At 38.5% G+C, this 144,179-nt stretch overlaps 1 non-coding gene across 1 annotated transcript; it reads left to right on the forward strand.

Moving 5' to 3' along the window:
- Positions 1-44,926: 44,926 nt before the first annotated feature.
- Positions 44,927-45,033, forward strand: LOC137771112 (U6 spliceosomal RNA). The gene has a single exon (XR_011075324.1). It is a non-coding gene; the product is annotated as a U6 spliceosomal RNA (small nuclear RNA).
- Positions 45,034-144,179: the final 99,146 nt, after the last annotated feature.

Raw genomic sequence — 144,179 nt, forward strand, 5'->3', positions numbered from 1 at the left:
TCTTTCATTGAACTCCTTATGAAAATAATGACCTCTATATTTATAGAATTTTTCAGTTAGGAAATTCCAACTATTTAACTACTATTATATCATGATTATGGCAGAGCAATAAAAATTTGATTATTTAACTTGTAGACTCACAGAATCACAAGATAATCTTGTCAATCACTCAGTTTAGGATTTAAAACCTTCCATAGAATCCTTTTCAAGTGCTGAAATGGTTTTGATAAAAGAACCCTAAATAGTGGAATTGGCACTAGAAAGGTAGTACATCATAATATACTAATAATGCATTTTCCTATTATAATCTTTTTTATGGTTTTCACACATATGCCTTTCTCATTGGCTACCCTTGATACAAAATGAATCTATTCCATCTTTCTCATTATAGCCCTTAAAATATTTAAGCATCGTTATCATTGTCCCCTGGTTGTCTCCTCATTATCAGGTTTTCCCCATAATTACTCATCTGACATAGCTTGAGTTTTCTCTCCGTTCTGCTCAACCATCTCCATTGGTCTCCATCTTTCATAAACTGCATTTTCCACTATATGACCCAATACTCCCAGCCGTATTAACAAGTTCTAAGTAGAGCAGGACTCATGGCCCTTCCTCTGGGTTCCAGGGCAGCAGGAGAATGTTCATGTTCCTGGAGTTGTAATCACATCCTTGACTGACATTGAATTGAGTTTGGGGAAATCCCCTAACATTTTAAATTTATTGCCGTGAAGTCCATCTCCTCTCTGTAATTACATCACTATGTTTTTAAATATAAGTACAGGATTCTAGATTTACCCCAGTTATTTATTTAATACAGATATACTTATTACTCAAGAACACCCAACTCATGAGAGGAAAAATTTGAAAACTGCCACATTCGTTCTCCATTACATATGATGATCACACCATCCTCTTTTTCATAGACAAAATAAAGTGGAAAAAGAGTAGAAAACATCTAACAATTGAATATAGATCTTCCACTACAGGAGAAAATGGAGGGAGGGAATGTGTTATTCATATTCTTTCTCTTCTTCCTTAATTTGCCGAACAAATAACAATTCTCTGCTTCATTTTACCTGTATAGACACAGCTTGAACAAGAATTCTCATTTAAGGGAATGAAACTGTCAATAGAATTGTTTCTTGATCAACCGCCATTCATTCGGTCGTTGTAGAGCAATGGACCAGGCACTGTATTACATCTTGCTTTGCTTTAGCTGAGAGCACACAACCCAAGTTTTCCATCATTTATATTGAGTGCAGTAATTGCTTTTGCTTTTTATTCTTTTTTGTCACATCTCATTTTTCAACTTTACTAATAAAATATGAAGAAAGCCATAGAATGCTACAAATGTGATCTTTTAGTTATACCATTTTATTAATAGCACTTAAGTTTGGCTGTTAAACTATTAACATATAATTAAAAAGCTGCAATATTGCATTAGCAGAGTAAATGCATTCCAGTGAATAATAATAAACCATTCACAATTTACTAAGAGCTCAATTTAGCCCAAATTATATTGTTAACAATATGCCTGGTTTACTCACATGAAATTTAAAAAACCGTTCTCCAGAATTAACATAAAACACCTTATGCTGTTTATGTACACTATAATTCATAGATGGAATAGGCAATAGAAATTGCCAAAATTAACATTTAAGCCAGTCTCTTCAGAACAGCTATCAGCGTATCAGCCTTATAAAATGTATGCTCATCTCTCTTCTTTTACCTGTATGTCTCCATTTGTACTTGGGTTGTATTTACAGTGATGAAGTAAAATCTGTCATGTTGACCCTAAGTATATATGGTGTTTCACAGGCTCAATGGTGCATCCATAAAATTAACAGAGTTTTATTGTATTATTATCAATAATTGTCTTCAAGAGGGAAAGACCTCTAACAAACCTTCTGTTCTTTACAGAAATCTCTCTACAGCATTCCCAGATAATAATCATAAGAAATAACTAACATTATTTGTGTTGTTACTATATATCACTTTACATCTATGAACATCCATAAGGATTTATGAGGTAGGTACTGAGAGTCAGAGAGTAACTTCCCCACAATCTCCCAGCTAGTGTCAGACAGAGCCAGGAAGAGCATCCAGACTCTCTAGTGTCAGATTTCCTGTGCTTATCCTTTACACTTGACAGCCTTTCAGTCTCTGAGGTTAGGCACAGCCTTTCAGTAACTGCTTAAGCAATTCTGAAGAAGGGACCCTCATTTTCCCTCTAGGCCACCCACAGTATTTTGGACATCTCCAGTTTAAGAAGTCCTTCCTTATATTGAATCTGTATAACTGATACTTATACCTCTTTGTCCTGGCTCAATTCCTTGGAGGAGCACAGAATACATAAGCCAAATGCCTCTTTCCATGACAGACATGGAAGTATATGAAAAAGGCAATCATATTTCTTTTAAACCTCCCTTTTATCTAAATGAAATACTTCCTTGTTCCTTCAACTATTTTTCATATGACATAATCTGTAGAAAATATTCCGATTGCTCTCCCCTCACTACAATTGTTTGTCAACAACCATTTAAGTGGGGGCATCAGTTATGAGCTGACCTTGAGAGATTTTCCTGTGACTCTACTCTTCCTTGTCCTGAATGGTAGACCAGAGGACTTAGCACTTCTGATTGAATGTTGATTCTTCTGACTTTTCGAAAGCAAACCAGCAGGTCCATGACATGCATACTATAATGAGGATATGATACGTATTTTATAGGCTGCTTCAATTAAATGAGATCATGAAGATACAATGTGTGGCTCAAATTACAGCACATGCACTTTAGTAGTAAGCTACTTCCCTAATGAGTCAGCCTAGCTAGCTGCTTGGTCTTCCTACATCAGTGATTCTCATTTTAGATCTGGGAACCCAGGAAGTTCAGGCCAACTCCTTCATGGATGGCAATAGTCAACTGTAGTATGGAACATACCAGGCCCCAAGGCATTTTACTGTCTCATCTTGACCTTGAAATCAAGAAAGTTCTCTAGATTATGGAATCACTGTTCTCTAGCTCATGCTTGAATAATTTATTGTTTTATCTTTATATAAATGAGAGACTATGTATTTAGCTTTAGCAAATTGTATCTTTCAGTATAGTTTAGCTGTAACCTCTGAATCCTTGCTTGGTTATCCAGGAATTAGCTCTCCCTCTCAGAGCAGTGTTATCCTCAGATTTCATAAGCATGCAACCTTTATCATTTTCAGGGCTTGATAGAAAGGGAAGAAGCGGGACCAATCTCACGGTACTGGCTATGCCCCTAAAGCAGCAGCTGGGCCCAGGAAAGTCACTCCAGCGAGGAACAGCTTCGTAAGGGAAATGAGAAAGAGCAACAGTGCCAGTACAGGATTTCGAGATCTATAGGAGATCCAACACCCTATTAGGCCACTATAGAGTCTATCACCCTAGCCTATTTTCTGTCTTTGGCATCTGTAAAGAGATCAGATTTCAAAAATCAGTAACCCCAGAAGAATATACAAGTCTCATCAAGATGACCTTACTGGGGCTTCCCTGGTGGTGCAGTGGTTGAGAATCTGCCTGCCAATGCAGGGGACACGGGTTCGAGCCTTGATCTGGGAGGATCCCACATGCCGCAGAGCGACTAGGCCCGTGAGCCACAACTACTGAGCCTGCGCGTCTGGAGCCTGTGCTCCACAACAAGAGAGGCCGCGATAATGAGAGGCCCACGCCCCGCGATGAAGAGCGGCCCCCACTTGCCACAACTAGAGAAAGCCCTCACACAGAAACGAAGACCCAACACAGCCATAAATAAATAAATAAATAAACCCAAAGTTTAAAAAAAAAAAAAAAAGATGACCTTACTGAAAGGTTAATTATGCTCCCAAATAATGGATCTAATAATGGCCCCAGTTATTAAATGTTTATTATGGTCCAGTCCCTTTTATGTGAGTGACTTCTTTTAATCCTCCCAAAAATCCTCTAAGGCAGATATTATTACTACGGCTATTTTACAGAAGAGGAAACTAAGCTACTTGCCCAGGACCCCATAGATGCAAAGAGCATTCTCAGGACCCATAACCAACAATCTGTCTCCAGAGTCTATACTCTAGGACATCCACCAGACTGTTGGTCCATCTTTTAATACAGGAGGCAATTTCTAGCCTCCATATTTTTCTAACAACAATTACAACCACAGTTTTATTCTGATTTATTTTTGCCACCTAACATTTCTAGAGCATTTTCTTCAACTCTGTGACCTGGGAAGCCCATTACCATCTTGAGTCTCTGAATATTTCTTCTTTCTCAAGTTTAATACCTTACATTTTTCTTTATTGAAACCAACCTTGTTCATTCATCAGTGGGCTAAGTATGTATCATGTTCTCAGCATTGTGCTAAAAGGTTGGGTAGAATTTCTAAATAGGAAAGCTGTTTTGATTTGTTAACAAAGATCCTAATTATACATTCAATGGGGAGGATAACATATCTAAACAAAGTTGTCTTCAACGAATTGTGAAATTATACATCTGGTCTCTACGTAAAAGAGAAGAGCCTAACTCAAAAATATATACACATATTCGTATGTTTAAAGTCACTCTTTCTGCATATAGAAATAAAATGGATCAAGAAAACCTCAGGTTTCCTGCAAGGAAACTCTCCTGTAATTGTCTTTGAAACACTCTCTTATAATTTAAAGAGCATTGCAAAGTTTCACAAAGGGAAAGAGCAAATCTAAATAAGTGAATTCTGCAATACTTTTGTAGATTTGGTGGCACAGCTCCATCCCAATCCCCTCAACCATCAAACAAATAAATAAAAACAAGATTATATAGGAAACTTTGCCTAGCAAACACTTTCAGAAAGAATTGTCTCACCCAGACCACCCACCCTTGTCACTAGTCATGGCTGTTTCCACTATACTTCAGGGACTTTACTGTTGAATCAAATATTCCCTAATCACCCAAACTTCTATCGTTCAGCCTCAAATGCATGAGGTTATTGGCAGCCAGAGAATCATCCAGAGCCTCACATTGCTGCCTAATGCTCCCCAGGCTCTTGTGATGCAGCTGCAAGAGAGAGAGCCGAACGCCAAACCCAGAGCCCAGATTGCCTTGCCTGCACTCTGCCAGCATCAGAGCAGCCCTGGCTCCCCATGGGTGCTCCTGGAGAAATTCCCCAGAAATGGAAAAATAAAACACACAACAACTGCTATCCCTGCCCATTTTTCATAGGGATGCATTAATTTCAAGGTTTACAGAGATGTATGCATAGAGAGAAGGGGAGGTCAAAAGGGAAGAAAGGGAGTTGGCATCAGCCAACTTTTAGCTTCTTCCCCTAAAGTTTGTAGCAGAGCAATGAACCGTACCTCTCCATGACCAACTGTGTAAAGCACAGTTTGAACTTACCCTCTTTCTAGGCTGAAGGGGTGGTGTCCCTGCTCAGTGTTGAGATGGTTCCATCAGAGTTTGGGTTTGTTTGGGGTCCTCTGTTCCGTCCTCTACCCCTGAGTTAGCTGGAGGTCCAGCTCAGATTCTGAAGACATTGAAGTGTCCTTCTTGAAGTGTAAACATAATTTCTAGTCAACCCACCACCGGTTTTCCAGTGCATAGGACTGAGTTGTGGCTGGTTTCTACATCTGCTCAGAAAAAAAGAAAGAAAAGAGGTGAGCAACTACTGCCCCACTTCATCAGTGAAATTTTTGTTCATCATATTTTAGCCAAGATGACTTTCTACATGGAAGAGCAATCAAATAATCACAAATGTTTATATGAGTATCTACTAAGTGCCAGACATATAACTAAATACTTTCCATTCATTGCTTGGTCAATCCTACAACCACCCAGTGAGGTAAGTGCTACCATGAGTCTCACATTTCCGATAAAGAAACAGACTCAGAGATGGTAAGGATTTCTTTAAGGTCACACAGTAATTAAGTGAACAGACCAGAATTTGAGCTAGACCTCAGTAATGGCAGAGCGATATAACTTGAAATAAAAACGCCCTCAGTTTCCTACTTAATGGGGTAAATGCTTAGGTAATTTAAATACAAATTGAATAGGCTTTCAAATGAAAACTTTTAACATATTTTTGACTTATACATAGCATAGAAAGAAACTACATAGGGTACAAAAAGGATTTGTAGGACTACATTTTAGGAAGTATTTTTCCTTTGGCAATTTCTCAAACCTAACTTGCTCTAATGATATATTACACCCTGTTTATTATCTACAAAGAGCATAAATAGTTAGAGAAATGTTTTTGACCCCTACCAAAAGCTAATATGACCTTGTTTCCAAACCAGAAACCTTCGTCTGGACTTTGAATACTGATTTGGAAACAAGTTTTTAAAAGAATTAGCTCAAAGCAGCAGGTTTGTAGCTCATATGACATGAGATGATCAATGACCACATTAGCTGCTAATCTAAGGCATAAAACATGCATGAGTATTAGCATGGAAATCTAACACGTTCCCACGTTCCCACCCCAGGTGGCACTGGATTTCTAATCTGTTGTTCCATCTAATAGGAATAAACTTAAATGGTTTATTTAGAGCTTCATTTACAAAGTTAATAATTAGGGTGATTTACTCAAAAGGCAGGGGAGGGGGAGGAGGAAGGAAGACAGCTGAGTGGGGGGTGAAATGGGAAAAAGGAAAAAAAAGTAATCTTGAAAAAGCGAAACAACATCTTAGGATAATTTCGCCTCAAAAGACACCTCCCACTCTGATGGTAGGGAATCAGGGTTAAAAAAAAGCATGACCTCAAGGAGCTGAGTCTTGGTTGGGGACCAACAAATAAATCCTGTTATTTGTTATAGGATATTAGGCAAGTTGTTTAATCTCTCAGACAAACGTTTCTACATCTCTAAAATGGGAATGATAATACCTGCTTGGCATGGAATAAAAAAGATAACAAAAGCAAAGCGGTGAATACAATACCTGACACGGGGGAAGTACTCAATTTCTATTGATTCCACCCGTGAATGGATTCACTAGAAAGTGCTAAGATACAAACGTGGTCCCCTCCTCCTGCTTCTGCAATGCCAGGGTCCGACCTAGTCACAGATTTTGACATGGCACTTTTACCTTCACCCGGTGCTGGTATAATAATTGGATGAGTTTAATTTGATACCATGCAGAATATTGGGCAAATGAGCTTCAGCTAATTAAAACAAACAGCTATCCTGTCTGTCACCCACCTCTCAGGTGACCCATGTTTCTCTATGTATCATTTACGTGATCCAGCTCCAAGCTTACCCTTAACTTTTTAAGGGCCCAGGGCAAGAGTCCAAATGGAAACCCATATACCTAAATATTTAATACTTATAAAACAGTTAACAAAATTTAAATAAAATAGTTCCTATCCTCTTACCTAAACAAAAGTACCTTAATAATGACCTAGAAGGCTAGATTCAAATTCATAACTCTTGGACCCCGTGGGGTTCGGTGCCAGGACACGGAGCTTGGGAAGAGCCAGCTCTTCCTCCTTTACTCCCCACCCTGGCTCTGTCCTCCACTGGGTGGCAACTTGCATGCATGTGGGCACTCCAATTCTCACATCCAAACTCCGTCTCTGTCCCCACCCTCACAAACAGCTACCCCAAGACCACATTTCAAGCCCACTCGTGAGCCCACCAACAGCTTGGTTGTGCCTCCCCCAAGAGAAAACTCCTCAGAAAGAGACCCATGTGGGCCTTGGAAGCAGGCTCAGGACTACTTAGGCTGGAAATTCCAGTGTCCTGAATATCCAAAGATTTGTCCAGAAGTGGGGGAGGCAGGCTCCAGGTGGGCGTGAAGACATCAGGTGGTTCTGAGGACACACGGCACTGTAGAGAAAGAGAGGCGGGGCCAGAGGAGAGCTGAAGAAGAGGCAGCTGAGGCACAGAGCCCTGGGCAAGGGTCCCTTTCCCGTAGCTCAGTAAAACCTGCTTGTTCGGTAGAGTGACTTTATCTCCTCCTCATCCCAGTTGCCATCCTGAAGGGCAGGTGTTAATATCTTCCCTGCGGGGGAGCTGGATACTCCCCTTAAAGTAGCTCCAGAGCAGACGGTCCTTCTGCAAAGGACAGTGTGGCCATTACTATTAACCCTTGTAATTTGACTTTCTACCTTAAATCAGTCTTGCTAATTAGCAGGTTCCACCTTCTTGGCAATCAGCTAGACTGGTAAATAATCAAGAGACAGGACAAGCTAATTAACCTTCAATTTCCTTCACAGGAATCTATGGAGAACATTTTTCATACATAATGTACTTCAGGGCTTGTGTTTTCACAGAAAGAATTGTTCGAAGGTGTTTTCATGCCCATCCTTGTGATATAGAAACGCGGTCTGCCTCACCTGTCTAATCATCCTTGGTACCCTTAGTATCACTGAAAGGGTTTCTGGGCCGTGGAGAGAATTTCTGCAAGCTGTATGAAGGCCATAACGCTCACTTTTAGAGGGTTGTAAATAGAGCGTACAAGCTACTAACTGCAGCCTGTTATAGACTCATGTTGCTGCCCTAACAGAAAAGAAAGGGAGCTCACCACACCTGCCCCAACCAGACTAAGGCTCTGCAGAAAGACTGGACATTCAGGGATATGTAGCAACACCTTTGGTTATGACCACATTACTCCATGAATTGGTCCTTGCCTGGTTTCCCCATTCCCACTCACCCATCACTTCTTACCTGCCTCTCAAGGGCTTTCCACCACCAAGGTTCTCAAAGCACATTGTAATCACCTGGAGAGCTTTAAAAATCAGCTCCAGAGATTCTATTTAATTGGTGCAGCCTGGGCAAGGGGAGTTTCAAGAGCTCTCCAGGCGACTCTAATGTGTTTGAGTGTCAGCACTCCACCACGGCAGCCCCAATCTGCTGGCCCTTTCCCGAACATATCCAGGACTCTCACCCTCCTGTGCCCTTTCCTTTTGCTTCAGTGTCCCTCTCCTACCTGGAAAACTTCTCATCCTATGAGACTCAGTCAGAGGAAGCTCTGTCCCGAACACTCAGGTCTCCCCATTTGGAGATCCCAGATCACCTCCCATATCCCTTCAATAGAGCTAACAGGGGCCATGTAATTTATGATCCCAAACAACACACTGTTGAATGTAAAAGAAAACACTACTAATAATTATGCTGGGTAACAGGTGTCAACTGGGACTATCCCAGGCCAACTGGAACATCAGATCCCCCTACTTACAGCCCCTATGATATCAATCAGTAATTGCATATCTGCCTGCCTGTCTCCTACTCTTGCTGTGAAAGCCATTAAAGCAGGGATAGTACTTCCTCATCTCTCTAACCTCAGTACCCAGCACAGATTAGACGTTGAACTGATGCTTCCTTAAGAAGCCCTCTATTTTATAACGATTAAATGCATGGGCTCTGTTACCAAAGAATATGCGTTCAAATTCCAGCTCTGCCACTTATTAGCTGTGTGACTGGACTATTGTGCTTTAATGACTCTGAAATGGAGTTAATAATGGAATGAATGTACTTAACAGGATTGTTTAAAGGTTTAAATGAGTTGATATACGTAAAGCACCCAGAGAATAGTATTTAAACATAGGAAGCACTGTATAAGTGTTTTTTATTATTTGTAAAAAGAACGGATAAACCAACTGAATAAGCTCCAAGTGCCTCTTTTCTATGGAACTCCTCCAAATGATCACGCCCATAGTGAACGTTCATGATAACAGCTATCCTTCACTGATGAATCACCACGTTCCAGGTGCCATTACGTGCTTTGCATACATTATCCCATTTACCCTTCATCACAACCCCTATCAGGAAACTATATTATTACACCAAGTTTACAGATAAGGAAAGTGAGGCCCCAAAATGAAGAGGATATCCACAGTCACTGGATTTTATCTTTCTATAAGAAAAAAGCAACTAAAATCCATTCGCACTGTGAGTTTCCTGTGATTCCTTTGAGAAATAAAAGGGCTTTTCTGAAGTCCCTGTAATCACACAACGTACCCAGTTTTTGAAGAAATGGAGAGTGCAAAGGCAATTGCCCTGTAATATGTACTTTGGAAGGAGCTCTTGTTTGCTGCTTTTTGAAGTGTTTTAACAATTCACGAACTAACATTATCACGAAGATAATATGTACAAAGCAGTATTGGGGGTACTCTGAGGACACCCAAAATTAAAAATCTTCCTCTAACCTCCAAGGAGTTCAAAATCTAGTTGAGAACATAGAGAAAACATTCAATAACACTACAGGATTTAAATAGCAGTAATACAAGGGAGATTCCCAGAGCAACGTGATGAATTTCCCAGGAAGTGGTAGTTTGCACCTGCCATAGGAGGTCAGGAAAGTAAGGACTTCTGAAGAAAAGAGACTGAGAGTTGTATCTTTAAACATCGCTTCAACAAACTTTCACCGACACCCATCACCTGTCACTCTGCAGCACACTGGAACTGTGGAGATTAGAAAAACAAGAGTGGTGTGCTCAAGGAGCTAAAAGCCCAGAAAGGGAATCAGACATGTGGACAGATAGCTCAAGTGGCATGAGAATAGTTATGGCAGAGAAGCTATTCTCTGTCTGATTTACTGTGGAGCCCAGAGAAGGGCATTCACCCAACCTAGTCTGGGCCAAGTTGTCAGGAGCAAGATGGTGGAAGGCGTTCCAGAAAAGAGATTGCCCAAACTGGTTCTTAAAGAATAAATAAGAGTTACCAAGGGGAAAAAAAAAAAAAGGAAGGAAAGGCTCCAAGAGCAGGGCAAATGCATGGGAAAGGGGTGGGGGAGTACGTGTTAAATAAAAAGATATAAAGACTGAGAAACTGAAACAAAAAACAATCAAAATTTTAGGAGATGAGAGTTGGGAAAGCTGGGATCATAATAGGGAGACAAAAGGACATATTTAGATAGAAGGCTGGAAAGGGAAATGATCATTTTTTGGCGTTTATATTGTTCAACAGAATTCCAGATAATAAAGGTATTGTATATTTATCAATGAGCTTCTTGAAGAAAGGCACACAGCATGTTGTACACTACTTGAATGTGCCTGGAAACGAAAAAAATACTCAGAATGTTTGCGCTGTGAAAAATATATGTGCCCTGGCACACACGGGCGTGCACACACGAACCGAAAAACATTTGCCAAAGCACAACCTAATCCTAGTTCATATTCATAAGCAGTCTCAAAATGAACAGTTGTTTTTGTTTGTTAATTTGTTAAAAAGTTGTTAATGCAGTCTTCCTCCTAGTCTCTGCCTGTGATAGGAGCAAGTTGACGCAGCCCCTGGGGAAATACGAAGGGCCTAAAGGGAAAATAAAACAATACCACTTTTTGACCCGGAACTGAACTTATAAAGCACACTTGCCAGAAGGGAGATTTGGACAACATTTATTTGTCTAGTTTCATTAAAAAGTACACATAGCCTATTACTAGAGAGGAAAATATACCCCTAAAGAAGTCATAAACTTTGACAGGAAATATCATGAAAATACTGATTATATTGCATATGCATGTATATATACTGTATACATATGTAAAGATATATAATATATACTTTAACCTTCCCATTATCTATGAACGGGTCAATGAAATAATTGATTATGAGGCAGTGAAGCAGAGTGATTAGTCAGACTGCCTGGCCTTCAGTCTTTGCTCCTCAGCGTACAAGCTGTATGAGCATTTTTCCTATGATCGTAAGCAACTTAACCTCTCCAAGCCTCAGTGACTTCTTCATCTATAAAAGCAAAATAATAATAGAACCCAACACGTGTGATTAAATGATGACCCTCTTATGAGGATTAAATGATGTAATTCATACAAAAGTGCTTAGCACAGTGGCTGGCATATCATAAGTACTCAAGAGTGGTCTCAGAACTGTTAAACTTATACCAGAAATTATTCCAAAACATAGAAAGTAGGAGACATTTTGAAAGCATTAAAGTGATTAGATGAGGCTGACTAGTCTTTTTGAGGCCAGCTATAAATTCACTCACATAAGAAACTTCTTTTGTAAAGGATCATCCAGTGCTTAAAACGGAGGATCATTTTTCATATTGCCCTCCATATATTCCTGTCACTTTGACTTGCCTCATTTATATAAATGAGCCTTAAAAAAAATACCCTGAATCTAATCACTCCTGGAGTCTGAAAAACCATCACAATGGAAATGGTTTCCTCTATAAATTGTTTATAAAATGTAGGATCCCAGCTGACAGACTTGCTGAGAAGTAAGACAATGATACAGTCACAGGTTTGAGTAAAATGCCTATGGTCAAGAATAAGTTGAACAATACGGGATTAATCTGAAAAACGCAACTAAGTTGCAATTTATTTTTTAATACTTCAAGCTTTTCCCTTGGACTTATCCATCACCCTGCTCACCTTCTCTCCCATCCTCCTCTCTCCCCTCATTTATACCTTACTCCCGGGGAATCCTTTTAAGAGGGAAACTTCACCAAGATTCTGTATTGCTTGTAATGCCTAATGCATACACAAGTAGAAAAGGACATATCTAAAACCTGAGTATAAAAGCAGTCATTCCAGAGCTTGTAATATTTGGAGCGAGACTGTAAATGGTGGAAATTTCAAAGAGGAAAAAACCCCCTCGTGGTCAGACTCAAGAAATAATTTAAACCACCAAAAACTTTGATGTGAAACCTTTGTGTTTTGCACATTACAAATGTAAAATATGGATCTTTCAAGCAGGAGAAGCACAGGAATTGGGTAATATAGTCAAAGGAACTCACATTTCCATATCTAACTTTTTTCGTGTCCTGGAAAGAGAGAATTAACTCTTCTGTTGTGCAAATCCACCTACTCAGAGGCCTATGATTAAGATGGTAAGGAGCTCAGGTCATCAAGCACAGAGAAGTGCCCAAAAAAAAAAAAAAAAAAAAAAATCTAAAACCTAAGGTGAATTATCACTCTTTTAAGCTGTGATTAAGTTTAAAAATAAAACCATCAATGGCTTTTGTTCTACAGTTGAAACCAGAAGTTTACTTTCCCCCCCACTGTCTTCACTTTTGCCTTCAAATAAGATCTTGCAGATCTAAAAGTCTCTTTTGTGGCTTAGGTTTATTAAACCTTGATATGATTCCTCCAGGGTTGAAGATCCTCCTACTAAACTGCTTACCAAGGGTTTACAGATTGAAATGGTTCTCAGAGGAATTTTTTTCTGCCCAGTTAGTTCTGTTACTGCTGTTTCTGAAGTCAGAGATTATTGAGATAAAACCGATTAGAAAAACCAAGCCTCTCTAACTTCCAATACCAAATAGGTCAGAAAAGCAGGAATCAGAGAGCCTGGAGTGCTCCCACTTTTATATGATTAAAAGACTTCCTCTGGTAAGTGAAAGCTGTGTTTACTCAATACCAGTTTTCAGAAAGCAATGTCTCAAGCATATTTTCTTTCCTTCCACACGCAACACTCAGAGCACAAATTCTTGATCAAATTCTGGGTTAAACTGGTCTGTGCCACATCATTTATGGACTCAACTGCAAAACGACTTCTTATGGACTTCACATGGCATATCATGGCAACTATACAATTTAGCAAGAGAGTTAACAAAAAATAAAGACACCGTCTAACACGATTAAGGAAATAAAGAAATAAAATCCCCACGCTCTTTTCTGAGCCTCAAGTTTTATAATGCCTGAAAACTTTGAATACCAATTCAGCCTTAGATTCCTTTCCTAGGTCAGTGATGTTGTCCAAATATTTCTTCCCATTTTTTCCTAGTCATAGAAAACATAAAATTTTATGTATGAAACTCCCAATTTCAAGTGGGCCATTGTCTTAAAGTTCTACATTAACTGATTAAAGCTCAGAAGATATTTCCCGTGGAAACTGTAGCTGTGGAATTCTGAGACAAGTCCACATATGATTATACCCATATTGTAAGAACCCTGTATCTAACCTCTGTAACAGATGGCTGAATCCCTAGCGTTTAAACACCTTTACTGACAGCACTCACGGCTCCTAAGGCAGTCCATTTCTTTTGCGGGACATCTCCCTTGGTACATTAGCTAAAATCTACTCACATTCAGCTACGATCTTCCTCTACCTACCACCTGGCAGATCCTCCCATCGTGACTCAGGGAGCCATCCTGCTACTTTTGTCTCCACTTCTCCCCTGTAAACATGCCCAATTCCTTGAATTATTTCTCCTAATGTGGATTCCAGCCCCCATGCCCCCAGATATGCTCCATTTCATTTTTAACGTCATTAAATGAATGAATTTAATGTGATGTGCACAGCTGGAGAGAATGACTGTGTGTGGCCAGCACAGTAGGACACTGATTACCATGGCCTGCACGGTGCAGTTTTATTTTGTTTTACTGAATACTAAGTCATTGAAGGACACAAACAGCTGTTGATGGAACTTTTGGGGGTTAAAGCAGAGCCTCACTGTTTACGATATGTGGCAGAATGCCTAGTGAGGCAAACTGTTTTTTTAAAACCAGAGAGGTGAGAACTGAAAATGCCAGCCACTTCTATATCTAGAAATAGAGCCAGCAAATGACCTCCAAATAAATCCTTATTTTCTGGAAGAATCATTTGGATGGCATTCGTTGCAAAATTGTAAGGCAAATTGTGCCCATCACTATGGAGAAAAGTATAAAAGAATCTTTGTCTCCATAGCTTGGCCAAGTCTGTTTCTCCCAACATCCCCTGGAGTTCCAAGCTCTGGTGCAGAGCAGGGAAAGAGCAAGTTGCATAAAGAACTGGGGGAAGAGCACTTGCCCCCCACCCCAGGACACACATGGGCTCTAAAGAGGAGACGGTGGATAAACCCAACTGTCAGTTTAGAAGCCCCAGTCAAGTTACCATGGAAATCCCTTGGCTAAGAGCCAAGAGACCCAATACCAGCAGAATAGGTTCATCACCTCTTTAAGAACGACTAACATCATTAGCTGGATCAGAATATTTAGCCATTGCAACGTCACTGACATAACCATCAGAAACAATTCTTCCTCAAAGGGACTTAAGCCTTTACTAGCATAGAGTTAAGAGCTCAGGGTGAAGGCAGGCAAATCTAGCTTTGTAACCTGGCTCTGCCATTTCCCAGCTCTGTGACCATAAACTTTTTTTAGCTGTCTTGTTCTTCCATCTGTATGGTGAAAAAGTAACATCATCTATCTCCTAAGGTTGCTATGAAAGTTTGGAGAAAATAATAGGTTCATAGATTTAACATATTCTACAGGATCTGATAAAAATATATGTTTTAGCTCTTGTATATCTTTTATACACTTTTATTGTACAATATAGTACATATAGAGAAAGTACACATAAATGCACAGCTAAATAAATTATTTTAAGCTCTTCTAGGACAGAATCATGTCTGATTCATCTATGGATTATCCCCAATCCCTGCATCTTATTCATAGGATCTAAGTGAATGAATAAACCTAAATATATCTTGCTTGCACAAACTGGATACTTCTGAAATAGAACCTCTCAATTATCCTAAACTATGTAATGGTCATCTTGGCAGAAATAAGAAGTAGGCTATAATCCCAAATACCAATTGTGATTTGCATTAACAAGTTCCTCTAGAACTTGTATGATAAGCAATTGCATACCTACAGAAATAACCATGAGTATTAGGATATAACAAATGAAAGCTTGGATACCCCAGGTTGCAGTTTCAATATTGATCTGCATATTTCATTCAGTATTAGCACATGTGACTCAAATTGTGTAGCCATCTCTCTCATTAAAATTCATACACTCCCTCTGGAATTCATGGCAGCCATCTGGCCAAATATTTGCTTCTTACATTTGAAACTCAATTGCACTGAAGTCATTGAATCTCTCAATCAATTACAAAGGATCTGAGCTCTTAGGGTTTACATTGATTGGCCACCATTTTCCTAATGGAGTCATAACCTCTGTAATTACCTATTTGACAGGAGAGGTGCCTGCTTTCTGAAGGCTATATATCCTAGCTCTTCATTTACCTAAAATGTTAGTTGGCAGCCCTCATAAGAGCCTCAGCTACAAAATGTGATTACAGCTAATGCAAGTGTAACAGAATGATGTTCTCATCTCATCTCCACTTATTGCCTATGGTGGTCACATATTATCCTTTCGCATGGATTGCACTTTTGAAGTAACTTCAATGTACATTTTTATGTTATAATTCATTAACAGCCAAAATGTACGCATTTGCAAACACCTTCCTATGTATAGTCATACTAAAAAAATGCTGTTTAGTTCAAAAAGCTAACATCTCTTTTTCCAAATACAGAAAAACTTCTGACTCTCAGAACATGAAGCATATTTGACCACGGCTCTTTAATGGGCACAAGGAAAACAATTAAGAACCCCTTCCTAAATATATTGCAAGAAGTAGAAAGAAAACAGCTGTTAGATTCAGACACAATTCAGATTCCAATGTCAATTAAACCACAGATTACCTGCATGGCATAAGTTAAATTTTTTCATCCCTCTGAGCCTGTCTTTTCATTTCTAACATTGAGATATTAGTATCACTTTATTTTAATAATGATAATATTGTTATAATAGTTTATTATAATCGTTTTGAAGGGTTAAAATAAGAAAAATAGAGCTCCTAGTACCTAGGAAATTAGACATTTGTATTAGTCAGGTTTTGCTTAAAAAAGGAAGCTATAACTATCTTGAAATCTCAGTGGTTTGCGAGAGCAAACATTTGCTTCTTGTTCAGGAATCTTCATGTTGTCTGTGGCTCTGTTGAATGGGTTTGAGCTTAGCTGTCCAGTTCAAGTGCACTTGGCTCCCATGTGTAGTTTGGATTCAGATTTGCTCCATAAATCTCTCTATCTGAGATTCAGGATGAAAGAACAATGCACGTCTCGGGCATGCTCTTCTCACTGTGGATAGCAGAAGTATGAGAAAGCTGGAGGAAATTTGCTCATACCTCACACACTATCACTCCTGCACACTTTTAATTGGCCACAGTGAGTCACATGGGCAACCCCCAAAGTCAGTGTGGCAGGCAAGTGTGTTCCGTCCACAGGGAATCCATCCCCAGGACAGGAAGAAAGGAACAACTCTGAATGAACGCTCACTACCACACAATTCATTCATAGTAGTCATTGTAATTAGCTATTGTATTGATAGGACATTGTGATGCTTCTATCTCTGAAAACATCCTGAGGTCTGATGGAGGAAGTAATTGAGAGGATGTGACTGCTGGATGACCAATGAACTGGACACAGGCAATCTGAGCCTCCTCTCCTTCTCCCCTGTCCTTGGAATATACATTCTGCCCATCATTCTATAGCCAGAGCCATTACGCTGATGCAGCTTCCAGGGACTGAACCCTGTTAAGGCCTCTATATAAAATTTTAAGATTCTGGTGGGCAGGTGCAGAGATCTACCTGTCTTGCGGCCACCCAAGACAAGCCTCATATGTAAGTTTCTTTGCTTATTAAGACCATTACCTACCAATCTGAAGTGGTCCACCTCTTTCTTCCATCTCTCCTTGCCCTCTGGGTACCAGGGCCAGTTTCAGATTTTACCCAAGGAATGCCCAAGAGTGTGAACCAACAAGATCTCATAGCAAATTATAGAAATATTTTCCCAATTACCTCCAAGAGATCAAGACTTCTTCTGAGAAAGCTTTTACTAGATGATGTGAGTGCCTTATCTTAAGCTACTATGGTTTTTCATTCAACAGGCAGTAAATGAAGGAAGCAGCGTTATACTACTTAATACTTTCCCAAGTACTCTTTAAAAAATAAAGTGGACACATGTTTTATTTTGACATTGCACCTATAATAAACTGTACATGAATAAATATTAACGAAAACAGTACATACAGTATTTGGCCCTACTTGCTATTTATAAACCACAACAACCCTGTTAAAGCAGGCAAAGTAATACTTCCTAAAATACATTAAGGTCTTCTTCATGAATTTAGGAGTTAGAAGTCTTTGACCATTGGCCATCCTCTCCTCCCTGCTCAGGGGCTGCCCTCCACTATTATATAGTCTCTGGTCACGTATTCTAAATAGAACTTAACTTTTATTCCGCCTTCTTCTATTCAGACTTTTACTTCTGGTTAAAATATGGTTATCATTAGTTTTAATACCCTTCTGAAAATTACCTTTCTGCCAACTCTTGTAGTCTCTTTAAGACTACTTTAGTGCCTTCTTTTTTCCAGTTTAAATTATTTGCTCTGTCCAGATATCTAAGTTCCTGAGGCTTTTCTTTCCCTCTGATCTTTTGAGGCACTCTGTACTGCCTTACTAGTGAGATGTCTATGACAGCTTGGTTTTCTACCCTCCTATCTAACTACACCAAGAGCAAAGAATTGGGGAGCCATATTAGAATTCTGCCTACCACAACAGTTTAAAAAATCATTTATAGAGATAATGTAGCATAATGTGTTTTTTAACCACTATAGATTTATAGTTTTGCAATTGGAAAGGACCTTAATGTTCATCCAGACCAACCTTCAAACCAATGCAGAAGCTTTTCTATAGATCAGAGGTCATCCAGTTTCTGCTTCAACATTTATACTGATGAGAAGGCTCACTTGTTTATGAACCAGGACATTTAAAATTTAAAGCTCTGTACTTAATATAAAAAATGCTACTAAATCTATATTTCTGTAACTTTTCATTTAGTTCTTCTCTCTAGAAAAATTTTGAACAAAAGATAATCTTTTAACATAAAAGTTTTTTAAACTTAAATATCAGCCACTGTTCTTCCTCAGAAGAGGGATAATTTAAGTGAGCTCTTCTCCAGACTAAATATTCTACTTTTCATATGATGTCATTTCCATATCTTTCACCATCTTGGTCACCCACCTGTGAATTTACTCCCAGTTATTAAAAAAAACTCTTAAAAACATGGTTCTTACACCTTGACCAAGTATATTATATCAGGAATATTAATTCAGAGTATAAATCAGAGTAGCTCAACATTAGGAAATGTGTAAATGCAATGCACAATGCAAAAAAGCTAAATAAAAGAAATCACATGATTATTTCAATAGATTCAAAAAATATATTTGATAACTTTTACCCTTTTAATAAATACATGAGAAATAGAATAATTTATCTTTAATTGTTAGAGAGGCTCTTTTCCTAAAACAAAACCAACTCTGTGATAAAATATCTACATTAATTAAAAAATTATTTTTTATCAAAGAATATACATCCCACCATTCACTTTTAAAATGAATAATTTTAAATTAAGTATAAAATAAGTATGTTACTATTCTGCAGTGTTACTTGAAGAGTTCTGGGAAATTAAGTAAGGATGAAAACTAGTATTATCAAGTTAAGTATTAGAAATTTAAAAAATAATTATTTTTGAAATTATTGTAACATACCTAAAATTATTATAAAACTGCTAAGATTTTTGAGATAGTAAGAAATATATAAATGTATGAATGTAAAATAATTACACCAAAAAATTATACTTGGTGTGCTGGTACAGCCAGAAATTAAACAAAAATTTTTTAGAAGGTGTTTCATTCAGAATAGCAAAAGTTAAAAAAAAAAAAAAAGAAAGAAAGAAAAGAAAAGAAATAATTAAAGAGGTATGAATAACCCAGTTTAAGAAAAAGACAGAATAAAGGAAGTTTAAGACAAAGACAGAGAGAGAAGTAGAGAGAAACATGTAGATAAGTGTGCTTATTACAAAAAAGGAGAACTAAATGTTGCAATCATGTCTAATCTAGTTAATTTGTAGGGTTAATGGAACTCAGTTAAAATCTGATAAAGACTTTTGTCTGTGTGTGTGTGTGAAACTTAGCCAAATGATTCTGAAATTTACTTTGAAAAATAAACAAGGAAAATAGCATGTAATATACTAAAATAACATCACCAGTGTGTAGGGGGAAAGGAAGGACTACCATAGCAGGTAATAGAATGTGTTATACAGAAACAATAAATAAAACTCCATGTCACTACTATTGAAATGGATATATTCTACAGTGGATTAGAGGAGAGAAAGATTAGAATTAGCCCAAAAATATATAAGAACATTCTATATTACAATTACACTTTTGAAAATAAGTAGAAAATGATTATTTTAAATATGAACTGAACTTTTGGGTTAGCAATATGAAAAAGAACAAAGTCATCCGTATTTTTCTCTGAAAAGTAAAGTATCTCATACAGAGTAAAAATTTAAATATAAAAAAGTCAAATCATGGTAAAATTAGCACAATACAATGTGCTTTATCAGATCTCAGAAGAGATGATCATTTTCTCTGCATTACAACAGAAGAAATTGCAAAAGGAATAACTAGAAAGCAACCCACCCCCCACTCAAAAAAAGAAATTATATGCAAGAAGATGTCCTGGAAACATTAACTATGGAATTAAAACACTGGAAATAAAATATATGTGTGAGAACAGGGTATTGTTAAGTAAATTATTTTATTTTAATATTTTAGAAGAGTATGCAAGTACTTATAAATGATGATCATTAAAGCTAGGTAAATTTATTGGGAATGTTTATGATATAATGTTAAATGAAAATATGATAAAATTGTACAACTTTTGATAATCAGGTACACTTAATTTAGTACAAGAAGCAATACCTTAAATCATCTGATTAATAACATGTATGGGTTTGTCTATAGGAAACAGACAAATGGTTAAATCTTACTGAGTCCTAATGTCACATTAATAAAATGGGGTTACTTCCTATCATTGTGAAGATTCCATGAGATAGCATAATTAAAGAGATTTGGCTCATAGTCATTGTTCTAATTAAGGAAACTATAGTATTTACCTTTCAAAAAGTTCCTGAAAATTGTGAAACTACTATTTTATACTACCTCAAAAAGTTGGAAGTGATACAACATTCAACTATCATCTAAGGAAATGAATGCTAGGTGATCATAAATCCTTCACTCTGTACCTTGCCTTCTAGTCAGAGTGCTTCAAATTTCCTAGCAATCAACCCAAAAAAATTAAAGCAGTTATAAAAATTCAGAAATTTAGCAGTTATAAAAGTCCCTAAGTTTGGGCAAAGGGTCAAAAACTTACCCCTTCTATGTGAGGGTCTGATTTTTGGTTCACTTCCTTGTTGTTTCCTTGGAAATGAACAAAGATCATACGTGTTAACTATGTTATTGGGCAACATTGATTATGACCAAAAAAAATGCGAGATAAATTGAATCTAACCTGAGAGAACAGTAAATCCCTGATATGATGCCAAACTTTGGGCTTCTCTGAATGTGGTGACCCTGGTCTGTCCTCTGTGGGGAATCTAGAAGCCATGCCTATGGAGATGTCACAAGAGATCCTGGCTCCTCTCAGGCATAAGGATTTTAAGCCAAGGCAGCAGTTCAATGTGGATTTCACTTCCTTGTAAGGGAGTTGACCATGGGTAGCTGTGTAGACTGCTGTATAGACTGCTGCAAGGACTCCAGCTGTGGTTTTATCCTACATCCTCTGATTAGACTAATGTCAAGGGTAGCTTATGAAAGTCTGGTGAGTCTGAATGTCTAGTTAAGAGCCTTGATCATGATGGCAGAGTAGGAAGATCCTGAGCTCTCCTCCCACAGACACACCAAAACTACAACTACATATAAAACAACTATCTCTATAAAACCCTGAAGATTAGCAGAAAATATTTTCTAGAACCAAGGATATAAAGAAAAGGCCACACTGAGATGGGTAAGAGGGGCAGAGTCACAGTCTAATCAGAACAGCACCCCCCAACTTGCAGTGACCCACAAGCAGGAGCGATATCACAACCACCGAGGTCCCTCCTGAGGAGCAAGAGGTCCAAGGCCCACATGTGGCTCCCCAGCCCAGGGGACCTGTACTGAGAACATGAGCCCCCATAATGTCTGTCTCTGAAAAACAGAGGGACTTATGTTCAAGAGGGCCAGAGGGCTATGGGAAACCAGATTCCACTCTTGAAAGTCTCATGTGTAAACTCACTCACTCCAAGTCCCAGTACAAGGCAGCAGTTTGACACCTAGGCCTTACATGAAGGAGATTCACTGACTAATTTCCCCTAGAGGGGAAGGGATCTGGCGGAACTTTCTACAGGGACAGTAGCACTGGTGGGTACCATTTTTTAAAACTTTCCTTCCACCTAGCTGGCCCAATGCTGGCAGGTACCATTTCTGTCACTCTCCATCACCCTAGCTAACACTGTGCACCCCACCCAAGCATTTCCCTGTGGACCAGCCTCCAGCCAAGCTGCCTGCCCCAGGCGACACCTCCAAAGTGGCTCTCACTCTGGGGGACCAGACTGGCACACCAGCATGCCCAGAGCAGTCTTGGCCAAGTCTCACAGCCAGTCATGCTGGGAATCACCCCTGTACATCAGCACACCTGCAGTAGTCATGGCCAGGCCTTGTAGATATCTGGGCCAGAAGCCAGGCCAACCAGCATGCACATAGCAATCACAGCCAAACCACAACAGGAGGACACATGCAGCCCACACAAGGTATATCCCTGGAGATCCTGGCTCTGGAGACCAAGGAGGAGTGTATCACTGGGCCCAGAGGACAACTTCTACACAAACTCATTCTTTCAAAACTGGGAGATGTGGCTGATAAACCTAATACATAGAGTTAGGTAAAATGAAGAGACAAATACCTTCCAAATGAAAGAACAAGACAAAACCTAAGAAAAAGAACTAAACAAAATGGAGATCAGCAATTTACCAGATAAAGAGTTCAAAGTTATAGTTATAAAGATACTAACCAAACTTGGAGGAAGAATGGATGAACTCAGTGAGAACTCCAACAAAGAGATAGAAAATATAAAAAGAACCAAGCAGAACTGGAAAATACAATAACTGAAATAATAAAATACACTAGAGGTAATCAACAGCAAAGTAGAGGATGCAGAAAAATGGATCAGCAATCTTGAAGGCAGGGTAGTGGAAATCACAGAATTGGAATAGTAAAAAAAGAAAAATAATTTTTAGAAATGAGGATAGTTTAAGGGACCTCTGGAACAACACTGTTTCCTAACATTCACATTATAGGGATCCTAGAAGGAGAAGAGAGAAAGAAAGGGACAGAAAAGGTATTTGAAGAAATAATGACTGAAAACTTTCATAACTTGGTGAAGGAAACAGATATACAAGTCCAGGAATCACAGAGAGTCCCCAAAAGATGAAGATACTAAGACACATGATAATAAAAAGGTCAAAAGTTAAAGAGAGAATCTTAAAAATAATAAGAGAAAAACACCTAATTATATACAAGAAAATATCCATAAGACTTCCAGCCAATTTTTAGCAGAAACTTTATAGGCCAGAAGGAACTGACAAAATATATTCAAAGTACTGAAAGGAAAAAACGTACAACCAAGAATACTCTACCCATCAAGGTTATCATTCAGAATTGAAAGAGAGATAAAGAGTTTTCCCAGACAGGCAAAAGCTAAAGGAGTTCATTACCACTAAACCATCCTTAAAAGAAATGTTAAAGGGATTTCTTTAAATGGAAAGGAAAGGCAATAACTAGAAACAAAAAAATGATAAAGAAAGAATCTCACTGGTAAAGGCAAACAAATAGTAAAGGTAGTGGATCAACCACGTATAAAGCTAGTATGAAGTTTAAAAGACAAAAGTAGTAATGTTATCTATGCCAAAAATAACTAGTTAAGCAATACACAAAATATGTAAAATATGGCATTAGAAACATAAACATGGTAGCCCAGAGGAGTAAAATATAGTGCTTTTAGAATGCACCCAAACTTGAGCAACCACCAACTTAAAATAGACTGCTATATATATGTGTCATAATATATGAACCACATGTCAACCACAAACCAAAAACCTATAACAGATACACAAAAATAAGTAAATAAATAAAGAGAAAGGAACACAAATACAACACTAAAGAAAGTCATCAAATCATGAGAGAAGAGAACGAAAGGAAAAAAGAACAGAGAACTGTAAAAATAAACAGAAAACAATTAACAAAATGGCAATAAGTACATACCTATCAATAATAACTTTAAATGTAAATGGAGTAAATGCTCCAATCAAAAGACATAGAGTGGCTGAATGGATACAAAAACAAGACGAATATATATGCTGCCTACAAGAGGTTCACTTCAGATCTAAAGACACACACGGACTGAAAAGGAAGGGATGGGAAAATATATTCCATGCAAATGAAAAGGAAAAGAAATTGGGGATAGCAATACTTATATCAGACAAAATAGACCTTAAAGGCTGTTACAAGAGACAAAGAAAAGCATTACTTAACAATAAAGGAATAAATCTATCAAGAGCATATAACACTTGTAATTATCTATGCACCCAACATAGGAGCATATAAATACATAAAGAAAATATTAACAAACATAAAGGGAGATATCGACAGAAATACAATAACAGTAGGGGACTTTAATACCCCACTTACATCAATGGATAGATCATCTAGAAAGAAAATCAGTAAGGAACTATTGACCTTAAACAACATATTAGATAAGATAAACAAATATACATAAAACATTCTACCCCTAAACAGCAGAATACACATTCCTTTCAAGTACACATGGAACATTCTCCAGTAGAGATCACATACTAGGCCACAAAATAAGTCTCAATAAGTTTAAGAGGATTGAAATCATACCAAGCATCATTTCTGACCAGAGTGGCATAAAACTAGAAATCAATTACATGAAGAAAAAAAACACAAACAAGTGGAGGTTAACAACAGGTGACTGAACAACCAATGGGTCAACAAAGAAATCAAAGAGGAAATAAAAAAAATACCTTGAGACAAATGAAAATGGAAACACAATGCTCCAACATCTATGGGATGCAGCAAAAGCAGTTTTAAGAAAGAAGTTTGTAACAATACAGTCCTACCTTAGTAAACAACAAAAATCTTAAAAAATGTAACCTTACATCTGAAGGAACCAGAGAAAGAATAAACAAAGCCCAAAGTTAACAGAATGAAAGAATTAATAAAGATCAGAGTATAAATAAATAAAATAGAAACTAAAAGAACAATAGAAAAGGTAAATGAAACTAAGAGCTGGTTCTTTGAAACAATAAACAAAATTGATATCCAGACTCACTGAGAAAAAAAGAGACAGCTTAAATAAATAAAATCAGAAATGAAAGATAAGTTACAACCAATACCACAGAATACAAAGGATCATAAGAAATTACTATGAACAGTTAGATGCCAACATATTTGAGAAACTAGAAGAAATGAATAAATATCTAGAAACATACAATATTCCAAGACAGAATCAGGAAGAAATAGAAAATCTGAACATACTGATGCTTAGCAATAAAATTGAATTAATAATCAAAAAACTCCAAACAAACAAAAGTACAGGATCAGATGGCTTCACAGGTGAATTCTACCAAACACTTAAAGAAGAGTTAATACCTATCCTTCTCAAACTATTCCAAAAATTGAAGAGGAAGAAATGCTTCCAAACTCAATCTATAAGGTCAGCATCACCAGATAAAGACTACAAAAAAAAAAAAGAAAAGAAAATTACAAGCCAATATCCCTGATAAACACTGACACAAAAATCCTCAACAAAATATTTGTAAACTGAATTCAACAATACATTAAAAGGATATTACACAATGATCAAGTTGGATTTATTCCAGGGATGCAAGGATGGTTCAATATCCACAATTCAATCAACATGATACATGACATTAACAAAACAGAGGACAAAAATTATATGATTATCTCGAGATGCAGAAAAAGCATACAACCAATTCAATATCCATTTATGATAAAAAAAACTTTCTACAAAATGGGTATAGAGGGAACATACCTCAACATAATAAAGGGCATATATGAAAAATCTACAGGTAACACCATACTCAATGGTGAAAAGCTGAAAGTTTTTCATCTAAGATGAGGAACAAGACAAGGATGCCCAGTATTGTCACTTTTATTCAACTTAGTGTTGGAAGTCCTAGTCACAACAATCAGACAAGAAAAAGAGATAAAAGGCATCTAGATTGGAAAAAGAGAAGTAAAACTGTCACTATTTGCAGATGACATGATACTATATGTAGAACACCCTGAAGATTCCACCAAAAACCAAAAGCTTAAACAATAACTAATAAATGTGTTCAGTAAAGTTGTAGGATATAAAATCAATATACAGAAATCTACTGCATTTCTATACACTAATCACAAACTATCAGAAAAAAGAAGTTGAGAAAACAGTCCCATTTGAAATTTCATCAAAAAGAATAAAATACCTAGGAATAAATTTAACCAAAGAGGTGAAAGATCTGTACTCAGAAAAATATAAGATAATGCTGAAAGAAATCAAAGAGAGCATGAATAAATGGAAAAATATACCTTGCTCATGAATTAGAAGATTTAATATTGTTAAAATGTCCATACTACCGAAAGCAAAAGCATACAGATTCAATGCAATTCCTATCAAAATACCAATGGCATTTTTTATAGAACTGGAACAAATGATCTTAAAATTTGTATAGAACCACAAAAGACCCCAAAAGGCCAAAGCAATCTTTAAACAGATGAACAAAGCTAGAGGTATCTTGCTCCTTGATTTCAGACTACATGACAAATTTATAGTGATCAAAACAGTATGATTTTGGCACAAAACAGACACACAGATTAACTGAACAGAATAGAAAGTCCAGAAATAAACCCATGCTTATATGGTCAATTAATTTACAGTGAAGGAGCCAAGAACATACAGTGGGGAAATGACAGTCTCTTCAACAAATGGTATTGGGAAAACTGAACAGGTACATGCCAAAGAATGAAACAGAACTTCTTTCTTACATCATATACAAAAATAAACTCAAAATGGATTAAAGAACTAAATGTAAGACCTGAAACCGTAGAACTCCTGGAAGAAAATTTAGGCACTACACTCTTTGACATCAGTCTTAGCAACACTTTTTGGTTCTGTCTCCTCAGGCAAAGGCAACAAAAGCAAAAATAAGCAAATGAGACGACATCAATTTTGCACAGTGAAGGAAACAAGCAACAAAACAAAAAGGCAACCTACTGAATGGGAGAAGATATTTGCAAATCATATACCAATTAAGGTGTTACTATTGAAAACATACGAAGAATTCACACAACTCAACATCAAAAAATAAACAACCCAATTAAAAAATGGGCAAAGGACTCAAATGGACATTTTTCCAAGGGAGACATACGTATGGCAAACAGACACATGAAAAGGTGCTCAACATCACTAATAACCAGGGAAATGCAAATTAAAACCACCATATTACCTCACACTGTCAGAATGGCTGTTATCAAAAAGACAGGAAATAGCAAGTATTGGTGAGGATGTGGAAACAAGGGAGCGCTTGTGAACTGTTGGTGTGGCCACCATGAAAACAAGTATGAAGACTCCTCAAAAAAATAAAATTGAACTACCATACAACCCAGCAACGTCACTGCTGGGTATTTATCCAAAGAAAACAAAAACACTAATTTGAAAAGATATCTGCAACCCTATGCTCATCACAGCATTATTTATAATAGTCAAGATATGGATGCAATCTAAGTGTCCATCGATAAATGAATGAATAAAGAAGATGTGGTATATATATGCAATGGAATATTACTCAGCCATAAAAAAGAATGAAATCTTGCCATTTACGACAACATGGATGGACCTGGAGGTATTATGCTAAGTGAAATAAATCAGACAAAGACAAACACCATTTGATTTCACGTATATGTGGGATCTAAAAATTAAAACAAACAAATGAATATAACAAAACAGAAACTGACTCACAGATATAGAGAACAAACCGGTGGTCGCCAGAGGAGTAGAAGGTGGGGAGTTGGGCAGAGGGAATTAAGAGGTACAAACTCTAATTATAAAATAAATAAGTCACAGGTATATAATATACAGCATAGGAAGTACAGTCAACAATACTGCAATAACTTTGTATGATGACAGATGATTTCTAAGCTTATCATGTTGATTACAATATTCATAATGTATGTGAATGTTGAAGGACTATGTTGTACACCTGAAACTAATACAATATTGTATGTCAACTATACTTCAATTAAAAAAATAAAATAAAAATGAATGTCTAGTTAAATCTAAGACAATTCCTGGCGGGTGTTGCAGTAAAAAAAAGAAGAATCACATCTATCCTTGGAATTGAGATAGAATGTTTTCTACAAGTTTTTTTTTAAGTGTCAGGTGTTATTTTATAGATAACTTGTGTTTTGAATCATATAAGAAACAGATGGCAAAAATAATTCATAGAGCTGGGGCATTAGGGGCAAGATTAAGAAACTTCTTGGGGGAAATTTCATGTGGAAAATTTCCAGGTACAGGTTATTGACAACTCTGATAGGCTTCTGAGACACTCAGTATATGCCACATCTAAAACCCTGAGGACATCACGTAAGACTGCATAGCTGGGGCCCATTACATGGCTATAGTACTCTGGGAAAGCACTGTGACAGCACAAATAGCTGTTCATGGTGGCTTTTTTGCGACAGCCTTAGATAGACTGTTTGGGCTTTATCCATTTTTGTATAAAAGGCCAGCATATGTGAGTCAAGTTTCTCTCAAGAGTAAGCAGGACTAAGACTCAGCGGGCGGTTGAACTAAAAAACCCACTAGCTACTATTTATCAAATCCTTCCTAGTGTGGTATCCTTTGGCACATAAATAATTAATACATCATTATCATGACAATAATTTCTACTCTTGTATAGTTCTGTCAGCATCTCAGCTACCCCTGGAGGAGAGAGAATTTGACCTGGGACTTTAAAGAAGGATAAGGTTTCAATAGTTTAATTTGCAAAGGAACAGGAATATCCAGGACAACTTTGAGCAAACAGAAATAACCTAAAGCAGCAGTCCCCAGCCTTTTAGGCATCAGGGACTGGTTTCTTGGAAGACAATTTTTCCACCGACGGGGAGGGGGAAGGGGGTGATTCGGGCGGTAATGAGAACAATGGGGAGTGATGCGGAGCAGCTCACCTCCTGCTGTGTGGCCCGGTTCCTAACAGGCCACAGATTGGTACCGGTCCAGGGCCAGGGGTTGGGGACCCCTGGCCCAAAGGGACTACTGTGTAGTGTGGGGAGGAAAATGGGAGATGAGGCTAAAATGAAAGTTGCAAAAAAGGATTTCAAAAGTTTTTCAGCAAAGTGAAAACAAAAAAACAGAATTTATTACTTACTCTTAAAGCAATGGGAATGAATGGGGGAAAAGAGGGAGGAAAATTAATGCAGCCTGTTTTTCAGTAGCTGTAGAGGATATTTCACTGGGTTTATATTAAGCATGTTGTATACTTCAAATATTTTGTTAAGATTATCAATCAGGTTTTCCTAATCCTTTTCTTGATTCCAACTGAGACCTATGAGATTTAGAATCAAATTGCCTGAGTTTGAAACCTGTCTTCACCACTTACAGGCTGTATAACCTCAAGCAAGTTATTTAAGCTCCCTGGGCCTTGGTGAGCACATCTAGATGCCAGAGGCAGTAAGAATACCTACCTTATCAGGTTATAAATACACAGTGAGTTAACGATTATAAAGGCCAGCAGAGTGTCTGGCATCTAGGAGTATTTGATAAATAGTAGCTAGTGTTAAATGACAGATAGATGCCAATTAAATGCAGTTTTAATCATTTTGGCCCAGCTTTACAGCTTATTACCATCTCTGCATCTTTGGAGCATATTAACTATCTCTTCCATATTTGTGTCTCATTGGGTCTTATGTGACATGCTTCTTAAAGATCTCCTCCCATGTTAGTACCAATTCACTAACAAAAACAAATTGGGCACAGTTTTTCCACCAGACATAAGTTCCATTTGTCTATACCATATTATTCCACATTATCCACAAAAATATCACAACATTCTTTGTCAAATGCTTTGCAAATTAAAATGATTATGAATATTCAGCAGACTGTTGTATTATTTATACATCAGAAAATAAATTTCTGTGGTGTGACTTGTTCTAATAAACCCTCAGTGATGTCTGGAGATCAGTGTTTTCTCTTTTTAAGTCTTCCCAAATCTCTTAATACTCTGAGAATTTTAATAGAAAACAGTTAAAATCCATCACTCTGTATTTCTACTATCCATATTCCTCAGAGCAGAGCTACATTTATATTCTATACAATACTCTTACTCAGAAATCTGTGGTGATTTTTTCTATACTAAATATAGAGGCAACTGTAGAAACCTTGAAGGGATTAGATTTAACTCATCATTAAAATAGGTGTGCTAAGAGGGTTAATTCCAGTAGGCCTGGAACTGGTCTGATCTGTTTTTCTGAAACACATGCATGGCACTGACATCTGGTCAAGGCATGAAGTGCAGTTTTTAATAGTGTGGTTTTGGAACAAGTTTTGGGGGCCATCTGTACCAGCCCATCAGCACTGTTTATTAATTAGAGCAAGACTGATGGTTTGCATGCAGTTTCGGTGAGACCCAGAGGACTCTGCCATTGGGTCTGGTCATATAGCAATAATGTACCTATGTACCCAACAGGAGTATAAGCCACACTTGAGACGCCATCTTGGGCTTTCTGGTTCTGAGGCTTTCCACGCACACATAATTTGTTCCTGATCTGAGAAGGAAGGCACATCTGATATGGCCCTGCAGAGGAAGGAGAATAGGGGCCAACTTCCGGCTTCATCAAACCATTTGCTATGAAGCAGTCCCTGGCTCCAATGAATATCCTTACTGCTATTCTAACACAATATGCTGTTGCTATTGTGTGTCCTTTTCTGAAAATAAACTGTAGGTTCAGAAGTATTACCATTTGGGGTCTTATGAGTCCACCATCTGAACAATAGGCAAAATAAAGTACACCATCATTTTTTAGTTACACAATTTTATATGCTTCTATTTATATTCCTGAAGTAATCTCATTTCTATTACTTTTATACATGAGCTCATCAGTTATGAAATATACCTATTGGAATCAAGCATAATACAAGAAAAAAATATAAGATAAAATAATATTGATGCAGCCCCGATCTGGACTGCAGCCCACTGCAATGGTGAATTTGGAAGCAAGTGATCTCACTTATATGAAAATTGTTAAGTTGAGAATAATCAGGATCAGTGGTCTAAGGGGAAATCCTTACAGGGAGAATGGTCCATGGTAATAGAAGAGGGTGACAAAAGATAAACACACAATTCTCCAACATAAGAGGGCGGTATACACAGAATTAGGCTCAAGTTCTGGAGCTACCATCCATACTTTTTATATGGCCTCAGGCCAAGTAGTTCTGAGAATTTGATATAATCTGAGGAGAAGTGTTTATATTTTGCTCAACTTCAGTTAGCAATTTCAATTCCAGCATTAGGAATTATGAATCTTATTTTCTTTTCTTCCATGGCACATATTACTAGTTGTAATTATCTTGATTACTTGTTTCACTTATACTCACTTATATTGGTTTTTTCCACTAAAATGGAAGCTCTTTGACGGCAGAGAACTTCTGTATCATGCTTCCTAATGTATCCCTAGTGCCTAAAGCTTAACACACCATAGATGATAAAAAAAAGTTTAAAATTTTTCATTTACTAGGTGTTAACTATATTCTAGGCTTTGTTATAAGTCTTTTGCATATATTAATTCATTAAATACATGCCACATCATATAATGTAGCTACAATCTCAAATATTACACATGAGGAAAGCAAGGCACAGAGGGGTTAAGTAAATTGCTCAAGGCCACACAGCTAATAAATGGCAGAGCCACTTGAGCTCAGATAGCCTGACTCCAGTAGCCAGGCTCTTGGAAACTCCTCAAAAGTGAACAGCTAAATATTCAGATCATCTTAGAAAATCACTTATTAATCATTGCTAAATAGTTCAGTGTTTAAATGAAGATTTTATTTTTTACCTTTCATCTAAGCTTTTTTCTTAAAGTGTTAGGAATACAAATATAAAGGCCTAAATTGTATCAAGGCAAGCAACTCCTTTCTAAAGGAAATCAGATCAAGAATCCCTTGTATCTTCAGAAGCATCGTAGTAGTTCCAATGTCATCTCTGAGAAGAATTTATTTGTGTCACACAAACAGAAGCAGGTGCCCCGATGCAGGTGTTGTCATGTTTGTGGAGCTTTAATGAGGATGCGAGAGTTTGTTGGGAATGAGAATAGCAAAAATGAGGTGTTTCTTTCCCTCCATCTCCAGCTTATCTGAGGGAAAAAAGGGACACATCACAGCACTACGTAGGATGGAAGCAAACAACAAACTGTTTCTTCTAAGTTAAAAATTTCCATAATTGCGAGAGCCCCTACTAGTAGAGGCAAGCAGAGAATGGCAATGGGAAATATAAGAGGTAAAGTACTAATTCTAGAGAGAGGCCCAGAATGCCCCAGGAAGACTTGGATTTGTCTCTACTGTATTGGAAAGGCTTATTTTGCTCAGAGAGAATGGCATGTCTCTGTAATTTATTTTTCCAGTTCAATTTAATTTTAAATTTGAAATATAACTATTAAAAAAACCATTACCAATCATCCCTAACTACCCTACAGTATAGGTCATACCAGACCTATAATTGATTTTCTGCTTCTCAAATTCTTACACCAAAAGGCAAATTTATATGGAGTTGAGGAAAGGACTAGGCATATTCATATCACAAATAAGATTCTCTAGGAACAAAGTAAAGTGGGTTCCACTCACTTTTTGGTGACTTTATAGTTTTTTTTTATTTTTGTAATAAGAATGAAACTATTTATCATCAATGTCTTGGGAAAGAAAAGGAGAGGAAACTCTAAATAACTATGACTCTGTGAGTTTCTCCTTGTACTGCTCCAAAATAAAAATGAATAATAAAATATTTAACATGAAAATTAAAGACATATTTAGGGCCCCAAATTAGATATATAGTACAGTGAACAAGAAATGGAATAGAAACTCATAATGATGAGCAGGGATGGAGCCAAGAGCCTGCTGAGCTCCAGGTCTGCAAGCAGACAAAAGTAACTATACATTTAATTCCTACACTGCTGCACAGCAACAGGGAAAAACAGAACACTTTTCTTTATATGAAATAGAGATAGAATCACTAACTGAACTGAGGGCTAGAGCAAGCTTCCCTCCTGAAGAAGAAGGCTGACTAAAAGTTCCAAGTGCTTTTAGAACTAAATGTGGTTGAAAACCACTGTGTTAAAACACACACACACACATACATGAACAGATACAAAGAATAACAGAGCCAAGTTGCTTTCTGGTCCAGGGGCTGCATCTTCCTTAAGATTAAAATTGAAACACAATAGGCGCCTGAGCCATTAATATGAGACTGAGGGATTGGAAAACTAGGTGGATGCAAGTATCTGCCTGCTAGATAAGGGAAGAAAAAAGTTTAAAAAATACTCAGAACATGTAGAAAGATAACCACAAACTTAACAATAAATGAGATAAATTTAGCCCCAATAAAATGGAAATAATGGAAAACTCTCAGAAAAACCTTGACATAAAATAGGCTTAATGTCTTCAAATAAAGAATATGATCTATAAAAATTACAAAAATTGTAAGCTAAAAACAGGCAGATGTTAATGAAGAATAGAGAGAGATGAAAATGAGACCATTAGAAGTCCTACTATAAATACGGATATTTTTAAAACTTAATAAGGAAAATAAAATCTAGATACTATACATGAAGCAGTATAATATCACTTCAAGGTAGACTGAAAAGTTTAGTATGTATATTTTGAACCCAAAAGCAAATACTTAAATTAAGAATTATAACAAATGAGCCAAAAAGATAGGTAAAATGAAACTATAAATAATATTCAATTAATCCAAAGAAGGCAGTGAAAGAGAAAAAGGGAACTAAAAAATAGGTGAGACAAAGAGAAAACAAATAGCCAGTTGGTAGACCTACAAATTGACATTAAATGTAAATGGTCTATTGATGGACATTTAGGTTGCCTAAATGTCCAATGACAGAGGAATGGATAAAGATGATGTGGTACATACATACAATGGAATATTACTCTGCCATAAAAAAAGAACAAAATAATGCCATTTGCAGCAACATGGATGGACCTAGAGATTGTCATAACAATTGAAGTAAGACAGAGAAAAACAAATATCATATGATATCGCTTATATGTGAAATCTAAAAAAAATGGTACAAATGAACTTACATACAAAACAGAAATACAGTCATGGATGCAGAGAACAAACTTATGGTTACCAGGGGGGAAAAGAGGGGATGGATAAACTGGGAGATTGGGATTGACATATACACACTGCTATATATTAATATAAAATACATAACAAATAAGGACCTACTGTATAGCACAGGGAACTCTGCTCAGTACTCTGTAATGACCTATATGGGAAAAGAATCTAAAAGAGTGTATATATGTATATTTATAACTGATTCATTTTGCTGTACACCTGAAACTAAACAACATTGTAAATCAACTATACTCCAATAACATTTTTTTTTAAATGTAAATGGTCTAAACACCTCAAGTAAGACAGAGACTGTCAGATTGAATAGAAAAACAAGACCAATATTGGTGCCAACAGTAACAATGCAAACAAGAAGAATCTCTGAATAATTATACTCTGTGAAAGAAGCCATTCAAACTAGACTATATAATGTATAATAACATTTATATAAAATTCTGAAAAATACAAGCTAACCTATAGTGACAGTAGATCAGTAGTTGTCAGGGTACAAGGCAGGGAAATCCAGGAGGGGATGATTCCAGAGGGGCACAAGGAAATTCTGGGTCACTTTCTTGACTGAGGTAAGGATTTCAGAGATCTTTGCAAATGGTATATTTTAAATATATGCAGTTTACTTTTTATGCATTTTGCCTCATTAAAACTGCTAATAAATGAATGAACAAATGAATGAATGAACTGGCAGAGCAATATTTCTGTTAGGTGAAACAAAATTGAAAGCAAAATGCACTAGTAGCAATCTAGAGGAATATGACATAAAAATGAAGACAGAAATTCACAAAATAAATAAAACAACTATAGACTGGTAAGCATCTAACAACATTTTCTAAAATATATAAAGAATAAGCTGAATGAATTACTAGAAAAAATTGTTACCTCCACAAGTATAGTGGGATATTTAAAAATACACGCCAGAAACAAATAGATCAATTATTAAGCTTAATCTAACAAATATATTTAGAGCCTATTTCTGAAAATAGATTATATAATAAATCACACAAAAAAATTTCAACTAAAATAAATATATTAATAGTTTTTAACTATAAATGCTAGTTAATAAGAAAACAACAAAAGATACTTTCAGAAAAGATAAAATAAACTTTTAGATCATTAAAATGTACTCTACTTCATGAGTTAAATATGAAAGTACAAGAAAATTTTTCAAATATTTTGAAATTAATTTTAAAAAGAAAGTCCACATTTCAAAATTCTACAATGCAGCCAAATAAATTCTTGAAGAAAATATATAGCTCTAAATTTCTTGTTTTTTAATATTGACAATAAATCCATTTAGCATTCAAATCAACTACCAGGAAAAACAAAGTAAAATGTACAATTTAGTAAATTTAGAAGAAAAGAAATAATAAAGATGAAAGCAAAAATTCAAGAAAATAAAAGCAAAGTTTTTAAATTTTTTTTTTTTTTTTTCCTGCCAAGACCTATAAAATGTGCAAACCTCTGGGAAGGTTTATCAAAGATAAAAGAAAAATGTAAAAATATATATTAGGAGTTAAAAAGTTAGAAGCATAGTTATAGTTAAAAGATATTAATAATACTGCTACAAAAAATTAGATAAAAAAATAAATTTAAAATTTGATAATTTATAATTAAAATATAGATTATATAAATTTAAATATCTTAAAATCTGATTTTTAAAAAACACAAAGAAAGAATGAAGTGAAAGTCTGTAATATCTCTTAACACAGTAGACCCAAAATAGTTTTTTAGAAATAGGTCATCTTTATTCAAAAATAGAAAAATAAGAAATACATCATGAATTATAGCACAAAGAAGAAAAACTAAATAGTCATTTCAGTAGGTGCAGAAAAAAAACTGCTGACATAAAATTCTTGTATTATTTAAAAATACATAACTAAATTTCTTAGTAAATTAGTCTTGGAATGAACTGTTCTTAAATTTACAAAGGGTCACAGTCAAAGAGAGCAAAAAGTAACCACATGTTACACGATAAAATGTACAACTTCTCCCATGAACAGTAAGTTAAGGCAAGGATACCTGTTTTCCCCAGCAGTATCAACATTGTATTAGAGTTCCTAGACAATAAAAAAGACCCCCCCCCAAAACAACGACATAAAGATTGAGAGGGAAAAAAGAAAAGCACTGTCATTATTTATAGATGGAAAAATACATATCCATTAAAAATTCCAAGAAAATTCATAGGAAAAAAATAGAAAATAGTTCTATAAAACTGCTAAATTTAACATCAATACAGAAATACCAGTAGTGTTGAATATCCCCAATTACCAAATTTTAAAAATCAGTATAAACATTTTAAAATAAAATCAAAAATAACTCTCCAAAATTAAAACAAAAAGAGATTCTTTTTTAAAAATAGGAGAAAAATAAATAAATATAAGAACAGAGCCAGGATCATAAACCTATGACTAATAGAGGTGACAGAAAGAGAAAGCAAAGAAAAGGGAAGGAAGGAAGTTACCAAAAATGAAAATGGAAAGTTTCCCAGAACTAAAGAGAAAGAGTTTCCAAATAGAATAGGACCATTGATTGTCCAGGATAATGACCATATGAAAACACACAATCTTCATATTATTGAAACTGGACATTATGAGAAATTTTATAAGCTTCTGGGGCAGAGGAGTGAGGGATAGCAGGCAGAGGCTAGATTTCACATGTAAAGAACGAAGAATCATAAAAAGAAAAAAAGAATCAAGAATCAGAATATCAGACTTAGACTTTTTAACAACAAACAACCAATAATAAACAAAATGAAAGCTTAAAGACAGTGTATAGATACCTTACACATTCCAAGGTAAAAATATTTCTGATCTTGACTTTTGTACCCGGCAAGCTATCAATCAAGTGTAAGGTTAGCTACTGGAAACACATTACAATAGTCAATCAAAAATCAGTGTAGATATTCCAAGTAGAAAGGGCTTTCATAAAGGGAATTCGAAGATTACACAGCCAATGGTGATGTTAGTGAAGTGGGTTTCAGAGAAAGAGCTGAATTCCTTCCCAGTTGCCTGCAGCCCCCTTCCCCCCGCCAGGGCTATTCTCAAGAGCTTGCAGTTCATCTAGGTCTGCATGTAACTGCCACTAGAGAATAACATCTTCTCCTCTGCCTTCCAAAAATCTCATGCAAGTACCTGTCTTTGGGAGGCTCTAACTCAAAATTCTATGAGAAAAAGAATTATGGAAAAAGGAGTTTCAAACTCCTTCCATTCAATGCAGAGAATATTAAAAAAAAAAAAAAAAAGGATGACGGTGATGCTACGTTTACAATAGACAATCTTTCACAGGACCAGCAAGATGTGGGACCCAGAAACAGGCCAACCAGAGAGAAAGGAAGGAGATTCCCAGGATGATAGTGAAGCGAAATCTGGGAGGACGGCAAAATACCAGGTCCTGTACAGGTCAAAGCAAGAGGGCCAAAGAATCCAGGAATGATATTACCAAGAGAAAAAGAAATGGGAACCTAATGATGAAGCTGTGAGCCATATTGACACAATCCTAATCATGAAAACTAAAAATCAGTATTCAATTATGTATGACCAAAACTGTTAATAATTCAACTGTCCAAAAAAAGGGATATTGATAAATTTCGCCATATTCAGAGAATGAAATGTTATCCAGAAATCAGCGGATTAACTAGAGATATGTGTATTGACATCTGCTGTTGGTGGTTGCATACATATTAGTTAAAAAGTAAATAATACACTAATCCCAAACTCCCAATCCTTCTCTCCCCACCCTACCCCCCTTGGCAACCGCAAGTCCGTTCTCTATGTTTGTGAGTCTGTTTCTGTTTCATGGATGAATCGCTTTTCTGTACAGCAGAAATTAATACAACATTGTAAATCGAATATACTTCAATAAATTTTTTTAAAAAGTAAATGATATGGATTGTATATTCACAAAATTTATGATGGTGGTTGGATAGAAGGAAACAAGGAAGGAAAGAGGAAAGGTAATATGATTTATAATGGGAATATAGGGGAATTTAATCTATCTGCATTTACATATGATTTTTTAATGATCTGAAACCAGTATTACTAAAAATGTGCTCATCTTGGGTAGTGAGTACGTGGCGTTTGATGCAGTGTCCTTGTATGTTCTGTGTTATTTTCTCAAACCAAAAAAGATTTCAAAAAGCAATTTGCCTATCCATCTCCTGGATAGCCACAGAAGCCATGTCTTTAGGAGAGAATTCAAGAGGAATGTGGTCTATAATTTTTTGATTAAGCAATCTGGATCAGTTTTTCCATTTCAGAACCTTCTGAACTAAAGTTTCATAGTGATAAGTGCAGTAAGCATCACTACTGGCTATTAATAGATCAGCCTCCTATAGGGCACATCCTCCCATTAAGAATGCTTTGTTCTGCGACCATCAGACCAAGATACTGACAATAATAACAAACCTTTCTATACATTTGCCAAGAACTTGCAAGGTCAACTTTTATTGGGTGTTTAATGTGCCAGTAAGTGTTAGTTGCGTCCACCTATATTGTCTCGCATGACCCCTCAGAGCCCTAATTGCACAATATGAGAGAAGAAATGCAAAGTTTAAAATAGGCAAACCTGAGCCTGAAACTTTGCTCCATCCTTTACACTCTATGTGACCTTGAAGCTACAAAATATCTCTGAGCCAGTTTTCTCACATGTAAAATGTAAGGGTTAAAGGTCAAATAAGATGACATCTATAAAGAGCCGAACATGGACCTGAGGAAGCCCTCAGTGAATGTTACCTCCCTCATTTCACAGAAGAAAGGACCAAAGTTCTGAGGGGTTCAGGGATGTAACTCTGATCACACAAAAATGATAGAATCAAGGAGGCATGGCAGTAAAGAGCATGGACTCTGGAGCCAGGCTGGCAGGGTTCAAATCCCAGCTCGGCCACTTACCAGGCTAAGTAACCTCAGGCAAGTTGTTTAATCTCTCTGTGCCTTAGTTTCCACATATGTAAAATAAGAACGGTAAGGGCAACTATTTCATAGGGTTGTTATGAAGATTAAGTAAACAAGCACTTCAAACAGAACCTGGCATATAATAAATGTTATGTAATTTAATTAATAATAAGTAACAAATAAGTCAATAACCCAATATATGGAAATTCATACTCCATGGAAGGAAGTGTAGAGCTTCTTCTTACACTGAACTATAGCTGCCTCCACCAGCAGGGGTGGTAATATGTGGATACTATGTTTTGAAGGGTGGTTTGCATCTGTTTTTGTCAAGTTTTAGGGGGAAGAGTGGTGTCTGAAAGAAAGAGAAGTAAAGATAAAGGTGAAGTTTGTCATTAACGTCATTAATTCTTACCCATGGGTTATGCACTTTTCGTCTCTTTTGTATTTTTTTCCAAGTTGCAACTAAGGCAATCAGCAAGTTTATGAGAGCTAAATCTTGAGATTCAGCTACAATAATAGGCTCACATGCTTGCACTGAAATATGGACAAGTCTCTGTTCCTCTGTGACATGTCCATTTCTTCCTTTTAGCAGCAGCCATGAAGACTAGCTGGCACCACTTCCCCATTATCCTCTTCCTGAAGGGCATGCATAACTCACTTAATTGCTTCACACCACAGTACACTGCTATTTAGAACCAGTCTGTTTCTTTCCATTGTAACAGCATGGAAATAAATAAGCAATTTTCATACATTAGGAAACATAAGCATACCAGAGTCTAATTTATACTTATGTGATTAATAAACCAGAGCACTTAGATGAAATACACTGTACCATACGAACACTATTGCATTAGAGCAGTCGTTTGGGTATGAGATATCACCCACAGTTGTCTCACTGCTGGGCCCAGTAAACAGCCCCAATGTGGAAACGCATGGAACTTCCTCAGGGCAAAAACTCTCCTTCGGGATGAAAAATGAAGGCTAAGAAATGGAGAGCCAAATTTCTTGCTTTTGTAAGTGGTGTTGGCTTTGTGTGAGCTATGAGCAGGCTGCAGGACTCTGAGCAAATATATTTTCTGTGCCTTGTTTATTAATGGACAGAAAAGCTAGCCTGAAAATGAAATTGATTTTATTCACTTAGGATTTTATACTTCATTGCACAACCACAACCCAGCAAATTCTTCATTAAGAGAGATAATTACTTTAATGAAGATTAAATATAATTTAAAATTCACATTTATCTTTATCTACCTAACGCAGGTCAGAATTAGCCTAAAATGCTTAGAGAAGTGGGAAGGAATGGATTTCTCCAAAAAGTCTCCATCTGTTTATGCGGAGATGGGTCTGATATGACCGTCATCCTGCCTTTCTTTCTCTTTCTCCTCTTCCTCTCCTTTTGTCCATTAGTGTCTCCCACATCAAGCCCAAATGAAACCTTCTGCTTTTGAATAATCCTCATTTGGGGATGTTTGGCAGAGACAGCAGGATAGCAGCAATTTATACCCAGGATGCTCAATGATCTTTGAAAAGCTGTATCTATGTTGGGCATATGGGGGGAAATCATTAAGATCAAAGAAATTATGACAGGTTGGTTTTAGAAATATCCTCCTTCCTTGAGACAGGGAGTGTCTACTCCACCTGTCAAAGATAGGAAGCCAAGGATAATATTAAACTGATTGGTATTACTCATCGTTTCATGTGGTGTTAGAATTATTCCTCATGAATGACATTTGAGCACTGTTGCGGAAAGAGCTCAGGAGACAGAAAAACAAGAGCTTAACTTCTAGCTTCTCCTCTTAGCAAAGGTATGACCTTAAAAACATTTCTTAACATCTCAGAGTCTGGGATCCTCATTTGTAAAACAGAACTAATAATGCCCATCTTAAGTTCAGAGATTTAGAGTACCTGACATTGAGTAGGTACTCATAAATGCAATATACTTCCATGCTGAATCATGAGCTGTCATCTGAAAGCTCCAGAACACTACAGCAATGGCCCCATTATCCATAGGCGACAGCAACACTTGATTCTGCAGAAGTGACCATTGAGTTTTGCCCCAGGCTCTTGCTGAAGGAGGGGGAAAGGGAAGCACGGCCTCTTCAGACCCTCTAGCACAGATAGGCACAGACCTGAGTGTTCCAACATTCAATTTCCAGGGAGGAAAACTAAGTCTGGCTTAGTAGGAAGGTGCAACGGACTCCCAGAGGCAATATTTCAAATAATAGCTCTCATTTACTGAATAGCAATGGGATGTGACACATTATATACAGTATCTTATTTAATTAGCATGACTGTATAATTTATCATCCAAATCAGGACACTTTCAGAGTGAAAGGGAATGCTATGCATAATTACATCAAGACAACAGGTATAATCCTGGATGGTCTTGGGCAAACTGAATCTATGGTTTCCCCATGTTTAATCAGGGCAATCACTCTATGAGATATAAAATACTCCCTATCCTACAGGAAGAGATGATGATTCCGAGGGATTAAACGTGACAAGTCCAAGGACATACAAACTAGCAAGTGGCAGACTCAGGGTTGAACCTCAGTCTATAAGATGCAAGAGGTTCTTCCCTCCTTGAAACCCGTTTAGTCATGATACCAGCTGTCAAACAACAGCATTAATTTTGTTTTGAAAGCCTGCCTTTATTGAGTGAATAACATATTTCAAGCTCTGGGTCATGACTTCCAAATGCTATCAAGAAAGAGGGCAAAAAAATGGGTGAAGTGAAAGCAAAATTAGGCCAGTAAAGGCAGTCACATCCAAATGAGAATCTGGCTCTTTCTGAAGGCTCAGTGCAGCCTGAATACCAAAGGCCTGAGTTAATGCTTATTCAAGCATGGAGAATGACAGTCAATAGGGCCAGACATCAATAAGCCTCCTTCTCATGTGCTGGTCTATATTCTCATGCACCCAATGAACTCCTAGATCTAGGTCAATTCACTGCTGATTTTTAATGATCTGCAATCTCAAATAAATTTGCTTCACTTCTATAACATGCCAGGATCTATTCTTTCCCCCAGAGCTTAATAGGTATAAAAATGTTGAGAGATGATCAACATTCAGTCCTCTCCATGATGTTTCAATAGGTGAAATAGATGGGGGTCATATAATCTCATCCTTTACCCCTTAACCAAACAGCCAATCACTATTTGAGTTTTACTGGTCTCTTTACACAACAGGAGCAGGGCCAATCTGGCCTCTATAAAAAGTGAGGCACACTGGCAGAGACAAGAGAATTTATATTCTGGCAGAGAAAAAACAGCTCAAATCAGTCATAGATTCCAAGCGTTCTCAGTCACCACTCCCTAATGAAAAACCACCTTCAGAGACCAAGTGTGACCCTGACCAGATAGTTCAGTGACCCTGTAAAAGATCCCACGTGGGACATAAGCCAAAATTCAACCCTGTTTTTCTGACAGTGTGTGGTCTTACTATTTAAATCACCCAAACACTCTGAGCTTCAGATTCCTCAACTATAAAATGTTGCTTCTCAAACTTTATCTGTAGAGCCTGTTAAAACACATTCCTGGGGCCCGAGCTTGGAGATTCTGTTTTATTAGGTCTGGTGTGGAGCCAGAGGATTTGCATTGCTAGTTTCCGAGTCGTGATAATGATGGTGCTGTCCATGGACCACACTTTGAATAGTTCTAAATTGTCTCAATAATGCCAACTTCACAATTTGTGTAAAGATCTGAAGAGATATAAGGATCCTTAGCAGAGCTGCTGACTCATAATGCCTCTCAATCAACGTGTATTCTTTGAAGAGAGGCAGAACAAAAGTCCAAGAGTATTAGTAGGAAGAAAACATGGGGACATTTAACCATTTCTAATATACCAGGTATAAGATTTAATTACATTCCAATCCCCCTTGTTATAATACATTCTCTGTGGCAATTAAAATGGGGTCCCAGTCTCAAATTGTGAATGTACCCAAAGGCCTCCCAGTTTTCCGGGTTTTGTGTCTTTAATCACAAAACACAACTTTTTGCCCACAAGTTCCTTGCAGTCTCTTTAGGCTCAGCTGCATCACCATAGCATCCAAACTCCATTTAAAATCATCTTGACTACTACTTAAAAAATAAAACATAAATCTTCCCCTTAGAATAGTTTTCAGGAAATAGATGAACTGATATTTACTTGGCTGAAACCAGGACTCCCCTCTTAAACTAATTGTCAATCCTCTGATCAGCTGGAGTCCTTCAGTTTGTCCTTGTCTAATGTACCTCAGTGATCGGGGAACTCACTCCACCCACCCACCCCCCCCCTTTCATTCCAGTTTTCTCTCTTCACAACGTTATTTAATCTCTCGGTTGCAGCTTCTTAGGATTAGCTACAGCATCTATTAATAGTTTTACTTCTGTTTACAGTTCCAAGGGGAGAAAAATGGCTCATTCCTTTTCTCCAATCTAGAAGATACGTCTTATGGCAGCAGCAGGAAGATGCACGGGCCCCATGAACAACCTATTTCCACAATCATTCCACTGTAAAGATGTTAATGTGTTTCTATGCCGAATGGATCTATTTAATAGGCAGAACAAGTTGGATATAAATTCTTTCATTGCTTTCAGCACACTGATTATCTTCCTGTGTCACCTACTGTATAATGCAAAAATGTTAACAAAAGCACTAACTGAAGACATTATTGGGAATTAAAAAACAAAGAACCATCAGTTGTCACTAAATATGCCTTTCATGTTTCTAAATGAAATGCATTTGCGCACTCAAGACATAGGATAGAAACGTGCAGGCCTGCCATTGTCAGATGCAAACATCTTCATTAGATTTTGATCCAGCTGCTGCAAGATATGTAAAAAGAGCTATCAGATCTGGCAACTCAGTATTGGTTATTTTAGGAAAATTCCAAAAAACCATCCCTAAGCTGCACTGATTTTTTCAGACAACTTCCCTGGCCAGACAGTTGGTTTGGAAAGAGTAGCATTAAAAACCTCTGTCAAGCCTGCCCCTCGAAATGGTACAGCAAAGGACGCATTGCCTGTGGCTGTTAAAGAGAGGTCGCAATTGGAGAGTCGACCTGTGTTCCTGGACACTTGAGCTGCAAATCTCTGCCTCTCACCCCCCAAATCTCCTATTCTGACCTAACAGCATCTCCTTAAAAGCATATGAGTGAAAGTGGCCGAACTCGGGTCTTTATAGACCAAAATGAAAAGATTAGTATGTGCGATGTCTCATAACATCCTTTCTCTGTTGTAAGAAATCTTCCTATGCATATTGGCAGTCAGCTCATTTCTAGCATGTTATTTGCCACAGACAATGGCTGTTTTAAAGGGAGAAAAAGTGTAGTCAAAGGAGCAAGCAGGGAAGGGAAGAAGAAAGAAAAAAGAGGAGGGAGAAAAGGAAAAGAGAAGGGGAAAGAGAAAGAGTCAGGGTTCCAGGGATGGTGTATAGAGGTGGTTATAGAAAGCAAACCAGAAACGTCAAAATTACCTACAATTCTTCCTTTGAATTCTGTTGAAACAGAAGAGATCCTACAAAATCCTGAAGAGCATACATATTAATCACAGCTCCTAGCATCTTGACTTGGGGACCTCTTCAGTCAGGCTCAAGTCTCTGGAGGCTTCTGATGGATACCAAACAACTCACAGAAAACAGTCAGAGATGTCACTGTCATCCACAAACGGCTCTCTCCCTGTGAGGTCTATACATCTCTCTACTTATGACAAAGACAAACGCAAATTATGACCACTATTATTCAACCTCAGTCAACAAGGAGGGCAGAACACGTGAACCACTAACTAAATCTGCTTTAAAGATTTTTGGCTCTGCCTTTAACTTGTGCACTATATTATCTATTTTACAATCAAAAGTAAATTGAAATGCTCAAAATATTGATGTAACATCACATCCATTATTTGAACTAGGTACAAGGGCTCATTGGGAGGATCAATTCATTATATTTATATTGTTATTAAAACTATTACCCAAATATAAATGCTCTTGAGACCCACAATATATTTCTCCTTGCATAGAACACCCCACTCCTTCAAAACACCACCTTTTCTGTGCTTACTTCCGCAGCACATATACTAAAATCAGAACGATACAGAAAAGATTAACATGGCCCCCACACAAGGATGACATGAAAATTCGTGAAGCACTCCCTATCATTTAAATTTTAAAAAATAATAAACTTTATTAGTTTTTTAAAAAGCATTTTTGAAGAGTGACCTCCTTTTCTGCAGTGCTCCAGCTGGCTATCAGCTTCCATCTTGCCAACTGTTTTAGTCAATGGAGTCAGATTGATAAGAGAAGCACAAGTTGAGGCCCATGCTGCCGCCACCCAGAGTGGGACTTGGAGTTGGGAACCTACTGCAGCCGGATGATCTTTCGAAAATGTGAATCTGTTCACGAGGCGCCTCTGTGTAACACCATTCAGCGATTTCCTATTGCCCTTCAGATAAAATCACATTCCTGCTGTGTGACTACAGGCTAGTTATTAAACCTCTCTCTGGCTCAATTTCCTCTTCTATAAAAATGGTGATAATAATCGTGAAGAAAATGTATGTGAAGCCCCTAGAACAAAGTTAATCAATGCTCAATATTATTATTATTGATGGTATCTAACCAGCCCTGTTTCTTCTCTGTTCCCCTGGACTCTCTTGAAGCCACACACAGCAATGAGTTCCGGAACTCACCCATGATCTTTCTAGCCCTTATGCCTTGGCCTGTGTGGTTTTTTTGTTTTTTTTTTTTTTCCTGTTGCTAACACTCTCTTCCTCTTCTTGGCCCTTAGCCAGTTTCACTCCTATTAATTTATAAACTGTCAGCTTAAATGCATATTATCAAGGTTTGCTTCCCCCAATATATGCATGAATTGCATACTTCCTCTACTATAATATGCATGATACATTACTATAACATCTTGCTTGACTGAAATGTTCATAAAGGACCCAAGATTAGATTTGCCTTGCTCACCACTGTATTTCTCAGTAGCAAGCACAAGTACTCAGGGAGGACCGGATTATAACGCAACAGAAAAAGAAATCCTAGCAAATTACAAAGACAAAAGACTAGTCCTTTTTTGTGTGTGTGGTGAAGGAAAGTGCAGTGTTTATTGTAAGGTACCATACAAGGAGTCTGGGACAGCTAGAGCTCAAAAAGCCCAAACTCCCAGATGGATTTGGGCAAAGCCTTTTTTTTTTTAAGATTAATCCTTGATCACACTACAGTAATCACAGGACAGCTCCACAGTGTTTTCATGCCAAGTCCCATGTCACCCCAGTCCCTATGACATTGCTTATCTCAGGGTAGAGAGAAAGGGAACCCAGTAATTGTTCACTGCCTCTCTTAAAACTTCCATTCAGAAGTGGCACATCTAACTCTTCCTCACATTTATTGTCCAAGGCAAGTCACATGGAAAAGCCTGATGTCGATCAGGTGGGAAATCCTTATGCAGAAAGGATGCTACAGAGAGGGAAACTACAATATTTAGTGATCTGTAATAGATACAACGGATCTCAATAAGTGTTAATTTAATAAAATATTTCTTTGCTGCAAGTTGACAAACATAAACCCCACACCAATTAAAATCTGGCCAGAACCTTCTCTGCTATTCAAAGAGATATCCATCTTGGAAATTTTTGACTTTTTTCACAAAGTCATGATTTCTGCCACAGGCACCAGTTGCATGTCTGTGTGGTCACAGTTTACAAACCATACCAGTATGGATACCACTGTGAGTAAAGAATAACAATTAGGTTCAACAACAACAACAACAACAAAAATCTTCATGGTTTGATTACTTACTCCATGCAATATGAATATGGACATGTGAGGTTATAGCCAGTCTAATAGAAATATATGGCAAAAAGGGAACCTTCAAAATCATTTTCTCTGATCTCTCAGAGGAGACCCAAAAAAGCCAAGTGACTTGCCAAGTGCAAACAGCTAAATAGTAACAGAGTTGGGACTAAAATGTAATCACCAATTTTAAAGCAAGTGCTCTTTCAATTATAGGGTAACCTTCCCATAAGGAATGTCACCTAATCTGAATGACTGGAAGAGATCACCCTTTAACAGATGAGGAAACTGAAACCCAGGGAGGTAAAGGGACTTTCTCAAAGCTATCCACAGTGTGGTTCCATTTTGCTTGGCCACACAAGACCTTAAGGAAACATAAGTTGTTTCAGCATCTAGGATAGTACCTGCTCTTCACTGAGGGCTCAAAGAAATATATGTTGAAGTGAATTGATCTGAACTGAATTGAATGAATTGAATTGAGCTGAAATGACACAAAATATAGAGATGCATTTTTTTTCCATTACATAGCTTTTGTTTCCATTTCCTCTGGAGTTTTAGACTTGTCAGTCCATCAAGTTACACACCAACAACTATGACTTTGTTAGTTTCTCCTCTATAATATCCTTGTTCACTGCTCCTTCTACATTTATAACTGCCATCCTCTTTTGAGCAGAAACAAATAAATATCTAGAAATCTTGTCATCTCATGACATTTACAGAACAACATAGGATCTGGAAAGCAAAAACACCAATGACAAGGCCCTTGAAAGATCATTAGACAAAGAACTTTATTCCCTCTGAGCTAAGAGATCAGCTAAATAAGTGACATAACCCAGATGATCCTAAGCCACAGGAACAAATGCCATTAAGTTGCTGTCTCCTGACAACCGAGTGATATGTACGAAGAATAAGAATTAAATTTAGAGAGAGAATACAGATTCTGGCTGGGCTCCAGGGATGAGGGATATTAAATAAGAAAGAAACAATAGTGCTGTCAAGTCTAATTGTTTAAAACATAAAACTCTTTCCATATGGCTTGAGATGAATAGAGTTGCACAGTATTGGGATGCTCTGTAGAGTCACACAAAGAAAGAACAGTATATACCATTTGGGTTGAAAATCTTGACTCTGCTTTCTTTTTCTTCTTCTTATGACCCACCCAGGCACATCGATATTTGAAAATAACAATAGGAAAAGCATATTATGAAGCCTCTTTATCACAGATTTGATTATAGTATAAAAAATGGATGGGCTTTGTGGTGAGAGAGAATTTGGTTCCAACCCTGAAAATACTCCTTCTTACTGGTTGACATAAGCCTCAACTTCCTCACCTGTACGTAGAGGCTATATTTTTATGGCATAAGGATGTGCTAAGGATTAAGTGGGATAATAGATATAAAGTGACTGTCATTTAGTAGGCATTTATTACAATGTACTTTCTTTAGTTTTTCCTTTAAACACATGAAGATGCAATCATCCACATAGCAGCTCCATATAAATCTGTGATGAGATGAGACAAATTTTTTCTCACAGACAACAAATTGAGAGGTGCCTGCATTTTATCCCTTCAATTAACTAACATAGATTTACTGAGAACTACTAATAGGCAAAACTCTGTGGTAGTACTATAAAGGTTACTAAGTCTTACTGCACAGGATCTATAAAATTAAAGCATTTGTTGAAGCCCTTTTCCATCAATTATGATAATATGTAACCAAGATTATCTGGCCTTTTAAGTATTTGTTTTTCTTTACGGGATGTATGTGTTCAGTATAAAAAAATAATAAAAAACAAACCACTCAGACTCAAGCTAGAATCAATGGGGTTTATTTCCTACCCCATTGAAACATACCAGATTGTTTAGAAATTATTTGTTTCCAACCAATTTTGTGTTACAGGTATATATCTATATCTTTGTCTGTATCCATATATCTTCTTGTAATTATGGCAGAAAGAGCACTATCCTATGGGTTTAAGCCCTGCCTACCCGTATTCTAGTGGGAATAAGAATTGCCATTGTGTTTCTTTCTGGAATATCAATTTCCTCACTGTAAAATCAGATTTCCTAAATAGATTTCTGAAGTCACTCCCATATACAAGTTAAAATATAGTATAAAATATTGATACTTATGACTCTTTACTAATATGTGTGTGTGCATTTATGAAGAATATGTTTGTTTCCCAAAACACAACTCTATAGAAATTTCATGGAGATAGATACCATCATATGAATGCAGTTTCACACTATACCAAGTTTCACATAATATATCAATGAATATAGTGAAGGTTCTCAGAAGACTTTCAAAGTGCTGTTTACTTCAGGACCTCCTGAAACAGTCCAGAGATGGAGTTAAGGGTAATACCAGAGCTCTTCTCCTTTGCCCTCTTGGGGCTACTACACAACACAGGAATGAGCATAGGCCAGATGGACACACAGTTTGGGGAGGTTTAATTGATCTCATGATGCCTTACCTATGGCTCCAATTAAAACCCTTGAGCCCCATCTCATGAGTAACAGGGACAGGAAAAATAAAAAACACTTTGGTAGGATCAGGGGAGGTACACTGTGCGTTCCCCCAAACACTCGGCCCTGGGAAGGCTGCTGGGCTCCCAGACCAGGTCCCCCACCCTCTGAGGCCCCCTCCAGCTGTGGCGGTCCTAGGGGCATAGGAGGGAGGCAGGGGGAGAAGAGGAGAGGCAGACAGGGATGGGCTCTCTGGAATCAGAGGATCGGGGGGAGCACATCTAGTGTTTCCCCTGCCCACTTGGGCCCAGTGAGCCTGCTGGGGTCCTGGACCTGGTCCTCCGCTCCCCAAGGCCAGAGGCACACATGGGCCCCTTCTGCTGCCTTGAGTCTAAGCCCCACCCCCACACCCCCCAGGGCTTTTTCCAGCCCTGTGGGTCCTAAGCATAGGCCCCGCCCACCACCCAAACCCTGTCCCTGCCTAAGCCCCACTCCCCACAGCCAAGGCCTTTTCCGGCTTCTTTTTTCCTCCTCTTTTTTACTATTGTGGTTCTGTTTTATCTCCGATTGTTGTTTCATCAATATTTTTACTTTTTTATTCTTTCTAACACATCTGTTAGTTTTCTTATCTAATTTTATTTTTTACTCTTAGTTATTGTTCTGCTCCTTTATTTCTTTTTTCTTTCTTTTTTTTTTTTTTTTGCCACCCCACATGGCTTGCATGATCTTGGTTCTCCAGAGCTCCTGCAGTGGGAGCTCTGAATCTGAACCACTCGACTAACAGAGAACCTCAGACCTCAGGGAATACTCATCAGAGTGAGGTCTCACAGAAGTCCTCATCTTGGCACCAAGATCCAACTCTACCCAACAGTCTACAAACTCCAGTGCTGGAAGTCTCAGGCCAAACAACAAGTAAGACAGGAACACAATCCCACCCATCAAAAAAAAAAAAAAAATGAGACGACAAAAAATTATATCACAGATGAAGGAGCAAGGTAAAAACCTACAAGACCAAATAAATGAAGAGGAAATAGGCAACTAACTTGAAAACAAATTCAGAGTAATGATAGTAAAGATGATCCAGAATCTTGGAAATAGAATGGAGGCATGGATTGAGAAAATAAAAGAAACATTTAGCAAAGATCTAGAAGAACTAAAGAACAAACAAACAGAGATGAACAACACAATAACTGGAATGAAAAATACACTAGAAGGAATCAATAACAGAATGACTGAGGAGAAAATAAATAAGTGAGCTGGAAGACAGAATGGTGGAAATAATTGCCAAGGAGCAGAATAAAGATAAAAGAATGAAAAGAATTGAAGACAATCTCAGAGACCTCTGGGACAATACTAAATGCACCAACATCGAATTACAGGAGTCCCAGAAAAAGAAGAGAAAAAGAAAGGGTCTGAGAAAATATTTGAAGAGATTATAGTGGAAAATTCCCTAACAAGGGAAAGGAAATAATCACCTGAGTCCAGGAAGTGCAGAGAGTCCCATACAAGATAAACCCTAGTAGAAAAACATCAAGACACATATTAATCAAACAAACAAAAATTGAATTCAAAGAAAAAATATTAAAAGCACCAAGGGAAAAGCAAAAAATAACATACAAAGGAATCCCCATAAGGTTATCAGCTGATTTTTCAGCAGAAACTCTGCAGGCCAGAAGGGAGTGGCAGGATATACTTAAAGTGAAGAAAGAGAAACACCTACAACCAGGATTACCCTACCAATCAAGGATCTCATTCAGATTTGACGGAGAAATCAAAATCTTTTCAGACAAACAAAAACTAAGAGAATTCAGCACCACCAAACCAGCCTTACAACAAATGCTAAAGGAAATTCTCTAAGAAGAAAACACAAGAGAAGAAAAAGACCCACAAAAGCAAACTCAAAACAATAAAGAAAATGGTAATAGGAATATACATATCGATAATAACCTTGAATGTAAACGGATTAAATTTACAGCCAAAAGACACAGGCTCACTGAATGGACACAAAAACAAGACCCATGCTGCCTGCAAGAGACCCACTTCAGACCTAGGGACACATACAGACTGAAAGTGAAGGGATGGAAAAAGATATTCCATGCAAATGGAAATCAAAAGAAAGCTGGAGTAGCAATACTCATATCCAATAAAATAGACTTTAAAATAAAGACTGTTACAAGAGATAAAGAAGGACACTACATAATGATGAAGGGATCAATCCAAGAAGAAGATATAACAATTATAAATATGTATGCACCCAACATAGGAGCACCTCAATACATAAGGCAAATGCTAATAGTCATGAAAGGGGAAATCAACAGTAACACAATAATAGTAGGGGACTTTAAAGCCCCATGTACACCAATGGACAGATCATCCAAACAGAAAATAAATAAGGAAACACAAGCTTTAAATGACACAACAGACCAGATAGTTTTAATTGACGTTTATAGAACATTCCACCCGAAAGTGGCAGAATACACTTTCTTCTCAAGTGCACGTGGAACATTCTCCAGGATAGATCACATCTTGGGTCCCAAATCAAGCCTCAGAAAATTTAAGAAAATTGAAATCGTATCAAGCATCTTTTCTGACCACAGTGCTATGAGATTGGATATCAATTATAGGAAAAAAAATGTAAAAAAACACAAATACATGGAGGCCAAAAAGTGTGCTGCTAAATAGCAAAGATATCACTGAAGAAATCAAAGAAGAAACAAAAAAATACATAGAAACAAATGACAAACGAAAACACAATGACCCAAAACCTATCAGACACAGCAAAAGCAGTTCTAAGAGGGAAGTTTATAGCAATTCAATCCCATTTCAAGAAACAAGAAAAATCTCAAATAAACAATCTAACCTTACATCTAAAGCAACTAGAGAAAGAAGAACAAACAAAACCCAAAGTCAGTAGATGGAAAGAAATCATAAAGATCAGAGCAGAAATAAATGAAATAGAAACGAAGAAAACAAGAGAAAAGATCAATAAAATTAAAAGTTGGTTCTTTGAGAAGATAAACAAAATTGATTAACCTTTAGCCTCATCAAGAGAAAAAGGGAGAGGATGCAAATCAATAAAATTAGAAATGAAAAAGGAGAAATCACAACTGACACTGCAGAAATACAAAAGATTATAAGAGACTACTACAAACAACTATATGCCAATAAAATGGACAACCACAAAGAAATGGACAAATTCCTGGAAAGGTACAATTTTCCAAGACTGAACCAGGAAGAATTAAAAAATATAAACATACCTATCACAAGTATTGACATTGAAACCCTGATTAAGAATCTTCCAACAAACAAAAGCCCAGGACCAGATGGCTTCACAGGTGAATTCTATCAAACATTTAGAGAAGAGCTAACACCCTTCCTTCTCAAACTCTTCCAAAAAATTGCAGAGGAAGGAACATTCCCATATTCGTCCTATGAAGCCACCGTTACCCTGATACCAAAACCAGAAAAAGATTTCACAAGAAAATTACAGACTAGTATCACTGATGAACATAGATGCAAAAATCCTCAACAAAATACTAGCAAACAGAATTGCTAGCAAAATACTAGCAAACATTAAAAGGATCATACACCATGATCAAGTGGGATTTACCCCAGGAATGCAAGGATTCTTCAATATATGCAAATCAAGGAATAAAAACAATATGATCATCCCAATAGATGCAGAAAAAGCTTTTGACAAAATTCAACACCCATTTATGATAAGAACTCTGCAGAAAATGGGCATAGAGTGAAACTACCTCAACATAATAAAGACCATATATGACAAACCCACAACAAACATCATACTTAATGGTGAAAAACTGAAAGCATTTCCACTAAGATCAGGAAGAAGACAAGGATGTCCACTCTCACCACTCTTATTCAACATAGTTTTGGAAGTCCTAGCCACAGCAATCAGAGAAGAACAAGAAATACAAGGAATACGAATTGGAAAAGAAGAAGTAAAGCTGTTACTGTTTGCAGATGACATGATACTATACATAGAGAATCCTAAAGATGCCACCAGAAAACTACTAGAACTAATCAATGAATTTGGTAAGGTTGCAGGATACAAAATTAATGAACAGAAATCTCTGGCATTCCTATACACTAACAATGAAAAATCAGAAAGAGAAATTAGGAAACAATCCCATTTATCACTGCAACAAAAAGAATAAAATACCTAGGAGTAAACCTACCTAAGGAGGCAAAAGACTTAAACTCAGAAAACTATATAACACTGATGAAAGAAATCAAAGGTGACATAAACAGATGGAGAAATATACCACGTTCTTGGATTGGAAGAATCAATATTGTGAAAATGACTACTACCGAAAGCAATCTACAGGTTCAGTGCAATCCCTATCAAACTACCAATGGCATTCTTCACAGAATTAGAACAAACAATTTTACAATTTGTATTAAAACGGAAAAGACCCCGAAAAGCCAAAGCAATCTTGAGAAAGAAAAACGGAGCTGGAGGAATCAGGCTCCCCAACTTCAAACTATACCACACAGCTACAGTAATCAAGACAGTATGGTACTGGCACAAAAACATTAATACAGATCAATGGAACAGGATAGAAAGCCTGGAGATCAACCCATGCACCTATTGTCAACTATTCTATGACAAAGGAGACAAGAATATACAATGGAGAAAAGACAGCCTCTTCAATAAGTGGTGCTGGGAAAACTGTACAGCTCCATGTAAAAAAATGAAATTAGAACACTACCTAACACTATACACAAAAATAAACTCCAAATGGATTAAACACCTAAATGTAAGACCAGACATTATAAAACTCTTAGAGTAAAATGTAGGAAAAACACTCTTTGACATAAACCACAGCAAGACCTTTTCCTAGAGTAATGAAAATAAAAATAAAAATAAACAAATGCGACCTAATGAAACTTAAAAGCTTTTGCACAGCAAAGGAAACCATAAACAAGGTGAAAAGACACCCTCAGAATGAGAGAAAATATTTGCAAATGAAGCAATGGACAAAGGATTAATCTCCAAAATATACAAACAGCTCATGGAGCTCAATATCAAAAAAACAAACAACCCAGTTAAAAAATGGGTGGAAGACCTAAATAGACAGTTCACCAAAGAAGACATACAGATGGCCAAGTGGCACATGAAAAGATGGTCAACATCACTAATCATTAGAGAAATGCAAATCAAAACTACAATGCATTATAGCCTCACACCAGTCAGAATGGCCATCATCAGAAAATCTACAAACAATAAATGCTGGAGAGGGTGTGGAGAAAAGGGAACACTCTTGCACTGTTGGTGGGAATGTAAATTGATACAGCCACTATGGAGAACAGTATGGTGATTCCTTAAAAAACTAAAAACAGAACTACCTTATGACCCAGCAGTCCCACTACTGGGCATATACCTTGAGAAAACCATAATTCAAAAAGAGTCATGTACCACAATGTTCACTGCAGCACTGTTTACAATAGCCAGGACATGGAAGCAACCTAACTGCCCATCGACAGACAAATGGATAAAGAACATGCAGTATATATATATACAATGGAATATTACTCAGCCATAAAAAGGAACGAAATTGGGTCATTTGTAGAGATGTGGATGGACCTAGAGTCTGTCATACAGACCTAGAGTCTGTGATACAGAGTGAAGTAAGCCAGAAAGAGAAAAACAAATACTGTATATTATAACGCATATATGTGGAATCTAGAAAAATCATACAGATGAACCTATTTGTAGGGCAGGAATAGAGATGTAGACGTAGAGAACGGATATGTGGACATGGGGTGGGAAGGGGAGGGTGGGATGAACTGAGAGAGTAGCATTGACATATATACACTACCATGTGTAAAAAAGATAGCTAGTGGGAACCTGCTGTATAGCACAGGGAGCACAGCTCAGTGCTCTGTGATGACCTAGATGGGTGGGAGGGAGGTCCAAGAGGGAGGGGATATAGGTATACATATAGCTGATTCACTTCATTGTACAGCATAAACTAACACAACACTGTAAAGCAATTTTACTCCAATTAAAAGAAAATTTAAAAAATAAAATTATCCAATGAGGAAACTATAAAAACAAAAAAAGATTTTATGAAGAGGCACTGCCCAATGTTACAATATTTTTGACTGTCATCTCCCAATTCCTCCCTGAACTCATCACTAAAGTAACCTAAATTCCATTGAAAACAACTAGAGTCAGTAACACCAGAACCAAGAGATGGAGGTTTGTGAAATTTGCATTGTCAGGGATCTGATCTTCTTTATGACTTTCTACTGCTGCAAAATCATTCAGAAGCCCTACATATTTCACATTTCTAACTATTCCAAATTCCTGGTGTGTGTATTCTAATTTCTTATGTATTATTTTTAAGAACCAATATCCATATATCAAAAATCTTTTTTCACATAGATTTTATAATAAAAATTTTTAAAAAATACTTTATTTTCCTGTCCCATAACCTTTGCAGTCTAATGCAGAACTTTGCCTTGATAGAAGGAAAAATACAGAATAAAAAGAAAGGTATTTTCCATCATAAAAATTTTAAGTTGGAGAAGAAAACGGGCAATTACATAAACAAGTCAATTCAGCCTCAGGGAATGTGTAACTCACATAGATTTCTGGTTGAAACCCAGCTGAAAAGGGAGAAGAAACAGATATTAAATCTTTCTGCATAATTCATCCCAATTCTGTATGAATATTAAGCCTCTATGTGATTAATATTAGGTTCTTGTTTTATTAACATTCATTGACCTCTTTAATGAATGATCCACCCAACACCTACTGACTCAGAATATCTAAAAATGCGGATAGCTTCATGTTTATTTAAAAACAGAATTTAAAAGTTACAGAGGTGATTCTGATGCAGGCCGCACTCAAAAAAAAAAGCCCTGTGTATATCACTGGTGCACTAGTCCTCTCTTAGGTGGAACACTTTTCTTGGGTATTTTCAGACCGTTTTTCTCTAGCTCGTTTAGTGATATTGTTTCATACATTTGTAATGCAGTTAGATTCTTTTGTCATAGACTGCAATCCACCCTATGATCCTCTGACCTCCTAAATGATTTTCTCGAATTTAAGAAATATATACATTAAGGCTCATTCTCTGTGCTGTAAATTTCTACGGGCTTTTGACAAATGTACAGTCCATCATTACAGGGTCATACAGAATGGTTCTGGCTGGACTTAGACTATTGTGCTCTTGCGTCATGCAATTGCTTTAGTGGATGCAACGTCCTCCCCAGGCCTGCTTTGCTCAATCTAATTGTCATTAGACCTAGAGCAAATACCAAGTATTAACTTTGAAGTTGATTGTAACTGAATACTTGTACGGTCCTTCCTCTGGGTATATAACACTCCAACTTGTCCTTTAGCATGTGGTGTAATGGGATGCTGCCCTCCAGGAAAAACATCAAATGAAGCACCTGAGCTTGAGACTTGAGGAAGAATTAAAACCATGTTCACATTTATGGTACCTGATAAATAGCAAACAGAATAAAAATGTTAAAAAGATAGCAACAAGGGCTTCATTTGAAAGATATTTTTTCCTTTAGCTTAATATATATTTCTATGCTATTGCTGCTTATTCTTGGGAAAATTTACAGATAAAAGATTTAAAAATATGTTCAAGAGAAATTTAGGTTCATATACTTGTAACCAATACACTTGCTTTGATGACAAAAATTATCATCATCCCTCTGTTGCTGTGTTTCCCTCAATACAGGTCACTAACAATAAATTAGTTGACCTTAAGGTTAGGGTTCCCAGATTTATCATATCAGCAGAATTAGACAGAAGATTACAAAAGTCCCTGGAAAGGAGACCTCACAATACCTCGCAAGTACAGATACCTTACCAATTAGTCGAAGAGCTCATAACCTTGAACTTGGGAAAGAGAATAGGCAGAAATCAATACTGAATATTTAAAGGTAACAATGTTTGGGAGAAAAACTTAGTCTCACAGCAAATTCCTGAATCCGAACAGAGAAGAATATATATCTCTGAGGAAAATACTTTATCCATCACTCAGGAATCACCAGTATATGAGGTTTTAAAAATGCCAAGTTTCTTTTCTTTGAATTAGGAAGACGTCTATTTTACTAAACCGTGCTCACCCAGAAGTAAATTTTTCTAAATCTACATTTTCCTATGAAGGCTAATCTCTGCCACTCAACCATGCACCTTGCAAAGTTAAGCCCAAGACAGAGCATTCTTTGAAGAGAAGATAAAGGCTTGGAAACATCAAGAGAGATTATTCAACTGAGAGGAGAAAATCAGTAAATCTTTTATAATGTGAATTTTGCTCTGACGAATTCTTAAAAGAGCCATTTGTACCTCTTCATTTAGACTCTCCATTGATTAATGGAAACGAAAAACTAATTCTCTCCCTTCCCGCCTGAGCTGCTTTAGAGGCTCCGAAGAGAGTCAACAAAGGACAGTGGGGCCCTCTAGTTCTTTGTCCACAATAACTGAGCATCTTGGGTTGGAAGAAAAGGGAATGTTGATCTCCTGGGCTTGTTTAGCTTTGCTTTTTTAATTGCTAAATGCCAGCCTGGGAATTCTGCCTAAAATGGTAATAAGTTGCATTTATACTACACCTTTCATCCAGAAGGCACATGCTTCCCTCAGTTCTGAAACACAGCCATCCTGGAGCTGAAAAGCAGTAACTGTTTTAATGTTGAACGTTTATTCAGTGCCATGATTACACAAGGTGGAAGAAATTGTTTGAAACAGAACCAAAATATTGCGGTAACAAAGACTGTGGGCTGCGGGTTTTGAAAATATACTAGATGCAGTCTGTCTTGTGCTTCCCTTTGCAAACTAAGTATAGACCCCTTTTGAATCCTGGGATTCTGAAGATGCCCACTTTTGCGTTCCTTAGTTTGGGTTCAACAGATTTTGCAAAAAAAAATCAGGAGGAATGAATTGATATTACGTCATTTCTTTCAGGAAAATCTGATATTTGGAATGCACACCAAGAAAAATGATGGTGAAAAAGAATTCTCTCATTTTACCCCTCCTGAAGGCATTTCTATCTCTGAAAAGAGCAGGTGAAGAAAAACAGGATGGCAAAGACTCACTCAGGAACTCCTGAACATGTATCTCATAGCTGATTCCTCTTCTGCTAGCCCAAGAGACAGGCATGACATCTGTCAATGGGACTAAAAAATTATTAGGTCAGAAACTTAGTCTCGCTCATTGCTATTATCCCCAGGAACCAGACAGTACCTGGAGATAATAGATCCTCAATAAATGCTTGTTCAATAAATGAAAGATTGGTCTTGCTCTGAAAACATGCGGGCCAAGGCCTGTGAAGTTTTCAGCTACTGCTTGAGCAGAGATCTGTTTTAACCTGAACAGCAAGGGAAGGAAAGAAAATCATGACAAGGGTAGTAAGAAAGTATGAAGGGCTGATTTGTGAGATGTTGAAAAAAAGTGTTCACGTGCCCTCCAAATACCAGATCGCTCCCAGTTTACTGCTGTCAGTAATCAAATTTAATTACAGTGCTCCACAGAAAAATAATTGAAGACTTATGAGTCATTTACATCTGTGCCTAAAATGAGGTTATGCTGTCCTTTCCTGCGAGCAGGTTTTGAAAAGGGAACAGACGAGGGAAAACAGGTTGTCAAATAATATCCAGTCCAGGGGCTTAGGAGTCTGGATTCCAGGCCTTGCCGACATTGGCTGGGTGTGTGAGATTTCCAAGCCCCTCATTCTTTCTCGGACTCAGCTTCCTCATCTGTAAAGTGAGAAGCATGGATCCAATTGACCTCGGTGATCTCAGTGAGAGGCCATAGATCAGCCATTTTGCCTTTTACGGCCCTAGAATCTAAATCTGGAATCTAGATTAACATTATCTACTTTTTCCCTTAAGTAGCTTTGGCATCGCACAGGTACACACATCTCAGTAAATGACCATCTACTCACTCTCTTGTTGCTTGAGCACCTTGGGAAACCCTACCTGGTCTAGAGAGATGACTAGCCCAGACAAAATGTCCTAAAATAAAGACCAGCATTTTCAGCTTGCCTATTTTATACTCGAGGCAACTGTGTCTCAGAGAGGTTAAGTGACTAGCATAAGTTGTCCAGCCAGCAAGAGAAAAAAAAATGTTACTTAAACTCAGGCCTCTGGGATCCCAGTTGAGGTTTCCCACACCACTTCTCCCTATATCTTTACAACTGAGTAAGTTTTAAAACCATTTCTGGAGTTGATTAAAGTCTTCTTTTTTCTTTAAGTAAAATTTCCCAGTTTTACTGGGGACACTGAAAGTACTATAGGGAAGATATTTTCTGACTTTAATGAGCAAAGAAATCCCTCCTGAAGCTCGTTAAAACCTGTCTACACTACCTGCACCAGAATCATTACTGATGTAAGACATTCAAAGTCTGGAATTATGCTGTTATCTCATAAAATACATAATTTGAGCCAATCCTGACAAATATTGGTATCACTTTATTCAAGCATAGCTTTCAACTTCCAGAGAGTTAATAAATTGGATTCTAACATTCTTCAGAGAATATGCAATAAGATAAAAACATCTTCCAAAAATTTACAGTATATCTTAGGATGAGTTGAAACATCAGCCAACATTGCAGATGCATTTACGGGGTTTTTAGAGTAGCACACTTCATCATAAACAGCTCTGTGATTCAGTATGGCATTAATAATGGAAAGAACAACCTTTAAAATAAAGTAAATGCATTTGGAACAGTTACTGAGGTGATATCTGTCTCCAAAAACTCAGTTAATAACTTGCGAGTTGATATGATATATTCCTTAGCCTATCCTGTCAGGAAAGATTTATCTTTTGTGTTAAACTTCAAGCTGAAAAATTAAAATAAAACTTGATATCTCTGCGGTAAACTGCCTTCCTCCATTTCCTTCCCCCTTTTAATTTCTATTATTACCAACTTTAGAATTGTTTCTTTGACCCTATGCAATATTTCAATAGGTGGTTTAGATGCCAGATGACTGCCAAAACAAAGTTGTAAATAAACTATGCCTATGCACGTACACATATACATCTCAAGGTGTTAATCAAAAAGGACATAAATCATGAATGCATTTTGCCTTCATACAAATGAAAGTTACAACCACGTGTCCAATGTATTTTAGTCCTATTACTTTTCTTTACAGCTGCTGTCTCAAACTGTTTCAGAGGCCATGAGTTCATTTGAATTTTCTTGCCTAGTACCCAGTAAGTCTCCCTTTATTCCTCCACGCTCCCAAGGCACTGCGCCATGCATATGTGTCGTGTAAATAGAAATGCTGAAATATGGAAAAGAGAATCTCTTTTTTCATTTTCTCTTCCCCTTTCTCCTCCCATTTTTTTCATTTTCCCCTCTTTTCCCTTCCCTCTCCTTCCTCCCATCTCCACTCCCCTCTCTTCCACCTCCCCCATCTCTCACCTTCCAGCTTCTCACTCCTTGAATGCCTTCTTTCTTTTCTCCCCAACATACCTGAGTGAGCAGTCAGGAAGAGCTGAAGGGAAAAAAGGTGTTGAACATCTGTGACCCTCTCATCCAAAACTAAATTAACAGCCTGTAAAAGAATTCACAGTGATTCTAACAGAGCTCCCTGAAGGGAAAAAAAAATTATTTTCCTTTATTAATATAGTTGCCAACCAATAAAGTCTGAGTGTATCAAGATGAATCCCACATTGGCCAACAAAACCTATATACAAAAACATGGTTGAATAAACTTGACCCTGCTTGCTTTCCACACACTGCTCATTAGCAGGAAAAGGCGAACAACAGAAGGATCCTTTGGGCACTGTGCTAAGGTAATTTTATAAATGCCACAGTCATGTTTTAATACAATACCAAGATAAGGCACTTACAAGGCTACATTTTCCAGATCTCATCAGAATGAAAATAGAAGCTTAAAACTCTAGAAGACTACTAAAAAGACAGACTTCAATACCATGCCATATTTAAAAAAAAGAAAAAGAAAGGCATTTTTCTAAAGGCTAATAAAGAAATTTTTTTTAAAAATTGACAAATCAATAAAAATATATCCCATTTCCATTCTACTGCTAATAGTATTCAAATTATAAAACTAAAGTCTATCCTTTTCATGCTTTTTCCTTATATCCAGTGATATGTCTCACCTGTCTGTCAAACAGAGGAGAAAAGAAATATCTAACAGCCCTCCAGATCAGCTAATTATCTAAGAATTGGACATACCAGAACTGTCAACTCCCCATTGTTTTTCTTTTTTTCTTCTTTTCTTCCCCAAGACATGTTGGATGGGGGGTGGGGGGGGCAGGGCTGGTGTGGGGAGGAGGGGGAGTGGAATTCCCACAAGAATTTCTCTCATAAATAGGACATTAAAAATATCTGAAAAGGGAAAAGTAAAGCAGTGTTTTGATGTGGAATCTTGCAGCAGCTTACAAACCACATACGTGTGGTAAATAAAAGATGCAGTGGTTTTTCTTCCATTGAGACCACTCCTTTTGAACAAAAATATAAAAAATCATTATCATCATCAACAACAAATACTTATGAAGTCCCCTATTATGAACACACCCATCTCATTCAGGATCAAATCAGTTATGGCACACAGGTGCTCTGAGACCTGACCTCACCTGCCTCACCCACATACCCCTTGCTCCACCACCAGCAATTTCCCAAACAGCCCCTGCCTCAGTGAATTTCCACAGTCAGCGCCCTTTGTTGAAAAAGCCTGTCTTCACTTCCCCACTTGCCTAAATCCTATTCAACCATCTAGATTCAGGTCACACCCCACTTCCTTTAAGGAGTCTTTCCTGATTTTAACATCTAAGTTACTATCACTATTCTGATTATTAAGGCCACACTTTGTCCCGAACTAAGAACTTATTATTGCATTTTCCAGCACAGTCCTTAGAAAATGGAAGATGTCACAATATTCTCCTTCAAGGAGCTTCAATCACCTTGGGGATGGAAAACTCACCAAAGAAAACCACACAGGGCTATACTTAAGGGTACAATGCAGAATGTAAGAAGAGTTCAGAGTAAGAAGAAACAGAATAAGTTTAGGACACAGGAGCAGACAGCATGTTCAGTGAGAGTCATTTAATGTTCAAAGGGCACCTATAAGGTATCATCAAGAATGTGGTTCCTTGACTCTTGCACTGTTGGTGGGAAAGTAAATTGATACAGCCACTATGGAGAACAGTATGGAGGTTCCTTAAAAAACTAAAAATAGAATTACCGTATGACCCAGCAATCTCACTACTGGGCATATACCCAGAGAAAACCATAATTCAAAAAGACACATGCACCCCAATGTTCATTGCAGCACTGTTTACAATAGCCAGGACATGGAAACAACCTAAATGTCCATCGACAAACAAATGGATAAAGAAGATGTGGTACATACATACAATGGAATATTACTCAGCCATAAAAAGAAACAAAATTGGGTCATTTGTAGAGATGTGGATGGACCTAGAGACTGTCATACAGAGTGAAGTAAGTCAGAAAGAGAAAAACAAATATCGTATATTAATGCATATTTGTGGAACCTAGAAAAATGGTACAGATGAACTAGTTTGCAAGGCAGAAATAGAGACACATGTAGAGAACAAACATATGGACACCAAAGGGGGAAAGTTGGGGGGGGATGAATTGGGAGACTGGGATTGACATATATACACTAATATGCATAAAATAGATAACTAATAAGAACCTGCTGTATAAAAAAATTAAATTAAATTAAAAAATTAAAATTAAGAGAAAAAGAATGTGGTCCCTTGAGGGTCACTGAGATTAGAAAGGCTTTTCCACAAATATGATAAACTCTACTACAGAAGAGCAAGTGAATATCTCTAAGTAAAAATTAAGCTTTTTATTACTTTATGCCTTCATGTGACGTCTTTGGGGAAAATATTGAACTTAACTTGTCTGTTAAAAAAATACATAAATAACAACAAAAATACAAACAAACAGCCTTACAATGAAGTTTACTGTTAAAAGTGTTTCTGAAACTAAGAATTCACTGTGGAATTGGAAAATACCACAATGCTTTAGAGGTCAATTAATTAGTCCTCAGCACCTCATCAATCCTAGTTATTCAAGATTTAACCAGGAGTAATGGGAATAAATTAGGAAGAAAATTTATGCTGAATATCAGGAACATTTTCTTAACCATTAAATCAATTAGACAATAGAATTTAAAATTAGATATTTAATGTGAAAGATGGAACCAGGAAAGAGAAAATACAATATCAAGAATAAATGAGAAATCATAGTTTTAAAAGGTCCTCCATTATCATTAGCCCATCCTTCTGTGTTTGGAAAGAATGATACTTTGGATTCCTATTCAGATCACTGTATATTCTAAACATTTCAAAAGTTCAGAATATACTTACTAAAATAAAGAAGTTAAATTTCTCCAAGGCCAGCAAATTCTGCTGTAGAAATCTTACTAAATCCCAGAAAATTCGGACATTCTTTTTGAATATCTACTGAGAATATCAGAAAGTCAGCAACTATTCTTTGCATATTGTTCTAGAATATAATCTTCCAAAAACAGTCAAAAGACATCATGCAGGCTATCAGGATATTCCAATTCTGGGCTATATATAATGAAATCCAACAAAACTTGGAAAGTAATGAAGAGGAGAAAACTTGCTTCCAGCAACATGGGGGAAGAGACACAATGGCCAACCCTTCCAACTGAAAGTAATTAAAATACTGAATAAAATATGCTATTAAGAATATGGTTCTAAAAATGCACCAATATGTTAGCAAGTTATGCTCAGAGGCCAAAAACTAGGCAAAATTAGGAAGTCAGGCAGAGAAGTAGAGCTCTGAGCAGGTTTACTGCAAAAAAACTTGAGCTTTAGTTTTACACTAATGAAGGGCACAGAGGCCAATGAGGTCATGTCCCCACCCAAGGTGAGCAGTCTAATAGAAGGATCTTCTGCATGAAGTTGCAATTCCAAATGCATTTGACCTTAGTATAAAGGCAAACCAAAAATAAACCTAGTCAAGTGAATGCAAGGATAATTGTTTATCTCAAATTTGATACTGATTGAGAGGGAGATTTCCCTCAGAATTTATAAACATAAACTAATCCTCATGAAGTTTTGCCTCAATTTACATTACCTGAGTGACATTAAAAAACTAAACAAAACCGATAACTTAGTTTAAAGTAGTTCTGGGCTAAAAGTGCCCTCTGGCATCTGACAGAATCAAATGTAAATTTTCTCTGAAAGAGCATGCCCCATATATGTTCTCAAAGAATTCCTACTAATTAAGTTCTAGGAAAAATAATGTTGCATAAAAAAACCAACCAAACAAACAAAATACAGACTTGGGCAAGACACCTTGAGTGACATATAGAAGAACAATAGTCAGAAAATTCAGACCAGAAAAATCTTCAGATACTGGAGTTATCAGACATAAAATATGAAATTAATATATTTGATGTATTTTTTTTTAAAGTGAGATGAATATCAGGAGTCCCACTTTTTTATTTTAATTAATTAATTTATTTATGGCTGTGTTGGGTCTTCGTTTCTGTGCGAGGGCTTTCTCTAGTTGTGGCCTCTTCATCGCAGTGCGCGGGCCTCTCACTATCGCGGCCTCTCTTGTTGTGGAGCACAGGCTCCAGACGCGCAGGCTCAGTAATTGTGGCTCACGGGCCCAGCTGCTCCGCGGCATGTGGGATCTTCCCAGACCAGGGCTCGAACCCGTGTCCCCTGCATTAGCAGGCAGATTCTCAACCACTGTGCCACCAGGGAAGCCCTTGATGTATTTTTAAAGTAAGAGATTAAAAATATGGAGAGAGAAAAAGTAAGCATATTAAAAAAACCAGATATCCAGAAATGAAAAATATAATCATTCCCATTATTAACTCAGTGAATAGGTTTCACTGCTGTGGTAGCCAGCCTTTGAAATGGCCCTAAATAATCCTTCCTGGTAGTCACACCCTTGTATGGTACATTCCTACAATGTACCAGAGTTGGTTTCTGTGACCAACAGAATATGGTGCAAGAGATGGTATGCACTTCAGAGTTTAGGTTTTAAAAGATGCTGTGCCAGATGTGCAGCACTCAAGGCCACAAGCACACAGTTCCCTGGCAGAGAGGCCTCAGGAAAGAATCTTGGTCAAGGTCGGTAACAGTGGAGCTAAGGACACCTCAGTAGCACCCCAGAACTTGGAGGAGTAAACACTCCTGCTAAGATAGATGACACAATTTGTATCACAAAACACTGTGCTGGCCAAGCATTCATGACTGTGTGTTCTCTGTGGGTTATAATAGCTCATAAGGAAAATAAACCAGAGTTCCTTTTTTTTTTTTTTTAAATGCTGTGGCTCCTATTTTCTGTGTGTGTGTGTGTGTGTGTGTGTCTCACACATCACTATCATCCTCACCATCATCATCTCATCACTCTAGAAGAAGCCAACCTGCCAAAAAATGAGGAAGCCTCCTGCCAACAGACCCATAAGCAAGCCTGGAAGTAGGTCCTCCTGCATGCTCACATGACTGCATCACTAGCTTGCAGGTTGAATACAATTTCATGAGAGACCCTGAGCCAAACCACACACCTAAACTGTTCCTGGACTCCTGATTCTCAGAAATTCTGAGAGATAATGACTTGTTATTTTATACTGCTAAGTCTTAGAGTAATTGGTTACATAGCAATGGATAACTAATGGATAACTTAGACATAGCTGAAAATAGAATGAGCTAGAAGACAGAGAAAAAAATTTCAGAATATTGGGCATAAAGACAGAGACATGGAAAGTTGGAAAGAAAAGAAGCATTGAGGATAGATTCAGATGGTATAATATATATCTAATTCAAGTTCCAGAGGAAAAGAGAGAGAATGTACTAAAAAATATATGTTTATACTTTTTAAGAATGGATGACGTGATCAAACCACAGACTCAAGAAGATCAACAAATCCTAAGCAGAATAAATAACAAGAAAACCATACCTAGACTTATCAAGATTTAATTGAAAACACCAAAGATAATAAATCTTATAAACAGAAAAAGAATAGAGACAGTTTAACACTGAAAGAGCAAGAGATGAAACCCAACAGCAACAGTGACACCAGACAACAGTAAAATCCCAAAAGAAGTACTTCAGGCAGAAGTAAAGTGATCCCAGATGAAAATTCTGAGATTCACGAAGGAATGATGGACAAAGGCAGAAATGAATATATGGGATAATCTAAAGAGACACAGACTGTATAAAACAAAAATAATAATGGCTTGTGTGGTTAAGAAAAAAGAAATGGCACTAATATTTATGGCAGCAATAGCATAGAAGTCACAAGAGGTAATGAGGGAGGCAGGTGATGGGAGTTAAAGTGTGGAATGGTCTTTATATTATTTGGGAGAAGGTAGAAATATTGAGTTACTTTAGCCTTTGAAAAGTAATCATAGTGAAATTTATATGATAGCAACTAAATGAAAAGAAATATAGTGAATAACCTTTACACCAATAGTGTAGAGAGGAAAAAAAAGGAATGAGAAGAAAAATAATCAGTCCAGAAGAAGTAAAGAAGAGGGAGAAAAAGAAACATAAATGAGACAAGCAGTCTTCAAAATAAATTGCTAGAAAAAATATTCAACATATCAGTAATTACAATAAATGTAAATGAATTTAATGTTCTCATTAGAAAAACTGTCAGAAGGATTGTTTGAACTGGTTGTATTCTGTTGATAAGACACATAACCAAAGTATATGCCCCAGTAAGACTGAAAGTAAAAAGATATGAAACTAAACTGAAAGAGAGTTGGTATACCCATACCAATATCAGAAAAAGTAGACCTCAAACAAAAAGCATTGCTACAGATAAAAGTATGCAGCCACGGGGGCGGAGTCAAGATGGCGGTGTGGGAAGACATGGAGTTAGCGTCTCCCCACAACTAGGGTGCCTGCCAGTCACTGGTGGGGAACTCTGACCCCCAAGGAGATGGGAGGAATCCCAGAGCAAACCATTAGGACGTAGGGCGACCAAGTGGGGGAGGAGAAGTGGAGGCCAGACAAGATCGGTGCCCCTGAGTCTGGGGAGATCAGGAGAGGCAGGAGGGAGGGGCCCTCTGGGAAGAGCGGGAAAAACCGAGGGTGATGGCCCCGCTCACTCGGCCAGGGAGCCTGCTGATCTCCCAAGCCAGTTCCTCCCCCTCCAAACCCCCCTCTAGGCCACATGGGTCCTTGAGGACATAGGAAGGAGGCCAAGGGGACAACAGGAGAGGCAGGCAGGAAGGACCCTTGGGGAGGAGTGGGAGAGGAGAGGAGGGCATTTGCCCCACCCACTCAAGCCCAGGAAGCCTGCTGGTCTCCCAGGTGAGGTCTCCTGCCCTCTGACATCAGGGGTGGGGGCACGTCTGGGCCCCTTCTGTTCCTTGAGCCTAAGCCCCACCCCCCATAGGCCCCAGGGCCTTTTCCAGCACTATGGGTCCTGAGCATTGGCCCTGCCCACTGCCCAAACCTTGCCCTTACTTATGCCATGCTCTCCACAGCCAAGGCCCTCCCCCCAACTTATTTGTTTTTTTTTTTCTTTTCTCTCCTCCTCTTTTTTACTATTGTGGTACTGATGTACCTTCTGGTTGCTGATTCATTTATATTTTTATTTTTACATTCTTTCTAACATATCTGTTAGTTTCCAAGTCTAATTTTATCTTTTACTTTGTTATTGTTCTCTTTTTTTTTTTTTTTTTGCCACCACACATGGCTTGTGGGACCTTGATTCGAGAGCCTGGGTCAGGAAGAAGTTCCTGTGGTGGGAGCTCTGAGTCTGAACCACTGGACTAACAGAGAACCTCAGACCCCAGGGAATATTCAACGGAGTGAGGTCTCACAGAGTTCCTCATCTCAGCACCAAGACACAGCTCTACCCAGTAGCCTACGAACCCCACCTCAGGTCAAACAACCAGTAAAACAGGAACACAATACCACTCAAAAAAAAAAAAATGAGAGGGCAAAAATATGTGGCACAGATGAAAGAGCAAGGTAAAAACCTATAAGACCAAATAAACGAAGAGGAAATAGGCAATCTACCTGAAAAAGAATTCTGAGTAATGATAGTAAAGATGTAGCAGAATCTCGGAAATAGAATGGAAGCACGGACTGAGAAAATACAAGAAATGTTTAAAAAAGATCTAGAAGAACTAAAGAACAAACAAACAGAGATGAACAACTTGATAACAGAAATGAAAAATACCCGAGAAGGAATCAATAACAGAATAACGGAGGCAGAAGAACGAATGAGTGAGCTGGAAGACAAAATAGTGGAAATAAGTTCTGAGGAGCAGAATAAAGAAAAAAGAATGAAAATAATTGAAGACAATCTCAGAGACCTCTAGGACAACACTAAATGCAGCAACATTCGAATTATAGGGGTCCCAGAAGAAGAAGAGAAAATGAAAGGGTCTGAGAAAATATTTGAAGAGATTATAGTGGACAACTTCCCTAACATGGGAAAGGAAATTGTCACCCAACTCCAGGAAGCACAGAGAGCCCCACAGAGGATAAACCCTAGGAAAAACACACCAAGACACATATTAATCAAGCTAACAAAAATTAAATTCAAAGAAAAAGTGTTAAAAGGAGCAAGGGAAAAACAAAAAATAACATACAAAGGAATCCCAATAAGGTTATCAGCTGATTTTTCAGTGGAAACTCTGCACACCAGAAGGGGGTGGCAGGATATACTTAGAGTGATGAAAGAGAAAAACCTACAATCAAGATTACTCTACCCAGCAAGGATCTCATTCAGATTCGATGGAGAAGTCAAAAGCTTTTCAGACAAACAAAAGCTAAGAGAATTCAGCAATGCAAAACCAGCTTTACAACAAATGATAAAGAAACTTCTCTAAGTGGGAAACACAAGAGAGGGAAAAGACCCACAAAAGCAAACCCAAAACAATTAAGAAAATGGTAATAGGAACAGACATATCGATAATAACCTTGAATGTAAATGGATTAAATGCCCCAACCAAAAGACACAGACTGGCTGAACAGATACAAAAACAAGACCCATATATATGCTGTCTACATGAGACCCACTTCAGACCTAGGGACACATACAGACTGAGAGTGAGGGCATGGAAAAAGATATTCCATGCAAATGGAAATCAAAAGAAAGCTGGAGTAGCAATTCTCATATCAAACAAAATAGACTTTAAAATAAAGAATGTTACAAGAGACAAGGAAGGACACTACATAATGATCAAGGGATCAATCCAAAAAGAAGATATAACAATTATAAATATATATGCACCCAACATAGGAGCACCTCAATACATAAGGCAACTGCTAACAGTTCTAAAAGAGGGAATCGACAGTAACACAAAAACAGTGGGGGACTTTAACACCGCACTAACACTAATGGACAGATCATCCAAACAGAAAATTAATAAGGAAACACAAGCTTTAAATGACACAATAGACCAGATAGATTTAATTGATATTTATGGGACATTCCATCCAAAAACAGCAGATTACACTTTCTTCTCAAGTGCACATGGAACATTCTCCAGGATGGATCACATCTTGGGTCACAAATCAAGCCTCAGTAAATTTAAGAATATTGAAATCATATCAAACATCTTTTCTGACCACAATGGTATAAGATTAGAAATCAATTACAGGGAAAAAATGTAAAAAACAAACACATGGAGGCTAAACAATACACTACTAAATAACCAAGAGATCACTGAAGAAATCAAACAGGAAATCAAAAAATATCTAGAGACAAATGACAATGAAAACACGATGATACAAAACCTATGGGATGCAGCAAAAACTGTTCTAAGAGGGAAGTTTATAGCAATACAATCCTACCTCAAGAAACAACAAACATCTCAAATAAACAATCTAACCTTACACCTAAAGGAACTAGAAAAAGAAGAACAAACAAAACCCAAAGTTAACAGAAGGAAAAAATCATAAATATCAGAGCAGAAATAAATGAAATAGGAACAAAGAAAACAACAGCAAAGATCAATAAAACTAAAAGCTGGTTCTTTAAGAAGATAAACAAAATTGATAAACCATTAGCCAGACTCATCAAGAAAAAGAGGGAGAGGACTCACATCAATAAAATTAGAAATGAGAAAGGAGAAGTTACAACAGACACTGCAGAAATACAAGGCATCCTAAGAGACTACTACAAACAACTCTACGCCAATAAAATGGACAACCTGGAAGAAACAGACAAATTCTTAGAAAGGTATAACCTTCCAAGACTGAACCAGGAAGAAATAGAGAATATGAACAGACAAATCACAAGTAATGAAATTGAAAATGTCATTAAAAATCTTCCAACAAACAAAAGTCAAGGACCAGATGGCTTCACAGGTGAATTCTATCAAACATTTAGAGAAGTGCTAACATCTATCCTTCTCAAACTGTTCCAAAAAATTGCAGAGGAACACTCCCAAACTCATTCTATGAGTCCACCATCACCCTGATACCAAAACCAGACAAAGGTACTACAAAAAAAGAAAATTACAGACCAATGTCACTCATGAATATAGATGCAAAAATTCTCAACAAAATACTAGCAAACAGAATCCAACAACACATTAAAAGGATCATACACCGTGATCAACTGGGATTTATCCCAGGGATGCAAGGATTCTTCAATATATGCAAATCAATCAATGTGATACACCATATTAACAAACTGAAGAATAAAAACCATATGATCATCTCAATAGATGCAGAAAAAGCTTTTGACAAAATTCAACACCCATTTATGATAAAAACTCTCCAGAAAGTGGGCATAGAGGGAACCGACTTCAACATAATAAAGGCCATATACGACAAACCCACAGCAAACATCATTCTCAATGGTGAAAAACTGAAAGCATTTCCTCTAACATCAGGAACAAGACAAGGATGTCCACTCTCACCACTATTATTCAACATAGTTTTGGAAGTCCTAGCCACGGTAATCAGAGAAGAAAAAGAAATAAAAGGAATACAAATTAGAAAAGAAGAAGTAAAACTGTCACTGTTTGCAGATGACATGGTACTATACATAGAGAATCCTAAAGATGCCACCAGAAAACTACTAGAGCTAATCAATGAATTTGGTAAAGTTGCAGGATACAAAATTAATGCACAGAAATCTCTTGCATTCCTATACACTAATGATGAGAAATCTGAAAGAGAAATTAAGGAAACACTCCCATTTACCATTGCAACAAAAAGAATAAAATACCTAGCAATAAACCTAGCTAGGGAGACGAAAGACCTATATGCAGAAAACTATAAGACACTGATGAAAGAAATTAAAGATGATACCAACAGATGGAGAGATATACCATGTTCTTGGATTGGAAGAATCAATACTGTGAAAATGACTCTACTACCCAAAGCAATCTACAGATTCAATGCAATCCCTATCAAATTACCAATGGCATTTTTTACAGAACTAGAACAAAAATTCTTAAAATTTGTATGGAGACACAAAAGACCCTGAATAGCCAAAGCGGTCTTGAGGGGAAAAAAAACGAGCTGGAAGAATCAGACTCTCTGACTTCAGACTATACTACAAAGCTACAGTAATCAAGACAATATGGTACTGGCACAAACACAGAAATATAGATCAATGGAACAGGATAGAAAGCCCAGAGATAAACCCACACACCTATGGTCAACTAATCTATGACAAAGGAGGCAAGGATATACAATGGAGAAAAGACAGTCTCTTCAATAAATTGTGCTGGGAAAACTGAACAGCTACATGTAAAAGAATGAAATTAGAACACTCCCTAACACCATACACAAAAATGAACTCAAAATGAATTAGAGACCAAAATGTAAGACGTGACACTATAAAACTCTTAGAGGAAAACATAGGCAGAACACTCTTTGACATAAATCACAGCAAGATCTTTTTTGATCCACATACTAGAGTAATGGAAATAAAAACCAAAATAAACAAATGGGACCTAATGAAACTTCAAAGCTTTTGCACAGCAAAGGAAACTACAAACAAGATGAAAAGACAACCCTCAGAATGGGAGAAAATATTTGCAAATGAATCAATGGACAAAGGATTAATCTCCAAAACATATAGACAGCTCATGCAGCTCAACATATAAAAAACAAACAACCCAATCCAAACATGGGCAGAAGACCTAAGTAGACATTTCTCCAAAGACATGCAGATGGCCAAGAAGTATATGAAAAGCTGCTCAACATCACTAATTATTAGAGAAATGCAAATCAGAACTACAATGAGGTATCACCTCACACCAGTTAGAATGGGCATCATCACAAAATCTACAAAGAACAAATGCTGGAGAGGGTGTGGAGAAAAGGGAACCCTCTTGCACTGTTGGTGGGAATGTAAATTGATACAGCCACTATGGAGAACAGTATGGAGTTTCCTTAAAAAACTAAAAATAGAATTATCATATGACCCAGCAATTCCACTACTGGGCATATCACCAGAGAAAACCATAATTCAAAAAGACACATGCACCCCAGTGTTCATTGCAGCACTATTTACAATAGCCAGGATATGGAAGCAACCTAAATGCCCATCAACAGACGAATGCATAAAGAAGATGTGGTACATATATACAATGGAATATTACTCAACCATAAAAAGGAATGAAATTGGGTTATTTGTAGAGATGTGGATGGACCTAGAGACTGTCATACAGAGTGAAGTAAGTCAGAAAGAGAAAAACAAATATCACATATTAACGCATATATGTGGAACCTAGAAAAATGGTACAGATGAACCAGTTTGCAGGGCAGAAATTGAGACACAGATGTAGAGCACAAACGTATGGACACCAAGGGGGAAAGCCGAGGGGGGTGGGGGGGGTGGTGTGATTAATTTGGAGATTGGGATTGACATGTATACACGGATGTGTATAAAATTGATGACTAATAAGAACCTGCTGTATAAAAAAATAAATAAAATAAAATTCAAAACTTCAAAAAATATAAATAAATAATAAATAAAAATAAAAAGAAACATGTAATTTGCCCCTCAAAACCAGCACTCTCCAAATCACCTAGTTTGGTTAACAAATCCACCAATAACTGTAACAGTAAAAAACATGAAATGATTTTTCATTTTTTTAGAAAAGTTCAGTGAAAGCATGATGGTAATAACTATGCTAGTGGACAGGCAAAGATTCTAGAGATTGGGAATGATCTTCACCCTTTAGAAGAATGGGTTGGACACTTTCCACGTGACATGATAACAGAATACCTGAAAACAAAGTCCCTCCTGAATATTTACAGTAGAGTTGTAGCTAATCAGCCAGATGTTTAACTCTATCTCAGGTGTTTGTTCAAAATAGCATCAATTCTCATTTTTTTCAATGAGGTATAAAGATAGTCTAAGGAATTGTTAACAGGGTCCCTTGTCTGGAAGCACTCTCAGAGCACGAAGGTCCTCGAGGTAGAGATCTGAAGGTCGAATGGGGAATGGAGGGTGCACACCCCACCCAGCAGCCAGGAACCTATTATCCACCATGGGTTTCTGTTAAGTGAAGGAAAACGCCCTTCAGTAATGAGAGGTCTGCAGCCAGGTGCAATCAAAACCCAACTGCATCCTGCAAGCCAAAGAGTTTGTTTCATGTGAGTTTTTTAACTCCAGACACTAGAAATCTCTCAAATGACCTGCTGCAGTAGTTTTCAGTCTTCAAGTTCTCCTTTGCATATTTGACCGATGTCAAAAAAAGGACCGAAGAAATACATCTCAATGCAGAGCTGCATTTTTTTTTTTTTTTTGGTCTGCCTAACATGCCCCTCCATTTTGCTGCACTTCCTAAAAATTAAGCAAGGGCACTTCTGCAGTGTCATGGTTGTTGGCAGTGAGACAGGTTCCTCAATAGCGCATTTACACCTGGGTAATTCTCTGCATTCCTAATTGGTCTGAGAGCCGACGCTAACTTGAAGGTCTGTGATCAGTGACGAATAATCAAATGATTCCCGAATCGCTAAGGTCACAGAGTCCAGAAATGACAGATCTCTTTCCTGCACATCACTTCTTCCTGTTGGGTTTTCAAAAGAGGCTTCACCTAAAATGATGATTAGAGAAACAATTCCAACTACTCTCCTCCAAAGTGTGGTGAATACAACTTTGAGTTCAGCTACATCATCACTTTCCACAAAGTGACACCTGGACAGATGCTGTTTCGCTTTGCTGTGTAAGCTGATGCCGAGTCGTCTGAGGTTGTTAGAGGAATCCTTTCCATGTTGAAGGCTACACTTCATGGTTCTGCAGCTGAGAGGAAAGTGGGGCTGATAACAGCCCATGCTCTGCTTGCAGAACCTCTGCCCTTGTGCACGGTCACCTCCACCTAGAGGAAGGCACGTCTTTTTCCTCCCAGCAAGGCCCCCTGTGCTGACCAAGATTTACACTTTCAGGGCTGTGACCACCCAGAAGAGGCCCCTTTCTCTAATTCATACACATGTGCCTAAAAGCCAGGCGTGGCACTCCTCATGTTGGTTAGTGTGACCTGATGAAAAGAACACCCACTTGAGAGTCTTTGAAACCTTCAGCTAAATCTCGTGAACCACTTACCGTCATCTGATCTTGGGAAACTTAAGTACAGCTCTAAGCTATAGTTTCCTCATTTTAAAAATGGGGATAATATTGTAAAACTTGCAAGATTGACATGAAGACTAAGTTAAATAACATGAAAGTACATAATAGATGTTCAGGAAATTTAACTTTCCCTTTCTTTTCACCATCTTTCGGGTTTGTATTACAGTAATGAACATTTGTATAGTCAGTTTACCACTTGCTGACTTTTTTTTTTTCATTCTACCTTAGATCTTTTTAAAAAAATTTTATTGAAGTATAGTTGATTTACAATGTTGTGTTACTTTCAGGTATACAGCACAGTGATTCAGTTATATATTATATATATTCCCTTTCAGATTCTTTTCCCTTATAGGTTACTATAAAATACTGAGTATAGTTTCCTGTGCTATACAGTAGGTCCTTGCTGGTTATCTGTTTTATATATAATAGTGTGTATATGTTAATCCCACCCTCCTAATTTATCCCCCCCGCCCTTTCCCCTTTGGTAACCGTAAATTTGTTTTCTATGTCTGTGGTCTATTTCTGTTTTGTAGATAAATTCATTTGTATCTCATATTTATAGATTCTATATATAAGTGATATCATATAATATCTTTCTTTCTCTGAGGCCACCATCACCCTGATACCAAAACCAGACAAAGGTACCACAAAAAAAGAAAATTACAGGCCAATATCACTGATGAACATAGACACAAAAAATCCTCAACGGAACACTAGCAAACCGAATCCAGCAATACATTAAAAGGATCATACACCATGATCAAATGGGATTTATCCCAGGATGCAAAGATTTTTCAATATTTTCAAATCAATCAGTGTGATACACCACATTAACAAATTGAATACTAAAAACCATATGATCATCTCAATAGAAGCAGAAAAATCTTTTGATAAAACTCAACACGTATTTATGATAAAAAGTCTCTAGAAAGTGGGCATAGAGGGAACCTACCTCAACATAATGAAGGCCATATATAACAAACCCACACCTAACATCATACTCAATGGTGAAAAGGTGAAAGCATTTCCTCTAAGATCAGGAATAAGACAAGGATGCCTACTTTTGCCACTTGTATTCAACATAGTTTTAGAAGTCCGAGCCACAGCAATCAGAGAAGAAAAAGAAATAAAAGGAATACAAATTGGAAAAGAAGAAGTAAAACTGTCACTGTTTGCAGATGACATGATAGTATACATAGAAAATTCTAAAGTTTCTGACTATTTATATATCTATCTCACTTAATGCTCCTGAAGCACATGGGAAAATGGAGACAAAGAGATACATGCTGATGGTTTACCTAGGATATGACCAAAGCTGGTCACAGCACTGTCCAATGGCTTCAGGTTGGGATTACTAAGATTGTGATACCTTAGCAGAAGAAGATATAACAGGAGATATTTTGCTAATATAATCATAGCATGAACCTAGAAATAAAGCCACTCACCATTCACCAGAGATTTGCAGTTTGGAAGTTCTTCAGTCTCTATGGAGGGAGGATGAAACCACATATGCCATGTTCTCCACCAAGTCTTCTGCCTTGTAAAGAAAAAGAAAAAATAATGCAACCGTTGCCTCAGGGAATGACAGTAATATTGTTAGAGTGCCAGAGAGTATAAAATTTGCTTCCAGGTCTTTTTATATATTCAAAAAATATTTATTGAACATCTATTATATCTTCAATATAATTCTAACTTTCAGGATACAGCACAGAATACAGCAGACAAAATATCTGCTCCCAAGGACCTTACATTCTAGTGGGAATAACCAACAATAGACAAAGTGACAAATAAATACATATCAGGAGGTAATAAATTCTATTAATAACGATAAAGCAGAGATGAAGGAATATAAGAGACTAGATCCTCTGTGGGGCAGAGGTATGGGCTGCAGGGGTATAGTTAAGGAGATCTCTGATAAATGAATATTGACATTATTTCCAAAAACAAAAAGTACTGCTTTGTTCCCTTTTAAAGAAAAATAACAGCAAAATAAAACAAACAAAACAAAAAACAAGCTCAGAAGTTGAGACCCTGCCTTTACTTTCATAATTCCCATCTCCACTTATACTTTTCCCCTGTGAAATCTACAAGCACACAGCACTGGGGCTCCCAGAGAATGAGACTTCCTTCCCAACCTCCTCTTTATCTGAATTTTTCCTCTGGGCCAACAATTCCTATCCTCTGATATACCAAGAACAACAACACAGCTCTATTTGAATGTGAAAATCTTCAGGAACATCACAAAATTTCTCTCATATTCAACTTATCAAGAACACACTGGCATACTTTTAAGCACATCTTGAAACTTAAGCAGTAGCAATGCATAAATAGTACTGCAATCAAGTCAGAAAAATCAATAGAAAAGGATTTAGGCACTTTAATTTGTTTTCCTGCCCCAGAAGGACAGATTTGATGAAGCAGGACTCTCCATTAAGTTTTTTGAGTATGAAGCTAGATAATACAGCAGAGATTACTGACTCAACGCCCTCATTGTATAAGTGAGGATCTAGGGTCCAGGAAGTTTAGTGATAATAGTTGTTCATACTAATGGAGGCCTATGTGCCTGCAAGTGTACCAAGCGCTTTATTCCCTGTGTTAGTCAAAGTTCTCCAGAGAAATAAAAATAAAACCAATAGAAAATGTGTGCATCTCTCTCTCTCTCTCTCTCTCTCTCTCTCCACACATATATATATATATAGAGAGAGAGACAGACACAGACAGAGAGAGAGAGACACAGAGAGAGACACACACGGAGAAAGAGAAGAGGCTTTAAGAAATTGACTCCTAAGGAACTGCCAAGACTTAAACCTATAGGGCAGGCTGGCAAACTGGAAATTCAGATAACAGTTGGATACATGCACCCCAATGTTCACCACAGCACTATTTACAATAGCCAGGACATGGAAGAAACCTAAGTGTCCACCGACAGATGAAAGGATAAAGAAGATGTGGCACATATATACAATGGAATATTACTCAGCCATAAAAAGAAATGAAATTGAGTTATTTGCAGTGAGGTGGATGGACCTATAGACTGTCATACAGAGTGAAGTAAGTCAGAAAGAGAAAAACAAATATCGTATATTAACACATATATGTGGAATCTAGAAAAATGGTACAGATGAACTTATTTGCAAAGCAGAAATAGAGACACAGACGTAGAGAACAAACGTATGGATACCAAGGGGGGAAGGGGGTGTGGGATGGATAGGGAGATTGGGATTGACATATATACCCTACTATGTATAAAATAGATAACTAATGAGAACCAACACCATAGCACAAGGAAATCTACTCAATGCTCTGTGGTGACCTAAGTGGGAAGGAAATCCAAGGAAGAGAGGATATACGTATCCACGTGGCTGATATCACTTTGCTGTACAGCAGAAACTAACACAACATTGTAAAGCAGCTATACTGCAATAAAAAAAATTAAAAATAAAAAAAAAGAGTTGACGTTACAGTTTTGAGTCTGAAATCCACATGCTGGAAAAGAAAGCAGGTTTTCTATGTTGCAGTCTGAAGGAAGAATTGCTTTTTCTTCAGGAAATCTCAGACTTTGCTTTTGAGATCCTCACCTGATTAGATGAGGCCCACTCACACTATGGAGGGTAATTTGCTTTATTCAAAGTCTACACATCTAAAAAGTACCTTCTCAGCCACATGGAGACTAGTATTTGACCAGATGACTGGGCACCATAGCCTAGTCAAATTGGCACATAATATTAGCCATCATATTTCTTTTATCTTATTATGAAATTAACATTATTATCGCCTACATTTTATAAAGCAGAAAATTGAGGGCTCAGAGATCTCAGGGGACTTGTCTAGGTTACACCATTAGGGAGCATCCATATGGGACAGACTTGAACAGAACCCACCTTTCCAACCGTCTGCTCTCTGGCTCTGGGTCTCTCCATTAGCACAGAGGTAGGTCCAGTACCCACATTTCTTGATTCCTATGTCCATAAGACTGTTAAACCTCATCTGATAAAGACCATCAGGAACACTCCTTATTAACTAACTGCAGCAAAGAGACCACACATGAAGAGGAACCACTGGGCATCTCATCAGCCAAAGGAAAAGATAGAGCTATTATAGGATTTGGGGAGAAGATGCAAGGCAGGTAAAAATGAAGCAATTTTGATAGGCTCAGGACCAAGCAGGACTACATATAAATGATTAACCTGAAGCCTGGGTTCCATAGTGGACCCAGGGTTCTGTTTCCTTAGATACTACAATGTTCATATAAATGTAGAAAGTTGTGTCTTAAAAAGCCCATCTGAAGCTCTGCAGCTGGGTTAGAAATCAGGCCACTTCTCTGTTACAAAGTGACTCAGATCTTCCAGGAGAGAATGAGATATTCCATTCATATGGATGATTTCTCATCATTCTGCTTTATTTATTTATTTTTTAATTAATTAATTTATTTTATTTCTATTTTTGGCTGTGTTGGGTCTTCGTTTCTGTGTGAGGGCTTTCTCTAGTTGCGGCAAGCGGGGGCCACTCTTCATCGCAGTGCGCGGGCCTCTCAGTATCGCGGGCTCTCTTGTTGCGGAGCACAGGCTCCAGACGCGCAGGCTCAGTAGTTGTGGCTCACGGGCCCAGTTGCTCCGCGGCATGTGGGATCCTCCCAGACCAGGGCTCGAACCCATGTCCCCTGCATTGGCAGGCAGATTCTCAACCACTGTGCCACCAGGGAAGCCCCATTCTGCTTTATTTTTAATTAACAAAAACAGTCTTCACAGGTCCACAATCCCAGGTGCTGAATAGACAAAGATGAATAAGACATCCTAGAATCCTGGTGAGGAGAAAAGGCACATCCACCAAGTAATCACAATGCAGTGTGATGGGGGCAAGGACAGAGGGAGAGACAAGTAAGCTGGCCTCAGGAACCCAGAAATATTACAGCAAAGATGGCTTCAGTAGAAACAGATGAATCAGAAGAATGAGTAGTTCACCAGGTGAGGAAACAAGAAAGACAGATTACGTCCAAACAACTACAAGGTAGTATGATAAGTAATAGATAGAATGGAAAACTAAATAATGTGCTTAGAGCTAAACTAATTCTGCCTGACTGGCTACCTCAAATTTATCGATATTATGTTCCCTGAGGCCCTGGGCCATTGCATATCCTGTTTCCTCTTCTGCAAAGTCCTCTCAATCCCAATCCCAGAAACTACCCTCCCATCACTGGCCTAGTGACCACGATTTACCCTTCCAGTCTCAGCTGAAATATGTCCTCTGGGAAGCCTTATTATTTTCACAACTAATGATAGCAAAAATAACAATAATAATATAATACTAATGAAAGTTTACTGAGTAATTTCTATATGCCAGGCATTTACAAACCACTCTACCCACATCATCTCATTTAATTATTACAAGAACCCATGTGATAACGGTCATGCATTTTGTGGAGGCCACTCAAGATTAGTTAAGTAGTTTGTTCTAGTTTAGCTAGCTCAAAAGTGACAAAACCAGGATTTGAATTCATTGAGTCTGATTCCAAAAACAACCTAGCATCTTAACCATGAAGGTTTTCTGCAGCATTTTCTTCCTTGTGCAAGCATAATCAACCATACCCTCCTTTGTGCCAACTCTGTATCTTTATGTGTCTGTGTTATGGTACTATCCTCAGGCTATTAGTTGTCTTTCACATGGCTCAAACCTCCACGACATCATGAGGTCTTAAGAGAAGTATTTAACTTGATATCAATCCCTAGTGCCTGGAACTGCTACCTACACACAGTAGAAATTCAGTAAATGTTTGAGAATGAATGACTGAATGAATGAATGGATGGGACCCACTATGTGAAACTCCACATAGGTCACTGTCAGGTATGTTGTCTGAGAATGAACTATGAAGGGTCATGTCATACCCAGGCAACAGGCATTCATGGTGGCTAGGGGAGGAAATGGGCAAAAGAGTGGACAAAGTCCAGTGTAAAGGCTGCAACATCACTGTGCTGTTGAGAGATGGTCCAGACATCCATTGCCTATTCCTTACAAAAATCCCTCCAGGTAGGAGATGGTCAGGGTCATTTTCAGATGGCTGCCCCTTTCCTAACACCCTCCTCAACACATACACACACACACACACACACACACACACACACACACACAGAGCTTTTATGCCCACACAGGAATATTCTGGCATCTCTAGTTGTCTCCAGTCGGTTACCTCCCAAAAGCTAATAATCCTCGCTCACACATCTGCATTTTTAACCCAAGTCCTTACAACCAGGCGTTCCAAGTTCCTGTAAAGGAAGCAAATAGAAACAAAGAGAAAAAGAGCCTTATTGCTCCTGCAGTGCTCTCTCTGGGGACCTTCCGCTCTAGGTTATGGGTGCTCTGTCTTTCTGCTGTTCTTTTCCTGCTTTAATTTAGAGCTCAGAGTTCTGATTGGATTAACTGCCAGGACACTTTGGAAGAGCCCTTGCTCAGCAATATATGTCTGTCCCTTGCAGGGACACTGTATCCCCATATACCATGTCCTCTCCTGAGCTATCTATTGCTTCACATTTTATCCTCTGCACAAAAATTGGCCTTCAGTTCACAGACCTCATTTTGCAGCACCTGTTGCATTAATAACTAGGAAAGTCAGTTCAGCCAAGGGCCAGACATTCACCAAGCATTGTTCTCATGCAGTAAATAATCAGGTAGCAAGGAGTTATCTTTGCAGATTTCACTTTCTTGATATTATGTCCCAAATAGAGAGAACGTTTGTGAAAATACATTTCACCTGTACATGGTAACAGAATGACATTACTTCATTGAAATAATTAGACTGTATTTATTCTATAATATAAAAGTTAAAGTATATTTAATAAAACTAGCAGAATATGGCAATCTATTTGAAACATGGCATGGAATTCTGCCTTGTCTTTCAGAGACAAGACATTTTATAAGGACAAGAAGAAAAGTCTCCTCAAGTCCTGATTTGTTTTAATCTAGATAGTGTCATGTAATAAAAAAGAAATAGCTTTGAAATCAGATGCATCTGAGGTTAAATCCCAGGTCTGCCATTTAGCATTGGTGTGACCTTTGAGCAAATGACTTCACCTCTCTGAGCTCAATTCCCTCACTTGTAAAAAAGGATACTACTGACTGTCTTACAGGATTGTGGAGGAATGATGGTAATACAGTATGCAAAGTACCTAATAGCACTCCTGACACATGGAAGGTGTTCAATAAATGGGAATCTCTTTGCATAGGAGGTAGCATGTAGGAAAGATCCCAAGGACCAAGGCATTGTTGCTCTCTTCAGCAGCTACTCTTCCTGCTGTCCTGCTTTCTACTCCTACCCTCTCCTCTCCCAACAATCCTGGTAGCATGAGGGGCTGGCTTAGCAGTAGAACCAATACCCCTTTCTTCTCCTATTGGCATACCAACATTTCAACTCAAATACAGATTTTACCACAAATGAAGGTTCATTTTAGCATACACCTAGGTTTAGAATTTACTAACAATCTCTGGCCACCGAAGCAGCCAATAGACACCATAGCTATATTGCAACCCTTAAAAGAAGCTTTTTAATTTACCTTCTTGATAGTGTTAAGGAATGTAAGGAGACAACTTGAGTTATTTTTAATTCCTTTTGATGGCAAGGATTGTGGCCTTTGAAGGTCCACTTTGTTCCCAAATTAAACCATATGGGTTATGGTATTACAAGTTTTATGGCCCTCAACTTGACTATCAAATTTATAAGACCAGGGCTTTGTCTTTATCTTATTGTCATCCCTCAGCACCTAGCATAGCGTTGCATATGCTACAAACCCTTTAACAACACTTTCTTCTCTTGACTTGATTCACTTTGATATTGACCATCAAATCAAACAGGACCTCAACTACACCTTACTCTAATCAATTTCCTATTCTCTTCTCAAATAGATGATAGATGTATTCTTAAATAAATGAGGAGATTAAGAAGTGCTGTGCTAAATGAATCGTAGACTCTTGGCCCAGGAGTATGTTTCAGCGTCCTCACAGAACTTACAGAAATGGCTGAATCACTGTCAGTGCACTTGAGAAACCCCGCAGAGGAAATGAGCTCCTGGAAAACTGGATACAAGCAAGTGTCATTTGGATTTATAAAAAGAGGAAGAATGTGTATTCATGAATTAGAGAGCACTGAGCTTGACATCTGTTCTGGGCAAAGTTCTAGAACAATTTTTTTTTTTTTAAACAATAGCTTCTGAGCACTTAGAAAAAGAAGTGGTAAACTTAGCATGAGCTCACTAAGAATAGTCCTGTCACACTAACCTCATTTCCTAGTGACAGAGTTACTGCACTGGGAGATCAGAGAAATAGAGTAGAAATAGTGTAGCTAGATTTCAGAAAAGCTTTTGACAAGTTCTCTCATGATACCCTTGAGGGCAAGATGGGGGAAAAGCAACCTAAATGATATTACAATTGTACAGACTTATAGCCAACGGACAATTAGTACCCAAAAGGAAATAATGATTGATCATACATTCAACAAATTTTTTAAATTCAATTAACAATTTTTTCCCAACCTCTTATGCTAGCCCTATGTGAAGGGCTAGTGATTCAAGTCTACAGAGAATGGAGGAAATCAGACTTGACAGCAGCAACCTTCAAATGCTTCACTTGTGTGATTTGATTTTCAAAAGTGTTCATGTAAACCTGAGATTATGTCAGACAAATAAAGTGTCTAAAATGAGTGAGGCAATGCCTCTGCTCTTCTCTATGTAGACTGCATTCACTTTCGGCTCCACACACTAAGAGAAACTCTGGATTGTATCCTAAAAGGAGTGATCAGGATGATGAAAAGACGTCAATAAAATCATACTGAGAAGACAGAATGAAATATTAAAAAGAGAAAACCCACAGTTACTTCAGTGCCTTCAAAGAAGTAGAAGTGGGACAGAGCAGGAATTCCAGATGGGCTCAGAAAGGTGCTGAGTTTTCTATAAATGAATTTACTTAAGTGTGGACTGGAACACAAATATCCAGTGAGTGGTTGGAACCCATAACTTGCAATCTTAAAGTTTTTTTCTAAGTGTAGATTTTATAATCTCCCAAAGCAAAGATTCTACAACCTCCTTGGCTATTTATCCCATGATTTAACAATAAGCTACTATATTTTTTCAACTTATTTTAAATCATGAAACATATTGAAAATATTTTAAAGTACAGAGAAAACTGAACCAACATTCATATGTCCACTACTCAAGTTTATCTAATTTGAACATTTTGCCATTTGCTTCAAATTACTTTTTACAAAATAAATCATTATAGATATAGTTGTGTTTTCCTCTTCCCCACGAAGAGAGAGCATTATCTTAAAGATAGTATGAGCTTGTGTACTCTGGCTACAATATGTTTTATTTATATGCCATGTGTATATATAATAATAACAAATAAATTTGTATTGTTGTAAGGAAACAAATACGAAGGAGTCCAGTTTACTGGAAGAAAAGAGATAATGCTTAGTGTTGAATGATGGGTATGAGTTATCTAGGCATTCTAGGAAGAGGAGGGCATTCCAGGTAGAGGAAACAGCAGTCTCAATCTCACAGAAGCAAGAAAAGAGTTGGCAATTTCAAAAAAACTGCAAATAGGTTTATATTGCTTTAGAGAAGAGGGAAGTTGGAAGTGTGAGAAGATGAAAATTGAGAAATCAACAAGGACCCGATTACAAAAGACTTTATGCCAGAGAGGGACAGTTAAGAATTTTCATTATGAGAATAATATGATTTATATGCGTGTTAGATAAACCTTGTCATGATGTGGTTAGAATGGGGTTGGAGGGTAAAGACAGTGGGCTGGGAGTCCAGTTAGCAAGTATTGAAGAAGTCCAAGAAAGAGATGATGTATGGTGTTAGAGAATGTTCTAATTTTATTCTCTTATATGTAGCTGTTCAGTTTCCCCAGCACCATTTATTGAAGAGATTCTTTTATCCATTGTATATTCTTGATTCCTTTGTCATAGATTAATTGACCATAGATGCATGAGTTTATTTCTGGGTTTTCTATTCTGTTCCATTGATCTATATGTCTGTTTTTGTGTCAGTAACATACCGTTTTAATGTATAGTTTTGTAGTATAGTCTGAAGTCAAGGAGCCTGATTCCTCCAGCTCTGTTTTTCTTTCTCAAGATTGCTTTGGCTATTTGGAAAAACGCCATTTGAAAAATGCCATTGGTAATTTGATAGGAATTGCATTGAATCTGTAGACTGCCTTGGGTAGTCATTTTGACAATATTGATTCTTCTAATCCAAGAACACAGAGCATATTTCCATCTGTTTGTGTCATCTTTGATTTCTCTCATCAGTGTCTTATAGTTTTTAGAGTACAGGTCTTTTGCCTCCTTAGGTAGGTTTATTCCTTATTATATTTGTTGCAATGGTAAACGGGATTGTCTCCTTAATTTCTCTTTTGGATCTTTCATTGTTAGTGTATAGAAATGCATAGCAAAGGAAACCATAAACAAAACAAAAAGACAAATTACAGAATGGGAGAAAATATTTGCAAACAATGCAACCGATAAGGAAATAATCTCCAAAATATATAAACAGCTCACACAGCTCAATATAAAAAAACAAACAAACAAACAATCAAAAAATGGGCAGAAGATCTAAATAGACATTTCTCCAAAGAAGACACACAGATGGCCAAAAGACGCATGAAAAGAGGCTCAATATCACTATTTATTACAGAAATACAAATCAAAACTACCTCACACTGGTCAGAATGGCCATCATCAAAAAGTCTACAAATAATAAATACTGGAGAAGGTGTGGAGAAAAAAGGAAGCCTCCTACACTGTTGGTGGGAGTGTAAAATGGTACAACCATCATGGAGAACAGTATGGAGGTTCCTTAAAAAACTAAAAATAGAGCTACAATATGATCCTGCAATCGCACTCCTGGGCATATATCCAGAGAAAACCATAATTCAAAAAGATACATGCACCTTGGAATTCCCTGCCTGTCCAGTGGTTAGTGCTCCACACTTTCACTGCTGAGGCCCGGGTTAAATCCCTGGTCAGGGAACTAAGACCCCACAAGCTGTGTGGCGTGGCAAAAAAAAAAAAAAGATACGTGCACCCCAATGTTCATAGCAGCACTTTCTACAATAGCCAAGACATGGATGCAACTTAGGTGTCCATAGACAGATGAATGGATAAAGAAGATGTGGTACATATATACAATGGAATATTACTCAGCCATAAAAAAGAATGAAACAATGCCATTTGCAGCAACATGGATGGACCTAGATATTACCATACTAAGTGCAGTAAGCCAGACAAAGACAAATATCATATGATATCACTCATACGTGGAATCCAAAAAAGATGATACAAATGAACTTATTTACAAAACAGAAATAGACTTACAGACATAGAAAACAAACTTATGGTTACCAAAGAGGAAGGGGGAGAGGTATAAATTAGGAGTTTGGGATTAAAATATACACAGTACTATATATAAAATAGATAACCAACGAGGACATACTGTATAGCACAGGGAACTATACTCAATATCTTGTAATAACCTATAATGGAAAAGAATGTAAAAAAAGAACATATATATGTATGTATAATTGACTCACTTTGCTGTACATCTGAAACTATCACAACATTGTAAATCAACTATGTTTCAATAAAATTTTTTTAAAAAGGGATGCTGGAGCTTAAAATAAATCAGGATGAGGTGAACAGATTAAGAATAGATTTAACACTGTTGTGTGTACAAGGGTGTATTTTTAAGAATGATGAGAGATATTTAAAGAATTGTGACACACTAGATTTGTAATTATATTTCAGGGAATGATTTGTAACATGATATAATCTGAATTATTATAATAGTATATTGAATTATTAATAACATTATTAAGTAGGAAAAAATAATATATTAGCATAATGTTTATGAAACTTGTGAAAAACTCTCATATTACCATTGTACAATGAACAACTTTTGAGTTTTAAGATGCCTATTTAATTTCCAAATAATTCTTTATAAAATGATTCACCAGTAGTTGTATACAGTTGGTTCTTATACACAAAGATAAGTATATATTGTTATCAAAAAATAAATTCTATCATTCTACTTATAATGTAGAACTATAATTAAAACATCACTTAATTAGTTCAGCTCTTGTTCAGTTTATTTCATTTCTTCCATTTGCCTTCATTCCCATGGAGAAGAGGGTATGGGGCAAGAAGATAGTGAATTCTACTCTTATGCCATAGGGATAAGAATGGAAACTTGACTGCTCCATTATCTCCCAGAAACAGTCAGAACAGTACTCCAAAATATTGGCTACTAGGACACAGATGTTCTCACATTCACAAACCAAACTAGATTTCCAGGAAGACCTATTTCATTAATTTAGACAATTCTGCCCATTTTGCTTTCGATAGAAATGGGTTGTTGCTGTTAATGATGTTGTTTTGCATTGTGCAACTCTGAAGTAATTAGTTATTTGTCATCTACCTTTAAACCATTTAAATGTGTGCTGGATAGAGAAAGTATATGTAAGTAATATTTGTTTAAAATGGAAGCTGTTTCTATCTTTTTTTCTTTTTTTTTTTTTTTTTGGTACAGTTTAGAGACAAAGAGAACAATGGGAGATCTTAGATGACTTAATCATCAAGAGGTATCAATTATGTAAATGAGCCTGATGGTAAAGAAAGCATCTTTTCCTTATAAAGTTGTCACTGCCTCTGAGGCAGTGGTTATTAAAGTCGAGCATGTATCAGAACCACCCAGAGGGCTTATTACAAAACAGACAGAAGACCCATCCCTAGAGTTTTTGATTTAGTAGTCCTGGGATGGGGCCTCAGAATGCATTTCTAACAAGTTCCCAGGTGACGATGATGCTTCACCCAAGGACCACACGTTGGGAAGTGCTGCTCTAGGGAGATTTCTCTGACCCCTGAGACTGGGTACCTTGGTCCTCTATGAGCCTCCCTCCCCCATCTGTTTATCCCTCTTCTAGGATCATCACTCTGGAGTCTGATGGCTGATAACACATCTAGCTCCTTTATCAGAACTTTATGCTCCTTTATGCTACCTAAAACAAGTGCACGTCTACTTTAGACATGCACTCCACAGCCCCTGGAGACAGCACAGGGCCTGCATGGCATAGAGTAGTAGATGGTTAATAATTAGGTGTTGAATGATACTTGATTGATCATCAAATAAATGAAAATGTAAGTTTTGAGGAAGAAACAGAATGTGTGTGTGTATGTGTGTGTGTATTTGTGATCTGAAGAACTCAGAACAGTGATAAGGAAAACGCTGAGTATTCAGGGAAGAAAAGAGTATTAAAGAGGAAAGATGTATCTAACTAAAGGAAAAGTAAGAAATTAGATTTTGAAATTCACTTTAGCTACCATAGTGTGTGATGGGAATAAAATAATTTAGAAATATCACAGTAATAAAAGTGTACAATTGGTTTGAACTTTTCCAGATATACTCTTTGGCCCACAAAACTCCATCCTATGTAGCTAGTAAAACTGAGAATCACCCCAATTTACCTGCAGTATAGCCAAGGGCACACCAGAGATTAAAGAGATCACCCACATCTTAAACAGAAAAAGAGAATTATAAGAAAAAAATGGAAGAGACCTAGTAGGTCATTCAGTTCTAGTCTCTGGAGTAGTGCAAGATTAAATAAAGTAACATAGGAAAAAATTATGGAAATATACTCAAGAAAACGTAAGACTCTCTGACCCTCTGATTTTTAGTGCCTCACGAAATTCAAGGGTTTATTGTCAACTCATTGCTTAAACCCCTATTCATCAAAAGAAAAATATTCCCTATGGTCTGTATTAGAAATGGAAATAAGAAAGGCAATGTAAAAAGTTGATTTTTGCGGTAGTAAATGACTTGCTTTTTCCTCTGTTCATGAATTTCTGGTTTGCAACTGTACTTACCCAAAATATTAAAATGACCTTCAGGCCAACCCCTTTACTTAAGAGTAAAAGGGGAAGGGAAAATTTCTAGAAGTTGACCATTACAGAAATTACTTTCAAGGCATTTTTCTTTGATAGCTGCTGTTTCACTCATATTATCATCCTTTTCTGTTGACAAGTTTCCAAGATTTTAATCTTGGATTGAAAATGTTACCCTTTCAGAAAGGACTTATATTGTCAGAAGCAGTGTTGTCGTGGAATACAGAATCATATATGAGAGCGCTTGTTGTATTGAAAAATATACCATTGCTAGGATAGGCATTTAAATGTTTAATCTGCTTGCTCATAAATCACTTTCAATGTGCTCAAGTTCTTAGACAACATATTTAAACCTTTCTTATTTCTTTTATTATAGCTGTGTCATTTGCATTGCTGAACATGGGGTTATGTTGGCAATTCCAGATAAACCATTGCTTGGAGGGTTTATAACTGCAATTAAGTTTCACCCTGGCTTGGAATTCAAAGGGAAAATTTTTGTGAGTATTTTTTTTAATTTAAAATATATCTGATTTTTTAAGAAATGGTCAGATTGACAGTTCGGGTTTACAAAGGGAAGCAAGTGGCCTAAAGCACACAAGACTAACAAGGGCATTGGGAGACCTGGGCATGTTTACCTAAATTCACAGATTTGCTTGGTTGTTTTAGAAAAACATATTCATGGCATTTAAAAAAATTCTATTTACTTTATTTGGAGATTGTTGCTGCTCTTTTTTTTTAAATTAAAAAAATTTTTTTAATTGTATGGACAGCTGTTCTACTCCCTCTCAGTCAAAATATTTAAAATTCATCTAGATATCTATTTAACCTTGGGCACACACAGGCTCAGTGCTTTCATTCTTACTGTCTTCTTATACAAAGCTAATACCAGTATCCCATCTTCTACCTACCACCTGGAGTTGTTCTAGGGATGAAAGAAGACTCAATTAGCTCAGATTTTTTTAAAAAAGAGAAAGAGAGAAGTTAGTGTACACGGACAGGAAGCCTTTGATTTGAGGCTGAAACTGCGTTAGAAATATGAAGCAAAGAAGCATTTCTGAGAAGGAGAAGTTGAAGGAGATCTGGAATAACAAAAAAGAAATTACGGGATGGAAGTTCGAAAGAGTGAAGAGGCCTGAGGACAAAGAACCCTTTCTCTTGCTCACACTGAGAACCTCACAAAGCATAAGCATAATTTTGATACATGATACGTTTGCAAAAATCTGTGTCTCTTTACTCTGTCTTATAAAATGCCAAAGACAAATTCTCCTACCTGCGAGAATAAAAAGTGCAATAGACAGCAAGGTAAAAATTCCATCCTGCCACACTAAGAAGTCAAGGAAAAAGCAGTCTGAAAAGGAACAAGGAGCTTCTGTATCTAGCAGATTCTCAGACAAGATACCCTGAGGAACTCTTCTACTGAAAACAGCAAAGAATGCTGGACAAAATATAAATAATATGTATCAATGAGCTGGTAAGAAATTCTCAGGGGCCAACAAATAAGTGAAAGAGGAAATCCAGGTTAGGAGAGCACTGAAGCCATCTTTCACTCTGAGGGTAAGAGATAGGGTATAAAGGTAGGCGTTGTATTATTATTCTTTATATTCTACACTTATTTTGTAAATATGCATTCATGTTTACTCTGATAGATATTTTCAACGTGTCACTTCAGTTACCCTATGTTTATGTTTCTCTGCTGTGTTCTGTGCCCCGAGGAAGTTGGTTTTTGGGGGACTGCATCAAACCAATGCCATCCCTCTAGCTTCCAGTTGAGTTTGGCCATGATGGCAGAGAGCAGGTGAGGGGAGGGGAGTAAGGTTGGAGTATGTACTCCCCTGGGTCTTTCCCTACCAGGTAGCCAATGTTGGCTGTATTTTTTTGCCAAAGACCATAACTCACATCAGCTACTCAACTTCTAATAGAGCTCCCTGTTGCCCCTTCAGGCCTGGGTGTGGCAGCGGGGTGAGTAATAGTTCAAGGATGTTGTAGCCCCCTTGAGCTTCACAATCCTCTGTTGTTTTCTCTTAACGCTGCTCACACCTTTGTAAATAGTCTCTCACTAACCATCATTAGTTACCCTACTTGAGAGAGCAGGCCCCTTGCAGGCCCCTGACCAATGTGGCTACACAATATTTAGTGGAGAAATTATTTTTAGAAAGATAAAGAAGAGTGGTTAAAAGTGCCAAATATACAGAGATTGTATAAGTTTGGGGCTAAGAAGGAAAGAAGGGAGATGGCAATAAACAGGCAACCAGTGACCTTGATTAGTAGGGAAAGTTTTGCATAACAGTGGGGTTGGAAGCCACATCTAGAGGAGTGGCTGGGAGGTGAGACAGTGGTGTCAATTACAAGGAGATTTTTCTTTGGAGAAGTTTGGCATTAAAAGGAAGATAAAAGATTTTCTAGTGCTTTGAGGTGGTGAAGCCAACACACACACACACACATTTTTTCAGTTTAGGAATTGATAGAGAGAGAGAAAGAGATCAAGCCAGAGATGAGATTGCAAATTGAAGTGTCAAAAAGAATAACTGGTAGATGGGGTCCAAAAGGTAGCAGGAAGAGACAGAATCAAGATAATGAAGTAAGAACCTTTCTCCTCGGAAAAGAAGTAGAAAAAGAACAAGGGTAAAAGAAGATAGAAACCAATCTGGACTTGAGAGGGACAGAAGTTTCAAGCATTTATTCTTGCCTGTTGCTCTTCCCTTCTGAAGCAGGAGCAACAAGGTTTCCTTCGGAGGCAGGGAGGGGTGAGGGGTGAGGCTGGAGGCTAGATAAAACTGGTAAATTTTGTAATAAATTGTGGGTCTTGGAAGAGGTTGTTTTACTGTAAACAAATCATCTTTTTTGATTCACTGTAGCCAACCCACCTTCAATGGTGGGAGTTGGGGACAGCTACTAGAGTATCCAACAGATATGTTTCCTTAACTTTCTGGGAGAGAACTTATATGAATTTCGGTCAGCTTCTTCTGCTGTGCAGCTCTAACGGTGACCCAGGCTCATGTAAATCTGACACAAGGATTACAAATATTCATCAGGCATCCCAACAAAGGAAATGCAGCAGGAGCAAAAGCGAGGGAACAGATGAAAGCAACGGGAGGGGAGAAAACCTAGCAACCGGCAAATAACATCATCCAAATGCATCCTATGCGGTCACTGGTGGTTTAATAGGGAAGCAAAGAAAAGTAGGTTTGATGAGGCTTTGTGTCTTAATAAAACGTCTTTGAGGATTGAGGAAACAATGTGTACGGGGTGTTTTGTGTTCCTTCATCATCAAAGGAGCGGGATTAATGGAAGCGACTCTTCTTTCTCGTGTATGGCAATGTATTTATCACTCTTTGCTTATATTCTGAGACCCGATGAGAACAGCTCCATCCCGTTGCCCTGCCAACCCTTCTCAAGTAAGAGGAGAGTTCAGACACCACTTTGTGTTTCATTGTTATACTCCTCCTATTGAAGCTGACCCAAATAGAAAAGCTACCCACTAATGGCAGTAAATGTCAACATTGTGAACAACTTGTAGAAATGAGAAACAGCCTATGATAATCAAGCTATCTAAATGCAAGTGATGTAAGCTTCAGAAGTTGTGGTTAATAATTTTTATAAGTAAAATCTCATTTTTAATGTGCCCATGGTATGCCAAATGCAGAGCATGGAAGCTCTATCACTGAAGTGGGAAAAGGCAGGGAGTGTGCAAAGCTTCAGGCCTCCATTGGCTCTGCCTGTCTCCACCCAACTAGAGCAGTTGGGCTTTTACATGTTATGAACACAGTCTTCAGGTAAGAATGCATTGGAGCAAAGGATTTTTACAGCTGAAAATTCTGAAGATCACTGCACCAAAGGAACACACAATTTAAAGGAATCCTTTGGCAAATCCTTCCCTAAACCAAAGAATTGTTTCCATTTCTTGTGCAAATGTTTATTGAGTATCTTTCCTGCATAAGACCCTGTTCTTTTCACTGTGATGGGCATAAAGAAGTTAAAAGTACAGGAGAGAAGAAGGAGAGAAAACAGAGATAGACTGTGGTTCTTGAGTAGGATGAGTGTTGAGCACAGGAAAAGGGACGAGCCTCAGCTGCAGAGGTAAAGCCTTGTCCACCACAACGAAAGAAAACACACAGGGCTTCCCTGGTGGCTCAGTGGTTAAGAACCCGCCTGCCAGTGCAGGGGACACGGGTTCGAGCCCTGATCCGGGAAGATCCCACATGCCAGGGAGCAACTAAGCCCAGGCGCGACACATACTGAGCCTGCGCTCTAGAGCCCGCAAGCCACAACTGCTGAGCCCCCATGGCACAACTACTGAAACCCATGCGCCTAGAGCCCGTACTCCACAATGAGAAGCCTATGCACTGCAATGAAGAGTAGCCCCCGCTCGCTGCAACTAGAGAAAGCCAGCGCGCAGCAATGAAGACCCAAAGAAGCCAAAGATAAATAAAATAAATAAATAAATTTTAAAAAAAAAAAAAAAGAAAAGACACAAATGGTTTTTTTGAGGGGTGGGGTGGTGAATAGAGAGGGGAAAAACTCAGAATACAAGAAAATTCCTGCCTGGTGGCTGTGATCTACTTTATAAATAGTTCTGCTGCATTTATAGCACATTCATCAATTACCTACCATGTGCCAGACATTATGCTAAGTGATGATAGACATAGATGCATAGACATGGGCCTGTCCCTTGGGAGCTTGCAATCCAGATGAAGCAGTGAGCCCAGTAGATTTATGGCTACAATTAAGATAGCATGTGAGAAAACCCGTAATACATGGGATAGAAAATAGATACTCTGTGGATACAGAAGAGATCACTTTTGACCTAGCTGACTGGAGAAAATCAAGACGGAGATGAGATCTGCTCTAAGCTTTTGAGGATGATTAGGTTTTCAACAGATGGAGGTGGTGAGAGCTGACTGACATAGGAGCGTTCTGTTTAATAACATGGTGATGAGCTTTGTATATCACACACCATCATAGCTTGTGCTTCTTAAAATAAGATACAGTTGTCTTTCAAATATGTTATCTCATTTAATCTTCACAACAATCTTTCGAGCCATCATTTAACAGATGGGAAAATATCTCTAGGAAGGAATTTGTCAGGAGTTGACAAAGTCAGGATTTGAATCTAGGTCTGAGTCCAAAGTCCATGTTCTATCCTCAGCACCAGACTGCCTCTTCATTGATCCCTTTCCACCATGTTTTTCCTGCCCTGCTTTCCCTGAACCTCTCAACTCACCTGCACATGATCAGCAATCAAAACTTCTTTTAAAGAATAATTACATACTAAGAGACTTTACCATGATAGCAAACGTATACTGAAGGAACATATATTCTCTTTTAAACTTTGACAGGTTTCCATTTATCATAACCAGAGATAACCAATTCAACTGAAAAGGTCACTCTAGAGCCTCATTCCCGCCACAGCTATGATGTGGCTTCAAGAACCTTCAGGGAATCCATGTCTTACTCATCTGAGGATCTTCAGCACTTAACCCAGCGCCTAATGCAAAGGAAAAATCTAATTAGTGCTAATTGAGATGAGATGAATGAATGATGAAATATTCCCTTTGCTCTCAATGAATGAGCTGACGAAATTAAGTGGAAGAAACTGTCCTATCTGGCACTCTCCACGTGTTAAACCCATCAACCAATAATGTGATTCCACGATACAGATGGTGTTTGTTTCTCTACACATTGACTTGTTTGTATTTCAAGACCCACCTTTTCCATTCCCATTCAACTGGTATTTATTTAATTCTAATGACCACCTGTGAGATAAGATGCATTATCCTCATTTTGCAGCTGAAGAAACAACAGAGGCTCAGAAATAGTTTCGTGATCTCCATCAATTCACTCAGCTAATAAGTGCTGGAGAATAGATTTCACCGCAGAATGTTTGATTCCAAGTCCGCAAAGGAGAAGCTATAAAGAGGTCTTAGAAGAAAGCTATTCCAAGAAGAACTAACTGATCTCTTCTTCCCAAGAGAAGGTTCTACATCCACCGGACCAGCAGAGAAAGCCACTTTGCACTTGGCTTTGCCCAAGAGACACAAAGAGAAGACTCTGTCACAAAGACAATCCCTGCAAATGAAATTGGAAGATCCAGAAAACTGGAGAAAATAAAATACCGAGATTTAATTTTCTACCAATACATCTATCATTAATCTTTTAAATGGATTTTATAAGAACTTTATTACACATAACTCTAGTCCTAAAATCTCAGATTTACAGAAGCTAAAATTTCCATAAAATATGAAATGTGAATAATTTAGATTACATCCTACTGTACAATAAATACACATCCCAGACAGGAAGAGATCTATAACCTCATTTTTCTCCTGACATCACTGAGCAGCTTTTCATGGCAAAAAGTTTGCTGACTCCAGCAATTCCGTCAGAATCATAACAAAGGAAAGGGTAGTTCTCTTTGGCTAAAATGCCTTCCTGACCAAAAACAGCTTAGAGAGGAGGCTCTAGGGTCAGGTTGCCTGGTTTTAAATTCCACATCTGCCACGTACAATGTGTGTGACCTTGGACAATTTAGGAAGCCTCTCTGTGTCTGTTTCCTCCTGTATAAATTGAGCTAGAATTGCTATGAGGCTCAAATGAAAATAACGTATATAAACTAATTAGCTTATTTCTAGGCACATAGCAGGCACCTAATAAATATAAATATATTACATATATTAGCTCATCTTCATTTCTCCCAAAGACTGGGTCAAATTCTTTAGCTGTCCTTTCATTCAGCTGAGCCAATGACAGATGAGGCTCCCTTTGAAGCAATGGCTCCACAGAATTAGCCTTAGAATCAGAGGTAGGAATTTAGAGGACACTGCAAATCCTAATATATATTTTTTAGTTCTCTGAACACAAGTGAACCCACAGCAAAGTTGCAAAGAAAAAAAAAAAACAACAAAAAAGCCACACAGCTGTTTTTAAAGTTATTGGGTACCCACCACAGGCTCTTTGCACATATTATTGCAAATTCTCTCAGTGATCCTGCAATTCAAAATAATTTAAAATTCGCAACTGAGGAAACTAAATCTCCAGAAAGCCATATTAATATTGGGTGTTAGGAGCCAGAATACCAACTCAGGTGGGTCTCATGACACAATTTAGTTATTTTCACTCCATCATGACACTGTGTAAAATCTACTCCACCCTTCTACTGTGCCCCTGTCCTGCTTTTGTTGTCCCTGCGTGTCCCCCCAGAGCCCACTTCTTCACAGTCTCATGAGTAAGCTGAGACTCTGTCCTCTGGCACGATCTGGACTGGACTTGCCTCCTTCACAACCCATCTAAACTTATCTGCCCAGCATTCTATTCTTCCTTCCACATTCTTTCTTGAGGAAAGAATAAATTCATTTTCACTAGGGCATTAACAGACATTAACAACCTAATTTTAACTCTCCTAGAATAGCAAGAATAATAGCTAACATATCCTTGTACTTAAAATGTGCATATTCTCAATGCTTATTATGTGTGATCTCAGTTCTCACCAAGCCATTTTACAGATGATGAAACTAAGGTTACTTAACTTACTGAAAGTCACAAAGTTCCCAATTGGCAGTTCAGAAGTTGTCCAGGACTGCCTGACTCCAAAAACCAAACTTAAAGAGCATTTCATGCTTAATTGTTGAGGTGCCAGTCAAAAATTGGAGAGGGGCCAGTGTTCTTTAGGAGGTAGGGAAGGGAGGAGGGATGATTTCTTGGCCCATGTTTACAGCCCACACAGTCAGCATCTTGGGAAATTTTCAAGTTAAGGTTTTATCGTGACTAATATTCAAGTTTTCATTTGGTTATTTCCTTTCCATTCTCAAATATTAACTCAAGCATTAAGCTCCCAAAATATGCATTTTTAAAGATGAGGCCACTCCTGAAGACTGGGAGAAGAGTCAATACCACCAAGAACCTCTGACAATTCCAAATGCCTAGGTCATTGTTTCAAGAGGACCATGTGTCCCTGGAATGTTGGAAGAAGGTTGAATGATGAGATCAAACAAAAGTTATCAGATTTGTTATCATTTTTTTCTAGCAGATGCGTTGCCTATATCAAGGAATAAGGAGATGAGGCAATCTCTTAAAAAAATACACAGAAAGGGGTTAGAATCTTAAATCTACAGTGCAAATTGTGCCACTCACCAAACAACATGATAATGAGGGTGTGTGCAGGATTATGTCATGAACAAGACATAATCTGGGGCTTTTTGAGGCAATTTAACAGATTCCGTTGATGATCCTTAGGGGATTATTGCACAAGGTATGGTACCTAGTTGGGATAAACCTACAAGGATATTTTAATAGGGATAGACTTCATATTATAAATTTGGATCCAAGGTCATGGAACAAAAGCAACCCTGAATTTGTAAAACCTAAGAATCTTCTCCTCACTCTACAATCATCTGCACTATGAATTCAGTCTTCATTTCTTCATCTGTCCCCATCTCACAGGGTGACTGAGAGAATCAAAAGGGATGATGTATCTGAGAGTGCTCTGTAGGCTCTGAAACACCACACTAATGTGAGGGATTATTGTCATCATTATTACAGTAGATATTCAAGACTCTTTCTAACTAATGACCTTCAGAAGTCAGAGAAGAGTGCCGGGGGTGGGGGGGGGGGAAATACAGAGTTTTTATTAATTCATGTAAGCTTTGTGCCAATTGAATTCTAACTCTAGAACTATTTCCTGTAATTATGATTTAGTGGTGCCAGAAACAAATATAGCCATCAAGTTCAACCACTTGCACGGAGAACAAATTAGTTCATAAAACGTAATGGATTTTATCTCCAAATTGAAAATTTGGCCAAAGTCAGTAACAGACACTAAGTTGTTTGATTTTGTTCTTAGTAGGGCAAGTTTGGCTAGCTGGCATTTTTAGGGAAAAAGTAGCCATTAAGAGTAAGGTAATGTAATTAGAAGAAAAATTATATTCCTATGTAGGGTTCAGACAAGAGTCCATTTATGATATTAGCATTTTGATCCATTTTTTAAAGACTATAATTCTATTTGGTCATTGATATCAGTTATTCCAATAACTTTAGTATGCAAAAGTATTACCATGCCTTACATCCATGCATTTTATTCTTTAGCTCAGGGAAGGGACCCAGGAGTCTCCATTGTTAATAAGAATTTCTAGTGCTTTTGACACAGGAGGTCCTCAGAATCACTGTTGGAGATCAGACATATGCAAACTCAAACTAGGCTTCTGTCTAGGCCAGGGCAAGGTAGGCAGCAGAAATGAGTAAAGCAAGCTCGATGGGGACCATGGTGAAGAGAGGAAGCCTTGCCTTTCCTGCCGGGTGCAGTAGTTACATATCATAAGTCACTTTTGCCCCAAAGAAATAAATATGCAGTTTCCAGGTGTTTCAGTATTTTAAGAGATGTCAAAGCCTGTATTTTTGTGTGTGTGTAAAATACTCTGATTTTTAAAATGTTAGTTCAACACTTAAAATACTATGTGAGGACTTCCCTGGTGGCACAGTGGTTAAGAATCCGCCTGCCAATGCAGGGGCACAGGTTGGAGTCCTGGTCTGGGAAGATCCCGCATACCGCAGAGCAACTAAGCCCGTGGGCCACAACTACTGAGCCTGCGCTCTAGAGCCCACGAGCCACAACTACTGAGCCCGTGCGCCACAACTACTGAAGCCCGCACACTTAGAGCCTGTGCTTCTCAACAAGATAAGCCACCACAATGAGAAGCCTACACACCGCAACGAAGAGGAGCCCCCACTCACTGCAACTAGAGAAAGCCCGCACGCAGCAGCAAAGACCCAACGCAGCCAAAAATAAATAAATAAATAAAATAAATTTTAAAAATAATAATAATAAAAAATAAAATAAAATACTATGTGGATGAAACAACACATTGGCAGGCTACACTAACCAGTGAGAGGCTACTTTGGTACCTCTATTCTAGGCCAGAATTGCTTACAGGTTATAGAGTACGGGTCTTTGCCATGAATGAATGAATGACCTGCCAACTCTTCAGGACTGCTACCCTTACCTTGCTTCTGAAGCAGAGAGCTATCCTAACTCTTGAAGTAATTAAAAATTACCATCCCATTGTTTTCAGTGGCTGGAACTGTCCCATAAAACAGCCGTACACTTGTTCATTGTGGGCACGTCCTCCCCTCAACAGTAACATTTTATTTTGTTTCTGGGCCGTTGTCTACCTATCTTTCACGGTGCAGCTCATTGCATTCTTAAATGATGTTTTTTCCAGGAGCTAATTGAGCTTTATCTATGTGAGTGAGCTAGAATCTGTCACTGACAGCCTGCAGAAGGCCATTTCTTCAATTGCTTGAAAGAACTAGAGTCAGACATGACAAACTGCAGCTCGGAATACCTGGCAGCCAGCCCATTAGTGTTGCTGTTCCAAGATGCAGTAATAAATTACTTAGAGAACACAGACCCACTTTATTTCCGTCATGAAACTCGCCACCCTAAAACCAAAAGAAGAGATTTGATTTTTTTTTTTTCTATCATAGTTTGTCAGGGCCTTTTGGAAACAATGCATTATTTATTTTTTACAAAACATAATTGCTGGCAAAACCACTCTAGACTATGAAAACAGCTTTCTTTTGTTTCTTGTATGATTTCTTGAGCAACAAACCTTAGGCTTTCTTTATACTCCTTATACTCTGCCAAGAAACAACTGTTAACACAGTAGCAACTGTAGCAAATAAAAAATCAAACTGTGCATTTCTTTCCAGTCCGGTTTTATAAACTGGATCCGACTGTCTCTGCTTTCCTTGCAACCTACAAGACAATTAACTTTTTCCTAAGGGGTGGAGCAAAAGAGTACCCATTTTACCAGAACATTATCAACCACTGACTTAAAGGATTAAGAATAAGCTGTTAAAAGGTGTCTGCCAGTATCCTGGGGATTTGCTCTATTTAGTTTGGATCAAATCCTTCCATAGGCAGAGCAGGCCAGATAGGATTCTCGATTTTAAGTTGATGAGTTCCTCTCTAGATAATTTTCTGAATTGACTGATTTTGCTGTCCTCATCCCAGTTCTAATGTTTATTTCTGATCATCTAGCACGTTACTACCGCACAGATTTTGGTGTTTATCTTTGTGTGGTCCTAGTTGATAACAGCCTTGCCATCACTGAACCCCTGTGGCCAGGGAAAGGGAATTCTCTGATTGGCCAGCCTGGGTGGAGGAGATTTTTGAAGGACAGCATGAAATGGGGAAGGGCTGATGCCCCAAACGAGAAGCAGGTTGCTATTGACAGTTGACAGGGGATACAATGCAAGCCATGAACAGTAATCAGCTTAAGCTCACTAAAATTCAGTCTGGGATCCAAAATGTGAAAGTGATTTTCAGACACTCTGAAGTCCAGTCCCAAGTAGAACTTTGCACCCATGTTTTTGAGCAATGGAAGCCTCATAGGAGTAAATATGTAGATTCCCAAGAGATCTTTGGGTCAGGTAAGAATGCTCATTTGAAGATAAGACTTCTCGTCACAATTGCAAATGCAGCCTCAGTACTATTTGCTCACGTGCTGTAAATATTATCAAACCGACAGAGACGGGTGGGCTGTTGGAGGACTTGAAGCATCTTCTCTAGCTTTTTCCTCACTCGTCATTCATGTGGTTAGTCCTCCAAGAAAAGCCTTGACAATGAAGGAAGCAGCTATGCAGCCCACAGCCTGAATCACAGGGACAGGAGGTGAAGAATCTGCAGGGTTTCCTGCGCTTGCCCACTTACCCCACTGACTGAGCCCCATGGAGTCATGGAATTTGTGTCCATAACCCAGGACAGGGCCACCCTGAAGTTTTTGTTTAGGGAGTTCAGTCTCTGTGTTCTGAGCTGCTCTGCATGGAGACTGGGATGGAAAGAAGAGGGAAACGAGAACACATAATTCTGGTACTCATAGTTCTTGACATACTCAAAGTTCAGAAGAGGTACCCTTCATCATATACTTGCATCGCGTACACGCCTTTTCCGATGACTCTTGCTGCAGCTTTGAGGGACAGAGTGCGCAGATCAACCTCCTTTCTAGGCAAGGTTAGTCACATACATTTCCAATAAAATAGAGACCTTCACCCCTCGCCACCTGGGTAGGTCTTTTTCTCCACTTGGACACCCCTCCTCCCTACTTTCCCGTGCTGTGTGTCTGTAGGTGAGCCGGCAGCTACAGGAATACAATCAGAACCGAGTATTCTGTGTATTCCTCCAGCCAGCTCGCTCTGTTCTCGGCTTTTCCTCTCATTCTCCATTTTCAATTTTTCCTAAATGAGTTTCTCTAGATACTGTTACTCTTTAACTTTGTCTTCCTGGTTGATTCAGTCTCTCCTTCACAAAAAAAATTTTTTGGGGGGGTTTATTTATTTATTTGTTTATTTATTTATTTATGGCTGTGTTGGGTCTTCGTTTCTGTGCGAGGGCTTTCTCTAGTTGTGGCGAGCGGGGACCACTCTTCATCGCGGTGCGCGGGCCTCTCATTATCGCGGCCTCTCTTGTTGCGGAGCACAGGCTCCAGACGCGCAGGCTCAGTAATTGTGGCTCACGGGCCTAGTTGCTCCGCGGCATGTGGGATCCTCCTAGACCAGGGCTCGAACCCGTGTCCCCTGCATTGGCAGGCAGATTCTCAACCACTGCGCCACCAGGGAAGCCCACAAAATATTTACTTTGTACTTTCTTTGCATCAGAACCATGTTGGGCATTGAGAATAAACAATATATTATTTAATTCAACCAACATGTATGTGCCAGACACAACTTCAATATCCTAGTGATCTCACAGTCTGATAGGGAAACTAGGCAAGCCAGGAGATATTTATAATGGAGAGAGGAAACTGATGCTATCCTGGGCACAGTGTGCTTGGAAAACACAGAATGGACATGGGATCTGAGTAGACCCAGAGACAGCCATGGAGAGAGGTGTATTTCTTTCACTTTGGCTGAGTCAGATTCATGGTATGGCTTTTTCCAAGTATCTGTTTAGAGTGAAATGGAACATTTTATACTGGAATACTCTTGGGGGAGAGCCAGTTCTAGTTCCAAAGAAATCTGATAAACTCAAAACCACCACGGTGTTCTTTTCCACCTCACATCCACCATCTCCTTCATCCAGCAGCATCAGTACATGTGCGGAGGTTTGTTCCCCTAGGTCCCTCTCCTGTATCAGCTTTCAGGCTGACAATGTAGAGCAGAACACTCAGAAAAAGTAAAATAAAATCTCTTGGGTTATTGTCATAAAATTAGTTGATATAAGATACAAAAGATAACAAAATCCCCTTGCATCTGTCCGTGTGATTAGGATTCATAGCTTATTCTGAGAAAAACTTAACATGGAAAGTTTGCTCCCCTTGCTTTGAGTTTTAATGCCACTTGATTCTGGTCTATTACAACCATTGAAGTAGAACATGGTGCAAGTATCTGTTGTGAATTTCTGACGGTTTCCTTTTCTCCGAAGGACTGAGTCTTCGCTGGATGGAACTCAATGTTACATATTCTTGTTCAATATCCATACAGCCCAGGAGCCTCAAAGCCCCACTAGGGAACCTGCACTTGCAAATTTAACAGTTTATATTGATAATTGTGGTGCATCCCTTTGCTACCTGGGCAATCTCAGGCCACTGAATGAAATCCTCTGAGACTGAGTTTCCCCTTCTATAAAATGTGATTTATAGTGAGTTGAATGTGGCCCCCAATAAGATATGCCCTCCCCCTAGTCTCCAGAATCTGTGAATATTACCTTATTTGGCAAAAGATATGACTAGGTTAAGGATCTTGAGAGGGGAAGCTTATCCTGAATAATCTGGGTGGGCCCTACATATCATTACATGCAACCTTATAAGAGAGGTGGAGAGAATTGGGGGGCAGACACACAGAGGAGAAGACACCCAGAAGAAGAGGAGTTAATGTGACCACAGAGGCAGAGATTGGAGTGATGTGGCCACAAGCCAAGGAAGGCCTGGATCGACCAGAAGCTAGAAGAGGCAAGGAATGGATGTCCTCTACAGCCTTCAGAGGGAGTGTGGCCCTATAGACACCTTAATCGTAATGGCCAGAACTATAAGAGAATACATTTGTTATTTTAAGCCATCGAGTTTGTGGCAATTTGTGACAGCAGCCACAGGAAATGAATACAAGGATAGCAGTCACCTTGCAGGGTCAACATGAGGATCAAAGAGAATGTAGGTGCAGAACTTGGAACAAAGTAGTTACTCAGTAAATAGTGATGACTACTCCTCCTCCTCCTGCTACTATTATTATTATTATTATTATTATTTTCTAACCAGGTGGTAGACATTCAAGTGTCCACGTTTTAAACACTGACGGAATAGACCTAATTTTTTAAGCTTCCAAGAGATGAACAAGCAAAAAATGAGCCCAATTCACCTTCCCAACTTCATCATACCTTATACTTAGAATAACTACACAACCAGTTTGCCCATGTCTTGTTGTCTCCCTGTTGTCCCCACTGTAATCATAGATAGTCCCCCCTTTTCCTCCTCAGAGGGGCCTGAGTTGCTGGAATAATCATTGCTAACAATCACTGCATGTGTGTCATGAGCCAGAAAGCAGTCTAAGCATTTTACTTGTATGTATTCATTTAATTATAACAATTCATTTAATTATCACAAAGCTCTACGGATAAAACTAGCTTTATCCTCACTGTGCCCAAGGTAGTGAGGTAGTGAGCTACTACACAGGTAGTGAGCAGCAAGGTGATGTCATTCCCAGAAAGTCAGAATTTAGACCTGTACTCGTAGCCACTCCGCTGTTCTGCCACTTTATTTCTTGACAGTGCTCCGAAAGCACTTAACTCTCGCACCTCTTTGCATTTACTGATGGGTTCTCAGCAGCGATGCTAAGCCCTTGCTATATCCCAATCAGTTATGAGAAATCCCATGTACTGCTTATTACTAACAATAGTATGAGTGTTATGTTTTTGAATTATTTTCTAAATAAATTAGAGCAGATTCAAGATTAGCCCTAAGATAACGCAGCACTCACTTACTTGAGATGTGAGTAACAAGAGAAAGGAGGGAAAAGCTGCAGTGACAATGGACATTCCCATAGTAACAAGTATGGGAACACCACTGACTCATGTAAGTTTCAGCGAGAAAAAAAAGCCTGTGAAGTTTTGGCATCCCGTTGCCTTTTTCTGAAATATCTCCCTCCACCATTTTCCTGTTGGGCGTCTACTATTTCATCCAGTCTCAATTCATATGACCACAAACACATCCTCAAATGCCAGTGAAGAACAAACAGCTCCCTCTTCAGACTGTTCATCACTGATAAATCATTTTTGCTGTACATCATATCATGCTACACTGTACAGTGATCTAGAGGCTGGTCTGTCTCCCCAGCTTCTCTGCATGACCCTGTGAGCAGGGACTGTATCTTTCTCTTTTCTGCACCCCAGACACCAATCACAGTTCTTTGCACATAGAAGAGGCTTCCAAGCTATTAGTTTGTGGGTCAGACTGTGTCTCACTACACCATGCACATTTCTTTAGCCTAGGCTGCCATTCCATAAACACTTTGCCCAAGAAACCAATAGTCAGTATTCACTTGGCGAGAATTTATTGAATACTCACTCTGTCCCAGGTAGGGAGCGAGAAGCTGAGAATACAAAGATGAACTTTACTGTCTCTTCTCACTAGACAGAGAGTCATCTAGTGATTCCTATAAGAGGCGAAACCTGTATTCTGTGTGCTGGTTTAGAAGGACTTACCAAGAAGAAGAGGAGAAGGTGCCTCTGGATCTGTGCTACTCAGAGTGGGGCCTGAAAATCATCAGCATCAGTAGCGCCAGCAGCATGAGGGAGCTTGTGAGAAGTGCAGAATATCAGACCTCACCGCAGACCTACCGAATCAGACCCTGCAATGTAACCAGGCCCCCAGGTGTGCCACAAGCACATTAGAGCTTGACGAACACTGATGGAGACAGTGAGACAGTGTGGGTAAAGGCAAGAAAGAATGATTCCACTTGGCTTTTAAGGGGACACCATAAGTTGTTCTGTGCAGCTGGAGAGAAAAGTGCAAATTCGGGCTTGGGTAAAGCTGAGACTGGAAAGGTAGGGAGGGTCAGATCTTGAGAGCACTATCTGTCATTCTGGGAGTTTGAATTTTATGGTGAACGTGAACACTGTGAGCGTTCATGGAGGATGGTATGCAGGAGAGCAACATGATCACGCATGTTGTGAAAAGATCACTTGGAGGGATGGGAGGCAGTGCTGTGAAGGGGGCAGTCTACAGGTAAAGATTAATTCAGAAGCTGGTTAAAATGTTAGATGAACACAACTGCAGTTGTGGGCTGGGGGCTGAGAAAAAGAAGAAAAGCTTTAATATATATGAAGAGAGCCAGGGTTTTTTATATTCATGTTCGATTATTCTTTAGGCTTAAACATTTTAATTTTACAACCTTTATTGTGATTGTTACTATGATGAGGAACTGTATTTAATTGCAGGGTAACAAAAATTGAGAAGCCATAACCCCAGTCTGGGAAGTTTACAGACTTAGAGGAGAAGGCAGACAAAAAAATCATTAGTAGACTATCTATTAGGTATGAACAAATATTATAGAATCACAGAGGCGGGCAAGAATTACTAAATCCTGACCGAGGCAATAAGGCAAAGCTGCAGAGAGGAAGTTACATATGGGCAACTGAATAAAACACAATAATAGGGAGGGAATATATCGTCATGGTTGAAAGCATGAGTTCTGGAGTCAGAGTTCTTAGGTTTCAATAAGCCATCTACATGTACCTGCTTAGGCTGGATAAACCATCGATATGGACTGGCCCTATACAACCTTATGCAAAGTATTTAATCTTTGTTTCATCTTTAGAATGGGGATGATAATAAATGGCCCATCTCATGGGGTTGTCACAAGAACTAAATGAGACATGTCAAGTTTATAACACAGTGTCCAGAATCTGGTAAGCACTCAAAAAAATGCTACCTTTTATGACTACTATATATGAGCGGAATCTTGAATGATAAGAGGGTGTTTTCCAGAGAGAGAAAAGCTGAAAAGAATTTCTGGCAGTGGAAAGTGTCTATGCACAGGCAGGGAAAGGTGCTAGAGCAGTAAGTTTGGGGAATACGGCACAAAGCCTGGAATGACATTCTCAGAAACTTCCATTTTATCTTGAGGATACTGGGTATGGATGCAACAGAGTACTATGATGATGTTCATTTGTTAGGAAGCATTACAGATGGAGTAAAATGAGAAGAGCCTGGAAACAGAGTGAACTACTCAGAGTGTGCTGCAGCAAACTTGACAAGAGACGATGGTCAAAATAATGTTAGTGATAAAGAGGGGTATGGCCAGATTCAAGAGACATCTCTGAATTCGAACTCCTAGGCTTCAGTGAGCAATTAGGTAACAGAATGGCTCTGAGTCTCTGTGTAGGGTGAGAAGAATGATGATGGTGAAGCGTCTCATCTTGTGTCATTGTCAGGCCTTAGGGGGCAGCTACAAATAACGGAAAACCAAAAATAGCAGAGATTCGCAACATAGAAGTCTATTTCTCTCTCAAGAGTAGTCCAGAGCTAGGCAATTCAGGACTGATACGATGCCCAGCGGTGTCAGGGACCAAGGCTCCTTTGATCTTGTTGATACCATGCAAGGACTCTCTTCCCAAGGTCACCTCATGATTCAAGTTGCTGCACCAGCTCTAGCTTCAACCATCACCTCCTCATTTCAGCAATCAGGAAAAAAGAAGTGGATGAAAAAGAAAAAATGCTTTTAATGACACTCATTTAAAGGGGGTTCTCAGAAGCTGTCATATGACCCTTTCACTTGCATCATATCAGAAAGAATAAGCAAGGGAGGCAAGTAGGTAGATTTACTTGGAGTGCCCAGTTAATAGCTAAAGATTCTATCATTATGTTATGTTAGAAGGCTACAGGAGATCCTGGGGAATAAGAAGCAATCTCTGCCATAACCAGACAAGAAATAGGGGAGAGAAGCAAGTTGGAGGGAAAAATCAAGATTGAGAAGAAGGTAGCTATGGGGACAGTTAATGAAAAGCACCCAGGAGGCAGTTGGAGACATGTCTCTAGAGATTAGGATAGAGGTGTGAAGACATAGATAAGAAGTTTCCATTCCTTCCCTCCTGCTTCTAGTTGTCGTGAAATAAACCTTTGAGGCTCTGAAAGTAGCCTGCTTACTCCATCCATAGAGCAATTTGTTGGCATGACAATAAACCCACAACAGAAATTATTACATTATGATTGTCAAAAACACAGTAATTCACAAGGTTTACAGGTAAGAACCTTCTCCCAGGATTGCTCAGTAGCTCTGCTACTGATGCCTACGGGTGGGTCATATTTTTCCCATGTCGGATTTTGGAGCTGACATTTGCTTCATGATTTTGAGGCTATGAGCATTTGAAAACCCTTAGAGCAACTTCTTTTTTTTTTAATTTTTATTTATGTATTTATTTATTTATTTTGGCTGTGTTGGGTCTTCGTTGCTGTGCGAGGGCTTTCTCTAGTTGCGGAGAGCGGGGTCCACTCCTCATCATGGTGCGCAGGCCTCTCACTATCGCGGCCTCTCTTGTTGCGGAGCACAGGCTCCAGACGCGCAGGCTCAGTAGTTGTGGCTCACGGGCCCAGTTGCTCCGTGGCATGTGGGATCTTCCCAGACCAGGGCCCGAACCCGTGTCCCGTGCATTAGCAGGTGGATTCTCAACCACTGCGCCACCAGGGAAACCCAAGAGCAACTTCTTTAAAACAAACTTCATATCCCAGTGCTTATGCTCTGTCAGGAATAACATTTATTTTCATGACTCTAAAATTACAGAATTTCTTTTGAGAGACAGAATTCTTGGAATTCATGATACCTGGAAAGCATGGGTACCCCCACCCTGTGCCCAAGTGTGACACCCTCAGAACAAAGGTCAATCACTATTGACCTCAAGCTGGCCTTATATTTCTAAGGGACTCTTCATGTATTTCTGTGAGTAACTCATATGGTGAAAGGTCTGAAAATCAGGTGCATGTGGGCCAGTTTGGGAAATCTCAAGAAGAGGGAAGCTGAGCAGGATTTTAAGTTTCCAATATCAGAAACATGGGCAAGAAAGACACTTATCTATAAAATGGGACCAAGAGGAAGAAGTGACAAGGAAGCAGACTGAGCCTAAAGGTAGGCAATCTAACCCTTGAAAATAACGTATTGAAAAAAATGTCTTTAGTAAAGTAAGAGAATAGGAAGGTACGCCTGATATAGTAAAGACTACACAGCATCAATCAACACCCTATTCAACAATAAAACACTAGAGGCATTTCCATTCAAATTAGAAATTAAGCAATGATGCTTACTGTTGACACTTCGACATTATTCTGTAAATTCTAGAGACTGAAATACAACAATAAAAGAAATAAGATGGATAATCGCTGGAATGGTGACAAAAAATTCATTACTTGCAGATGATATAATTTATATTTTTACCCAGAAATCCCAAGCAAATCAACTAAAATCTATTTAAACAAATAACAGTTTAGGAAGATAGCCAAGTAGAAAATCAATAGCTTGCCTATATATCAGCAGCAATGAATTAGAATACGTGGTGGAAAATGATCCCATTAGTAATGAAATGACAAATATCAATTTCTTGTAATATACCTAAGAGTTTGCTGTTCTAAGCACAAGGGCACGTAAGCAGAGTAAGCAGAATCTATTTGATTCCCAAGCCCTCATTAGCACAGTGAGTGCCATGCGTAGGCTGGGCTCAGCTCCAGGAGAGAGCCCCACATGGCCTCGCTCATTTATATGGGGGAGGAGGGGCAGAGAGAAACACCAAGTGTCTTTGCAATGATGTGAGTTAAATGTGTTTTTTTGTTTGTTTGTTTGTTTGTTTTTTAACATCTTTATTGGAGTATAATAGTCAGAAAGAGAAATAAATGTGTTTTGAGAAAGAGCCTTATTATAAAAGACAGAGAGTTGAGGCATCAGGAGCTCAGCCTGGAGATCTTGAAAATCAACACTGTCTCTATCTGCCAGAGATTTTGCTGTCCTACTGTTGAGCCAGCACAGACCTGCTGACAGCTCATAGCAAAGCTACCAGACAGGGGAATGAGGCTGCCTCCAAGGCCACACAAAGGGGACAAACTTTTATCTCTCCTCACAAGTAAAGAGCAATGTCTCCATTAGGAGAAGAAAAGAATTTTCTGTGAGGTATTACAGAATATTTCAACAATATTTTTATGCTATTTACTCATTCATTCACTGAAAAATATAGTCTGAGAGTCTACTCTGCTGGCCACTGTCACAAGTGCTAGACATACGATGGAGAACTCTCAGGGAGCTTGTGGTCTAGTGGGAAAGACAGTTAACAAGTAAGCAAATAAATAAATGTATAAGTAAAATTACAATAAACATTAGAGGCGGTGCTAAACAGAGGGCGGAGCTAAAGCATAACCCAGAGGCTGGGACAAGGGAGGTAGGCTGCTTTAGACAGGATGGCCAGGCCAGGAGAGTAAGAGAAGATGACACTTATGGTGGGACTTGATGTATTAGGAAGAGCCTATCATCCAATGAGCCAGAAAAACAGTATTTCAGGGAGAAGAGACAACATGAGCAAGGCCCTGAGTTCAAAAAGAGCTAGATGTGTTCCAAGAACAGAAAAAAAGGCCAATTGCGTTAGAGATCAGAGGGCAAGAAGAATGAATGGTGCCCGATGAAACTGGAGAAGTAAATGAGTGTGGCCTTGGAGACCACATTAAACGGCTTGGATTACATTTGAAGTGCAATGGGAAGCCATTGATGGGTAATAGAAGATGATGTTATCAGGTTTATGGTTTTAAAAAATTACTTTGGCTCAGCAGGCACTATGGATCAGAGACCATGAAGGACAGTATGATTAGAATACAGGAGAAACATGATCATTGCCTAAAATAAAGTGCCAAAAGTGGAGACAGAGAGACGAAAATAAATTCACGTAATAGCCTGGAAATAGAATCAAAAGGAGTTCTGCAGGATTATATGCACAAGGTGAAAGAGGAAAAGGAATCAAGGAAGACTCCCAGACTTCTGACTTGAGCAACACGGGTCTTGGTGAAGTGGCTAAGACTGGACAAGGTAGAGTTTAGGGGAAGGAAGCTCAAGAGTTCAGTTTTGAACATAATAAATTGAAGAAGGCTGTGAGATGTCTACAAGGGCCATCAAGTAGGCAGTCAGCTATAAGAGCCTGAACTCCAAGGAGAGGTTTAAGCTAAAGACATAAGTGGAGCTGTCAGCATATCATAGCATATTAAGCCAGGAAGAGAATGAAATTGCCTAGGACAGTGGTTCCAAACTGAGTCACGCTATTTGCCATATCTGTGTAGCACATCTATGTGCTTTATTTACTTTTTCTAGAAATGTACCAAAATGTTCACTTAAGTACCCACTTTAGTCTCTTTCAAAGCTGTAATATCTGTGAAATCTCCTATTATGATAGTTACATTCCAGTTTAACATGCATCTACAATCAACTTTGATTCCAGCAGGAGAATGCATAATTCAGGAAATACTCGCTGAAGAAGAAGAAACGTTGAGAGGGAATATAAGAGAACCTAGGACTGAGTAGAAGAACTTGAATATTTAGAGTTGGGGTAGAGGGGAAAAAAGACCCTGTAAAATGCCTGCAAAGCCTGAGCAGCCAGAGATGTAGGAGGTACACCAGAAGAGTGGGGTGTAATGTGCTACCTAGAGCCCCCTTCAGGGCTGGAGGATTTATTCCTTCCACCTAGGAAATTACGCTCAGCTGGAAAGAGCTACCTTACCAGGGGTCACACCCCCTCCTCAGGGGGCAGCCACATCCAAAGTTGTCCAGAGGCTCTAAAGACCATGCCCCTCACCACAATTCAGGACATCTCTAAAGGGTCTGAGAGCTCTCATGAGGTTGGCCAAAGCCTCTGTGGAGCCCAATATCTCCTTCTGCTCCATCCTGATTCCCTTCCTTCTTCATAGGTAGCAATTCCAGGAGCACCCTTCTGCAGGCTGATTGAGATCAGCCTCAAAGTCAGCTTCCTGGGAAACCATCCTTCATCGTTCCGTATCTCAGAAGGCAATAGGGAAGCGTGCTTCAAGGCAAAAAAGAAGGATATTGAACAGTCAAATTAAAAGTTATAACATCATTCTTGGTGGGAAGTCTCAATGTTTGCAAAGATAAACATTTTTACCAAATTAATATGGGTATTGTTTGGAAGAGGGAAAAAAAATGATTTTAAGATCCAACAGGAAGTAAAAAAGTGAGAAACATTTTTTAAAATCTTTGAAAAGGAAAAAAATAAGAGATTTCCATTTCTCTAGAATCTAGATATTAAAATGCACGGAAGAGCTACAGTAAGTCATATAGAATGGGGTTGATAACAAAATAAAGTAAAGATAAATAAATGGAAAGCCCAACACGAACTCGAATCAATACACATATAAATACATAAAGATAAGTAAAAATTATTCAGGCAAATGTGAGAGAGTTTTCCAGCAAAGGAATTTATATTTTCAAGACCCGAGAAGTTTGAGAGAGGAAAACAATTCAACAAAAAAATGTTTTATATTTATTATCAAGAGCCTACTTAACCACATAAAAACCATCTAAGGCTGTGCTGTCCAACATGGTAGCCACTAACACCGTGTGCCTATATTGTATTTCAAATATTGTTAGTGTGAATTGAGAGATGCTGCAAGTATAAAATACAGACTACATTTAAAATTTTTTTCATATTAAAAAGTATGTAAAATACTGCATTAATAATTGTTATATTGATTATGTTTTAAAATCATAATATTTCACTATATTGGGTTAAATATATTCTTAAAATTAATTTCACCCTTTTTTTTTTTTTACTTTTTTAATGTGGCTGCTAAAAAATTTGAAATTACATATATGGCTCACATTTATGGATAATATTATATTTCTTTTTTTTTTTTTTTTTGGCTGTGTTGGGTCTTCGTTTCTGTGCAAGGGCTTTCTCTAGTTGCAGCAAGAGGGGGCCACTCTTCATCGCGGTGCGCGGGCCTCTCACTATCGTGGCCTCTCTTGTTGTGGAGCACAGGCTCCAGATGCATAGGCTCAGTAGTTGTGGCTCACGGGCCTAGTAGCTCCGCGGCATGTGGGATCTTCCCAGACCAGTGCTCAAACCCGTGTCCCCTGCTTTGGCAGGCAGATTCTCAACCACTGCGCCACCAGGGAAGCCCTTATATTTCTATTGGACAGGGTTGACATGAAAGCTTCAAGCCTGGAAGGGAAATGATTAGCTTTGCATTTTTAAAAGATCTCTCTGGCTTCAGGGTGTCATCATCCAATCTCCTCCCATCCATAAGTGCTTGCTGAGTTCTTGACCTGTACTTGCTCCTCCCCATCCTCTTTCCATTCCCGTGTAACACTTCCTCCCCTTCACATTATCCTCTTGAGGAAAGGTCTTATCCTAATATACACCAGGCCATTTGCAAAGGATTTCAGGTGTTGCTGTTGTTTAACTGTAGAATGTAAGATTGTATCCCTTTAGGAAAGAAAGGCAAATATGGGGAAGCATGGAAGACAGATACACAATACAGCATGTGACATCACCTCAAGTTGCTGAGTGCAACCTCCCTGTCCGGAAGACCATCACTGCACGATCGTCTTCCCGTGTTGGCCAGTACCTCCCCTGACCCCAAAGGACAACCAACCCCTACAGGCTGGCCAGTACCAAATCAACTCTTCCCTCATCAGCATCTTACTTCTCTACTTCAGCAGTGCTCAGGGCTCCCCAGGAGCTACAGCAATGTCTTGAGTTAGGAGATGTGAGATGTGCCTGTGGAAAGGCCCCACCACCTCCATTAGCTTAGGGTATCTCTAGTGGTTAATTCAGGGAGCTCAAGAGTAACTTTAACCTGACCTTTACCAACTCTGGCCATAGCTTTTCATTGTACATATAAGCCTTGGGGGGTTTCAGGGGTGGCAGTGGCTGACACCTGCCGGCAGTGGTCATGGAAGGTCTAAGTTAACCTCAGGTCTGAAGGACACCAGATAAGATTAAGTCTCTCCTAGATGACTGAGTGATTGTGCAGTAAGCTCAAGCTTGGAAAAGCCAATGTATATGAAAACACAGTAACTGACCCCCTAGAACACACTTGATAATTGCTGTTGAATCTGAGTCTGCACTGCCTTCAAGGGTTCATTGCTATTAAAGAGCTTTGATCATTACTAATGCACTAGGAGCTGGAGGGAAGACGCAAAGCAAGGGATCTTCAAAGCCAAGCAAGAGACCAGGGCTACTCTTTGCTAGCTGGGAGTGGCAAATTGAAAAGCCTATCAGAACCAGGCAGGAAATGTAAAGGAATCAAGCAGGCCAACCCTGAGAATGGAAAGTACACTCCCAGTGTTTGTAAGTGAGACCCTACAATTCAATCCATAAGTCTTGTCAGTTTCTAAAGAAGCTGGATGCAGAGATTGGTTTTATATGAAATTACTCACTTTTTAAAAGTTAGCAACAAATTCACTAAATACACATACGCACCAACACATACACACATTCATACACGCACACCACTATGCAGAACCAATGAAACTCACCTGTGGACCCTTATCTGGAGCTAGCTGGTCTCTGCATACCTGGGGGCAGACCAGGTAGTGTGGCTTAGCTTTAGATCAGTGATTTCTAACCTGTGGTCTTTAAATCTTTGGCTGCTGTTGCGTTTATGTGTTATGTTTGTTGAAAAGAATTAACCATAAAAAATAAGTAAGCATCAGTTTGATTTTTGATATTAGAACTAAAAAGCCAAGTCAAAGCTGTCAGCAAGAGCAAGAGGCTTCAAGCATAGAGGATGAAAGGCAGAGGAACAAAGACAACGTTAGAAAAACACCTGGTAATAAATGAGACGTATGTACTAGACAGATAAAGAAATTAACCTGTAAACATGTTTTTCTTCCAGTCAGCCCGTTGGGGTTGGCATTTATTTTTTATGTAAACAGTTATCTCTATTGAGATCAGCACACTGGGGCCAGCTAATCTGCATATGACACAAACCAGATCCAAGGTCTGATAAAAGAATGCAACTTGCCACGTTGATAGTTCACCAAAAGGGCTCTTCTGATTGAACTCCTGTGTGTGCCTTCTGAAAAAGAGAGGAGAGAGTGGCCCCAGCCTTCCACACCAAGATCTAGCTTCCTCCTGTGCAGTTAAACAGGGAGATGGCAGGGCAGGGGGCAACAGTGCAGCATCCTGGGGACTCCGGAGCAACATGAACAGAGTCCAAGCCTTCTGCCTTGTTTTCCCCTTGTGCTTCGCTTAATGATGATACTTCTGGCCGTGATAATTAGTCATTCAATATTACTCTCATTGGCTATTATCCCAACCCTCTTGCTGGATATTTAAAATAGGTTTTAACCAGCTTAACAAACTTGTGATTGCCATTAATTTACCTGGCTCTGAATCTGGAGGTGACCACACCAACGTAAAAGGATCTACCCACCAGGTGCCAGTATGTACCAGACACTGGATATCTAGAGATCCAAAAATAATGAGGACACTCCCTTGTCTGGAAGAGCTCACATTCTAGTGGCAGAGTATCCATTTAAGCACGCCAACCGAGAGATTTTCATTGCCCACCTCATTTCTCCCACAGTTGCCATGTCCCTCCAATCAGAACATTCCATGGCACCAAGCCTGGTATTAGTTATATGTTTGTAATTTTCAAGCCCTGAAACTGGAAAGATAGTTAATTTAGGATGTGCCTCCCCACCGTGCCCCGGGAGGTTTCGTTTCCCTAAGGGTACCAAAAAATCCATATTTAAAATAAAAATCCCCTGAAGGGTTTCTTGCGATCACTCTGGCATCCCGGTTCTTACCCCTCACTTCACTCCCCATCCCCAAAGCCCTGACTATTTCTGCTAGTTATTGAACTACCAGCCTCAGGGCCTGAAAATCATAACCATGGTCCTGACACAAAGCTCTGCTCACAAAGACTGTTCAAAGCCATGGAATGCTCTGGCTCTTTCATAATTGTAAGAGATATTGAAATGAAGCACATTCTATTCTCTCCACAGGGAGAGTTTTTCCTTTTTTCCCCTTCTGTTCAAAGACTCCTCCTGGTACCCTGATAGCATAATAATTTGCTTTTCTCCCTTCTTTATGCATGCTTGTGGACACAAACTCCTCTGTTTTTGTCCTACTTCAATAAAAATTATCGACACAAACTTTACAATGAATGGCCCTGATATAACTGATTGTTCTCCCATTGAGTAATAATACTCATAAAAAGAAATGGAAGGCACGAGAAGAATCAGAGAGCGGGCAGAAATTGGAATCGTAGAGGGAAACTGTTTAGCATTTATAACTTCCATAAACTTAACCTTGTATTTGTGTCAGCTACTTTACAGTTTTCCAATTTACTTTTTAATTGAGTCCTTTTTTAAGCCATGTTTGGAAGGTATAACTCTAAGTCGTCTTTCAAAACCGCACCACTTTAGTTCAGTTCAATTGATTGTTCCTTGTATTTATTATTCTTGTGCCTAACATACATCACTTACCATTTGGCCAAGTGCAAATGCAATTTACCATGCATCAAGCCACTTACACAGCAGACGTGCATTAGTTAATATTTTATTTGGAGTGATCTTTTCCATGTTTGCTCTTAGCCTTGATCACTTCCAGCTACCATATTGTTTAAGTTATAAAGACAGAAGGAATGACCCAAGTGAACTGATTTACTTGCCGACTGTATAGTCTAACCATGGGATATGAGGTTGTTGTTAAAGGCACATAAATGTGAGTTAATTGAACCAACTTGGGCCCCAGACTCTCCAAAAATTCTACAGAAATGTGAAAATTGTCGTTTCTGGCTTCCTTTTCAGTGTGGTTTACCAGAACTGCCCTGGAGTTGAAAAATCAAATTCTGGCTCTGCTACCCTCACATTCTGTGACTTTAGGCTCTGTTCTCTGACTTTGCTTTCTGTCTATTGCCTGGTCCTGGAATACCCAGAGACTGCTTCCTAAAGAGAAGTTTCACTGTCTTTTGCCAGAAAGGTGAATCAAGAGAGATTGATCAGTCCACGAGGAGGGGGACTGAGTAAATAGCAAAAAAGGGAGATGTGTGGAGCCAAGAATAGGGAGTCTTTAAAACCCAGGAAAGGGCAGTTCAAGAAACTAGAGGTGGGAGCAGGCAAACAGGAGGCAGATTAATTCAGACATATAGGTCCTTAGCTCTATTTAAAGAGAATAGATATCTGTTGATCTTGAGTATCATGTTTGCCATTCTCAGTGCATTCAGAAAACCAGATGAAAGTTACATGGGAAGGTGTTTTCATTCAGTATTTAGCTGGGAGCAGAAGATGCCTTGATGAAGACAGCAGACACATTTCCTACCCTCCCAGGGCTCACAGTCAAAGACATTTTAAAGGACTATGGAGATGCGAGTTTTCACCATTGTTGTTAGTGCTGTTGAAATGAGATCAGTCCTGATTCCTCCTGCTAGAAAAGACAATTATTTTGAGGTTTTTAAGTAAATGCTACTAAAAGAGGTTTTGTCACTGGGAAGATAGCATCTCATGGTTTTCATGGACTTTATTTTATTTTATTTTATTTTATTTTTTTAATAGAACAGATTTTTTTTTGTAACACTATTTTTATTTATTTATTTTATTCGTTTATGGCTGTGTTGGGTCTTCGCCTCCGTGCGAGGGCTCTCTCCAGTTGCGGCAAGTGGGGGCCACTCCTCATCGCAGTGCGCGGGGCCTCTCACTATCGCGGCCTCTCTTGTTGCGGAGCACAGGCTCCAGACGCGCAGGCTCAGCAATTGTGGCTCACGGGCCTAGTTGCTCCGCGGCATGTGGGATCTTCCCAGACCAGGGCTCGAACCCGTGTCCCCTGCATTGGCAGGCAGACTCTCAACCACTGCGCCACCAGGGAAGCCCTTCATGGACTTTAATTCAAGCATTCATTCAGCTCCTAATTCTAACTCTAACCCACTCACTCAGAACATATAATCCTTCAATCAGCTTCTAATTCTTAATGTCTATACAAATTAAAGAAATATATTTAAAACATATATATTTATCTGAAGACAGCTCTGATTTCTATTTATATTGGCAAGTCCCATTTAGACTTATGTATTCTTCCTATATGCCCATAGCACTTTCCACTTGTATCTATGATAGAGGTTGTCTGATTATTCCTACTACTTCTTTGAGGACAAAACGTATGTCTTAATCGTTTCTGTGTCACTGGCACCAAATGCAACTACCAGGCACCTACCATGTGACAGGCACTGTGGAAACCACTGGAGATACAGAGATATAGAGATGAGTCTTTTCCATAGCTCATAATCAAGTGGGGCAGACATATTTGCAAACAAATAATTGCAATAGTGTATTATGGGTTGCATCATTTAGCATGCTTTAGGCTACAAGTAACAGAAAAGTTCCCTTTCCATCTTTACTTCCCTTTCCAACTTTCCTTCTATTCTCACATTCCTTTCACTTCCCATGCTGAGGCAGAGATGCTGACATCTGAAGAAGCTGGGTGAGGAGAGGGTATGGCATGGAAGCGGCAGAGGGAAGGGGACTGGAGTGCTTGGAAATTGAGCAAATAAGTTAATTGATAGAGCAAATAAGTAAATACACTTAGGATATCAGAAGCCAGGTTTCTCACTGTCTGAGAAGGTATTTTATAAGCATGGAAAAGAGGAGACTAGAAAGAACCTTGAAGTATTAGACTGGGGTTTTAAGCCTCAGTATGAACTTGTAGCGTTCTTAATACACATATTCAGATAAATATGGAAATAGCAGCTGATGTAGATATGTGAATGCATGTACATGCATACATATATATATATACATACATATACATATATATTCCTAACTCTATCCTCTGAGATTGTCTAGATGCAGGGGTACCCTAGAAGCAACGATCACATTGAATACCCAGATGGTGGTTTCTAAATGACATCCTCCACTAGAATCTGGTCATGGGGAAACATCAGGCAGACCCAAATAAGAGTCATACTGTAAAATGAAAGACCTATACTCTTTAAGACTGTTAAGGATGTGAGAGACAGGAAGAGATTGAAGACCTGTTCCAAACTCAAGGAAACTGATGAGACATGATAACTAAAGGAAAACATGTTCTTGGATAAGATCCTGGGTCGGAAAAGAACAAGAAGCATTACTGCTTCTTGAAGTAGTCAATGTATACTAAAGTTAGATCTTAGTAAGTGCCTCTGAGTTGCTATTTAAAGATTCAAAACTTTGAGACTATTAACTGCTTTTAGCACTTGCAAAAGTCTAGTTAGCTACAAAGTTTTCATTTTTTCTCGAACATTTTGTTGCCTTCACATGGATGAATAGCCAATAAAGGATTTTTAATGGACACATCTGATTGTAAAAAAGACTGCTCTGTGAACATTATCCCAAAGCCTCACTGCTAATGACAATAAAATGAGGCTACATTTATATTAACATCCAAATTACAATGGCTTAGCACCTCCACCAGCTACACTGCAGCTCATAGTATACACACCCACTGTTATTTCTGAGTCTATGCTCTTCTTGTTCTAGTTCTTCATCAAGCCTCTGGGCTAGAGTCCCTAGACATGATCTGCTGCAGCTCACAGGACACACAGGAGGTTTGGGAAGTTGTGTTGGTCTCCCTATGTCACTCAAGCCCAAGTCTGGAAGATAACTCTCCCTTGATTCTCAATAGCATCACTGAGACCTAGCTTGAATTTCTTACAAGACACTGGAAGTTTAACCACAAGTGGAGGAAATAACATTACACGCAGTAAGGTATTCCTGCTACTAGATGTGATACTCTGGGGGCCCATGGGCCCCACACTTACGCTCAATGGTATCTCCTAAAGTGTCCCGCTGCCTAGCTCCCAACCTGCTCCCAAAAGACTGACTACTCTTTACCCTCACCGCTACGTGCTCCATACATTCCCACAACCCAAAGTCCAGGTCCATCTGCCCTGAAGCCCAGAGAGAAACAAGATTTTCCCTCCCTCCAATCCTTGGGCTGACTTCTCAATTTTCCTTTCTGTCTCTGGTTCGGTCTTTGCCAGAATAGTAGAACTTGCTGCAAGAAAAACCCTGATCATAGACTTAACCTATGGCCCCAACAGTTGCAAAAGAACATGCTCTGAAATCTCAGTAAATTCCAGGTTAATATAACTGAAATAATGTGTAGGACATTGTTATGGACTGAATCGCATTCCCCCCCCCCCCAAAATATTCTTGGCTGGAAAATGTGGCTGTATTTTGGAGAGAGGGTCTTTAAAGAGGTAATTAAGTTGAGTCATTAGGGCAGGTTGTAATCCAATATGACTGGTATCCTTACAAGAAGAGGAAATTTGGATACAGACACATACAGAGGGAAGATGATGTGAAGGCAAAGAGAGGAGATAGCCATCGACAAGCCAAGAAGAGAGCCCTGGAACAGATTCTTTCCTCGAGGTCTTCAGAACGAACCAACCCTGCTAACATCTTGATCTCAGACTTGTAGCCTCCGGAATTGTGAGAAAATATACTTCTGTTGTTTAAGCCACCCAGTCTGTGGTTCTTTGTTACAGCAGCCCTAGCAAGCTAATACAGATGTCAAGTTTGAATTGTGTCAAGCTAAGTCCAGCTTCCTTTTGGTCTTTCTTCCACTGGGAGGTAGAAGATAAAACTTTGAGTCTTAGTAGTTTCACATTTTTTGCCATGACTACTAATAGAAAAATGGAATTTTCCACAAAAATAGTTCATAGGCACAAAACATTCTAACGGTAAAATGTATATATAGAAAAAAAAAAAGCATTTTCCTAACCCCCTTCCCCTAACTGCCTCCACCAAGAAAATACAAGCCAGCAAACTCTCCAAGATAGATTCCTGGTTCAACCATAAATAGCCATTTATGTTTGCAGAGAAAATAATAAACTTTAGTGTGAAAAAATCTACCTCATGATTTTTCACAAGTACCTTTACAAATATGTAAAACATAACAAAAGAATGATATGCCCCAAAGAGGAATTCAAATCTCCATCTCGTAACAAAGAGAAAAACAGTTGAAAACTTCAAAATGAAAACTACGCTCACATTCGACACACCAAGAAAGAACTGAAGTTGATTCAGGGCACTCTCTCTCTCATTCCATGGTGTGTGAGTTGTATCCAAATTACTGATGAATGAAATAAATGGAATGAGATGGAAAAGGAGGGTATTTATTTCATTCTCTGCTAAGAGAGTGAAGCTGCCCACGATCAGAGCCCAGCTTCCCTGAGGACCACCTTATTTCTCCCCATCCTAATTCATCCTTTTTCCTTGTGCCTTCCTCCTTATCTCAGTTTGCATCTCTTCTGTTTACTGAGTCCCCCACATCTTTCCCATTTCTTTCCTCTAGCTTTCATCACTGCCTTTTCCTTCCCTGCTGCTACATGGATGACATACCTCTGTTTGGAGTTGGAATGCTCTGTTTCTTGGATTCAAAATGACAGAAAAGCCATCAACACCTAGAGCAGCAGTGAGAGCGGCAGTGTGGTAGGTAGACCAATGGTGGCAAACGAGGTCATTTTAGGGAGTCCACAAATGAATTTTTAAATTTAATGGAGTTTTAAATTTAACTGTATATTAGAAAAACTAGAACTGGCACATCAAATCTTTAAATCCTGACGTAAATGAGCGGATGGCGGAAGAATTTTGAGGCTTAAGAGAGTTTTCCAGGTGACCCTGAAATCAAACCACATTAGATTTTACAAACCTAAGTGCTTTCCCTGACACATTTAACAACTGAAATAGTGCAGGTCTCCTTCCCATAAAGTCTCAGAGCACCGTGTACCTCTCCTTTACAGCACTTAGCCCAATTATAACCCATTCTTTGTGTAACTGTTTGTCAAATGGTCATCTTTACTACCAGAATGTGCACTCTGAAATCGGTCCCATGACTGCTTGTTTCCTACTGTATCCTTTGATCTCAGCACATTCTTTGGTATATATTAGCATTCCTTAAGTGTTTCTAGAATAAATGCATGAAGAAATAAATGAATAAATAAAGCTGGCTCTAATTTGATGATGTATCCATCACTTTCCTAAGAAGATTTCTGAGCAAAAGAAGGAAACCAAATCTAAGAATTTGGCCCATCAGGAAATGAGTGGGTTAAGTGCATAGTGCAGGGAAAAGAACAGTGGGCTCAGAGTTGCAAGACCACAGTCTGAGCCTTAACTCTACCAATAACTAACTGGTTGAGTGACCTCTTTTTTATCTCCCAAGTCATTCCACCTCTACTGACCTTGTTTCCCATGTGCAGAATGAATAAATGTTCTTTAAGACGTGTTCCTATTTGGGTGCTATGCAGTCAAGTCAAAATAGTTCAAGAAGAGGATCCTTAAGGCTGTGCCTTTCTTTTCCTCTTCCTGTGTATGTACGTGTTCAACGACTATTATTTAGGATTAAAGCTTCAATAAAACAATGCTCTCATGAGCGGAGAAGATGTCAAACATCTGGCTAACTAAAAAAAAAAAAAAACCTCTAAAATCCTATGGGTTCTGCTGGTGGGAATATACATGAAGCAGCCACTGTGGAAAACCGTTTGATCCTTCCTCAAAAAGTTAAACATAGAATTAATCAGCATATGACCCAGCAATTCCACTCCTATGCATATACCCAAAAGAATTGAAAGCCAGTATGCAAACAAAAACTTGTACATGAATGTTCATGGTAGCGTTATTCACAATTGCCAAATGAGGAAACAATCCAAATGATGAATGGATAAACAAAATGTGGTTATATCCATACAATGGCATATTATTCAGTCATAAAAAGAGATAAAGTACTGATACATGCTAAAACATGGATGGATAAACCTCAGAAACATGCTAAGTGAAAATAGCAACACACACAAGGTCACATGTATGATTCCATTTATATAGGATATCCAGAATAGCTAAATCTGTAGAGACAGAAAGCAGATTAATAAGAAGGACAGAATGAGGAGTGACTGCTTTACTGGATACAGGGTTTCCTTTTGGGGTGATGAAAATATTTTAAAACTAAATGGAGGTGATGGTTGCATAACATTGTGAAGGTATTAAATGCCACTGAATCATATATTTTTTTAATATGATAAGCCATTTATTTATTTATTTATTTGTTTGTTTGTTTGTTTGTCATGTCATGCAGCATGTGGGATCTTACTTCCCTGACCAGGGATCAAACCCGTGCCCTCCTGCATTGGGATCACGAAGTCTTAACCACTGGACCACCAGGGAAGTCTCTGAACTATATACTTTAAATGGTTAATTTTATATCAGATTAATTTTACCTCAATTTTTAAAAGCCTATGTATTCTATTTTATAAAAATATACAGTCATGTTTTCAAAAACAGTTGCTCAATATCAAATAAAAGCTTTTATAAATCTGTGAAAATCGATGGTAAGAATTTTAGGCAGGAAAAAACAATCTGCCACCCACGACGGTAACATTCTGAGCTTTAAGATATGGACCTTGATATCATTACAGCCACCAAAATCTAAAATTATTCCAGCCTACTACTAATAATACCTATCATGTACTCACATGCATGAATTTAGAAAACCCTTCCAGAGTTGAATAATTTCCATCAACCCTCCTCCATGAATTACAAATGTTATATTCTATGAATGTGACTAATACAGATATATTAAAAACTAAGTTAAAATGATCCAAGAAACCCCTTACTTCCTTCACAAACAGAATATATAAATAGTTCAAAACTCCATATTGGTCCCATATTCCTCTATTTGGACACACAAGGGATCTACATGCCAAGCTGTAAAAAAGTACATGTAGTTTAAAAACTCCAAACTTAGAAAAGCTATGCCTCTGACTGTGAAAGAGTTTTGCTTAAAAATAGTAGCATACTATTTTTAAGAGCTCTCCCCCATTCTCCTTCCCTTTGACATTGCCACACAATTCTCCTAGGAGCAGAGCTGCCATGATTTCCACATGCCAAGAAACCACACTGGTGTGTAGAGATAGGCATCCAACAACAGGCTCACTACCAGTTTACCAAGCACATCTGCCTATGAACTTCAAGACCAATATCAAATGCAAACTTCACACTTTATAGAAATTGAACACAATTGAACACAAATCCTCTTTTGAAACTTGTTTTCTTTTAATAAATTTATTTATTTATTTTTGGCTGTGTTAGGTCTTCGTTTCTGTACGCGGGCTATCTCTAGTTGCAGAGAGTGGGGACTACTCTTTGTTGCGGTGTGCAGATTTCTTATTGTGGTGGCTTCTCTTGTTGTGGAGCACGGGCTCTAGGCGTGCGGGCTTCAGTAGTTGTGGCACGTGGGCTCAGTAGTTGTGGCTCACAGGCTCTAGAGTGTGGGCTCAGTAGTTGTGGCGTACTGGCTTAGTTGCTCTGTGGTATGTGGGATCTTCCAGGACCAGGGATCGAACCCGTGTTCCCTGCATTGGCAGGCGGATTCTTAACCACTGCGCCACCAGGGAAGTCCTGAAACTTGTTTTCTAAATGCTTGGTAAAATGACTTATTTGATCAGCTTGAGAATGTTTTTGGAAACAGCATCGATATTTTGCCACATGACACATAAGGTCACAATGTGGTACTTAAAGCATCAGTTCATGAAATACCTGTTAAAGAATAGCACCTGTATTATACTCCATATTTTTTTTTCTCTTCCCCCTTGCTTTCTTTATTTTTCTTTCTACAAAAGCAATGCACGTTCACATCAGAAAATTTGGAGAAAACAGAAACGTGGAAAAAGGAAAAATCACTCAGAGTCCCACAATCCAAATGTATCACTATTAACATTTTAACCACTAATTTCTAATCTATGTCTAATGATTTAGGAAAGTTTTGATACGCATTTTTCATTTTACTGTCTTTCTCTGCAACTGAGGTTAGTTTTCTTAGGTAATAAATCAGAAGTGTTTTCATTATTGGACACAGAGTTTATGTTAAATGCTCAATAAAATATTTTTGGAATAGTTCAGGCCCTTTAGAGAAAAACAGCCTCTATCTTATAATCACCTCTTTGTAAATCCCAACTTATATGTCACCTCCATGGAGAAACTTTCTGAATTCTCCAGATCAGGTTAGGCCCCCACTTATATGCTCCCATAGCATCCTTTGCTTTTCCCTCATAGCATATACCACAGTTAACCATCTGGATCATTATCAGCTGTTTTCCCCAACTAGAGCATAGGCACCCAGAAGAAAGTAACCAAGTCTGTCTTATTCTTTGCTATTCTCCAAAAATTAAGTGAGTTTTATTATGTAAAAGATATTTAGCTAATAGTGGATGGATGGATGGACGGACGAATGGACAGATGGATGAATAGAAGGACGGATGAATTAATGAACCAAGGAACAAACTTTCTTAGGGATGCAATCTGGGACCATGACTGACTGAAGAGATGAAACTTGTGTGGCAATGTAATTGCATGAATAAGAGCTGAGTTTATACTGGAATGAGTTTATACCTCTTTGATCCTCCTTTTCAGACACCAGGATCCTGACGCAAGACCCCTGTTTAGTGTAGAGACCTTGCCCAGGGAACATACCTGCTGTGATACATGAAGCAATGGGACTTCAGTTCTGAACAAGATGGAGTCACAGGAACTGGATTTCCTTTCCACCTGAAACAACTACAAAAAAAAGACAAAGTATGATTTTCAGACATTGGACAGGCAGCAGAAGACAGTGATTCCTGAGACAGGAAACTTGTGCAGTGAGCCCTATGAATGCCCCATCTTACTGCCTCCAGAGAGTTTTCAGGCTACAGTTGAGAAAGGGAGAACAATGCAAGAGGTACTGATGTTCTCCCTGAATTTTTTCATTCACAACCTCCAGAGTTGCCCAGGTGAAATTAAAAACTGGCCCCTGCACATGGAGGGCAAGAAAAAAACCAAAGAAAGAGGCAGACCACTTCCGATTGGTAGATGGCAGTTTTAATATGCAAAGGAACTTACATATGACACTTGTCTTGGGAGGCTGCAAGGCAAATAGATCTCCACACAGCTCTCCAGAATCTTAAGAGTTTACATAGAGGCCTTAAAGGGCCTTAAAGTCACTACACGGTCTAGATTGTCTCAACAACACACGGCTCTCCCAAGACTGCATCTTTGAAGTGGCTCCTAGCACAGGACCAGTGCATGGACCATACATTCCAAGGACAAGGGAGGGGATGGGGCGTCTCAGACTGCCTGGGTGCAGCTTGCAGATCAACTGGCAGTCATGTCCTCTCGACGACCTCCTCCCACAGAGTTGAGGGGACGGAGCTTGTTGTCTTGAAAAGTCACGACAGCCAATGTTCACAGGGCAGAATACCAGAGAAGAGAGAAATACACAGAGAGAGAACTCCAGAGATATCTGCAAAGGGTCCCCATCAAGTCTTCAGCTGAGTCCATGCGAGTGAAGAAATTACCTGAGGCCATGGGAAGAATCACCTAGAGGAAGCAGAGGGAACAATCCAGAGCGCTCACACAGGACTAGGAATCATTCCTATCCTCACAGGTCAAGGTGGAAAATCTTCATAATTCATGGGCAGTGGGTAGACTATTCAGAAGGGTAGTGACTCAGTAGTGACAGAAAAATAGCCCTAAGTCTACAGGGTGCTCTGGTCCCACCATACCCAAAAGGTTCAAACCATTCAAGTAACTGTGTACTGTAACAAAGCTCAATAATATTTACAAGAATACAAAAATATCCAGCACCCAACAAGGTAAAATTCACAGTAGCCAGCTTCTAATAAAAAATTATTAGGTATGGAAAGAAGCAGGAATATATGACCCAAAATGAGGAGAAAATAGCAATGGGAGAGATAGTATCTGAGGGAGGAACCAATGTGAAATCCTGGCAGACCATCTAACACTATCAGTAGAGAGAAAATAAACACTAGGACAAACATCCAGATTTGCAAACCACCTCCACCATTTCTTAGGTAAATCTGACTCAAAAACCCATTTTTACAACGACTGGTTCCTCTTCTGTTTACCTATGCTCTTATAAGGACTGAAAGAATTGAGAGAATCTTTAAATAAAGGCAACCATAGATTTTCTATTTTGGATGTCCACACCATCAGCACCTCTAAGGCTTCTCAAGAACACAAAAACAAGCAACTCCCACCACTTGGAAAGAAGAGACTGATATTTTGAAAGAAATGCTACAGTCTAATCAGTATTTGCTTCCAAAACTTCCGCTTATCAGTCCTGAATTTTGGACTCTTTTTTCTTTGCCAGCAGTTTTCATAACATGATTCAAAGAGGATGGATTTTTCATCAATTAAGTGACATATCACATTGCCCTAACATGTCATAAATTTCAAGGATTTCTCAATATCTTGTCATGATGAACCCAAATTTAGCAATATTATCAGACTTTGGCTCTACATATCAAGATACTTAATGTTTGTGCCAATAACTGAAATTTATCGTTTCTTGAACTTAATGGACCCAGTGCCATTGCTTCTTTCAGATTGTTTCAGCAGGGACTAGACTTTTTGAAGTCAATAAACCATTTCCTCTCTTGAAAATGAACTCCAACTGTTCTCTCTTAGGTTGCTTTCATGGCCAAACTATTGTTCCTCACCTCTTGCAATGTGCTTTTTGGAAAAGGAATATTTTTTGGATTTTACTCACTGAGCACTAATTGAGCCTCTGAAGTGGTCCTAAGTGTGATAAAAGAATTACTAAAGCTATGAGTCCCAAAATAAGGACACAGTGACAAAAATACTCCTTGGCTAAATGAAAGATGCCATACAAATATTCAGTGTCTATTAATATACCACTCTTTTGGGGGACAGTTGGTCCAAGAATTTGGTCAAAGGAAATCATGTCTTTGATACTTGGCTGCTATCCAACCCAGCTGAAAAGTCATTACAATCATGGCAGCACTAGCGGAACAGGAGATGCAACATAGTGGAGGAGGTGATGACGGAGAAAGATTGAAATCAAAGGGCAGATCAATGAAGGAAGGAGTAAGCCAAAAGCATGAGGAGTTATGGGAAAGGGACCTATATGCATCCCAAATTATAGCATCAGTGAGAGAGAAAAAGGGAACACAACAAAGTGTTAGGCAGAGCTACCTTTTGTGAATTTTCCATCGCTCTGAAGACCCACATGGCCAACACAGTCAACAAAGAGGTCAGGGTGCATGGCTTCTGCTATGGTCCTAGCAATGAGTTAGGACCTTGAGTGAGAGAGTAGTCATAACCATCATTCTGACAATGTGTGGGTTGATAATACCTAATTAGGAAAACCATAAGATGATTGAGGACCATTTAAATTCAAGAACAAATATGGATTTTTAGCAGAGGCAGGATGAAGACAGAAACAAATCCTAACATTTGATGAATCACAATGGGAGCAAAGAAACCCAAACTTACGCATGTGCATGTACACACACACAGACACCTTACTATACTAGGACAGAAAGTCCTCAAGTTGAAGACCCATTGGCTGCTAAAATTGGCTTTTCATATAGGATTCTCTAAAATCTTACGTGGAAAGAAAGTAGCCAGAGTCAGAAGAGTCTTATTTTGATAGTCATATGTGCCAATATGCTTATATCTCAAGAAATGATGCAGTTATATGGCCCCTTCTTCTGACTTTAAGATACAAATTGAATGAAATTCAGTGGAGACAGGAGAGGAAAAAAAAGTAGCAAAAGTAGGAAACAAGAGATTATTTCTCACATTCTACTATGTCTCTCTCACTAAACTATAAGCTCCAAATGGTAGAGACTATGTTTGCTTTGCTAACTACTGAATATATAGTGCCTAGTACAATTCCTGGTGTATAGTAAGTACTCATTGAGTATTTATTAAATAAATAAGGTTGCAGTGTTATATAGAACAACAGAAGGCCATGATAAAAGCCTCGATCTTCAAGGTAGAAATAATATTGGAAGTTGAATTAATTAGAATTAGTTTGGCTCTGAGTAAAAGAGAAATCCAAAGTATGGATGGCTTAAACAAGATAGAAGTTTATTTCACATCCACATTTATAGGAAAGTCTGGATGTAGGCAATGCTAGGGGAGGCATCATGTTTGCACAAAGTGGTCAAGGACCACTGCCACACCCTCCTCTGCTATCCATTAGGTCTGGCCCTTCTCCTCAAGGTCCAAGATGTCTGTTAGAGCTCCTGTCACTACATCTTCATTCCAGGCAGAGGCAGAAGGATAGAAGGAAAGGAAGGGACGAAAAGGGCACATTCCTTTATTTGATAACCCAAACAATACTTTCAATTACACTGATTAGTCAAAACTTAGTCACACTTAACTACAAAGGGAGGCTGGGAAATTCAGTCTTTTAGCTGGAAAGCAATGTTCCAGTTTAAAATCTGTAATCGTTTATGAAGGAGAAGAGGGATAATAGATATAGGGCATTTACCACCATAATGTGAGTAGCAATTAAAATCTTCTCCAGAATGAAAGGAGAGAAAATAGAAATTATTTGGCATTGAGACTCTCTTCCCTTTTGTTCAATATTTTTGGGAAGCAAATTCTCTTGAAATACTTAAGAACTGCAAAAATTATTAACCAATTGACAGACCTCTCAGCCAACAAAAGATGGAAGAAAAGGAATAGATTTTTTCCCCTTTGTTCCTTTTTTTAAAAAAAAAAATCTCAGCAAGGACTGCTTGAGCTCAGAGAATCGTCCACCTCCATGTTTTTGCTGTCAGTGGTCTGGGGATCTGTCAGTTTGTGGAAGCTGGAACTAGACTATTCTATGCCCCTGCCAGCCCTCGCCCACCCCCTCCAAATGACACAACTTGCCTGTACCTCAAGATGCTTTTTCACTGCTTCAGGGGGGAAAAAAAAGATAATTCCAGCTCACCATAAGGCAGGCAATCTTGAATGGCACATTTACTGTTGACCAATAAAAGACCAAACCAGTTACTGTGGTAAAGACAAAAGTGACCTAGAGATCGTGATAACAGGTTCCATCTACTATTTGTTTATTTGTTTATTCATTTTTTCACACAGGATTTTAGCTGATGGTATCAAGCTAAATATTTCTTAGAAAATAAAACCACTACAAAGAAAAAACATTGAGGCAATATCTTGAGTCTGAAATTTTTTAATTACTATCTGAGGGCTATTTGAAATGCGAAGTCATGAATCAAAGAGAACTGAAAGGATTTTTCAAAAAATAAAAAATGCTGGTCAGAGACACAGTCTTTGAATTTTCCTGGTGATGCCTGGCGACAGGGACAGGAGAGTTAAGATTTTAAAGTGAAGTTCTTCAAACTCCTCCTCCCCATCCTCAGCCTAGTTATAAGGGGAAAACAGAAATCCTAAGTGGCCAACCAAATTTCTCCACCCCCCCACTCCCCGCTATAAAGATTATAAAACCATAAGAGACTGACAAAGCTCTCTGCTCAGATTAAAGGTCAAAACTTGACACCCTAAACACTAGGGTGTTTGGGTGGAATGACAGACTTCCTAATTTGAGAATACATACACTCAGAGGGTTAGGATGGGAGAGTAGGGTCTTAAAAAATTCAATCTTGGTGGGTTTCCTCCAGGGATAATATTCAATGCACTTAGCAAACAGCCGATCAGAAATTGTACTAGCCAAGGCACTAACTCAGGGACCTAGAAGCTCTCTGATGAGCCATGCATTAACTCTTTAGTTTCTGGATTGTGAAGAGGATCGCAGGACAGGGGTGAGGCTCAGGTCATCAAATATTTGCCAACCAGAATTTTAACAGCATGTAAGGCTGTCCTGGGGCAAACCATCTGAATATCAGCCCCGTTCTACTCTTCCAGGCACTAATGAAGCCAGGCCCACGATCATTATGCCCACATTCGTGCTCTCCCATATCATCCAGCTTCAGAGGGTCACTTAGCTCTTGTCACTTTGTGGAAATGGCCACCCACTCCTGGAGAGAGTATTCAGGAAGACACAAACCCTACCTCCCTTAAGATCATTAATCTTAGTCACACTGGAAACATCAGGTGGGGAACAAGAGTTTCCATGTAGTGTCTGGTGTTCCCATATTCACGCAGGACTAAACAGAAATATACCGCAATATTACTGGAAAGGAAACTCAGAAAATTGAAATGCTACTCTTACTTTAAACAAGTCCTTTTCTGATTATGCCTTGGTCTCCTCTGGACAGGTAAATTGGATTGGAATATGCTCTAATGTCTTCAACCTGCACATTTAAATCAGTGTCACTTTAATTCTCAATTATGAATGTGTATCAATAAGATTATGAAATTATTAAGCAGGAAAAACACAACAGAAAGACAGGCTTATTGGTGACACCAATCACAATGACAAGATACAGTGGCTTGTTTAATTATTTTAAGAAAAATCAGATTCTCTCTAATAGCCTTCCATATTTGATGTTTTCTAATACCCAGTAATTCTTCCTCTTTTTTTCCTTGTAGATTTTCACTTTTAATAAAAGTCTTCTTATTTAAAGATTTTGGAAAGGACAAAAGCTAAAGAAATTTAGGTTTACTTCCTATTTTATAATTAATGGGTCTATTATTATGTCCCTGGCTTGTTCACTCATTCCTCATGTTACCCCTTCCCCTTTGTTTTAAATGTCTCTTTCATCTGAATGTGTTTCCTAGCAATCATTTGTTTTTTATTAAGGTAAGATTCGCATAACATAAAATTCACCATCTTGCCATTTTAAATTGTACAATTCAGGGGCATTTAGTGCATTCACAGTGTAGTGCATCACCATCTAATTCCAAAATATTTTGATCATATCAAAAAGAAATCTTATACCTGTTAAGCAGTCACTCCTCACTCCTAGTTCCTAGCAACAGATAATCTGCTCTCTGTCTCTATGGATTTGCCTATCCTGGACATTTCATATAAAAGGAATCATACGAGATACGGCTTTTTTCTGTCTGGCTTCTTTCATTTAGCATAATGTTTACCAGGTATATCTATATATCAGTACCTTTCTGTAGTTGAATAATATTCCACTGTAAGGATATACCACATTTGTTTATCCATTTATTGGTTGCTGGACATTTGTGTTGTTACCACTTTTTGGATATTATGAAAAATGCTACTATGAACACTCATGTAGAAATTTTTGTTTGGACACCTGTTTTCAGTTTTCTTGGGTATGTACCGAGAAGTAGAATTGCTGGGTCACATGGTTATTCTATGGTTAATTTTCTGAGGAATCATTGAAGTATTTTCCACAAGTGCTGCACCATTCTACATTCCCACAGCAATGCACAAGTGTTCAAATTTCTCAACATCCTCACCAACACTTATCATTTTCCATTTTTGTTGCTGTTATAGCTATCCTAGTAGGTATAAAGTGGTACTAACTGTGGCTTTGCTTTGCATTTCCCTAATGACTATTGATGTTAAGCACCTTTTCATGTGTTTATTGGTCATTAGTATATCTTCTTTGGAGAAATGTCCATTTAAGTCCTTTGCTCATTTTCAAATTGGGTTGTTTGCCTTTTGTTGTTGAGTTGTACCTTTCAATCATTTTAAGCCAAAATGTTTTAACATTGGCTTTTCAAACCAATGACAAAGTTGCAAAATGAACTATACAAAATAAACAAAGCCTAGACTACTTACTACACCCACTAAAACACATGCCCACTAAAACACACGCCCACACCTACACCCACCCACATAGTCACTTTGAATTTTGATTTTTGAATTCTAATATGCCCATCCAGACAACAGATAAGTAAGTTAATTCTAGGGAAAATTTTTTTTTTTAATTAACAGAAATGAAAATAATTTATTCATGCATATAATTATTCAACAAATATTTCGTGATCATTCTGCTAGGCATTAGGAGGACTGAAAACATTTGTGGTAACACTCTGCATCTTTATACCTATATCCATATAGGAAGATGCATTATAAAGGGGGGTTGTATATGAAAACCATGTAAAGTATGAAGAAAAGCAATTATAGGAAAAACTTAATTCAGTTTGCCCAGAGTTTAAAAGAAAATGAAATTCCCAAACGACCTAGAGATAGATGACTTGTGTTTTATCTTCCTTTGAAAAAGATACTGTGTTAAAGAGGAACAATGTCTCCCACCCCACACACAAGGATATATCATCCAAATTCACTCATACAATTGAATTGATAGCTATTAATCAGGAGGCCTGAAATGTGTATTCTTCCTTTGCATTATTGGGGATAGCTCTAGAAAGAATTTGTGGAAAGTTGGAATATCAAGAAAATTTTAAACTCAGATGGAAAAATGTGATTCCAAGTCGCTATTTTTGGATGAAAATCTAAGGAAGAAATCTATGAAACAAAGAATGTGTCTCCACAAGGTGAAAATAATATATTCTGATTCCCAGTGCCTGAATTTGTGGAGAAGTGAGGCATTCACTTACTGAAGTGTACAGGTATTTAGGACGTGCTAAATAAGAGGTAGAATATAAATATAAAATTGGTAGTATGGAGTAGTGGTTTAGAACACAAGTTTTAAAATCAGTCCGACTTGGATCTGAGAACCTTGTGTCACTTATTAGGTTACTCATCCCAGCTTCAAGACCATCCTCCTGACTCAGCTTTGTGATGCGAGGGCCGGGACTCTGTGAACCAGCTTCCAGCATTGCCCACTACCCTCTGTGAAGCCCTGCCAGCAGCGGGTACGAGAGGAAGACTGAATACCTGGAGGAAGGAAAGAAACCTGTCTGCTCCTGTCTGTTTCCTTTTGGTTTCCCATTACTGTCAGCACCACCCTAGCAACACCTGTGAACCTCAGAAGCAGCACTACTTGCAGTAGGAGAAGTTGAATCCAATTGAATCCAGTTTGCAGGGTTTTTTTTAACACTTGCTGACCAGTCCCACCAAATTTTCCCGAAGACACAAGGACCAGCTGTCTGCCCCCTCTCCTCAAAGGTGTGGGTCCCAGCCCAAGAATGAGCCTCCTCCAAATTTCTGAGTTTTAATAACTCCAAGATTTTCCTTCACTTCCCAACCTAAAAACTGATAGTGGATTCCTGCTAGTTCTCCCTTCTGTGATACCTTTTTTTTTAAAATTGAAGTATAGTTGATTTACAGTGTTTCAGGTGTACAGCAAAGGGATTCAGTTTTATACACACACACACACACACACGTGTGTGTACATGTCTTCTTTTTTCAGATTCTTTTCCATTATAGGATATTTCAAGATATTGAATATAGTTCCCTCTTCTATCAGTAGGACCTTGTTGTTTATTTTATATATAGTAGTGTGTACCTGTTAATCCCAAATTCCCAATTTATCCTGCCCTCGCTTTCCCCTTTGGTGACCATAAATCTGTTTTCTATGTCTGTGAGTCTAGTTCTGTTTTGTAAATAAGTTCATTTGTATCATTTTTTGGATTCCACATATAAGAGATATCATATGGTATTTATCTTCCTCTGTCAGACTTACTTCACTTAGTATGATAATCTCTAGGTCCATCCATGTTGCTGCAAATGGCATTATTTCATTCTTTTTTATGACCGAGTAATATTCCATTGTATATATACACCACATCTTCTTTGTGCATTCATCTGTCAACGGACATTTAGGTTGCTTCCATGTCTTGACTATTGTAAATAGTGCTGCAATGAACACTGGGGTGCATGTATCTTTCCGAATTAGAGTTTTCATCTTTTCTGGATATATGTCCAGAAGTGGGATTACTGGATCATATAATAACACTATTTTTAGTTTTTGAAGGAACTTCCATACTGTTTTCTATGGTAGCTGCACCAACTTACATTGCAGCAACAGTGTCGGAGGTTTCCCTTTTCTCCACACCCTCTCCAGCATTTATTATTTGTAGGCTTTCTGATAATGGCCATTCTGACTAGTGTGAGGTGGTACCTCACTGTAGTTTTGATTTGCATTTCTCTAATAATTGGCAATATTGAGCATCTTTTCATGTGCCTGTTGGTCATCTGTATGTCTTCTTTGGAGACAATGTCTATTTAGGTCTTCCTTCTGTGATATCTCAGTGCTCTTTGTTTGCTTTTTCAATTCTCTAATAACCTCTAACAATTGTTTACATTCTCTCTGTTAAAATAACTGACATGGCTTCTGTCTCCTGATGGGACCCTGCATGATATGGTTCCCCAGCTGACAGCTGGTTGCCTTCTGGTCCTATTTCTCTCCAATAGGACTGGGAGTTCTCAGAGTTGCTGCTGAGAAGCTGGTTTCTATCACTGGGAAGCCAGCAGCCTCCAAGGTGTTAATATACTAAGAAATCCAATCTCACGCACTCTCCTAACCCTTGTGTGAATCAGTGTGACTAAAGTCTCCTGAAAAAGACATCTTCTGAAAAAAGGCAAATTGAAAAAGACATGGAGTCGATTAGTGTTATCCTGGGGTGGGAGTGGGAGCAGGGATTGACTGCAAACATGCATGCAAGGGATGTTTGGGGAGTAATGCATAAGTTCTAACACCGGATTGTGATGATGGTTCTGTAAATTTACTAAAAATCGTTGGATTGTACACTTAAAATGGATGAATTTTAGATGTAAATTAAAGCTCAGTAATGCTTTTTTTTTTTTAATCAGCCTTTTAAAACTAACATGAATGATCTTTGTGATCAAGGCCTATCATAGAGTGAGATGGTCATTTACGCCAGGATTCTCATTCATGAAAGACCTCAAATTTTGACATCCAGGCTTGTTCATTCCCAACATTAGTTATTAAAATATAACCACAGTTTTTGTGACTCTAGGCCTCTCCACATCTGAGCTGTTTGTCTTCAATGTCCAGTAAATACTTACTAATGGCATAGGATTTCTCTCTTTGGTATCTGGACTTATCTCTAAGATGTTCCAAGTCCAAACACTTGAAAGGCTAGGAGCCTTGGAAGACTTGGGAGGTTAGGAAAGTTAACACTTACTAAGCCTATCCACCATGGAACAGGCACCAAATTCTTTGCTTTACATCATAAGTTAAGCTTATTTTTACAATAATGATACCTATGTGATAGGCATTCCAACCCAACCATTTTATAGAGAAGAAAACTGAAGCACTTAAAAGTGAAATAACTTGCATAAGATGATGTACTCAGTAAGTAGGATGGTTAGATTTATTTATTTTTAAAATAAATTTATTTATTTATTTATTTTTGCCTGTGTTGGGTCTTTGTTGCTGCGTGCAGGCTTTCTTTAGTTGTGGTGAGCGGGGTTACTCTGCGTTTCAGTGCACCGGCTTCTCATCGCAGTGGCTTCTCTTGTTGCGGAGCATGGGCTCTAGGCACACGGGATTCAGAAGTTGTGGCACGCGGGCTTCAGTAGTTGTGGCACGCGGGCTTCAGTAGTTGTGGCTAACGGGCTCTAGAGTGCAGGCTCAGTAGTTGTGGTGCACGGGCTTAGTTGCTCCGCGGCATGTGGGATCTTACCGGGCCAGGGCTCGAACCCATGACCCCTGCACTGGCAGGCGGTTTCTTAACCACTGTGCCACCAGGGAAGCCCTAGATTTAAAATCCAGCTTTTTGCACATGAAATGACATTTTCATGAAAACCTTGGTGCCTCTTTCAGTGAGGCATTTCTGAGGGCAAAGAGAGAATTCTACAGGGTATGCCTTTGAACAAGAATATCAGTTAAATCAACTTAAATAGCAAGTTACTGTTTAAGACTGTATGAATTATGAAGTTAGAAATCTTTAAGAAGGTCTCAAATGGTAGGTGACCCACAGTGTATTTTACATAGGTATTAGTGGTAGGTATTTCTCCCTAGTTTCTTTAGGTTCTTTTTGATTCAAATGCTTGGCAAAACTTTGCATTATGTTGTTTTATAGTGTTCTGTGCTGACAAGTGGTAAACTCTGAGAAAATACATTTCTTTTATTCCAAACCTATAAAAGCAACATTGTGCATTTTTGTCTATGGTAGCCCTGTGCTCGTGACAACATGTTTAAAGTTGGTGTCCCCCTGGGGTTGTCCAAGCCAAGACAATCAACTTCAAAAATACATCTGAAGACAAAATGCATTTTTTCAATTGAGAAAACCAACAGAAAGCAGAAATAGTATATTTTAAAAAACACACACAGTTTTTTAAAAAATTATTAAGGGAATTCATCAGAGCTTGTTTTTTCTTTTTCTTTTTTTCTTTTTTTTCATTGAAATGAACTTTGCCGTATTTTAAAAGAGAAAAAAAAATCAGCTGAAATAATTTGTTTGTGGTTCAAGTCCAGCCATGACAGGATTTTAAACAGAAATTTGAATATAGGTCCCCAATTCCAGTATTTTACAGAGAATGTGAAAACTTTTAACATTTTACCACAGAAAAATGATATTTATCTTAAGATAGCTATCCCATAATTTGATTAAAAACTGATGTTAAAATTAAATCTCCATCCTGTGGCAAGAGCATAAAGGCCAAATCCACTTGGTGCTTTGGTTCTTGAAAAGGTCATAGTGACAGAATTGCAATGGCATACAAAAGTTTACAGTATCTACCTTGGATGAGGGACATAATGGCACAACTATAGTTGTGAGGTTCAACTAAGGCTATTTCCACTAAGAAATAAATAACTTTTTAAATGAAAATACTGTCAAAGTTTACCTCAGAGAAGTTGGCTAAGGAGTTGAAGAGATAAAGGAATTTTTACTTTTCATATTATATTATTCTGTGCTTAAACTTTAATGCAAGTGCTAAAACTTTTATTTTATCATGGGCATGCATTGCTTTGTTAATGAAGGAAGTAATTACTTTTAAAAGGATTATTTCAAAAGAAGAAACAAAAAATGACTTAGGAAGAGCCACATAATTTTTAAAGAAATTTTTCATTACAGATGGATAATGTAACCCCAGGAGACATATGCTCCCTGGGGTAAAAGTGCAATTATCAATAAAAGCAAAATAAGAAGCAGTTTTAATGCCTAGAGGAAAAATATACAGAGTGTGTGGCCTGGGGCCTTTGAGTAAACTGGTGATACTCAAAGTACCCACCACCATAAGATGAGGAACCTGTGCAGAATATAAGTTAATACACAGCTTCCTTCTATGAGAAAATCTTGCTATAGAAAATCAATCAATCAATCAGAGGAACTGAAAAGTGTGCTTAATGACTAAAGTGATTTACATTCTGATGCAAGTTGATCACAATAGCTGGGCGACCAGAGACCTCAATTTGAGTAGCTCTGGAGCCTACAAACTCCAGAAAAGAAATGGAAGGAGAAAGGTTTAGGCTGTGAGTCAGTCAGGGCTCAGTGGAGGACACAGAAATCACTCTAGACATTTCAAGCAGAAAAGGATTTAATACAGGGAATTCAGTGCACACAGAAATGTTGGAAGGCTAGAAGCATAGGTGTCAAGTCAAAAAGGCACCACTTAGCCAAGTTGAAGGACTTCCACCATAGCTCCAACCCAGAGATGGGGAAGTTATAATTACTGCCACTGTCACCACTGCTTCTTAACATTCATGGAGCTGGTGACTAGGCAGAGGGCTGCTGAGTCTGGTCAATGCAATAAACCCTAAGCCTTGATGAGCTTGCTTGCCAGCTGACAATGACCTCCATCTCTCCTCTGCCTCCCAAATATCATACCATTGCATCTACCTTACAACCAGAATCCTAGCTTCAAGGAAGCCTGGCAAAAGTAGTCATTAGTTTTTCGGTCCCTGAAGAATAAGAATATTTGTAGAAGACTGCAGGAATAGAAGTCAATACTAATTGACTGTATCTAACCTGATAAGAGATGTTTTGTAAAAATGAGTCTTCAAACATATGAAGGACTTTATTGCAGAAGAATAACTAAACATATTCTGAGTAGTGCCTGAGAGCAGGCTAGAACACTTGATCTGCCCTGGTGTATCTCCCCAAGTGGGTGTTCACTGGGATCCACATCTTTGGGTTAGGATCACTTCTGCTTCGAATATGTTCATTCTGGGGCTCAGGCTGAAAGAGCAGTGGCTATCCAGGGCATGATCGGCTCATGGAGATGAAGCCAAACTACACAAGCACATGTAAGGCCTTTGCTCACATCACATCTACCAACATTCCATTGTCAAATGCAAGTCACATGACCAAGTTCAATATTAGTGGTCCACCCACAATGGAAAAGCACTGAAATACTACACAGCAAAGGGATGTACTATCACAGGGATAGTGATAGTAAAGAATTGGGACCAATTACCCAATCTACGACAACTTCCAAAGTCTTTTCTAATGGTACCGTTCTGCACTCTATAATTCAATGACAGAGATTCATGAAAATATGTGAACTACTTCAACTCTCCAGTTATCCACTTTCTTGCCCCCCCAAAACACAGATGACTGATCTCAGCCAAACCTATCCTTTTCTTAGCCCTTTCTATCTCAAAGGAAGAGTTTTCCCTCTATCTAAGCAAGACCCATTCTCAAGTTCTGTTCTAAGATTCAGCCCCCAAGTTTCAGAGACTTTCATTCATCCCTAGTCCCTCTTATTCTCTCCTAAATCTTCACCCTGGCTCCTTACCCAGATACAATCAAGCATTTGGCTTATGATATTAAAAATAAAATCTCCCCCATGGCATTATATCTCCTCTTACACTCTGCAGCACTCTGAAATCTGCCCAAAACTGCTTACACAAAGAACAAAGGGATATTTCGCCAAGTTTACTGTTTATTGTTGGATGCTTTGGTAAGGCATAAGAAATAACATTCCCATTCCTGCCTGAGTTCCACGTCAAATGAGAAAGATGAAAAAAGATGAAGGTAATATTGAAGAAATGTGGCTTAGATGTGAGAGCCAAATGCACCTATCAACTTCCTATGCCCTCAACACCAGTCAATGTGAGGATAGTTTGAGTCTGCAGGGCAGACACACTTCACCCAGGTTTCTGGCTTACTGTTATAGGTAGAAGAGGAAGGAGAAGTGTTCAAACTCCATCCTACTCCATGGTTAGTTTTGTTAATAGATAAGTGCCAACGGAGAAAAATGGACCAACAGCAACAACCTAAGACCCAAGAAAAAGATGTAGGAATAGTAGTAAAGTGATTGGTAAATTGCCCCTCATGGATACTAGAGGACTGGAACAGAACCCTCTAAGAGTTAGTTTCTGGGTCTTTAACTTGATTGAGTTCTCTGGGATATTTACACTATTGTTCCATCTGGAATATATACACTTCCCTTCCTCTGGAAAGCTTTTTTTCCCTTAATTTCTCAGAAACCCTCATTTCTAGGTTTTCCTCTTAATACTCTGATCTGTCCTATTTTATCTCTCTAATGGCAGTGATCATGGGGATACTACCCTGTTTTCCCATTCTGCAGTGTTCCTTGGAAATCCCATCCACTCCAGTAACTTTCACTATCACTCATGTGCTGTAGACCCATATAACTGGATATTTATCTGCCTACCAGCCATTTCACCTCAAGGATGCCCATCTGCATGTCAAATGCAAAATGTCAGAGCAAATTTGCCATCTTTTCCCCAAAGCATGCTTTCTCTTCTATTTCCTCTGCCTTTGTGAGTGGCACTAACATTCACCCAGTCTTCCAGGCCAAAAAACTTAAGAAACATCCTGACTCCTCTCTCTTCTCTCCCTCTCTGCCCTCTCTGCCACATTACGAGGTCCAGTGGACTTCATTTCCTAAATGTCTTTCAAATCAATCCCCCCCCCACCTCCGTTTCTACTTGCCCTTGCCTTGGTTGGAACCCTCAGTATGCATTCAAATCTAATTTACTATAATATTTCCTCAACTACTACGCCCAATTTCAGCTCCCTTAGAGTGGACATCTTTTGCTTGGGATTGCTTGTTTTACTTTATTTTTATTTTCTTTTTTTCCTATCTAACATCAATTACCTCTTCTTTTGTTAGCAGCCTCCCAATTTGGCTGAATGAATATAAGGTGCCAGTGTGTTTTCTTTTTAAAAAATTCTTTTCAATCGGTGATGTGTGATGTATACAGCAGGTCCCCAATGGCTGAATATTTGAGTAACCAGAACTGTCTATTGTTTAATAATGGTGGTGTCTAGAAAAATTACAGGATGTGTTAAGGGTCAGGGAATTAGAAAACAAAAAAGGATTTCCTAAGAAAAATAAATCCATCAAACCAGAGGATCAGTGATTCTTTGCCTTCTTCTTCCTGGTCACTAGTAATGATTTAATATCCTCAGGGCTCAGTTGTGTAGCTTCTGTGGGTTTTGCTTCAAGTGAACATGGTTCCTTTGAGTAGTACTGTATCTGTTACAATATCCAAGTTAGTGAAACCCACTCTATAAGCTTATGCTATACAAATTTGTGCTTTCATTTGTGTGTAACTCCCCCTGAAACACTTTTCTATCAAAGTAACAGTTACCTTAGATGTGTTGAAACCCACCTAAACATAAAGTGTTCACTTTAGTCTGTCACACACTGCTTCCTCCACCTTATATACTAGAAGGAAGTCCTTTGGTTTGAAAGCTTTGCCAGTGTTTGAGAAAGTAAATCACTTTTAAGTTCAGGGTGAATATTTTCAAAAGGATTTTACAAAGGGTTTTAATGACAACACTGTCTCTCTTCCTCCAACCTCTGCTCAAACCTGATTCGGAACTCTTTAAATTCAACAACAAGCTTAGATTTTTAGGCTGTAAGAGCTGAACGAATTTTTGTTTCCATCTCAATCTCACTCACTCACTTTATAGCCAAAGAGACAGAGACCAGGAAAGAGCAAAACAGTTGTTCAAGGTCTCGATACGTTTGACATGACTGAGATTTATTTCCCTAATAGTCTCAGGATTTTGAACAGCAGGGATTTCTCTAACCCTCAGACTATGGCACCTGCCTTGCCTGATGCCCTGGCCTCTGGCTCTAGCTCAGCTGCCACTCATGATCTCCCATAAAAGGCCAACTTTGGCCTCTTTTCCTTAAATCCAAAGAGCCCTCTTCAAGCCTTTCTCAGAGGGAGGAGCCATTGGGGTGGTGTTGGGGCATTTCTGCTAAGGCTGAGCAGTGAGCCATGGCTTCTGGTGGCTTATACCCCTTAGAACGTCCCTAGTGTAAATAGATGTTGCCAAAGCCACTGGCTCAGAGAGGCAGCTGGTACCCAAAATGAAATACAAGCAACAACTCTGGCTGCCCAATATAACTGGGGGGAGGGGGGGAGGGGGGTGGATGGGAAGGTGGTAGCAGCATAATTTTCTCTTCCACAAACACAAAAATAAAATGATTGAGGCTCCCCTTTCCTTTTTGCAATCCCCCTACACACACACACATAAACCCACACAGTAACAACAATAACCACTACCTATCCTAGCCAGCTATCATTCTGTGGTATTGCTATATATTTACATCTGTTAATCTGGCGGGGGAGGGGAGTGGGAGGACAAAGATACAGTGTAATTTCCTCCAAGTATTTGAATATTTCCACTTTTTCCAGAGTCATCATCTTTACTTTGTATCCTAAAGTATAAGGAATATACATGAAATGGCTGAGATTCCAATAGTTAGCCTTCTACTTCCAACTGACAGGGAGTTCAAGCGTTCATTTTCCAATTGTTTTAGAGTGACCCAAGAAGACAAGCAAGGGATAGAGTCCAGCTCACAGAATCTATAAAGAAGAATGTTATACTATTATACTATGAAATGTGAAATGGGAGGTACCTGAAAGTAATGATATCCCCATCACCAGAAGTATTCAAGCAGGGCGTGAAGAAACAGTTGATCAAGATTTTGTTAAAAGGGGTTCAAGCATCTAGCTGAGGGTTGGAGGTCATTAAGTTGCCTTCTAACGTTGAACCCTTTAGGCCCAGTTGAGGTTATGCGCTGAGAGCAGTTACAGCATTGATTGGAAAGTGGACTGAAAATGGGAATAAAGGAAGGGCAGAACAAGACTTCATGGAAGCTAGTGAGGTGGATTTCAAGGAGACACCAGTTCTACAAATCAGGACATCAAGGCAATAAGTCCTTGCTTTAGTCAATATTTATCTTTCAGGTTAATCTGTCTGGAAGTTGAACAAAAACAAGAATTAAGTGCTCTGGCTATCTTCTCCGTATGTATAATCACTTAAGCAATGCAAGTTAGATTGGTGTCTGGCTGCATAAAAATTGACTATTGGGGCTGTTATTTTGCAAAGTACATCCTGAAGGCAAAATGGCCTAAAGAGCTTGTAAAAACTCATTATTTTCTTTCTGAGAATCGAGTACAATTGTAGTTAAGGCGAACAACTGTTGTCACTGAACTCGGCAAGAGCCCATGGAGAGAACCCATTTGTATTTGCGAGTTGACTAGTTGATACTATTGCAAAGTGTCATTGATCCTGGACGGTGTGAATGATAACTAGGCTGACTACTTTTACTTCTTTTTCCTTCCTTATCACAAACCAGTAGTTTGGGAGTAAATCGATGTCATTGTTTTTATAGGTAGAAACTCCATGTTATTCGAAAAGTATCCCTCCCGCTGAACAGCTTCATCTTTCAGAGAGAGAAACAGGCAGACAAAATTGGTTCAGAATCAAGTGGCTGAAAAAACACCCATGATCCAAGAGAATTAAGTCACCTAATATAACAAGGACAAAAAATATCAATGTGGGGCAGGAACAAGAATCATGCATTTGTAAGCAGGATGGGGTATTTTAGCGTTGACATTGTTTAGAATTGCTAATGCATGGTGATAATACAAAGCAGACCAACTTTTAGTCAGCTTTATGATAGATTTTCCTTTCTATAGAGACAAAGCATCACTTCATGGCTGCACTAGGGCAGAACCTGCCTCCCCCCACCCCAGTAAGGCACCACTTGTGAGCACCCTCTAGCCTTTCTCCCTCACAGGCTCTCTCCACCTCACCTCCTTTTGGAGGAATATTCCATGTCTGCCGGCTGGTCCTCATAGCCTCTTATTTTGCTAATTAGGATAATGAATAAAAAGATTTGAGAAGTGGAAGGAGCCAGAGATAAGCCAGGGGATTTGTTTTAATTGAAAAGAGATATTTAGAGGAACAGAAAGGGAATAGGTGATCCAAAAAGGTACAGTGGGTAAGACTACTCCTGTTCCGGCCTCAACCACCATAACCGCCACAGTAGAATGAAGGGTGCATCCACGATTCAAGAGTCAAGAATCTCTTGAGCTGAGCTTCAGGAAGGGATGGGAATTGGAAGCGAGAAAAGTTTGGAGGTAGCCAAACTTTAGAAGCCATTCAGAGGCCATTAAGCTTAAACAAGACTGGGGAAATAGCAAAAGGGAGAAAGAGACTACAAATGAATACCCGGGCCTCGTTTGATCCATGAAACTGAAGGTAGATTATTTTGGGCACAAAACTGTAATGGTCAAAACACTATTTTCATTTGTCACCTTTCACATGGGGAGTTTAATATGGTTTAAAACTCTTGAAACAGAGGCATCTTTTTAGTTTCACTAAGAGTCATTCCCTATCGCATATAGGGAAAATCAGGCACAGAGGCTTAAATAACATACTTGAGGTCACACAGCAAGTGTAGAATGCAGCAGAAAATAATGCATGGGCTTCACAAATCCCTTTTCACCGCCCCCTTCACCAAGCCCCCTCTTCCTTTTCTTCCCCTCTTGACATCAATTTTCAAAGTCAACCAACTCCAGCCCACAAATAGTAAAACGTCACGTCTCCATGGACTAACTCTCCCAGGAAGATCATGACTTTATTAATGTCCCTGACACTGGGATAAGAATCCATGGGTCAGAATAGGAGGACCAGAGGACAATGAACCTGCCAGAGAAATGCTGGGCATGGCTTTTCTGTTCCTAACCCTTTGTCTTTTCTCTTCTTGCCCAACTTCTCCAGCCAACTCATCTGCAGCCTCTTTTTAGCAAAACTGATGAAAATAAACTGCCTTGGGGGATGAGTCAATACATAACTTTAGATGAGTGGGTATCAGGAAAAGTTGTGAAATGAAGATGTACAACTGTGTGTGTACTGAGACATAAACACGTATATTAACTCATACACACACGCGCACACACACACACAGAGCCTTTGCTATTTATTTTTGCCTCAGTAACTGGAAAAGTATCTCCTTTATGCTCTGCCCTGTCCTGCCCAAGCCAGTTTGCAATTGTTCTGGAAACAACCTAAGGAAATTTAGAGCCTGATTGGAATCATTGGATTTCGTGTTATTTCCAGCCTCACGGTCAAACCGCCACAGTACACAGCCTAAAAGATGGGGGTGACAATGTCCCTTCTCTCAAGTACTCACTGGCCTGCCTTTGCTGATTTCTTTGCCTATACCTCACCTTCCCACTACTAGCATTGGGAGGAACTGTTGAAGGGAACTGATGTCCTCTGCAGACCTGTTGCTCGTGGCTAACCGTTACTTATGGTCTCAATTCTCTGTTTTCTTTTCCTTGCTTCTGTGAGGAAAGCAGTGATTTTCCTCTTTGTTTCTCTGCTCTCTGCCCCCTCACGTCATATCCCTCTGCACTCGCCAGGGAAACAGTATACATCTGAAAAGTTCATTTTGACAAAGAGAAGAAGTCATTCTAAACTCTCGATGTGACATAGGAGGAATATGTCGTCTGCAAGATAAAGTCCACGTTCCTAAACATACAAGGCGCATGTTTATTTCTCCAGCCTTATCCAGTGCTGATCCTCGGGATAAAAGCCAAACCAAATTATTTATGTCTCTCAAGAAGCGCCCTGTTATTTCTCATTGCCAGGTCTCCAATCACACAAGCATTGGACCTGCCTTAACTACCATCTCCCACATCATCTACCTGATGATGTCCTACTCATTCCTCAAGAGCCAGCTCTGTGGCCTACGCTGTGAATGCTTCCCAAAACCACCCATAAGATATTCATCACCC

This window comes from Eschrichtius robustus, chromosome 10 (genome assembly GCF_028021215.1).
Source record: "Eschrichtius robustus isolate mEscRob2 chromosome 10, mEscRob2.pri, whole genome shotgun sequence".
NCBI lineage: Eukaryota > Metazoa > Chordata > Mammalia > Artiodactyla > Eschrichtiidae > Eschrichtius > Eschrichtius robustus.